The 121896-nt window shown below is 40.2% G+C and overlaps 1 protein-coding gene across 1 annotated transcript; it reads right to left on the bottom strand.

The window, feature by feature from the left end:
* Window positions 1–4018: 4018 nt before the first annotated feature.
* On the bottom strand, window positions 4019–100427 carry cwc22 (CWC22 spliceosome associated protein homolog). The gene is made up of 21 exons (XM_073047093.1): window positions 100238–100427; window positions 71338–73784; window positions 65670–65860; window positions 60758–60825; window positions 55989–56102; window positions 45245–45481; window positions 43093–43221; window positions 40254–40422; window positions 39999–40052; window positions 31275–31410; window positions 30980–31186; window positions 29847–29909; window positions 28640–28741; window positions 24542–24626; window positions 21341–21401; window positions 15653–15730; window positions 15288–15440; window positions 12226–12353; window positions 9657–9758; window positions 9349–9572; window positions 4019–4985 (listed from the first exon to the last, which is right to left on the bottom strand). The coding sequence occupies exons 1-21, from the start codon at window positions 100246–100248 to the stop codon at window positions 4396–4398; spliced, it is 5349 nt and encodes a 1782-aa protein (XP_072903194.1). The 5' UTR covers window positions 100249–100427; the 3' UTR covers window positions 4019–4395.
* Between the last annotated feature and the right edge of the window lie 21469 nt (window positions 100428–121896).

Here is a 121896-nt window from a genome sequence, read left to right as displayed (position 1 = left end):
GCTATGTAAAACTTATATTTTACTTGGACAAAAATTCCAGCATACTAACAAACTCATACAAGTTTACAAGGTCATGCAAATTAACTTGTTCAAAAATTATGCTGCCCTAATTTTTCAACATTTAAAAATAGTAAAATATTCAGTTTTTGGTATTAGTTTGAAACTGAAGCTGTAAAAAATAAAGCAAATGCTCTTCAAAATACACACTAATGCAAATTTAGATACCAATTAATTTATACTTTAAACATTTTTAATTTCAAGACAATTTAGCAGCCTATGAAACTTAAATGGTGGGACTGATCAGACATCCTGTCGTTTGGCAATTGCCACATTTCACACAGAAAAATTGAAAATTGTGGCACATTATCTCTCAATTGCTGAGGTAACATTAATCCTCAAGCTCTCCAGTCTGCAAGCTAGAGTAATCCCAATCTGTAAAGGGTTGCATACATGTTTCAAGATCCTTCTATAAAACCTGAAAACCTCAAGCTCCAGCACGTTTTTAGATATACCAATGATGAACTAGTTGAAGAACTACTTCTGTTTAGCACTTCCATGTATCATTTTATTGCTGCTCCTCTCAAAAATGCTCCCATTCCTTTTCGTTTCTGCCGCTCCATGTTCGCCATAGAATGTTGGACCACGTATCCAAGGTATCCCAATCCCTTTTGATCACCAACACAATTTCAGTTCTGTATCTGAGTTACAAATTTCCTGACCCTCATTTATGGTTTCTCTGTTACTAGTTTATTGCCAGTGTACAATCTAAACTCTTTACACCAGATCCCCTTTCTCCTCAACCTTTGCCATGATCCATTTCTGGCCCACTCTATCTTACTCATTCTCAGTCTTCCATTTGCCCATCCCCGGGTTTTTATCTCACGTACTTAATTTTTTTGATAATTCTTTTCCAGTTGAGCCCAATTCAGCCCTGGAATTTGCTCCACCTCCATTTTAGCTGAACTGCAATCAGCTAACAAGCAAAATTGTTTTGCAAGCCTTGTTGCAAAACTTAAAAGGCTTTTGTCTCATGGAACTTTCAAAGCAGTACTCAAGTTTGGGAAATCCAAATATCATGTACACTGTGAGTTAATCTTTGGTGTTGCGTCCACTTGATAACCCTAGTTCACCATGCAGTTTAACTTGGTCAACGTTCTTTGAAACCTTGCATGTAATGAGAGAAATCTTACAATGTGACAATATGACATGCTGTTTTAAAGGGAAGAAAAATTGAGCACAGTGCGTCATCTGTTCAGAAACACCTTACTAATTGTATAGTTTTCTGCAAGCCAGTGACAATTTAGGTACATCAACAAACAAATACTGGTCCAAGTGCTTTGAATGGCGATAACTGTGAACATGACAAAAACTGTGATGCACTCAATTTACCAGTGCCCAGTGCTTTCACAAGCACTTGATACATTCGACATGCAGAAGTTGTTGGCTCCTTCAGAGACTAGTGCTGCTTCATTGACATTCAAGACTCCTTTAGAACATTAGAACTACTTTAGGTTAAGAAAGAACTGTAACCTTTAAGACTTTATCAACATCAGCAATATTAGTAGGGGGAATGATTACCACACAGTCCACATGAACACAAAATTGTTTCACTTTGAAGATTGCATCATACAAGGTTAGAAAAGTTAAGCCAATGAGGTGAAGTGATATGCATCACTCAAGGGGAAAAAAAACAAATAGCAGTAACACTACATATACTGTAACACTGCCGTAGAGCAATAGATATTCCAGACTGATTTTAGTTCAATGAAGTGAGCATGAAGATGAACATGTCATCAACAATACCTAAAGATAACTCAGTAACTGATGAATTTATGGACTAACAGCTGCAAGTTCCATAAGCACTGAAGTGGTAGGCTACCAGAGACATAAATGAACTAAATCAGAGATCTACAACACTGTCAAATTTAGTTTGTGAAAAACAGGAGTGCTAATAATTGCTGAACCTACTCCACCTCCTTTTCAAAATACAGCCATTACAGTCCATGCCTTTTCTAGAAAAGCTATCACAGTGACATGTTTACCAAACTTAAAAACTCTTCATGTATTTCCCCCCCCACCACATCTAGCACCTCCAAAAGCAGAATGCCTGGATGATAAACCAATGGCTAATTATAAGTTTGCACCAATCATCACTAACGGAAGGAACCATTAACTGCCCCCCAGGGGATACTTACTTAACAATTCTAAGTTGTATATTATCAGCAACATTCAAATTACAGACTTCATTACAGCCATATTCCAACTGTGAGAATGAAAGCTGATTAGGAGAGAGAGAAAAAAAATCAAAGGGCACTAAGTCAAAATAGATATGATTACATTTTAACTCTGAATTCTGTTACAATCCAGGTTAACTGAAGCGCCGGGTGAAAGGGATGCAGGAAAATGTCTTGCCTGGAGGCTATTATCACAGCTTAACTTCTGAAGGTTCCCTGAAGGGTTCCTTTGACCTCGGTAGTTCCATCACTGGTCTGACATAAAGCTGAATGGACATTAGCTAATGGTTCTGAGCTCTTCTAACAAGGTCAAAGGGCTTAATAATTTACTGCACAACTAAACCAATATCTATACCTGGGCTGATGACGAGGAATTCCAACTAAGGACCAAATGAGACTACACCAAAGTGCAGAACAATAATGATTGAACAAAAGGAGGCCTACTCCTGACCAAAATAAAGTTTTTATACTTCAGCAGATTACTTCTTGAACCTACTATCAGCAAGGGTCATTAAGCTTATGACAGTTTATCTGTCATTCACCTGGAGGGGTGCAGCTGCAGCATCATTTAAGAACTTCAACCTCATTCTTGATCAAGAGGCAACCTATCTGCGAAATTCAGTCTTCTTTTGCTACAAGATATAATGCAGAGATGCCCTGCAAATGAGACTCACTTCAAAACACTGCAAATGTCCTGATTTTGAAAACTGGTAGGAACCTTAATAAGTTATGCAAATATTATTACCTTCTACTTCTCCTTGTCCTACTCTGAATTGGATGTGCACTGACATCCTTTCTTTAATGCTCAATCAATATTCAGGAATTCCCCATCTAAAACAATCAAGAGAGCTGAATCAATAGAAATTCTACCATAATTCAAATATTCGCATCACCATCACCTCAGGAAGTAGTGAATGAGGTCTTAGCAGTATCACCCAAATCTAGAGGGCATACTCTTAAATTTATTAAGTAAGTCAGTTTTGTAATAGCTACAAGTAGATTATATTTTGGTAATTTTAAACATGTATAACTATTGTGAAAGGGTCACTTTCTCATAAACCTGATGAATACTACCAAAACAAATAGATCTTATGAAACCTTTTTGAAAGGTCAAGCTACCTCCAATAAATGCTTCAATAGTGAGCTGAACTCAATAACGAAACTTTCTTTTTGCCTATTACAAAGCAACATTATGTGTTTTGGCTTCCATCATGCAAGATAACAAAATTAAAAGGATTTGATTTTAGTATCTGGTTAACAAAAAATACAAAGTACAACAAAAACCAACATTTTTCTTTCCATTGAGTAGTTTTGAATAAGCTAGATTTTAAATTTTCAAAAGCAAAACTAGGCTTCAAACTATCTAGGTAAATAGTAAAACGAAACAGTCACATTTCACAGTGGCAGCACTGAAATATTGTTAACATCTCAAGATTAAAGTAGTAGTGCAATGTTTTCCAGGACAATTTGCCTATATTGTACATCAATTAATGTTAATTATCCAAGCTTCAAAAAAGGCACTTTAAAATATTAATTTGAATATCTACTATACATATACACTAGGTAAACATAAATGTAGACAAATTTTCATGGCATACATGTCAAATTTATATAATACATATGTCCTAACATTTAAAAATACTATGGCACATTTTCAAGAAACAAACTATATCTACGTATTTCCAAGTCAAAGGTATATTGGTGACTATTTTAACCCGTTTTAAATGCTAATGTAATATAGATCGTAGAAAAACAAAAAAAAAGTTGATTAAAAACCTCCAAAATGGTGACATATCTGCACGATTTTTATTTGAGTTGACAAACAAAACATTTACATGAAATAAGAGAATGTCAAATCCTCTATAAATGCATTATCAAATGTATCACTGTCCACAAAATAAATCTGCACACCTTCCAGGTTTGTCCAAAAAGAAGAATTGGTTGAATGTATTTACTCATTCTTTTTAAATGCAGATTTCACTAATTACAAAAGATGACAACTGGAAATAGCAGTTTGTGAGATTCCAGTGGAAACTACGTACAGATCGGCAGTTCTATTCAAGACCTGGTTCCTTTTTCTTTAGTTATTGGATTTCTGCGGCCTTCATCAGAGCTTTGGCAATGCAGTTTTTTTTTTGCTTAGTAGCAGCATTGTAAATACTCAGTGTCTTCTTGGAGAACTTTCCCTGTACCTGCCGTCATCTTTTCTGTAGTCCTTAGAACGTTCTGAGTATCTACTCTCATGACGATCATGCTTTCCAGATCGCTTATCTACACCATTTTTTGGGCGGTCTTCTTCACTATTTCTCGAGGTTTGGATTTCTTCACGACACTTCTCTCTAGATTTTGACAATTCCCTGCCATGACTGTATTGATCATTGCTATCCTTGTTCCTGGAGCTGTTCCTATCATTTTCAGAACGAGAATGGTTCCTTGCATCTTCTTTTCTGTACTCAGTATGTTTATCTGTAAAGTCACGGTTTCGATCATGTTCTTTATACCTATCACTGCGTTTGCGATCTCTTTCATTCCTGTCCTCCCTATCATGTCTGTCTGAGTCATCTCTTCTCTCTCTAGGCTTCCTATGTGTTCTGACACTACTTCTTTCCTGTTCCTCACTTCCACCTCGATATCCACGTTCTTGGTCTTTTCTAGATCCTTCTCTCTCACGTGGCCTTTTTCTATTGTCTATTTTTTCTTCACCTCGTTCATTTTTATTCTGTATTTTCTTGTTCTTTGAATTTAAATCATCTGGAAAAGAAGGATTTACTCAGTCACTATAAATGTGCAGACTATAAATATTTCCTTTTTCAGCAAGCAATAGAATTAATATTGAAATATAATTCTAGATCACTGGTTTTCCTGAAAGCGTAGCTGAGAGTTGCACAATCATTATAAGTTCCATGACATTAATTGTACAATCATTATGTGTGAGAAGCTGACATTTATATCAAACAGTTTGTCAATATATTCCATCCAACTGCTGGTGGGAATTACAATTTCAGTTAAAACAAATACCACAAAAGCAACACACAGTAAAGCTTTAAACAAAAAAAAATGAACCTGCACTAGAATTGCAATAGCCCAATGAAATATTAAATATGGATTTTTACACAACTAGCCTTGGCACGACTAAAGAAATGAGGATCTTAAGAATGTAACTAAAAGCAGAACAGAATAACATTTTTATGCTTAGTTACTATTGATATTTACAGATGAAAGATGCACTTGGCCACCTGTTGGGTTTGGCTAGGCTCAGTAAATATTAAGCTGCAAATGCTGAACCCTAAAACTAAATAAGAAAATGCTGTAAATACTCAGCAGGTGCTTCTGACCTACACCATTAACTTTGTTATATTCTCCACAGATGCAGATGCTGAGTATTTCCAATTGCTCCTGTTAGGTCAGGGTGCAATTCTGGCAAGGAAGTGGAGGGTGAATGTTGCTAAGGCTTGGGACACATTTCTTGAATGTCAGTTTCAAGTTTAAATTTAGTGCCAACATCAGGTGGTGACAGGAATCTATTTGAGTAGGGGAACTGTAAAGGAGTTGCCCCAGCCTACACCAGGACTGCCTTTTCCTTTCACGGATGTCTAGTATGACTCAGTGTCAGTGTGGGCGTGATATGCTGTAAAAGACTCCGATTTGGGTTGTGTATGAAAAACAAATGCAAAAGCAAGACTCGACACGTTGATGAAATGCTTGTGGGAAAGCTAGAGAAGTGAAAAAAAATCTTTTACAGAAGGATATTTTGTGACTGGCTCAGTTTTAGTCAAACTATGAATATGAACAGTAGTTTTGACAGATTGCCTGCAGCTATTCTGAATTATTGGACAATCTGTCTGTGTGCATACACATTTAATATTGTGTCCTTCAAATCCTTGGTGCAAAATTAATCCCTGAACATATCACTACTAAATGAATTTCCAATCTGTTTTCTTCAATTTCAATCACATTAAAGTAGATCTGTTGAGAATGATGGCACAACATAATTATTACACTTCATCATCTTTCTGTTAAATTTTTACCATTATTCAAACTAAATACTGAAAGTAAAAATCAGGCATACCTCTGAAAAAAAAAGTTGCCATCTTTATAGTAAATTAAAATTGCCCTTAACTATTCAGGCAATTCAATAAAAGCTGGGAAGTAACATCGTTCCTATGATTTGGCATTTTAAAAATACAAATAATATGAAAAGCTAAGCTCAGCTTCACAGAAGAATAAATCAGTGGAGATACATGGCACCTCATTTTCAAGTTACACCAAATAGTTCTACAGATCCACAGCTGTCCATACGACAACCAAATGACCCGCAGTGGGTGATTCAATTGCAGTTTTTCCGATTTTGTTCTTGGTAGGTTTTAATAGACCATTTTTTCAAAATTGTTCTTAGGAGTTTGAGGTTACTGGCAAAACCCGTCTTAATTATCCTGGGAAGGTGATGATGTGCTTGCTTCCCTGAACTACAGGTGATGGTACTCCAACGGTGCTGTTGGACAGGGATTTTCACAACTTAAGACCAGTAACAAAACAATGGTGAATTTTTCAAATCAACAGTAAGATGATATTTCCATGTGCTCCTGTCCTTATACTTGGTGGTTGGGAATGCTGTGGAGGAGTTACCCTTCGTAAGCAAATTTGGTGGATGGTACATACTGCAGCCATGGCCCAATTAGTGGTAAGAAGTATGAATTTCATGAATATCAATTTCATTGAAACATTCAAGATGCAGAGTACGCGATCCCTGGCTTTTCGTGGGGTGGGGAGGGGTGGGGTGGGAGTGGGACAGATTTGATCAAAGAGAAAGAATACACACTTGGGATTGAGAATCAGACATGATCATACTAAATTGCAGAGTGGGCTCAAAGGGCTGTTTCTATTTTTTAGTTAACATGATAATGGGATACTGTGCCCTGGATATTATCAAGCTTACTGAGCTGCTCTCATTCAGGCAAGTTGTATGTGCTCCATCATGCTCCAAATTTATGCACAGAACATGACGCAAGATCTTTCTGACATTTGCTACAGAATACCAAGTCTTTTCCCCCTTTTAAAGTTTTTGGTATGTTAAGCTAAAGATCTTTGTCAATCAAAACAGTACAAACAGAAGCACTTCACCTCAAATGACACTCACTCCTTATATTTAGATCACAAATGCAAATCACATTTATGCAGGGTTAGAAAAAATGGGGAATTGTTTTTTTCCTAATGCCTTTTAAGTTTTTGACTTAATTGTGCATTATAAATACAGGACCATGAGATAGAGGAGAAGAATTAGGCTATTTGGTCCATCAAGTCTATTCTGCCATTTCATCATGGCTGATCCATCTTTCTTCTCAACCTCAGTCTCCTGCCTCCCCCCTCCAAGAATATAAAATATAAGATGGAAAACTACATTTTATATGCATTAACAACTTACCAAAAGCTTATGAAAAGTAGTTATTTACTCAAGTTGTTGATGATTCTTGTTGACTAAGGTAAAATTAAAATCATTTAATGCAATTTCAGTTTTTTAGGTTAATAAATGGTTTAAATGGTGGGTATACTCAAATGACTTCACTTCTCTAGATAAAAGCAATCAGAATGGATGATAAAACATTGGGCTTGCCAGTGATCCCCTAATCCACAGATTAAACAAGTTTAACATCACCAGTCAAGCTTTCTTTCCCTATCAACTGCTGACACTGATTCCAGACATTCTAAGCAATTGTGTCCATTTGAGCAATACATCAGAACTCAATTGGTAAACATGGAAGCCTACCTCATCAGACATTATTGAGGGCAAAAGGCCTTCTGAAAATCTTGTTCCCAGAAAAATCATGTTCATGGAACAATTGTCAAATAATTTCTGATCAGTTTAAAGTATTCTAAATATGTGTTTACAAAATACTTCATTTGATATTCTGACTTCACAATTTAGGCTTACACATTCACAACTTTTTCTACAAAATATATATAACCACAATTTAAGAGTAAATTGAAAACTCTTCGACACAGTAGGGACCAAATTATCTCATTTATATTGTTGCTTTTGAATCACAACCCCAGTATTTAATTATGACCAAATAGAAGAAATGAAATTTTCCCTTTGTAAAATATCAGTGTCATGACCTCAGCCCCCTCCTTTGTGAGAATCGCAAGAGAGAGAGAGAGAGAGAGAGAGAGAGCCTTACGGTTTGGAATGTGGGCTGGTCGCTCAGCAAGATAAAAGCCTTGGACATAGCCATTGTCTTGGGAGACACCTTTGTGGAATAAGGAACTGGCCTACTTGCAAACCCTCAGGGCAATGTGAGATGGGTGATGGGGGAAAGATTGCCTTGCCCCCACCCTGATTGACATCTACAACCCTGCCAGTCCAGATAAAAGGTGGGCTGCCGAGGCGGGGCCTCAGACGCACCAAGGAGACACACAAAGAAGACATGATAGTGCTTCCTGTCGAAGCGGGAAGTCATTCTGAAGGAAGCCACGTGCGTTAGATTCCGGATCGGGAGTCTGTGGCTGGAACCAAAGGACAAACCGTTTTTACTAACAACAGGGATTTGCTTCGCAAAGACGACGGGCAAGTGTTCCTTCTCTCTCTATCCAACACGTGAAATGCCAGCGGTTCCCGAAACTGGGAAGCCTGCAGACTTTGAGTGACTCTTATATTTCATTGGACTCAGTATCCCCTAGACAACGATAGAGCTCATTTTTGATTGATTATTACTACACCTGTGCTTTAGATTGAGTTTTGACGATGTATATGATCTGAATGTTTTGTATTAACCATATGTTTGTGCCCCTTTATAAATAAAACGTTTGAAAATAGTAGCACCAGGCTTCAGCGGACCTCTCTATCTTTGCTGGTAAGTCACCCGGTTACTGGGGAACGTAACATCAGTCTTTATTCATAGCTGCATTTTACAACGAGAGGAAGAAATGAAAAACACTATTATAGAAGCCATAAATGAGGAACTTCACAAGATTTTTGTCATAGATTGAAGAAATAAATTCTGCAACAAAAGTAACAGGTGAGAGAATAATGTGCAAAAGGATTTGTCTTATTTCTCCCTTTTATGTAAATATTCTTCAGTATGGAGCAAGGCTCAAAAGCCAACCATGAAGAACATACCTGAATCACTGCTACTGCTGGAAGATGAACTACTGCTAGATGATCCTGAACTGCTATCGCTATCACTGCTACTTCCACTACTTCCTGATTCTGAATCAGAGGATGAATCTGAATCGGAGTCCGAGGAGGAAGAGGACGAGGAAGAAGAATCTGATGATTCAACATCTTGCTGCTGTGTCATTATGATTTTTGGAGCATTTTTTAAATGTTCTCTTAACTCATCTCTGTATTGGAAAGAAGAAACTAATATTATTAGAAGCAGAAGACAATACAAATCTTGTGAAGGAACCAAAAAAACCTATACATACGTTAGCCCTCCAAGACCAATAGAGGTAAAGAAATTGATAGCAAATCGAGTATTGCGTGGATTATCCCTGGGAAAGAGACCTTCAAAGAAAGGCTGTAGAGTTCTGTAATAAAAACAATAAGAAAAACTACTTTAAAAAATATCATATTTTAAAGCAATAGAAACTTTAATACAAGGTCAAATGATCTCGGTTAGATATATTATACAGTGCCTTGGAAAAAGTACTCAGCCTCACAACTATTTTCACATTTTACTAACTCATATTCTAAAGTTAAAAATATTGAACTAGTAATTTGAGCATAACTACAAAATACTGTGCATGTCAAATCAAAAGAAAAATTACAAAATCTGTCAACAATTTACTAAAAATTAAAAACAAAATTGTGAATCTCATTCTTTTATGTGCTCATCCTAATTACTATGCTAACTTTCCACAGGTGTAACAATGTATATTACTCACCCAATTTGTTAATGTAGAAAATTAGAGAATCATCTGAATAATACCCCCTCCACTCTAAGTTCCAACAGTATGGTAGATTTTTAACAGACCAAACCAAAATACAGACAAAACAGTATTCAAGATAAGTCAGGGAAGTGCTATTAATAGAAGCACTGGGGAATTAATAGAAATCTGGGGAATGATCCAAGACCATTTCAAAGGTAGTGAACATACTTTGGAGCTCATTGCTCAGTCCATCATGAAAAAGTGGGAAAAATATAAAACCACAACCACACTACCTAGGTCAGGACACCCCTCTAAACTTGTCAGAGAAGAATGGCACTTGCAAGAGAGGCTATTGAGATGCCAACAGTTACTCTGAGTGAGCTGCAAAAGTCAATGGCAGCAAATGGAGATGAAATTCATGGCTCCACACTCGAAGGCCTTGAACAAAAGGAGCATTTATGGAAGAGTAGCAAAGAAGCAGCTCTGGCTTAAAGAAAAGCACTTGCTTGCCTATAAAGACTTTGAAAAGTGTCACTTACAAGATACTGTAGATATGTACATGAAGGTCATGCGGCAGATGAGAGTAAAGTGGAATTTATTAAGTGGCAAGTGTGGCGTAAATCTAATACTGAACATCAGCTAGGTAACACCATCCCTACTGTAAAACATGGTCAAGGAAGCATTATGCTATGGGAATGCTTTTCAACTGCAGGGACTGGAAATCTGGTCAGGATTGATAAGGAAGATGAATACTGCTAAATACAGAGAGATCCTGGATAAAAACCTGCTAGCCTCTGCCAGAAAGCTTAAACTGGGGAGGAAGTATGTCTTTCAATGGGACAATGACCCAAAGCATACTGTCAGAGCAACCATGGAGTGGCTTCAAATGAAGAAAAGTGATATCAAACAAGAGAAAATCTGCAGATGCTGGAAATCCAAGCAACACACACACACAGACACAAAATATTGGAGGAACTGAGCAGTCGAAGGGAAGATTTAAACTTCCGGGCGAAGGGTCTCAGCCCAAAACATCGACTGCACTTTTTTCCATAGATGCTGCCTGGCCTGCTGAGTTCCTCCAGCATTTTGTGTGTATTGAAACTGATGTCCTTGATTGGTCCAGTCAGAATTCTGACCTTAATCCGACTGAACATCTCTAGCAAGACCTCAAGATTGCTGTCCACTGCCTTCCCCAACACAGCTTGAGCAATTTTGCAATGAGGAATGGGCAAATCCTGTTCCATCACATTGTGCAAAGCTAAGAGACTTAACTGTATCCAAAAAGACTACTGGCTGTAATAGCAGCAAGAGTTGGTTCTATTACATACTGAACAAAGGGGAATGAATGCTTTTGAACTACTGACAATTAAGTTTTTGAATTTTTAGTTTTTCACGCTTTACACAGGTTTTTTCCCCAAAAAACCTGGAAAATTGTAAAGGAGCATGTGATTCACAAATAAAAATTCTCAGTTAAGTTGATCCCTAATTGTAATCCTCATTTATGTGAACAAAGGGTTGGGGGGGGGCTGAAAATATTTTTACAATGCACTGTACAAATACCATTACCCCACCTTTACTCGAGACTTTGCTCATTTTCCAGTATTGGAAATAAAATGCTCATGCAAGTCCATGTATTTTTATTTGCCATCAATGTTATGCAAATTCAATCCAGGCTAATTCAACTTATATCTTGGTAGCAAGCATATGAGTAAGCACACCTTTGACTGAATACTTAACGGAAACGACTCCAATAAAAATATTTTTTTAAATCGACACTACGATCAAAGTATGTTACTATCCCTAAATACTTTCAGACCAAATTTAAAAATGAACTATCATACATTCTTTTAGTCATCATCACATGCAGCAATTAAGTACATGCAAATATTTCATTTGAATAAAAAACAACACTAAGTCATTGAGATATATTTCAAGAGTATAAAAAAATCTAAATCACTGGTTCTCTTAGATCCTGTTTTTGACATCAAATCAGCAGTATAAAAACATGAATGAACATATAATAACTGAAAAGAAATGCACTTTGGAACATTCAGCCTATTTGGAAATCTTAATTCAGGATAGAACTCAAACAAAATACACTGTTGTGGAGCACAGTTATACATACATGTCCTGTAGTCTTTGATTTAGTTTGGGGAGTCCCATATATTCACAAAGCTCTTGAAAAAGGATCTTTACAAAGATTCTGCTGGAAGATGTTGTTGTTTCTTCACTTAAATGAACACATTCGAGAACCTACAAGTATGCAGGGAAACTGAAATGAAGTTTGCTATTTAATTAGTTACTTTTAAAACATTATTTCATTCTTCAGAAGTATTTTAAGCAATTCAAAGACAATAAATACAATGACATTTATATAACTCAACCATTTACCATAAGGCATAGGAGCAGAACTAGGTCATCCAGCCCATGAAGAGTGCTTGACTTATTTTTCCATCTCTACATCATACTCTTCTGCTCCCAGTAACCTTTGACATGTTTACTAACAGAAAGCCATCAATCTCTGCTTTATTATACTCAAATGATTTGACCTGCACAGCTGTCTGGGCATTGAATTCCACAGATACACCACCTTCTGGCTGAAGAATTTCTTCATCTGTCTTATGGTATGCCCTTTTATTCTGCAGCCATGCCCTCTGGTCCCAGACTTTCCCACTACTGGAAACATCCAATCCACGTCCACTTTATTCAGGCCTTTCAATATTCGCTAGGTTTCAATAAGAATCCTCCTCCCCATCCTTCTAAATTCCAATAAATTTTAAGGTCCTGAGCCAAACACACTTCATACAGTAACCCTTTCATTCCCAGGACCATTCTTGTCAACCTTCTCTGGGCCATCTCCTAAGCCAGCACATCTTAGATAAGCGACCTAAAACTGCTCACAATACCCTTAAAAATAAGGTCTGACCAAAATCACATAAAGCCTCAGCATTATATCTTTGCTTTTTATACACCAGTCCTCTCAAAATGAATGCTAACATTGCACTTACCTTCTTTACTACCAACTCAACCTTGAAGTTAACCTTCAGGGAAATCTGTATAAAGACTCAAGTTCCTCTGCACCTCCAATTTCTCAATGCTCTCCCCATTTAAAGGATAATGTATACCTTTATTCCTTCTATAAAAGTAGACAACATCCACTTCACTACACTGCATGCCAGCTGGCACTTCTTAACCCATTTTCTCTACCTAAGTCCTTCTGCAGACTCCCTGCTTCCTCAACACAATCTGCTGCTCCACCTATCTGCATCATTCACAAACGTGGGTCCAAAGCCATCAATTCCATCATCTGGATCATTAATATATAACATGAAAAGAAGGGGTCCCAACACCAAACCCTGTGGAACACCACGAGTCACTGGCAGCCAACCAGAGATGGCCCCCTTTATTCTCACTGTTTGCTTTCTGCTAATTAGCCAATCCTCTATTCATGTGAGTACCTTTACTGTAATACCACGGGCTCCTATCTTGTTTAGCAGCTTCATGTGCAGCATCATATCAAAGAACTTCTGAAAAAGCAAGTAAACAACACAACCACTGACTCTCCTTTGTCTATCTTGTTTGTAATTTCCTTCTCCCCTTCAGGAAATCATGCTGTCCTCTGTCCATTTCAGTATGTGCTTGCAAGTACTCCAAACCTTCATTCCTCATTATGGACCTTAAATCTTACCAACTACTAAACCTCAATTAGCCTGGTCAGGGTAATTGAGCGGTAATTTCCTGTCTTTTCCCCTCCTCCCTTCTCAAAGAGTGAAGTCATCTGGAACCATTCCTTTCTTTAGTGATCCTTGAAAAATCACTATTACCTCCGTGATGTCTTCAGCTATCTTTTTCAGAACCCTGAGGTGTAGTCCATCTATCCAAGTGATGCATCATTCTACAGACTTTTCAGCTTCCCAAGCACCACCTCCTGACTAATAGTGATGACTCACTTGCACCTGACTTTAGAATTGCTGACGTTGCTGGCTTCTTCCACTAGATACATATTCAGCTCATCTGCCATTTCATTTTTTTCCCCACATTACTATTCCTCCAGCATCATTTTCCAACGGTCCAATGTCCACTTTTGCTTCTCTTTTACTCTTTATAGATCTGAAAAACTATTAGTATTCTCTTTGATAATAATAATTATCTCTCTTTAATAATATTAACTAGCTTACCTTCATATTTCATTATTCTCTCATTGTTGCTTTTTTGGTTGTCTTCTGTTGGGTTTTAAAAAGATTCTCAATCCTGACTTCCAGCTAATTTTTTGTAACATTGCATGTTCTCTCTTGTTTTTACACTGTCTTTGATGTCCCTTTCAGCCACAGGTGCCTCATCTTCCTTTTAAAATGCTGCTTCTTCCTTGGGATAAAATGATCCTGCATCTTCTGAAGTACTCCCAGAAACTCCTGCCAATTATCTTCTCCCTTCATCTTGCTAGAATCCCTTTCACCTTGGCCAGCTCATCTCTCAGGCGTCTGCAGTCAGCTTCACTCAAATGCAGTACTAAAACATCTGATTTCACCCTGCCCCCTCACAAACCAAAGGGTGAATTCTATCATTTAATCACTGCCTTCTCAAGTTCCTTTAATTTAGGCTCCCAAATCAAATCTGGTTCATTGCACACCAATTCCAGAATTGCCTTTACCCATAATTGCGTGACCACAAGCTGCTCTAAATAGCCACCATCTAGGCATTCTACAAATTTCTTCTCTTGGAATCCAGTGCTAATCAGATTTTCCCAATCTGCCTGTATATTGGAAGTCCTCATGATACTACCTTTGCTTTTCTTACAAGCATTTTCTTTCTCCTTTTATAATTTGAATGTCTGTTGCTGGCAATAGAAAGATAACAAGAAACTGCTTAGAAAATTCCATTTTGGAATTAGTAAGCTAAGATGATGGCAATGCTTTGGTGTTTAGCATACAGTGTGATAAAAAGGAAAATGGGTAGGGAAATAATAACATATTATTAGTAAGTAAAAACTAAACTGACTGGCTCATTACAGAGCAAACCTTTTATTCATTTATTATTCTGTTCAAAGAATACATTTCTGATATAAAAGATATTTATTTTAACCTTAATCAACCTGAAACATTCATTGGGCCTCAAGAAGTACATCAGAGAGAAAAAAATCCTCAAAGAAAACAAATAAATGGAGTACTGCCGCTGGCCATGACTTACACTCCAAGGAATTGAATCTGTGTACAGGAGGTGTGCAAACATCTTGGCCACATTGCGCAGTTTGTTGGTTTCTAACCGATGTATAGTTTCATACTGTTCTTTGTAGATTCCTTCAAAAGCTTCCATATAGTCCTTTTTTAACATGCAAAAGCGCTGAAATGATATTGGAATAGAGCGTGAAGCATGTAATTTCTCAATTTACCAGAATAAATGCTTGACAAATTATGTTCAGACAGAAATAGGTAAAACATTTAAAATTTATGGACTGAGGGATACCACAATACAAAGCAATTTTAACAACAGTTTTTACATGATCAGTTCTTAACCACTGACAAAATGCATACAGTAATATTTACGATACTCACTCCAGCCAAAAGACCAAAAAATTTTTCATATGTTCTTTGTTGTGCACAGCAATCTAAAATCATGTTGCATAGTTCTTTCTGTGAATAGAAAGATAGGTTCAAAACTTTTTTTAAAAAAAAGAGAAACACAAACAAAATTAAGGTGGCCATGAAAACAATCAGGAGAGCAAGACTAACAAACATTGCAGAAGAAAGTCTCTACGGGGAAAAATATCAAAGAAAAGCTTGATTTTATTATTACAGAGTTTAGACATTTTTACAGAAGTATAATCCTACTATTATACATTAATATGATTATTCCATTTGTCATGTGAATTGTAATGACAATTAAAACAAACATTTTAATTTGTGAAAATAGGGTATGTATTTTAAATATGTAAATTTATAATGCCTCCATTTTACTCATCGTTATTTATTTGACCAAATTGAAATCTTACTGTGTTATAACCACTCTATGATTGTTTGAAATGATTTCATTTTAAAAGCAGCACTCAGTGGCATTTTATTAAGTACCTTCTTACCCAATAAAGTGGCCACTGACTGTATGTTCATGGTCTCCTGCGGATGTTGCCCATTCACTTCAAGGTTTGACGTGTTGTGCATTTAGAGATACTCTTCGGCACACTATTGTTGTAGCCTACAGTTATTTGAGTTAATGTCACCTTCCTGTCAAATAAAACCAGTCTGGCCATTCTCCTCTGACCTCTCTCATTAACAAGGCATGTTTGTCCACAGAACTGGATGTTTTTTTTAAGGTTTTTTTTAACCATTCTATTAAATTCCAGACTGTTGTGCATGAAAATCCAAGAGTTTCCAACCCTTCCCAATTTAAATTGTTAGCATAAGCTACAGTAAAATTTCAATAATCAATTGATTGGTATCTGGTTCAATGGGACCTGTTCCTACATTATGATCAAACACACCAGGGCCCCATTCCTCACTGGGATCCCATTCCTGCACTCCCTTTAAACTCATTTTATTCACTTTAAAATACACCACTGTACAACATCTCAAAAAGGTCGATAAAAGTACATTGGTATATCAGAAAGAGTAACAGTGGAAAGTCTGGAAAAACTGACAGTGCAGCACCAGAGTCCCCAGGATACGATATACCACGTATGGAGGCTAATGCCCTCTGCACCCTCTCTAGAGCATCTACATTCTTCCTGTAATGAGGCAGCCAGAACTGAAGACAATACGCCAAAGAGTGGTCTAATCTGCATTTTATAGAGCTGCAACATTACCTCGTGGCTCTTGAATTTAATCCCACAACTAGTAAAGGCCAACACACCACACAATCAACAAAGAAAATGTTAAGTCCGAATCCCAAAATGACATAAAAACAGTTGGAATGCAAGGAAAGGAGATAAATAAAAGTAATGAAAACAAAATTTCATCTACAGCAAACAATATCAAAGAAAGATTTATACGAATGGGATCAATTAACATTTGCAAGGAGCTACAGGAAGTTCAACATTTGAAGTGAAGTCATTTCCAAAAATCATAGAATGATTATAGCACAATTAAGATGCCCTTCGGCATATTGAGTCTGTGCCAGCTCCTGAGTGAGACAGCTCATCTAATTCATCCCCGCAACACCTTCAAATTTTTACTCCCTCATGTTAGGTAAAGAATTGCCTATCTTGAAAAACTCCCCTAGCAAGCGCCTTCAAACTCTAAAGCAAATTGTGGGACATTAGAAACTGATTGTTAAATTCAGTTACTGAATGTTAAACAGAAGGCTCTGTAGCACCACTTAGTGGTTACTACACTTAATTGTTGGCAATTCTGTGATCAGAATTTCCACTGGAATATTTAACATTAAGCTGCTCACCCTTGAAAGAATTGCTCTTGGGTGCATTAGTTCTTAAATCCACAATACATGTTTGACAGTTTGGCCTCATCTGGTTTCTAATTCACCAGAATTACACATATTATAATTTCAAATTAGTTTCATTCCACTGTGAAAAAAATCTCAGTTCATTTTGAATGTTATTTCTATTCATGTATTTTAACAATTTGATATTGGGTTTTGCAGAAGTAGTTTTAACTTTATTTTATGAACAACCTGGAATGTCTTGCCTGTTGTGTACTTCATAGGTATTTCCATTCACTGTTAAGTTAGAAACGAAGTAAATGTTTATATTCTGCAAAATAATCTGTACAATATTTGTATGTTTCAATATTGCATTCCTTAAGATTTTGCCCATATGCCATATTCACCAAATAATAAGATCATGATTGTTGTGTAATATCCAACCAAACTCTGGGAAACTCATGAGTGACCTTGGATTTGCTATCATTTCAAGTTTCAAAGGGTGTGATTGGAGAGGTATCTTCTGTAACTCTCAGTTCGGCTAGCGACTTAATCTAGGGGAAGACAACCCTCGGCCTGGCCAAACTTAAGAAATCTTGTTTGGGTGGATGCTGCGTGACGTGTCCCCATTACGAAATTACAAACAGTACACAATATGCAATTAAATGATTGAGCTTTATAACTCTTCATTTGAATATATGGTTAGTAAAGAAACCAAAAAAAAGGAAAGGGTTCATTCTCATGAAACAGTCTAAATTTTTGAAAAAAGTTTGAGTAAATGGATAATTTCAAAACTATAACTGAAAACTATTCAATCAAGAAGCAAAATTGCAATTCCATTTTATTTCCTGCAAAACCTGCAATTGATTTACTTCTGTCAACAATAGATTTTCAATAAAACTAGTGGGGTTTTTTTGTTTATGAACTAGTGACATTAAGTAACAGCACAATTTACTGTGTCTGGCTAATAGAGCAAAGTGACCTAAATATGTTTCCACTAAAACTATTTTTTTTAATAACTATCTACACCTTATAAAATAGGTTTTCCTTGTACTGAGTGATGACACCATTTTCATGCTTTTATTCCTTTTTCCCTGCTCCTTCCTATAATGCACACAAATTGTCCAACAAAGGAATAACAGGTCAATATCTAAGTCAGTGAGTCTGTCTGAAATTTTCAAAGGCAGCCTTGTATCATTGCTGTTCATCATGAGTTGGAAAACAATAGAAAACACATTCCAAATGTTGCAGCCCTAGATGAAATAAAGACTGTACAGGGCCCTCCAGAAAAGCAAAATAAAGCACAGGTCAGTATCAAAACCATAGATGATGAATGGCAAAGAGATTTTTCAAGAATGTACTTGTCAATAAATAATATTCCCCTACATAAAAGTTTGAAGTTTTAACCCATGTATTTATTAAACTGTAGAGTGAAGCAGCTTAATGCATTTCAACATTTTGTTTCACAGTTACCTATATGTGTGCTAGTAACAAGAATTGTATTCTCTCCAGTGCTGTTTTCAGATAAATATACAAAAATAACAGTTCTTCAGAGCAACAACTTGCAATTACAAAAGTTAGCAAAACAGAAGGAATGTGCATTTTGGATAACTAGGTATCCACCTTGGTACATAGAATGGAAGCAGCATATTCCTTAAATGGAGACATAAGAACATGATTTAATGAAGAGAAAAGTAACATTACATCAGTACACAGGCACAAGAAGTAATTAGGAAAACAAAACTGAAGTGGTTTTTTTTTTACAAAGGGCATGGAGCAAAATGATCAAATTTCTACTTCATTTGAATGAATTGAGCTTAGAACATACCCGGAGTGCTGCAAACAACTTTGGTCAGATTTGATCGATGACAGCTCTGCATTCAATAACATCATCCTCCCAGTACTAAGTCAATGCAAACTGGTAAATATCTCCTTGCTGACAATCAACACAAACACACCTCAAACTTTTTTGTTCTTTAGTCCACTGCTCTACTCTCTGCACTTAGGACTGTATGGCTTGGCACAGCTCAACCACCAACTATAAATTTGTTGATTATACCTCTGTTGTAGAATGTCAAATGGCCACAGAGGTATAGAGGAGTGAGGCAGACAGGCTGGTTGAGTGGTTCAACAACAACAACCTTGCACTCAATGTCACCAAGTCCAAAGAACTGATTGTGGACTTCCAGAAAGGGAAGTCAGGAGAACACACAATAGTCCTCATTGAGGGATCAGTGGCGGGACAAGCAAGCAGCTTCAATTTCCCAGATGTCAACATCTGAGAAGATCTGCTCTGGGCCCGATACATTAACACAGTCATGAAGACAGCATGCCAGCAGCTCTATTCCATTATGAATACTCTTGCAAATTTCTATAGATGTATAGTGAAGCTCATTCTGACTGGTTGCATCACAGCCTGGTATGCAAGTTCCAATGCCATGCTCTCTTCACATTACTACCATCAGGGAGTAAGTACAGGAGCCTGAAGATGCACACTCAACATTTGAAGTATGTTGAGCATTATTTAGTTTTTGTAACTTGATAATTTTTTTTTTTACTCCTTGTAATGTACCGTAGATTCCGGATTTTAAGCTGCTACTTTTTTCCCACATTTTGAACAGCTTTGAACTCTGCGGCCTTTAATACGGAGCGGCTAATACATGATTTTTTTCATGCCGCCAAAAACATTTTGCCTCGTAACAGTAGACCAATAAAATTGATGAGTAGTTCACAGAGGTCCAATGAAATTGTACGATAAATCAAGCGCACTTTCACAATTAAATTATTGTAAATCAGTCATTTGTACTCACCCTCATCAACATGGAAAACACTCGAAGAAAAGCACTGTGCTGCCTTTATGGCAGTTATTTAGTTTATAATATTTTCGCTTAGTAATTCATTTTCTAGTTAAAGTTAGAAGAGTTTTAACTATATTTGTTTTCTGTACTACATCGTGGGATGCTATGACGTCACACCCGGTTTCGCCGCGTCTTGTGGGAAAAATGCCATTTGCGATAAACGGGACGGCGGGGGGGAGCGGCGGAGCCAAAACGCTGCTTTTAAGTTAAAGGCGATCAATAACTTTTCCTGGTTGGCTGCAGTATATATATTTTTTACCAGTCGTTAGGAGATATTGGAATGTTGTTCAGTAAAAAAGTATACGCAACGTATATTTAAAAGTAGCCGCGTTACAGGCACGGTTCGAAAAAAAGCATTTGCAATATGTATTTGTTTATGTTACCATATGGATTTAATTAAAAGTTAAAAAATCCTCACGTGTAATATCTTTCTGTGTAAATATCTCATATTACAACGTGGGACACCTGCGGCCGAAAATCCGGTGCGGCCTGTACAAGTAAAAAATTGATTTTCTTTCTAAAATTAGAGCCAGCGGCTTTTAATCAGGTGCGCTCTGTAGTCCGGAATCTACGGTACTACTGTCACAAAACAATAAATTCCACAACATATGTCAATGATAATAAACCTGATGGTGAATCTATAGCAGCCTGTAAAATCAAAAACTCCACCCACCCTGGATACTCTCTCTTCTGCCCCCTTCCATCAGGCAGAAGATACAAAAGCATGAAAGCACATACCACCAGGCTTAAGGACAGCTTCCACTCTACTGTAATGTGAATATTAAATAGTTCCATTGCATAAGTTGTACACCTGAACTCGATCTACCTTGTTATGATCTTGCACCTTATTTTTATCTGTACTGCACTTCTTGCTACACTTTTATTCTTCATTGTTATTGTTTTACCTTCTTCTAACTCAATGCCCATGTGAAATGATCTGATCAATAGGTACCAACACAGATAGTGCCCTCCCACATCAACAGAGAAACTTAACGCATGCAAATTAATACTCACAGTTTGACTTTCAGGAAATTCCATCTTCAATAATTTATGAGCACATTCTTCGAAATCCAAACTACAGAAATACAATAATGTTCTTTTACAACAAAGTCCCAAAGTATGACCTGACCAAATTTTAATTCAATTTTCAATATGCAGAGATAAATTAACCAATGAGAGGTAAAATGCAGAACATGAATACTCAATTTTATGAACTAATCAGTTGTTCAACATTACACAAATCTTAAAAAGCACCAAAATGTCAAAATTCTTGAAGATCATAGCACACACACTATTCGAAACATTATTGTCTTATGCTTCAGAGTCCATTTCCATTTGTGACCCAAGGTAGCTTTGTATATTCCACTGACCCAAACTCAATTCTCTATCCTGACCCAAGATGATATTTTTTTCAATTTACAGTTCAGATTGTTAAGCCTTTCTACTGTCATCTTAAAGTGATGCCCCAACAAAAGGCAATTGATTGAAAACCTTACTAACTTCAGAGTAATTGAACCAAACTGCACGTTATGATAAGTAGATTAATGCTAATTTGCTATTTCCTTCTTATGTACTTTGAAATGGTTCTTATGTATGTAGACTGCACCCTAATTTAAATCTTCTACAATTTCACATCCATAACTTTCAATATATTAGAAATTCCATTACATTTGTTATATTAAATCCTATGCCACCTTCAATGATCTATATAGCTACAAATCAAGATCCCTTCGGCCCATATACATCAAATAGAACTGCAGTCTCTCTAACTTGTATTTTCATAAATATTGTTTGATTTTTTTTAACAGTGAACTGAGTCAATAATAAAGATAATTCTTCAACTGTATGTGGACAAAGTGACCTTTTGTATTTCGGTAATCACAAAGGAATAAATTTGATAACATTAGGAGAGAAAGCAGGAAGAATGGACAGCAGAAGGAAAAAACCAACACTGAGGTATTCAAAATCATGTGATTTGTTACTTGTTTCATTATATGCAGTCACCATTCAATCAGCTTGGCACTGTCCAGAGAGGAGACAAGTTCTTTAGGTTAGATAATACTTCACTTAGGAAGACTAATTTTACATTGTGCACTTCACCTTAATGCCACAAATGTCACATCAGGATACAGGGAAAAAAATGTCAAGTTTCAGATTATACATTATGATAATGTATTGATACGTAATACAGTAATTCAACACTATTTACATTCTTGGTGATACACGATATCAGTATTGCATCTGAAACACAACTCAAATTGTTATAGCTATTGAACATGTATCCAGTGACCAAGCAGCACCAGTAAATATAGTTGCAGCATAACTCCCTATTCTTACAATCTAAGCCTTGGCTAATGAAGGAAATATCTTCAAAGGAGCTCATTTCAGGAGCAAGTCACAATATGAATCAGAATAAAAACCAAAAGATCAGTCCTGGTTTAATGAGCAGTGGAAAAAAAGGTCTGCTGGAAGCACTAGATACTAACTTAGGGAAGTTGTAGAAAAGGAAAACGTGGATGGTGAAGAGCAAAACAACAACAACAAAATATCTAAGCAAATGTACTGGCAACACATTAGTTAAATGTTCTGCACTCCTGCTACATGGCTTCATCTTGAGATTTCCAGCAAAGAAGCCAGGCTTGAGTCAATTCAATCCACTTCAAAGCACATCAGGAAGTGACTGGGAGCATTGGAATATAGCCAAGAGCATGGGATCCGATAATATATATGTTCAAACATGGAAATCTTGCTCTCCATAACTAATTGGTACATGAGCCTTAGGACTCATAGCACCAGGTTCAGGAACAAGAATCTAATCATCTAACATTAATTGCCCTACTATCACCAAGTTACCATGTTATAAACATCTTGGGGAATCACCCAACGCAATCCGACTAGTCAAATACTTGGCTTGCTTCGTGTGACTTCTGTGCCCAGTAACTCACCTCCCGATACCAAAGACTTGACAGCAAAAATGAACAGGTTTAGATTATGATAACATAGTTTCTGCTTGCCTGGGTGAGTCTTGCTTTGACAACAAAGAGGTCTAACACCATCCAAGACAAAGCAATTGGCATCCTATCAACCATTTCAAATAATCACTTCTGCCATCACCAGCACACAGTAGCTGCATTATGTGCCATCTATAAAAAGCAGGACATTTACTCAATCAGGTTGCTATGATAGCACCTCCCAAACGAAAAATCATTACCACCAAGAACTAGGACAACAGACTCTGAGGTTAGCTATCTCCAATCTTCATTTCAAATCGCACAATATCATTCCTTGAAACATATTGCTGTTCATTCTGGAAGTACATTCCCCTGGAGTACTGCAGCAGTTAAAGATTGCAGCTCACCACCATCATTTCTTTAAAGGCAATAATTGCAGGTCTTGCCAGTAATGCTCAGATTCTGATAAATGCATAAATTTGTAATAAAAGAAATCACTGCTTAAAGCAAAGAAGGATTTAAACTTATCCTACAATACTGGCAACAATTTAAGCAATACTGCAGCTGGGAATAACTGAAAATGGACCAGATTTTACTCGAGACAAAATTCACATGCATAACAAATTTGTTACCTGAAACAATATTCTTCCTAAATTTCCTCAGACATGTAATAATAGGATCAATTTTAAATTAATGTTTAATCCCTCTCCCTCTTTTGCAATATCTTGCAACACAAAAGAAAAATATCCTTACTTCTACTGCAAATACACTTTATTTTGTCATTTTTACTCACCTCCCAAAATTTCTTAAACATTCACCTGCTCTCCAATTAGATAATTTCAAGAATGTATTTTCCAGAAACAGACTGGCAGTAGAAAATTGAATGCATAATTTGGACTCTGTTTTTACACTGTTACATATAGATTCTCTTTTGCCAGTACAGTTTTGGATTTTTAAGAAGTCTTTAATAATTGTACCAGCTTAGCTGGGGCAACAGCAATAAATTTGTGGGAAAAGATTTGTTGCTGCATTCAGTGTCAAGTTGGTAACCAATTCAGCAGAAAAGACACTAAATTCAGTTTTATGATTATTAAAGGCTTTGTCTTCTTATTAAAGACAAAGTCGACACAAAATCAGTTCAAAATAACCATATTCTTTAATTATTGCTATTTGGAATCATAAATATTTTTAAAAAACTTTTACAAAACAATGAGTTCTGATAAAAAGTGAAAATATTCAAGTGACATTGAAGACATTTACTTACCTGGACTGGATAGCAAGATAAATGGTACGACGAAATGAAACAAGGTTTACTTCAGTCTTGTCATGTATGGTTATTTTCTTTACACCTGTAAGTAAAGTAAGTTTCAGCTTTTTGTAAAACTTAAAATGATTTGCGGTGAAAATCTGCCATGTTCATTGCTCTATTCGTCCTTTTCTGTAAGTTCTACATGGATCTCTAACAGAACACAGCACAGGAACAGGCTATTCGGGCCACAGTGCTGTGCAGAACCATCATAAAAGCAAATCAAAAACACCCAAACACTAATCCCTCCTACCTATACTGTGTCCATATCCCTCCATCTTCCTTACATCCATGTGCCGATCAAAATGTCTCTTAAAAGCCTCTTCCGCCATACCAGGCAGCGCATTCCAAGCATCCAGGACTTGCTGCGTAAAAAAAACTTACCCCTCACATCCTCCTTGAATCTATCTGCTCTCACCTTCAATGCATACCCTTTGATATTAAGACATTTCCATCCCAAGAAACATACTCTCTGTCCACTCTATGTTTCTCATAATCTTGTAAACCTCTATCAGATCTCCCCACAGCCTCCACCACACCAGAGAAAACAACCCAAGTTTATCCAGCCTCCCGTGATTGCATATTGCCCTCTAAACCAGCCAACATCTTGGTAAACCTCTTCTGCACCCTTTCCAAAGCCTCAACATCCTTCCTATAGTTGGATGACCAGAACTGTATACTATACTCACATATATCCATGTTAAACTCCATCTACCATTTCTCTGCCCATATCTGCAACTGATCTATATCATACTGTACTCTTTGCCAGTCTGCTACACAATCCACAACTCCACCAATCGTGGTATCATCCCCAAATACAAAAATAAAAAAATACAAAATTATAACTTGCTTAAATACAGACAAAGCACACTAATACAAGACCAGTATAGCTACGACCCAAAGAACACTGACAGATAAATCACAAAGTAAACTGAAAAAAGGCTTCAGTGAAATAGATGCCATTGGTATGTTTCAGAAGCAACTCCATTCATTCAGCCTCTGTCACCAAGAAAAAATGCAGCAACAGCAACAACATCAAGTGACATACTGCCTGAAACATACATTACAATAATAACTACATTTCAGAAGTACTGAAATACTTCTGTGGTTCCTGGTTCTCTACCCACCATTAGCCCTGTGGTCAAACTAACCACTTATTGTTCACAATTAAAAACATTCAAAATGTATTCTAAAATAACTATAAATATACTTGAAACAGTAATTACAGCAATTATGAAAAATATATCCTGAGAGAATAAAAAAAGTTAAAATTACCATTTCAATGAAAGTTAACTGGCATAATGCTATGGCAAAAAATGCGAAGTTCATCCATCACTTCAGCTCAATAAGATATAAAACTCAATAGGAGAAGAGCACACTGAGAGTTATATATATCCACATCTCTGACCTCAAACACATTTTATACTTGGTGTTCATGCATGGAAATCTCAATTTCCAACGAGCTGTCTGTACAAACTGACCTATTTTTAAAGTTCCCAAAGTGTTCAGGAGACAAATGAACATAAAAGGCCAATATCAATTGACCAAAACAGTTAGAAATGGATGATAAATTTAATCAACCCTACTAACAATCTAAGATCTCCCTTTTTTCGTTTATTTCGGGGTACTAGACAAGGCTGTCCTCTTAGTCCATTATTATTTGATGTTGCTTTAGAACCCTTGGCAATTGCTATCAGAGAATCACAGAAAATTTTTGGCATTAATCGTGGGACAGATATACATAAGTTTATCATTATATGCAGATGATTTATTATTATTTATTTCTGATCCTGAGAAATCCATTCCTACAGTTTTATCATTGTTGGTTCAATTTAGTGATTTTTCCGGGTATAAATTAAATCTTAATAAGAGTGAATTGTTTCCTTTAAATAGACAGGTTCCAATTTATGGAAATTTACCTTTTAAATTAGTTAATGACTCTTTTATGTACTTAGGGATTAAAATCACAAAAAACTATAAAGACTTATTTAAGGTTAATTTTTTACCCTTAATTGATCAAATTAAATGTTTGTTTACTAAATGGTCACCACTATCTTTATCTCTGATAGGTCGGATTACTGCTATTAAGATGGTTATTTTACCCAAGTTTTTATATATATTTCAAGCGGTACCAATTTTTATTCCGAAATCTTTTTTTGCTAATGTTGATTCAAAAATTTCCTCATATATATGGCAGAATAAAAATCCTAGGTTAGGTAAAATATATTTACAGAAGGCAAAGAAGGAAGGTGGATTGGCATTGCCTAATTTTAGATTTTATTATTGGGCAGTTAATATCTGATATTTGATATGTTGGTTAAAGGATTGGGATATATCTTTTAGCCCTCATTGGGTGAACTTGGAAATTAAATCTGTACAAGGATTTGCATTGGGTTCTATTTTAGGGACTTCTCTTCCCTTTGCTCTTTCTAAATTGCCGAAACGAATTGACAACCCGATAGTTAAACATACTTTACATATATGGTTTCAATTTCGGAAATTTTTTGGGTTGACTCAGTTTGTTTTAAATATTCCTATTGTATCCAATTGCTTTTTTTATCCTTCTATTATCGACCAAGCTTATTCAGCTTGGAAGACTAAAGGATTATTACGATTTTCCGATTTATTTTTGGATAATTGTTTTATGTCTTTTGAGCAATTATCTAATAAATATAATTTGCCTAGATTTCATTTTTTTAGATATTTACAGATTAGGAATTTCTTAAATACTGTACTTCCTACTTTTCCAAAGTAGGAATGTCTTCAGGTATTTTGGAGAATTTGTTTGAACTAAATCCTTTTCAGAAAGGGCTAATATCAAAACTTTACAATATAATTATGAAGATACATTCAGAGCCCTTTCGTAAGATTAAAAATGATTGGGAAAGAGAACTTAACCTTATTATCCCTATTGAGAATTGGGATAAAATTCTTCAATTAGTTAATACATCATCTATATGTGTTAAACATTTATTAATACAGTTTAAAGTTGTGCACAGGGCTCATACGTCCAAGAATAAATTGGCTCGTTTTTATTCCTATATAAATCTTATTTGTGACAGATGTCATTCTGAAATAGCGTCTTTAACTCATATGTTTTGGTCGTGTCCGCTTTTGAAAAAATATTGGAAAGATATTTTTGATATTATTTCTGCGGTATTGAACATTGATTTACAACCTCATCCTATTACTGCAATTTTTGGTTTACCAATGATGGACTCACTCCATTTACCCTCTTCCACTTGTCGAATGATTGCATTTCTTACATTAATGGCTAGAAGATCTATTTTGTTGAATTGGAAAGAAATTAATCCTCCTACCGTATTTCATTGGTTTTCTCAAACTATGTTATGTTTAAATTTAGAAAAAATTAGAAGTGTTGTATTTGATACTTCTATTAAATTTGAAAAGATATGGAGACCATTTATTCAATATTTTCATATGATGTAATATGACCCTGTTCCAAGCCTATTCGTTTTTCCAGTTTTGATTGTATATATGTTGAGAGGATCGGAATTGACGACACTGATGATTTTCTGTTGTTGCGAGGTATTATAAACAGCCTTTTTTCTATTTTTTTCATTTTTCTTTTTTTGTTTTTTTTTCTCTATTAGTTATTAGATTATTAGATTAGTTTTTCTTTTGCATAATTTTTTTTTCTTTCTTTAAAAAAAATATATATTATGATATACCTAGGTTTGACTTGTTTATTTGTATATTGGATCGTTCATGATTTGGGAATACTCATTTATACTGTAATCATTGCTTATGTATTCTCTCATGTTTAGTTGGAAAGTGTATGTTTGTAATTCCATTATCTATGTATCATTTTATTTTGTTGATATTAATAATAATAAAAAGATTGAAAAAGGAAAAAAATATAAAAATTCAATCAACCCACTGAGAACAAACTAAGTATCAAAATCATCTTTTGTAAATGAAGGCAGCATTTTTAAAAAATTGAATTTGAATAACTTGAATAAAAATCTGACAGAATCAATAGTAAGCACACACATGAATAAACATTGTAGAACTAAGCAATAAATATTTGCATACCTTCCTCAGTCTCAGCTTCATCTTCATCATCATCACTTTCTGTATCATCATCACCCTCTTCACCACCAGAAGCAGAATCACTACTACCTTCATCAAGAATTTCTGTGGGTAATACATTCATAAATTACAATCAGCAATATGAAACTTGTTTACTTCCCAACACATTTGAATCTTTTATTGCAGCAGTGCTGCTTCACAATCTTTATTTATACAGATTTAAAAGGAGAACAGATGAGGAATATGAAAGGAATAAATGAATGACAAGCAGAAAATCAAAGAGCAAATTTATTCTTATCAAAATTTCACTGAAATCCAGCAAGTGTTCAAGAAATATCTGTTTTGCATGCAGTAGGATATTTGACCGGCAGCACAGATATAAAAAGGATAACTGTGGGTGCAGCAAGCAATTAACAAGGGAAGATATGTTGCATTTTAAAAAAACACAGAAAACATTGGAAATCTGAGTTGGTCATCTGTGGAGAGTTAACATTTCAAGTTGTTTATAGAATATTAGCTCAGAACTAATAGCTGCTCAAGCTTCTGAGTATCTTAAACAAATTCAGGTTTTATTTCATATTTTCATGTAGCCTTTTTATTAGTTAATATCAAATGTTGGCCCCGATCAAGTGTGTCGGAGCACAAGTGTCTCAGGCCGTTGAAAATTTACAAGGTTGAATGTTGAAATGAGGGGTTACCTAAATGGACAATTGACCAAGCTTAGTTAAAAACTCACTGAAGTTCACAAAAAAGTGTTTGATTGAATCGAAACGTACAAGTTTCAGAGAGGGATGAACAAAGGAAATGCTGAAAAATGGTTTCTTTTCAATAGAATTTCAAAATGTATAATAGAGTTTCAAGATAACAGATCAGCCACTTAAAGAATAAGATGCAGAGAAATTACCTTTCCTTCAAGGTTTGTAGGTATTTGTAAATCTCTACATTGGTGAAATGCAAATATTGAGATGTTGAGCAAATATTCTTACTAAATGATAAGTGTAATCAAAAGACAATATGACCAACTCCCACTTCCATGTAAAATGTATTGCTATTTATACTTTTGCATCTACAAAATAAAGTTACGTGCAGGTCATTTAAAGATCATTAGCCCAAAATATTAGCTACTGCCCAAGTTTCCTTATTTGAAACAAATGAAGTTTTTCTCCCCCTCAGACTCGCCTGTGTACTTAAATGGAGTTAGAGATCTCACCTCGTTTTAGATCTTTGTACTTCTGTTCATTATCAAGGAACTCTGAATCCATCCTGAAGACATCTGTATTTGAAAGAATATTTAAAAGGTTAAGCATTTCAACCATCCAACATAAGTTTGTCATGCTTAAAACATAAATATAAATAACCAAAGACCAACCTAAATTAGAAGATAAACTTAGAAAAAAAAACTGCAGTGATGTTGCAGACAAAACAGACCAAATTGCCAAAAAGTCATTTTTATCATAATTGCAGAAATATGCAGAGGTCAGTTCATATATTTTGGAGAGCTGATTGTGAAAGCTAACATTCATGTGAAAAGAATTCAAATTGCACTATAAATCACATTGAAATTTAATCTAAGCAACTACCTTTCTTTACCCTCTAAGTACACATATATTAGTGAATTGTACTGGTGTAAACTGGTTTACTTTGTAGGATTTGCTACATAAAGAAGAGACTCTCTGGAAGTTTTTATAACTTATTCATAGATATAGACATGGCCAACATCTATCAGCCATCCCCAAATGCCCTGTGAAATAAACAGTTAACTTTGACGACAATGGTGGGCCTCCGGTTTCATATAGACTAGCTTGATTATGAAGAGGTTTTCCCTCCCTGAAGGATATGTTGTCAACCAAGTAGATTAATGGTTATTGTTACTGGGTGAAGTTTCATTTTTTTAAATTTAACTGTTTTCTTTGAATTAAATTTTCTAGTTGCAATAATAAGATTCAAAATCACATCTCTGGATCAATAGTTGAGCTAGTTACACCCTATACTCCTGAGTGCACTAAGTCAAGGGGAAGGTGGAAGAGCTAAGATGGTGGATAGTCCGGCCCATTTCCCAATTGGTGTGATTTTGCAATATCCATAGCATCACAATTGAAGCTGGCCATTCTGCACAACCAAACTGATGACTTTGTTAAATAATGTCCACTGAATAACTTTGATTTAATTCTGTGACAGTAGTTTCCTTTATATTCTAATGTACTACCACATTCTTTCAAAAGGTAAATATTTCAAAAATCCCTTTAAATTTTAACTGTAGCAAGCAGAACTGGAAAAAAAATGAAGTGTCACAGTTCATGAAAAATTTTAATAAATTTAACACTGGCAAGCTTGAACACATACTTAACGCATCTTCAGGATTATAATCATCCTCCAAGGGAAGCATATGAGTAAACTGATCATCTTCCTCAACCAGATCGAGACCTTCGGGTATGATGGGGTGATCCTTAAATCCATCCTTACGAATTGCAAACATAACCTCTATCATGTATTGGACTCGCTTGTCAATTTGAGATTCATGAAGGATATTCCGAAGACGTTCAAATATTGCTGAAATAGGAACCAAATAACTTCAGCAAGCAGCAAAAATAAGAATTAATGAGTTCTGCTATATTACACAGGTTCAAGTCACAATTACCATTAATGCCTCTGGGAGAAACCTCTGTCAGCTTCATTCCACACTCTTTCAGAAAAGCAATTGCCACTTCAACACTGTCATCCGTAGGCCGTTCAAGCAATAATGTGAGCATTTCCAAAGATAAGACTTCATGGGCCTAATGTGAAAGAAATAAAAGTTTTTTTTTTATGAGCTGTTCCCTTTAAATCTCATGCCTTCATTTTAAGTGACATTTCTTTTCTCCCACTGATACAAGCAAAGGCATCCAACTTTACTTCGCTTCAAATACTTTTAGCTTTCCCGTTTCAATTTCCAACCTTTAACGTTGCATCATTATTTAGTACAGTCACAATACATTTTCTTTTCAGTGACTGACAAATGATGGATTAGTTTCTATTTGAAAATAACACAAACTTAAGCTTCTCTTGACAGTGGGTAATGTCATGAGTCAGAAGGTAATGTCTAGAAATCATACCAATACTTTAATGCAACAGTGAAATTCCATATACTGAACTTTAAGTAAAATATTTAAAGAAATTTAAATGAACAAATCAAGCAGGTATTCAAAGAAATGTGCCAAGTTTCCTCAGTGACTTTATCAACAACGTCAACTTAATGAATTTTGCTAAAAATTGGTAAACTAAGCTCAGTTTACCAAAATTCCGCCGCTTATCTGAAACTTAAAACCACAATTACATCAAGATAAAATTCATAGGTAAGTTGTTAATGATTAAACATCTCAGTGCAATGAATAAAACTGGCAGACATTATTTGATCAGATTTTAATAAATTGAACCCATCATCAACACCAGTTAAATGCAGCCTACATATTCAAATTATTTTGATTTCACCATAACTGTTCATGCTGCTGAAAACGAACTCTTTTAGAAAGTTACCTCAATTTAATGCTAATTTTCAAATGGTTTTGGCAAAGTTCTCCTCAATAAAAAGTTTTAGTGGAAAGAAATGTAATCCAACTTCTCAAGGACCTTTGCCAACAGTGATCACTGTATTCCAATGCAAATTTGATTAACTGACATTTTTAATATAAAGAACATTCCTTGCATTATTGATATTTGCACAAAAAGATCCCCAAAAAGTTAATGACATCTTCAAGGAGCGGTGCCTCAAAAAGGCAGCGTCCATTATTAAGGAACTCCAGCACCCAGGGCATGCCTTTTTCTCACTGTTACCATCAGGTAGGAGGTACACTCTCAGCGATTCAGGAACAGCTTCTTCCCCCCACCATCCAATTCCTAAATGAACATTGAACCCTTAAACACTACCTCACTTCTTTATTATATATTATCTCCATTTTTTGCACAATTTTTAATCTATTCAATATACGTATACTGTAATTAATTTACTTATTTATTATTTTTTTCCTTCTATATCATGTATTGCATTGCTGCTGCTAAGTTAACAAATTTCACAACACATGCTGGTGATAATAACCTGATTCTGATTATAGCATTTTTAACAGAAACATCCAAGATGCGCCATTAAAGGGAAAACAAACATAAAAGACAGCTGGGAAACAGCTAATAGCAGGCTGGAAAGTTCTCAGAAATGTGCAATAATACATGGTGAACTGATTTGATGCTGGCTAAACAATGATGGAATTATCAGTCAAAAAGTATTGAAGGCATGAGCTAATCTTTGGAAAGACAAGGGCAGAGATGATGCCCAATAAGCTCATGGGCAGTGTGAAAGTTAAAGTGCCAAGAATCCAATGAAAATCAGGAGAGAAATTGAAATCTGAACAAAGCTATACTTGTCTACTCATGAAAACAGAATCTCATTAGAAATGCCAATATTTATTTTCCAACCTCAGCTACAGTTGATATGGTGATAAACCACCCTTATAAATCATTGGATATCCAAGTCACTCCCAGTGCTGTTAGGTGGGCATTTCCAAGATTTTAAAGCAGCTTTGATCAATGAATTGCAATTTATAAAAAGGGAATCTTATATAGTCAGAATCACAGAGTATCACAGCATGGAAACAGGCCTCTCAGCCGAACAAGTCCATGCTGACCATGGTGCCCACCTAGCTAGTCAAAATTTCCTGCACTTAACCCATATTATTCTAAGTTCCAGCCCTCAAACTACCTACCCAAGTGCTTTTTTTTTAAAAAAAAGGGCACTATTCAACCTACCTCAACGACTTCTGCAGCAGCTAATTCCATATACTCACCACCCTCTCCGTGAAAGCATTTTCCCTCAGGTCCATTTTAAATCTTTCCCGCCTCACCCTAAATTTATGCCCCCTTTGGTCTTCTCTATTCTGAGGAACAGACTGTTACCACCCTCCATACCTATGCCTTTGCAAAGGGTAAGGATTTCAGATTGTATACTCTATCCATTCTCTGACATTAAATTGAACCAGTGAACCTCTCATAATGATGAACTTCTTCAAGACCACTCCTCATTCTGTTACACATTCAAGGAAAAGAGATCTAACCCGGCCAACTTCTCTCATCACTTAGGCCTTCTAGTCTTGGTAGCATCCCTGTAAATCTTCTTGGCACTTTTTCAAGTTTAACCACATCCTTTGTATTATATGACGACCAAAACTGCTCACAGTACTTCAAGTGCAGTCTCATCTAAGACTCAGATCACTGCAACGTAATGTGCAACTCCTATACTTGATGCCCTGATTGATGAAAGTCAGTGTGCTAAGTACCTTTTACACCACCCTGTCAAACTTCAACACCACTTTCAGTGAACTGTGTACTTGTATTCATAAGTCTATATGTTTCTTTACACTCCCCAATACTTATCCTTACCCTGCCCCTACATAGTACTCAGTTGTTTTGACTTTCCAAATTGCATCACTTCACACTTACCTGTATTAAAATCTATTTGCTATCCTTCAGTCTATCTCTCAAATTTAACCAGGACAGCTTGAAATATGCCTGACTAACTATCACCAACATATCACCTACAGAACCAGAAGAGCCAACACACTACCACTGTTACACCACCATCACAGACACTTGCTTGGCCATCCCACGCCAACACCTTAGAAAGTTTGATCACCTGGCTGTACTTCTACTCCTGACATGCAAGCCAACAAGAAGGTATGGCCAAAGGAGGCACAGGAGCACCTATTGGACTGCTTTGAGTCTGTGGACTGGACAACATTCAGGATTAATCTCGAATCAGAATGAACATGCCACAATAATCACCCACCTCATCAAGACCTGTGTGGATGAGTGTGTGCCTGAGAACATATGCAAACCAAAATGTAATGTAATTTGCCATGACTTTCAGTAACAATTGATCTCACAACATCAGCCTGTGATGAACTTCATTCTGATCAAGATCTCCTTGTAATCGATGATAGCCTTCTTGATGATCAACACTTCCCAATTTTATGTTTTTCCACAAACCTACTGATCAAAACTTGAGCAATTGCATCAAAATCGTTTATATGTAACAAATAACAAAGGTTCCAGCCCCACCTAGTCACTGGCCTCCATTCTGAGAAATAGCCTTCAAACACCACTCTACCTCCAGGCCAATTTTGAAACCCTCAATTGAGCTCTCCATGGACTACATAGCACTTAATCTTCCACACCATGAGGGAACTCGTTGAAAGCCTTGCTAAAATACAAATAGACAACATCCATCAGCCAACTCTCATCTACCCTTTCTGTTACCTCTTCAAAGAACTCTAAAAGATTAGTCAAACATGTCTTCTCATGCAAAAAGCCATGCTAACTCTTCCTTATCAGACCTCGTCTATCCAAATCCTGTCCCTCAGAATTCCCACTAGTAACTTTCCCATTACAGTGGGACCTTTCTCACCACATGCCTGTTGTTCCCTGGCTTGTCTGTGCTTCACTTCTCAAACAACGGAACGTTAGCCACCTTCCAGTCTTCTGGATCATCAATTGTCAGGCCCTGGGGATTTATCCACTTTAATGCCCTGTCTGTAAATACACCTTCCCTGTTAATATGAATGTTCTCAAAACATCTCCATTTGTTTCCCATATCCTCTGACCAACTATGATTTTCTCCTGAGTAAATACCAAGGCAAAATATCCTATTAAATATCCCACCCATCTCCCGAGGCACAAGACATAGAGGGCCCTACAGATCTATAAGGGGATCTAGATTCTCCCTAGTCATCCTTTTACTCTCATAATGTAGCTTTCAAAACTTTTAGGCTTTTCCTTTACCTTGCCTGCCAAATTCATCTCATGACCTTGCCTTGCCCTCCTAATTTCCCTCTCTAAGAGTATTCCTAATCTAATTATAGTCATCAAGGAATAAGCTGGATCGCAACCTCCTAAACCTCATGTATGCTTTTGTCTTTTTCTTGACAAGAGCATCTCTATCTCTTATCAGCCAAGGTTCCCTCAACTTGCCAGGTTTACCTTTCAACCCTAAAAGGAAAATGTTGCTCCTAGGCTCTTGCTATCACTCTTAAAAGTCTCCAACTTACCATTTGACTTCATTAAGATCTGCGTGGATGAGTGTCTTCAAGAACATACTTACTATACACAAAACAGAAGCCCTGGATGAAGCAGGCTGCTGCGAGCTAGATCAATAGCGTTCAAGACACTGGACTACAGCCCAACAAGAAGTCAATGTATGACTCATGAAAGGCCATTGTGAAAGCAAAACTGCAGCTCTCTGTGAAGTTGAATACATAATCAGATGTGTGACAGCTCTGGTAGGGTTTGCAGGCCATTATTTCCTACAAGGTGAAAAGCTAACAGCATAAATGGCTATACTGCTTCACGCCCTGATGAGCTCAATGCTTTTTATGCATGCTTTGAAAGGGGGAATAAAATTACACCTGTACGAATCCCCACAGCATTTGGTGATCTCATTGGCCAACATTCTAACATCATTCAAGAAGGTGAACCCTCAGAAGACATCAAGCCCCGACAGTATACATGACAGGGTACTGAAAACTTGTGCTGATCTACGAGCTGGAGCATTGAGAACATCTTCAACTGCTTACTGATGCTGTTAACGGCTCCTATCTGTTTCAAAAGGTCATCAATCATATCAGTACCCAGTAAGACCAGGATGGCAGCATCCATCATCAAGGACCCTCAAAATAAAGAATATGGCCTCGTCTCGTTACTACCATCAGGAGGTGGAACCTGAAGACTCACAATCAACATCTTAAGAAAAGCCTTTTTTTTCCCCCCCTTCTGCCATCAGATTTCTGAATGGTCCATGAACACTACACTGGTATTCTTCTTTTTCATAACTCATTTATTGTAAAATACAGTATTATTTAAATGTACTGTACTGCTGCCATAAAATAACAAATTTCATGAGATATGGCAGTAATAACAACTCCAATTCTGATTCCCTTCAAAGAGGCTCACCCAATCAACCTCTACTAAATCCTGTCTAATTCCTCCAAAGTTTGCTCTACTCCAGTTTACGACCCTAGCTTGTGGACCTATTTTATACTTTCTCATCATCAAAGTACATCCTAACTTCCACATCATTTATTTTCATTGCTTCATTTAAGAGGACCAGAATTGCATCTTTGAATCACGGCCCGTTCTATATACATATATTGGCTCAGGAAACATTTTGGAACATATCAGAATCAGAATCAGACTTTAATCGCCAAGTACCTATGCACATACAAGGAATTTACTTCCGGCAGATGTTGTCTCTCTGCTCATAACAATAATAATGATAAATATAAATGAAAATATAGATTATACATACAGGTAGTGCAATCCAAATAATAGTTAACCGGCAGTTAACTGTTCAGCAAAGTGACCGCAGTAGGGAAAAAACTTCTCCAGTGCCTATTAGTCTTAGTCTGGAGGGATCTGAAGCGCCTACCAGACGGAAGCAGATCAAACAGACCGTGCGCAGGATGGGAGGAGTCCTTTATGATGTTCCCCGCCCTCTTCTTCAACCTGGAAGAGTACAGGTCCACAATAGAGGGCAGGGAGGCTCCACAAATTTCACAAATTCCATCCCATTTAGGCCCTTAACACTCTCACTAATACAACTCTATTATCCTTACAACTATGAGCAATTCCTCAACACAAACACACCTGCTCCTCAAGTTGCCACTGACTATTGGGGGGGGGGGGGGGGGGGAGGAGTCTATAATATATCCCCTCCTCACTTACTTTTACCTCTTCCATACTAGTAGCATCTGTGTTATGAAACAACAAGCTGCAGTCGCACTCTTCTCTCAGCCATGGCTATAACATTCCAATTGTCAGGGCCAATTCATGTTCTGAGTTCATCTGCCTTACCTATTAAATTTCCCATTTCAAAATAAACTCAGTTTTGTAACTGAGTATTCCTTTCCCTGCCTTTACTAAGTCTCTGGATTACTAGAATTGCTTTTGCTGACTTCTGCTTTATTCCACGACTTGCTCCTGTTCAGAATTCTACCCTCTGCCAATTTAATTCAAATCCTCCTGTGCAGCACAAACAAATTTCCCTTCAAGGATATTGGTAGCTCTTGTTGCAAACCATTGCTCTTGTACAGATCAACTGCATGAGGAAGCCTTACAGTTAATTTTTACAGGTTATTGTTTGAAAGGTGTTGTCAAAGCAGCTTTGGCAAGAACTACAGCTCATTTTACAGAAGGTTCATAGTGAAGCCATGGTGTTCTTGCTTTGAAGGAATGAAGTTTAAAGGTGTGGATACAACTGCCTAAGGCAAATGGAGAACATTCCTTCATGTTCCTGACTTATGCCTTGCAGGCTTTGGGGCAAATTTTACGCAGCCTGTCCTTTGGGTCACAACCTGGTTGCGTCACTTGCATTTCTAGTCAATGGTGATCCCTGGAATGATGGTGGGAGAATTCAATGGTGATGTCAGCAGATGTCATGGATAGTTAGATTTTCTTGTATTGGAGATGACAATCTACTGACATACACCTGGCACGAATACAAGTTTATCTGTCAGCCCAAGTCAGGATCTTGCTGCCTGTAAACACACATGCACTTTTTGCTAAGGAACGGTCAAGTACCAAAGAACTAACAGAGTTGAAGTTGAACCAAGATGGAAACTGCAAGATCTGCAAGGTAAATGTTATTAATGAAATATATGCCTATAGAGGAGAGACATTACAAATCAAAATGATAAAATCACTCAAATATATACACCACTAATGGTTAAAAGGATTCAGTAATCTGATGTCCAAAAACCAAACTCAAAATGCACTAAAATGACTTTGTATTTCACTGTTATTGTCAGAATTGCCAACTGTATTTACATCTTCGAGATCTCAGCTTACATTTAAACTAGAGTATCTAATTCTGAATTAGATGCTTTTCCCCTCGTAACACAAATTCAAAAACTTAATCTACAGTAGTTTGAGCTCAAACTCATTTTGATGATAATGATCAGAGATTAAGGGAGCTAGGGCTTTACTCTTTGGAGAGAAGGAGGATGAGAGGAGACATGATAGAGGTGTACAAGATATTAAGAGGAATAGACAGAGCGGACAGCCAGCGCCTCTTCCCCAGGGCACCACTGCTCAGTACAAGAGGACATGGCTTTAAGTTAAGGGGAGGGAAGTTCAAGGGGGATATTAGAGGAAGGTTTTTCACTCAGAGAGTGGTTGGTGCGTGGAATGCACTGCCTGAGTCAGTGGTGGAGTCAGTGGTGGAGACAGACACACTAGTGAAGTTTAAGAGACTACTAGACAAGTATATGGAGGAATTTAAGGTGGGGGGTTATATGGGAGGCAGGGTTTGAGGGTCGGCACAACATTGTGGGCCGAAGGGCCTGTAACGTGCTGTACTATTCTATGTTCTATGTTCATTTTGGTAATCTGAAACCAAATGGAAACTTAAATGGCCTACATTTTCACTGTACATAGTCCCACCCCTGTGGGTTTCAAAAGGTGACCAATTTCTGAGAATCTCCTAAAGTTTCATCTAAGTGAACAACACATCCAATCAAAAAAAAATTAGTAAGGCCCGTGTGTTTCATTCTTGCTGATAACAGAGCCCAAAAGTTCAAATTGTTTTGTTCTTTTGTAAGGATCTGGGTTATATTTGCAAGGCCAGCACTTTATTCACACACTGAATTGAACTGAGGCGTTTGCCAGGCCATTTCAGGGGAGTAATCACAATGGTGCATTTTGAGTCATGTAAACGTTAAGAGTAAGATTTTCTCACTTTCAGGAAACTATGGAACAAAAATGATTCTAATTTTCTAATGACTCAGTCTGTTAAAATTCCATCTTGGGGGATATGAAAACCTGAATTTAAATTCCACAGTGGCCAAGGTGGTATTGGAACGTCTACCTTTGGATTTTCCCTACTAGTCACTGATTTTCTAGCTCAGTAATTCAAAAACCACGCCACTCCCACACAGAGTAAAATCTCATTGATCTATGGACTAAAATTAAAAAAGAATGTTACAGAGCTTGATATGATGGGTACAGGGAAGATGCTTCCCCCGATAGGCATCCAGAATCCAGCCTAGGCAGATGATTTTGATGAACAGCAAACTAGCTCAAGGGTAAGATGGCTTACTAGTCATGCTCACATATAAAAGCTAAACATCCCTGGCTCCAATAATAGGAACTCACCATCATACCAAAAATATCAGAATTATAGTACCTTGGAATTTGTAGAAGAAATTAAAATGTTCAGCTAATTCCCAAAATGTTCAATAACTCCAGCTAACAGCAAATGCAAATCAAGTCCCATTCTACAAGTAAAACTGAACAATTATCCTTACACTGACACTCGCAGGAACAGAAATTTTGAAGCTATACTTACAACGTTCTGATTAACAAGATGACCTACAAACTTGCAGGCTGAAAGGCACAGTTGCTGGAAAGAAAAAAAAGTGTTACATTTTTAGTCAGCAAATGGAAAAAGGTTTGTGGATACTAAAAACCTTTTCTTAAATTTTTCGATATTTTCGGCACAGACTAGAAGGGCCGAGATGGCCTGTTTACGTGCTGTAATTGTTATACATTATATTTTATATATGATATTCAACTGGTACCTCTAACAAAAATACCTGCTCACCTTATCATTTCTGCGATAACCTTTGCGAAAGTTCAAAATCAATCTTTTGAGAATCAGCTCCCCAATTTGAGGAAACTTAGAATTTATGATTGCCACAACAGCAGCATAAACATGTGTAAATATAGGAGAGGCCGTCTGTGCCTGTATAATATATCTTGAAATCAATCCCCTGTATGAAAAGAACACAGAGATGAGTACTGGAAAGCAATATATATTATAAAAGGTTTATTTTTTTTAACACATTTTCAAATATTTAGAAAACAGAACCTCAGTACCTTTAAAGTGTTGAGATTTAAACTTAATTTGAAATATTACTGAATTTAAGAATTTCCCTCTCATTTCCTGTTATCCATACTAATACTCCAACTGAGCAAACCAGTTTGGTAACAATCACAATAAATCTAAATACACAACATGTATAAATCTTACATATGCTTATTTATAAACAATAAAGCATTGGTTTTTATTTAAGAATGTGAAAGTAGTGGTTACATTTTTAAGCTTGGGATATATTTTCTACAAATGCCAAATAAAGGTCCAGGGTTTTCTTATAAGTGCTAGCGCTTCAACATGGAATTGTTAACATTTTCTCACCCTCACTCTTCCTTAGCATTGTGCCAGTAAGGGAATCTCAAGTGCAATAATGAAAATTCTAAATGTGCTTGTGATTTGATGACTGTTCACACATGGAGTTAAGAGGCAGCGTGCTAACTGTAACATAGCTTATCATGTCAGACCTGATGCAGGTTCAATAACTCCACTCACTTTCATGGAGAGGAAATGCTGCAAGGTAGAGCAGTAACAAATTTCCTTTTAAAACTGCAAAGAGGAGAAAATCTGCAGACACTGGAAATTCAAGCAACACACACAAAATGCCAGGCAGCATCTATGGAAAAGAATATAGTTGAATTTTGGGCCGAAAATCTTCATCAGGACTGGAGAAAAAAGATATGAGAAGTCTGTGTAAGATGGGGAGGGGAAGCAGAGTGGAAGAAATAGAAGGTAGTAGGTGATAGGTGAAACGGGAGGGGGGAGGGGTGAAATAGAGCTGAAAAGTCGATTGCTGAAAGAGATAAAGGTTGGGGGCGGAATCTGACAGGAGTGAACAGAAGACCAGGGGAAAAAGGGAAGGAGGAGCACCACAGGGAGATGATGAGTAGGTAAGGAGGTAAGATGAGGAAGGGAAATGAGAATGGTTAATGGTTTGGGAGGGAGGGAGGGGATATTACCAGAAGTTCAAGAAATTGATTTCATGTCATCAGGTTGGAGACTACCCAGACGGAATAGCAGGTGTTGCTCCTCCAACCTGACTGAGGCCTCATCATGGCAGCAGAGGCAGCCATGGACTGACATCTTGGAATGGGAGGTAGAACTAAAATTGGTGGCAACTGGGAGATCCTGTTTTTTCTGGTGGAGAGAGCATAGGTGCTTATCAAAGTGGTGTCCCAATCTACCTTGGGTCTCACCGATATACAGGAGACCACACCGAGAACACCAGACACAGTATATGACCCCAACAGACAAGTGTTACCTCACCTGGAAGGACTGTTTGGGGCCCTGAATGGCAGTGATGGAGGTGGTATAGGGGCATTGTAGTACTTGTTCTGGTTGAAAGGATAAGTGCCAGGAGGGAGATTAGTGGAGGGGGACAAATGGATAAGGGAGTCGCGTTGGGAGTGATTCCAGTGGAAAGCAAAAAGTGTGGGGGGGGGGGAGAGAAGAGATTTGCTTGGTGGTGGGATCCTGTTGGAGATGGCAGAAACTACAGAGAATTATGTGCTGGATGGGGGGTGGTAGGTGAGGACAATAGAAATCCTATCCTTGGTGGGGTAGTGGGAGGATGGTGTGAGGGCAGGTGTGTAAAATGGAAGAGATGCGAGTGACTGCAGTGTTAATGGTGAGAAAGGGAAGCCCCTTTCTTTGAAGGAGGACATACCCCTAGTTTTGGAATAAAAACCTTCATCTTGAGAGCTGATGCAACAAAGACAGAGGAATTGAGAGAAGAGGATGGCTTTTTTTTTAACAAATAACAGGTTGGGAAGAGGTATAGTCCAGGTAGCTGTGAGAATCAGTGGGTTTATAAAAGATATCAGTAGATAAGCTGTCTCCAGAGATAAAGACAGAGAGATTGAGAAAGGGGAGGGAAGTGTCAGAAATGGATCAGGCAAATTTGAGGGTAGGGTGCAAGTTGCATGTAAAGTTGATAGATAGATAGATAGATACTTTATTCATCCCCATGGGGAAATTCAACTTTTTTTCCAATGTCCCATACACTTGTTGTAGCAAAACTAATTACATACAATACTTAACTCAGTAAAAAAATATGATATGCATCTAAATCACCGTCTCAAAAAGCATTAATAATAGCTTTTAAAAAGTTCTTAAGTCCTGGCGGTAGAATTGTAAAGCCTAGGAAACTGAGTCAACAATGGATTTTATTAATCCTGCAGTTTGATTTTTCCAAAGGATAGTCTTCGCCCAAATAATAGCTGTGAATGCCATTGTTACTGTCATAATGGGGAATGGCTTAACCCACTGCCAAAGCATTACAGCATTCCCATATGATGTTGTTTAGATGATACAACAGCCATGCACCACACTGGGTCTCACTTAAACCAGTGTGGTGGATAAAGTAGTATTCAGGCCATACCCTTCAATTAAGAGGAGACTGAGAAGAGGGGAATCATTGAATACAGGTGGTAAGTATTTTTCTGGAACTGCAGGCAAATGTTTGCAGTTATGTAAAACAATAACGACACTAAATCTATGAGCTACAAACACTTAACAAAGCACAAAAAATTGCTCAGGATGCAGACATATGAAGTGCACACATACATACCTTCCCCGAACAATATTTTCTTGAAGAAGTTCATGAATAATATTAGCTATGTTTGAGACATTCACTTTGTTGATGAGACCATTAATTGACTTCTTTAAAGCTTCCCAACTCATTCGCTGATAGGCCAAACTACAGCAAAAAGACAAAAGTTCTATCAGCACAGAAACAGACCTCAGTGCATTAAAAGGAAAAGAAAAATAACAGGCATTGAAAAAGGGAAACAAAAGCAACTTCTAAATTATTTGAACTTAGAAAAACAAAAGTTCCACAAAGTTAGTAGCTTTGGAGGTGGGAGTGGTGAGAGAAGAGAAAACCAGAGGTTAAAGGACATTACAAAGGGAACCAAAAACTTTTACTTTTAATAAATTTAAACTGGATAACCTAACATCAAACAGACAGCTATGAAATGGAACCAGTGATATGGATGAATTAGTAAATCTGGCACTTACTGTTAGCACATGGATTGTGAATGTCTGATTTTCAAATGATTTCACAATAAAGAAAATCTGAAGGTGTTGATCACTAGGTCAGGAAATAGTTAGGTTTTAAAAGGAAACAGAAAATATGTAGACAATACAAGTCAAGGACAATTGATCAAAAAGATCCTTTCTGGTGGTCCAATCAATGTATTTTCCACATGCAAATAAGCAATAAATTTGCTTATTTTGATGGTTTTCTGCTCATCTTTCCCTTTTTTTGCCTCATCTCACCCTCCAAAATTCAAGACTTGGTATTTCCACCCTTTCTCTTTGTAGCAACATGTTTACCCTGAACTCGCCGAATTTCCTCCTTAAATGCCTCCGGTTGTTTTGAGAGAGATTGATCTTCTAACCTATTCTTGTTCAATCATTTCACAGTTCAGTACCACTAGTTTTCTTCCAGTTTGATTCATAGCAAAGCTAAATTTTCTATTATGATCATTACCTTAAAACTGCCCTCCAATTAATATTCTTTCTATCTTCTAGGTGCCAAGCCAAACTCAGAATTACCCACTATCTTGTTCAGTTCGCTAAATATTGGTAATGAAAGTCTCGTGCTTTGTAAATACTTAATGTATCTCATTTAGCATTGGCATAATTCTAATCCGATTACTACTCTGCTGTTTTTGCCATTGACAAAATGCGAAAACTCATTTATGCTTCTGTCTCAAGCAGTATGTTTGGAAGTCTGCGGTGTGCTCCCAATAGTTGTTCCTCACTAATTTATCCTCCTTTCCTGTGACCATGACCATTTTAACTAAAACTACCAATCTACAGACTCCTAGTCATTTTACTTCTATCCACAACCCACCTCAGTAGTACTAGCGCCATATTCTCCAGAAGCAATCCCAAAGACTCAAGTCATCCCAAATGCATCATCTCAGTAGTCATGAATTCAAGTGAACACTCATGAACTTCCTGACATTAAAGTAATCTGGAAATTATTTCCTTTAAAATCAAATTAAAAATCCATGGGTTAAATGAAATCAACAAGGGTTGGAAACCAGCTTCTGGACAAAGAAGAACAAGCTTTTTCAGGCTGAAGGAAAGTGTGCAATGGTAATCACCAAGGATTCATACTAAAACCACAGCTTTTCTTGAAGTCTACTAATGAGATGGATGAATAAGACAGCACTTCACAACCAACTGGTTAGCTGAACCAACTGCTGTAGAAAATGAGGACTTTTGTGGCAAATTTCCCATGTATAGTGAAATGCAATTGTAAGTAGGAGATGAAATTATGCATTTGGAAGGATGAATGTAGGGCGATATACAAACTTAAATCGAAAGGGTATATTGCTAAAGGACATGCAGAAAAAAAAGAGAGCTGAAGATATGCAAACCCAAATTCTAAGGTGTCAAAGCAGGTCAAGAGCATGACTGCAGCACACAGGATCATATGCTCCCTTGGTTGGTGTTATAAGGCAACATAATGGCAGCTCTTAAAGAAGAACTGTTCTTGATAGAAGTGTTGAGAACCAGAAAACAAAGAACAAAATTTTGGGAAAAGAAAGAGCTGGATTGATAAAAAGAAAAAGGTTTCCATATTGACAGAAATCATAAATTAAAATCAGGGTTAAAAAAAAATCAGAGATACACTATTTGGAATACTATATTTACTCACTACTTTAGTTATGCAAATTAGAAACCGATTTTAACAACTTTCATCTTACCTGCTTTTGTCTGCAATTTGTTCTTGCATCATTCTTAGCCTTGCTGGAGGAATGTATGCCCCACCTGTCCGTGTTAGAATAGGATCCAATTCTGCCTTTTTCTTTTTCGATGGGGGCTCATTGGAACTTTGAGTGACATCATCTTCCTGATTCCTTGTTATAGGTGATGGTGATTTTGTCCTCTTCTTGTGATCTGATTCACGATCTACGTTTGTGTGTCTCTCTTTGTCTCTATTTCTAAAATGAAAATATCTATTTTTTTAAGAAGTCCATACAAAATATATGGTAAACAATCTCAAAATTTGGCAGGTCATTTATTACATCCACAAAACGTATATTACTGTCAAATTTGTTATGAAAATTTCAAACATTTTCATTTACAAACACCCAACAACATCACATTTGTAAACTGTCCACGGAAGTATCTTGTTTTAAATGTGAACTGGATTGAGAAAAGGCAATTTTGCCCACTGATCCTACTCTATGAAAACAAATCCAACTTGATCCACCCCTTTGCTCTTTCCCCAAAGCTCTGATGTTGGTTTCCCTTCATGTATTTATCCTATTTCCCTCTGAAAGTCATACAATCTTTCATTTGTCTCAGTGTAACTGAAATCACTTACGTATTTCTCTGAATTATTTCTAGTGACTGTGATAAAATTCTCCTTGTTGTATTCGTGTTTTCATGCAATTTTGCATGTCCCATTTCTTCAAGCATGCACAACTCCAACCACCTGCACATCCTTGACCCACTGCAATTTGCCTACCATCATAACACATCCAAAGTTACCTTTCCCCTGGCCCAACCTTCATCTCAGGAACATATGGATAGTAAAGACAACTACAGTTGACTAGTGTTTATTTACTACAACTCCACATTCCATATTCCAAGCAAACTCATCACAAAACCAAGACCTGGGACTCAATAGCTCCCTTTACAACTAATCAAAAGACTTGATAAAGCATCCAATGTAACGAATGACCCGTTCCATCCTGAATATTCTCCCTCCCCTCCTCCACACTTCAAGCAGAATATACAAAAGCCTGAAAGCAAATACAGATCGACCTTCTATAATCTGGCACCATTGGGACCTGAGGAGTGCCGGATTAGTGAAAATGCCGAACTACAGAAGGATCACATTAAGCAATAGCTAACTGCCTCATCATACCTTTAAAATATCATGTAAATCAGTACAAGTTAGATAATAATGAAACAAATATTAAATGAGTAGCAAGTGAAATTTTAATAAAGTAATATACTGTACAGGCACAGATAAAATAAAGGGTACAGATAAATGTACAGGAATTAACTTATACAGAACAGTTGAGCACTTGGGCTTCTAAAGTGAGACGTTTAATATACCTTCAGGCAAAGTTACATGTCTGCAAGTGTGGGGCTGTCAGGATCATCAACATCTTCATCTTGAAAAATGAGTGAAGCATCAGGAAGTGGTGCTAAAACTGACACAACAGTTTCTTCAAAAACTGTTGATGTTGGTGGCAGCACATCTGGGTGAGCAGAAGCAGAAGCCGGAGAAAGGATGTCTTCTATACGCCACATTTCATGTGACCGCCAGGCAGCCAGGGATTTGGCGCTGCGCTCTTCCCTCTTCATTTGCAGTTACTGAGGGAATCCTCATTAGTTTGTTTTCCTCCGCTTAGTAATATACTTAAATTCAGTGGGTCGCCACGCCTGATCTGAGGTCATAGGCGACGCTGGAGGGCAGTGCGTGACTGCCAGCAGGCGGGCGAGAAGACGGACCGACCCAGCATGCGCCAGCTCCCCTGCCGCTGGTGGGTGAGACAGGCGGGTGTCGGGTGGCCGCGCCTCACGCAAATGATATTGATAAATGCAGGAAAATAAGCAGGAATCACCTGTCTGTGCTTACAAGAGTGCGTCAACACGTGAACAGATCTAGCGCAAACAAAATAATGTGCAGCACATTGGTACGGTGGCCCGGGAAACTTGAAATTACAGTCATGCAGAAAATTTGAAATCAGTACCGGATTATCGAAGGAACCGGATGACAGTTAGTCGGATCAGTGAAGGTCGACTGTACCACTAAGCTCAAGGACGGTTTCTCTCCTGCTTTTATGATGAAAGGCTTCTCTGGAATGATCAGATGAACTCTCGACCTCACAATCTACCTCATTATGGCCTTGTATCTCAATGTCTGCTTGTACTACCCTTCTGTAACTGAATAATTTATTGTTTCTCTTTACTACCTCAATGCATGAACATTGGTGTGATTTGCTCGATTATTGCAACCTGAAAAAGCATATTTGTGTTATTATTAAACTTTGTAATATTACAAAAGAGCATTTGTCAAAATAATATAGAAACATAGAAAATAGGTGCAGGAGTAAGCCATTCGGCCCTTCGAGCCTGCACCGCCATTCACTATGATCATGGCTGATCATCCAACTCAGAACCCTGTACCTGCTTTCTCTCCATACCCCCTGATCCCTTTAGCCACAAGGGCCATATCTAACTTCCTCTTAAATATAGCCAATGAACCGGCCTCAACTGTTTCCTGTGGCAGAGAATTCCACAGATTCACCACTCTCTGTGTAAAGAAGAGTATTATTATTATTGAATATTGAAGTATTTAAATATTGAAGTAGAATGTGGACTGCATGCTATCCTTAAGTGCAACAGACATTTCTGCAAAACCAAATGTTCTCTGTACCTCAGTTCATGTGGCAATAATAAACCAATTCAAGTCACTTTTATTGTCATTTCGACCATAACTGCTGGTACAGTAATAGTAAAAATGAGAATGTTTTTCAGGACCATGGTGTTACATGACACAGTACAAAAACTAGACTGAACTACGTAAAAAAAACAACACAGAGAAAGCTATACTAGACTACAGATCCACACAGACTGCGTAAAGTGCACAAGAACAATGCAGGCATTACAATAAATAATAAACAGGACAATAGGGCAAGGTGTCAGTCCAGGCTCTGGGTACTGAAGAGTCTGATAGCTTGGGGGAAGAAGTCTGGGTCATGAGAGCCCAAATGCTTTGGAGCCTTTTCCCAGATGGCAGGAGGGAGAAGAAATTGTATGAGGGGTGCATGGGGTCCTTCATAATGCTGTTTCCTTTGCAGATACAGCGTGTAGTGTAAATGTCCGTGATGGCGGGAAGAGAGACCCTGATGATCTTCTCAGCTGACCTCACTAACCGCTGCAGGGTCTTGCGATCCGAGATGGTGCAATTTCCAAACCAGGCAGTGATGCAGCTGCTCAGGATGCTCTCAATACAACCCCTGTAGAATGATGATGAGGATGGGGGGTGGAAGATGGACTTTCCTCAGCCTTCACAGAAAGTCGAGACGCTGCTGGGCTTTCTTTGCTATGGAGCTGGTGTTGAGGGACCAGGTGAGATTCTCCGCCAGGTGAGCACCAAGAAATTTGGTGCTCTTTATGATCTCTAACAAGGAGCCGTCGATGTTCAGCGGGGAGTGGTCGCTCCATGCCCTCCTAAAGTCAACAACCTTCTCTTTTGTTCACATTAAGTGACAGGTTGTTGGCTCTGCACCAGTACGTTGGCTGCTGCACCTTCTTACTGTAAGCTGACTCATCATTCTTGCTGATGAGGCCCACCACGGTTGTGTCATCTGCGAACTTGATGATATGGTTCGAGCCGTGTGTTGCAGCACAGTCATGGGTCAGCAGAGTGAACAGCAGTGGACTCAGCACACAGCCCTGAGGGGCCCCCGTGCTTAGTGTGATGGTGTTGGAGATGCTGCTCCCGATCCGGACTGACTGAGGTCTCCCAAATTTGCTAATGTTATTCACATAATATCCTAGCCAAATGGCAAACTTCTACTGCAAATCAAATGGACTGAGAGATTAATACTAACCCATATAACCTATTCATCCATTTGTCCGTGAACAAAATATTCCAAACCAATACACATGAAGATGAACTGCCTTGAGTATCTTGAGACTTGTTATTTCAAAATAATTAAGTCTAAAGTACTTATGAAAAAATGACCTTTAGTACTAAATCAGCTGTGCAAGCTTTTAAATTCCTGACATAAAATTCTGCATAAAGAAAACACGTCTTTCAAAGGTGCAAGGGGGCACATATTAATTGCATGAACATTGAAATGAAATGTTTTGCTTCAGTAATCTGCTAGAAACCTATACAACTTACCAGAAAAGACTCAGCTGAACTTTCCAAGGACCATAAGACATTGGAGCAGAATTATGTCATTCAGCCCATCGAATCTGCTCCACTATTCCATCATGGCCGACCTTTTAAACTGTCTCAACCCCATTCTGTTCCCTTTTCCCCGGAACCTTTGAAGCCCTGACTAAACAAGAATCAATCAAACTCCTTTAAATATTCTCAATGACCTGGCCTTTACAGCCATCCATGACAATGAATTCCACAGATTCACCACCCTCTGGCAGAAGAAATTCCTCATCTCTATTCCAAGGCTGTGTCCTCTGGTCATAGACTCAACCACAGGAAACATCCTCGCCGCATTAACTCTATCTACACCTTTCAATATCTAATAGGTTTCAATGCGATCACTCTCATTCTTCTAAATTCCAGTGAGTACAGGCCCAGAGCAATCAAACTCTCCTCTTAACTCTTTCATTCCTGGAATCATTCTCATGAACCTGCTCTAAAGCCTCTCCAATGTCAACATATCTCTTTGATAAGGAGCCTAAAACTGCTCACAATACTCCAAGTGCAGTCTGACTAATGTCTTATAAAGCCTCAGCTTCACATCCTTGTTCTTATATTCTAGTCCTGTCAAAATGAATGCCAACATTGTATTTATATTCCTTATCACCAACTCAACCTGCAAGTTAACCTTCAGGCAGTCCTGCACAGGAACTTCCAAGTCTCTTTGCACGTCTGCTTTTTGAAACTTCTCATTTGGAAAATATTTACATCTTTATTCTTTCTACCGAAGTGCATGGACATACACTTCACTACTCCATATTACATCTACAATTTCTTTGCCCAATCAGTCTAGTTACTTCTGCAAACTCCTTACTTCCTCAACACTACCTGACACTCCATCTTTGTACTGTCTGCAAACTTGGTCACAACTCAATCAATCTGTCATCCAAATTGCAGACATATAATGTGTAACGAAGCAGTCTTTATACCAACACATGAAGAACACCACTAGCCCTGGAAGCCAACCAGAATAACCCTTTATTCTCACTCTTTGCCTCCTGCCAGTCAGCCAATCTTTTATCCATTCTGTATCTTCCCTGTAATACCATGCAAATATATTATTAAGCAGCCTCATGTGTGGTACCTTGTCAAAGGCCTTCTGAAAATCCAAGCAACAACATCCTCTGACTCTCATCTACCCTGCCTGTTATTTCCTCAAAGAATTCCAACAGATTTGTCAGGCAAGATTTCCCTTTAAGGAAACTGTGCTGACTTTGGCCTACTTTATCATGTGACCCCAAGCACCCCAAAACTTCATCCTTAATAATATACTCTAACATCTTCCCAACCTTTGAAGTCAGGCTAACCTACAATTTCCTTTCTGCTTAAATCTTGCCTCCCTCCCCTCGTATAGAGTGGAATGACATTTACAATTTACAGAATCTACTGATTGTTGAAAGATCATTACTAATGCCTCCACAATCTCTTCACCTACCTCTTTCAGAACCCTCGGGTTTAGTCCATCGGGTCCAGGTGACTTATCACCCATTTGACCTTTCAGCTTCCTAAACATCTTCTCCCCAGTACTATCAACTATATTTCTTCTGCCCTCTGACACTCCTGAGTTTCTGGCATACTGCTAACATTTTCTGCAGTGAAGACTGACTGAAAATACTTAAGTTTGCCTGCGTTTCTTTGTCCCTCATTGCTACCTCTCCAGCATCATTTTACAGTCGTCTGATATCCACTCTATTTTATTTTTTAATATTTCTGAAAAAACCTTCTTATTGGCTAGCTCAGCTTAATATTTCATCTTTTCTCTCCTTAATATATATTTTTAGTTGCCTTCTGTTGGGTATTTTTAAAGCTTCCCAACCCTCTAACTTCCCACTAATTTTTGCTATATTATATGCCCTCTCTTTTTCTTTTATGCTGTTATTAACTTCCCTTGCCTCTTCCTCCCTTGAGAATACTTCTTCATTTTTGGGATGTATCTGTTGTGCGCCTTCCAAATTGACACCAGAATCATCAGCCATTGATGTTCTGTCGTCATCCCTGCAAGTGTCCCCTTCCAATCAACTTTGGTCAGCTCGTCTCTCATGCTCTGTAATTCCATTGTAATGCTGGTACATCTGACTTTAGCTTCTCCCTCTAAAACTACATGCTGAATTCTATATTATGATCACTGAGTCCTAAGGGTTCCTTTACCTTAAGCTCCTTAATCAAATCTGGGTCATCACACAACTCCCAATCCAGAATTTCCTTTCCCTAGTAGGCTTAGCCACAAATGGCTCTCAAAAGCTATCGCATAGGCATTCTACAAAATTCCCCTTTTGGGATCAGTACCAACCAATTTTCCCAACCTACCAGCATGTTGAAACCCCCCATGTCTGTTGTAAAATTCACCATCATATTTGCCTTTTATCTCCTGTTGTAATTTATATCCCATATCCTGGCTCCCGTTCAGAGGTCTGTGTATAACTCACCATTAGGGTCTTTTTACCCTTGCAGTTTCTAACTCTATCTACAAAGATTCTACATCTTCTGATTCTACGTAACCTCTAATGATTTCATTTCATTTTTTACCAACAGAAATAGCCCTCCCTCTCTTGCCTACCTGCCTTTTGATACAATGTGTATCCTTCGGTGTTAAGCTCTCAACTATGATTTTCAGCCACAACTCAGTGATATTCACAATGTCATATCTGCCAATTTCACTACAACACCATCGACCCTATTCTGCATAGTGCATGCATTCAAGTATAACACCTTCAGTCCTGTACTCATCAGCCTTTTCAATTTTGCCCCCATGTTAAACTTCAACTCATCCCACTGATTGCAATTTTGCCCTATCATGTGCATATCCTTTCTTACCGTCTCACTACATTAGTGGTCACCAACCTTTTTAAGCCCAAGATCCCCTACCTCGGTCTTAGTGAAAGGCAAGATCAACCTATTAAATTGATTAGTCACACGCATGCACACCAGGCAGAAAAGACCGGAAGTAGAAAAAAATGTATGTACACCAGGAATCACCAACCTTTTTTGCATTGCAGACCGGTTTAGTATTGACAATATTGTTACGGACCGGCCAACATGGCGGGGGGGGTGTTAAACATGACTGGAATACAGCAATACTCGAAGCAGGTTCCTTATGTCTAGTCTATTCTGCAACTTAGCTTACGTGGCTCTCAGCACTTAGCTTCTGTCCCGCTTGCTTACATTTTATTCTCTAAAAATATTCAGTGGGTTTGTCTTTAAGTGCAGGGTGCTTGGACTCAAGGTATCGAAGCAGTTTTGAGGACTTCATTGCCTCATTAGACAGCTTCCGGGCCTGAACTCCAGCCACCCGCCTGCCCACCGCCTTGGCCAGGTGCGGCTGGTCATGGGTGGGGTGAGAGGACACAGAAAGGGCCAGAGGTCCCCGTGCTGGGGCCGCGGCAGTCGCAGTCCGGAGAGAGCGACCGACCGAGCGAGGAGTGCGACAGGGCACACGCCCACCCCCCTTGTAGGATCTATTGGCCGACAAAAGTTTGGCTCGAAGGATGACTTTCAGATCATCGCAGCGAGGTAGCTGCTCTGCTACTTACGAAACCCTGAGCCCAAATTAGGTTGTCTGCGATTATTTTAGCACCGGTTTCCCCACGAACATTCCATGTGCTGAACAGGTTTAGAGGTGGCTCCCATCTGTCCGCGCTCCAGGCCAGTAGCAACGGCACTTCCTGCCGGCCGTACAAGGCAGCCGTGGTACCCGAGGCCAACTAGTGATCCCTGGCGTGAGGGTATCACTACGTTTAGGTGACTGATGGCCTCGTGTGGGTAATGTCCTCGCATGCGTTCAAGTTCAACAGTGGGTGTGACAGGGAATGAGGAAAGGTGCAGCTGACTCATATTGTTTCAAATCGCTAAATTATATTGTTTCTTTGCGGCCCGGTGATTGGGGACCACTGAAGTACACTGTGTAGTGCGTGGCGGGGGAGCTACACACATGCGCACTGGGCAGAAAGAACGGAACTAAAACCCCCGCGACCCGGAAACAATCTCTCAACAGTATTTGTGTATTTATTTTTCTTTTTTTTCGGGATCTACTGGGAAAGTCTCAAAGATCGACCAGTCGATGACAATCAACAGGTTGGCGACCACTACACTACATAATGCATCTATTTATATTTCTCCACTGCACCATCCTCAGCCCTATCACACTGGTTCCCACCTCCCTGCCAAATTAGTTGGAACCCTCCCCAACAGCTCAAGTGAACCTGCCCACAAGGATATTAGTCTCCATTTAAGCTCAGGTGTAACCCTTCCTTTTTGTACAGGTCATACCTTCCCCCAGAAGAGATCCCAATGATCCAAAAATCTGAAACCCTGCCTTCTGCACCACTCATTCATCTGTACTATCATCCTATTCTTGGATGTCCTATTCTTCAGCCTCTTCCCTAACTCCCAACTCTCTCTGCACAGGACCTCTTCCCTCTTTCTAATCATATCATTGGTGCTAATGCGCACTACAACCTCCAGTTGTTCACCCTCCCTCCTGAGAATCTCCTGCAGCTGTTTTGAGACATCCTCAATCCTAGCAGTTGGGAAGCAACACACCATCCTGGTTTCTCTTTTACAGCCACAGAATCTCACGTCTGTCCTCCTAACAATCGAGTCTCCTATTACTACCGCTCTACCTGACTTTACCCTTCCCTGCTGAGCCTCAGAGCTGGCCACATTGCCACTAGCCTGGCTACTGCTTCTGTCCTTGATAGATCATTCTGCCCCATCAGTATCCAAACAGGGTATACTTGTTGCTGAGCAGAATAGCCACAGAGGAATCCTGCACTGACTGCTCACTCCCCTTATTTCTCCTGGTTATCACCCATCTACTGTCTGAAGTCTGCACTCTAGGTGTGATCACCACAGTAAAAGTCTCATTTATGAGGTTTTCAGCCTCCCTGATAATCCTGAGTACATCCACTCCTGCTCCAGTTCCTTGACCTTGTCAATTAGGATCTGAAGGTGTGTGCACTTCCTGCAGATGTAGTCACCATGAAGACAACATGTAGACATCAGATGGCCAGTCCACTTACAGCTGACTCCTTTTTATTGGCCTCTACTGTGCCTAAGAGATCATTATGATTGCAGCCTGCTGAAAAGATCCAAAAGGCCCCAAGCTCATTTTAAACCTCATGCTGTCTCACCAATGAACGACTTCTTGCAATGATTGCAGCACATCATTAAAAAAAAAGTTGATATACTCTTGATTGAAGGACATTTGATTGTAAATCTATTTTCAGGTATCTTAAAGATTAAATTTGCAGGATGGATTGAAAACTGTATTCACTATTAAAAATCATAGGATAGAATCATATAGAATAAATGGCGATTGGTTTTTTAAAACTCTCTCATGCACTTTGTTTCAGAATATTATGCAATTCACATACAGGTGTCCCCCGCTTTACGGAAGTTCACTTTTATGAAAGACCTACATTAGTACCTGTTTTCGCTAACCGAAAGAAATCCGAAGAGGATTTTCACTTTTACGAGAAAAGGAGCCCATTTTAAACGTGTTTACCCCAAGAAAGACTACTATGATCGTGAAGCCTTGCACGGGCAGGTGTGTGTGCATACATGTACGTGCCAGTCTTTTTCTACAAATTGGTTTTGACTAAATCTTCCCTATTCTAGTAAGTGAAACTACACTGTACATACATTATTTCTACTTTATATAGACTGTGTATCATATAATTCCTGCTTTTACACAGTTGGATGTGGAGCATATACACAATGAGGTAGCACTGTTCTGGAATTAACTAATATTTAAGCAATTGGAGCAGTCACATTGGATATATTACTTTACCTTCTACTGGATATCCTTGAACAAATTTCTCCAATTTTATTAAGACCAAATGCTATCTGAGAGGGAGGATGAAGCAGTGAGGACTTCAAATCTTTAATCCTGAGACATTAAAAACAGACTTGCATGCAAATACAGCTTCAATGAGCAATGCTCAAATTGAACAAGATACAAACACTTAAACTAAAATAAATATTACCCATAAGCAGTAAATGTTTGGGAAGCACAAGAATTATGGGTAGAGGTTAATTGAAACATCTGCAAAATTACAGATAGCTCCAATGCTGTCAAACCAGGATATGGGTAAGAATGTAGAAGGGGAGAGAAGCTAACTATAGTTGAACCACAAACTCCGAACATTCGACAGTTTCATAATTGGAATAGCCAATTGTGACGATATGGCCAAGGGCAAGAGAACTGGTTGATCTGTCAATACAGTACAACTCTGACAAACTACTACCCACTGCTTGGAAATCCTGATCATTCTGTGACACAACAAATACTCCCAAAGATTCAGTTTCCTGAACTCAGCAACCACTGGGAAGCTTATATTACGGCATAACAACTTAAAAGTGAATTCAAAATGTGTTAGGGTTGAAATTGGAAAAAAATATCCAATTGTACAAAAAATATGCTAGTCTAGGACCATCAAAATCTTGAGAGTGCAACATTAATATGATGTTACTGAATGTAAGCTACCAGTGAACTGCAGGAACAAATGTTACAGAATGAAAATTGCAAAAGTAAATACCTAGACTGTAAATTTTTATCATTATATCTGCCATTGCTGGATACTCTTCTGTCACAAGCATTCCTGCCTGTATCTCTAGGGGATCTAGAGCGCGACCTTTCACGACCTTTATGCCTGTAAAAGAAAAACAGATTAAACACATTTTCTGATAGCTATAGAAAAGAGTCCTTGACCTCAACTACTTTCAATTGCCTGGCATACAGGATTTCAGACAAACTTGTCGTTATGACCACATACACTTATCACTGAGTTCACTGCTCCATTTTCATCAAAAGTTTCTAACTTGCAGGAAAATTAAGCCAACAAAGTGAACTGTTCCACTCAGGATGAAAACTTGGATCTCTGGAGCAGTGGCAGCTAGTGTTGTTACTTTGCCAACTCAAGGAAAAACCCTCAACTTCATTTAACCAAATTTACGACCAATACTTACCATATATGTCTCATCTAATGATACTAAGCAATAGAGTTAAAAAAAACTTTAAATATATTTTAATCAGAGAACTTCTTTAACAACAAGAAAAATCAGCAAGCCAAATAAATGTTTTATACAAGAGAAAGCACTTGCACGATTTCTTCAAGGGACAAGAAATCAATTTTTATGGAACCAGAGGAAATAGCGGAGGTACTTAATGAATGCTTTGCTTCAGTTTTCACTACGGAAAAGGATCTTGGCGATTGCAGGGATGACTTGCAGTGGACTGAAAAGCTTGAGAATGTAGATATTAAGAAAGAGGATGTGCTGGAGCTTTTGGAAAGCATCAAGTTGGATCAGTCACAAGCACTGGATGGGATGTACTCCAGGCTACTGTGGGAAGCGAGGGTAGAGATTGCTGAGCCTCTGGCAACGATCTTTGCATCATCAATGAGGACAGGAGAGGATCCAGAGGGTTGCGGATGTTGTCCCCTTATTCAAGAAAGGGAGTAGGGATAGCCCAGGAAATTACAGACCAGTGAGTCTTACTTCAGTGGTTGGTAAGTTGATGGAGTAGATCCTGAGAGGCAGGATTTATGAACATTTGGAGAGGCATAATATGATTAGGAGAAGTCAGCATGGCTTTGTCAAAGGCAGGTCGTGCCTTACAAGCTTGATAGAATTTTTTGAGGATGTGACTAAGCACATTGATGAAGGTAGAGCCACAGATGTAGTGTATATGGATCTTAGCAAGGCATATGACAAGGTACCCCATGCAAGGCTTATTGAGAAAGTACGGAGGCATGGGATCCAAGGGGTATTGCTTTGTGGATCCGGAACTGGCTTGCCCACAGTTGTAGACGGGTCATATTCTGCATGGAGGCCGGTGACCTGGTGCGTCTCAGGAATCTGTTGTGGGACCCCTGCTCTTCATGATTTTTATAAATGACCTGGATGAGGAAGTGGAGGGCTGTCAAAGGTTACAATGGGACACTGACAGGATGCAAAACTGGGCTGAGAAATGGCAGATAGAGTTCAACCCAGATAAGTGTGAGGTGGTTCATTTTGGTAGGTCAAATATGATGGCAGAATATAGTATTAATGGTAAGACTCTTGGCAGTGTGGAGGATCAGAGGGATCTTGGGGTCAGAGTCCATAGGACACTCAAAGCTGCTACGCAGGTTGACTCTGTAGTTAAGAAGGTATATGGTGCACTGGCCTTCATCAATCGTGGAATTGAGTTTCAGAGCCGAGAGGTAAAGTTGCAGCTATACAGGACTCTGGTCAGACCCTACTTGGAGTACTGTGTTCAATTCTGGTCGCCTCACTATAGGAATGACGTGGAAACCATAGAAAGGTGCAGAGGAGATTTACAAGGATGTTGCCTGGATTGGGGAGCATGCCTTATGAGAATAGGTTGAGTGAATTCAGCCTTTTCTCCTTGGAGCAATGGAGGATGATAGAGGTGTACAAGATAATGATAGGCATTGATCGTGTGGATAGTCAGAGGCTTTTCCCCAGGGCAGAAATGGCTAGCACGAGAGAGCATAGTTTTAAGGTGCTTGGAAGTAGGTACAGAGGAGACGTCAGGGGTAAGTTTTATTTTACGCAGAGAGTGGTGAGTGCGTGGAATGGGCTGCCGGCAGCGGTGGTGGAGGCGAAAACAATAGGGTCTTTTAAGAAACTCCTGGATGGCTACATGAAGCTCAGAAAAATAGAGGGCTATGGGTAAAGCCTAGGTAGTTCTAAGGTAGGGACATGTTCGGCACAGCCTTGTGGACCGAAGGGCCTGTATTGTGCTGTATGTTTTCTATGTTTCTATGTTTTTTCGCAGTCATCATACTCAAATTAAATATTCGTTGATTTAAAACCTAAGCTCACAGCAAAGGTAATTTCTGTAAATAAAAATGAACACTTGAAAAATTGTTTTGGCCAAATTCAATAGAATGAAAACATAAGTGATGTTCCATGTTTATTTAATGCAGGTAATCAAACTCTGATTTTCTGAGAACCAATAAGCATTTCAAAGTACCCCTCTCAATTCTTTTTGTCCAGAAAGAAAACCATAAAAATTCTGTAAGTCATAACTCTACGTACAAATAGCAAATGGTCCACAGATCTATCAGTAAAACACTCATCCATCTGACAATACGTTTAGTTTTCTTATTAAATAATTTCAGTTCTTTCACTCGTTCTTTGCTAAAAGTTCAGCATTGAACAAAGCTTGAAGAACTAATTGACATTATTTCTATAATTACCTTAATTTCTGGAATGAATCCCTTTTGTTTAGTCAGTGACTCCTCAGACATGATGCAACAAATTTTTAATTTTATTCAAGGTTAATGAAAATTTCAAAGCAGCTTTGTCACCAGCTTCAAACTTAGCAGTGTCTCCCAATGGTCAGCTACTTTTTCCACATTATCTGTTAGTATCATTAGTTTCATGCTATGTCAATTTGTACTTCTGAGAAAAATAACAAATCTTTGAAATTTTACTTGTTTAAAAGCCTTATAGCTGATCTTAAACTTCCATTATCATATATAGTAAAGCTTTTAATTTCCTTTCCAGCAAATTAATAGTTTGAATATGAAGCTGCAGATTCTTACACATTTGGCTCTATTTGCATCTTCTGGGTTTCAAATCTCTTATGATTTAATGCTATATCAACAAAATATTGACAATCCAACTGACCTAGAAATAAGCGTTAAATCCAGACTTGAACTGTTTTCAAAAAAAAATCCCTTTTATCAACTAAGCAAAACAGAGCAAACTAATCCTTTACTGCAGAACCTTTATGCATGTTTTTGTCACTTGACAAATAAAGTTATTTCACTTTAACTTTCCTTCCATTCTTCAAATTATGCCACATCTAGCAGCGCCTAACTAACCAGCTTCAAAGACTAAACCAGGATACACATCTTCCAAACATATCAAACTGTACATCTCATTGCATTGCTTCACAAGAGTTCTGCAACATCTGACTGCCTAAATTGCCTAAAATGCTGCCATTTGTCTTACAGTTCTTACCTATGCTGGTATATTTCCTGCTGGCTTCACCAGTTCTGCAATCAGCTTCTGATTACTTACCAGCCCCTTTGTCCCCCATTAAAAAGAAACTTGTAATCCTATTTTTAAAATAGGCTTCCAGTTATTCCATCTTAGCTCTTCCTTCAAGAGTCATTGCTGTTAACTTCGTGAGTCAAGCTAAGTTTCTTTCCAGATTGTTTCTGCCCTTTCCAACTGTATCCTGATTTTTTTTTAAACATGTAGATTCTTTCAATTCCTTTCTCACTTTCCTTGAGATTTCTGAAGATATTGCTTCCCTTTCTGCGCATAAACATCAGACTGCTTTGTATCATATGCTATACTTTAATCCAAATGGCAAAAATTGTGCAATGAAAATGCTCTACTTGTGTTGTAAGAACTTCCTGAATATTCTCTTTCGTTCAATTACAGGCCCTTCCTCCCCCCTCAGACTGTACTGCAAAATTAAAACAAAATTATTTATGAAGTGTTGAACATTTTTCTTTGAACCATAAAAACTTCCCTCTATGTGGTTATGACTGTCCATTTCCACTACTGTCTATATTTGCCTACATCAGTTCTGCCTACATACTGAAGTATCAGAAAATGAGAACAGTGCCTCGTGAAAGTGCAAGTTCTAATTCCTGAAAAGGTCAGGTATATGGTTCTTGTAGCTGCTGCAGTTCATACTTTCAACATATTCATAATCAGAGAAAAGGTAACTTTGCACATCAATCAAACACAATAAACAGTGTTGCAATATGAAGCTTACTTGACAAAACTGAAGGAAGAAAAACCCATGGGAACAGAAACATTGAGAGATATCACAGGAATAATTTTCTCTGGTAAATAGTATTTGCATGATGTACCATTACAAAAAATGCATATAATTCTAATCACTAATATATCTATTGACTTCAGACAAGGAGAGGTTACTTGAGAATAAATGATATAAGCTATTGTGAAAAGCCTTACAATAAGACAATTAGTATCCTGCTGCATGACTCCAAGGACCCTAGCATGATCCTGACTTGTGATATACATTTTATATACAGAAGTTAGGGGCATTTCAGGTGTTTCAAAGTTCCAGCAACCTGCCTGTGATGTGCTAAAAGGTTTATGATAAACTACTCACCCGCTTGATACTCAAATTAAAATAATTAGGCTGGCTCAATAGCTTATTTTACTACAGAAATGGAAAGTATAGGCCAGCAGAAATAAACAAACTTTGTTCCCGTTCAAATTATAGGCACGTGAAATCAGAATCAAAATCTTTGTGTTACATTAAGTTTTGTTTAAGCACAAGCCTAAATAACTCAAGGTCCAACTTTACCTGTGTTCAGGAGAAGAACTTCTTCGACGTGGACTGTGGCTGTCTGCCCTCTCCTCGTTTGAGTTAAGCTTGAGAAAATAGAAGTAACATTAAAATCGTACAAGGAATTAAGCAAATAAGCCATTCTTCTCCAGACATGATTTCGGTAGCTTTCAAAGCAGAAGTAGAATTCCCAGTTTCTACCTAAACTGGAGAAGGTAGTTTTAAGTTTGGAGTGGCATGGCACGGGAGGAAAAAAATATATAACCAACGAGTTCTGAAACCAAAAAAATATATAAAATCGGGCTGGTTTTTAGAGTGGGGGATGTGGAAGATCTAAGAGCAAGTCATCAGGAAAGGTAGCTGCTCAAAGAATTGGAGCATGGAGGGAGAAATATTGTACTGAGAATCATCAATTATCATTTGTCAACAGTGTTGAGTGATGATATTAGAAAAAGAGAATAAAAGTTACTGAAGTGGTTTAAACAATTCTGGTCCACAGAAAAAGGATGCTCAACTACTGGTGATGACACTAAATGGAGTGCAAAAGCAAATTGTATAGAGGTGGAGAGTCTGCAGAGGAATATAGATAGGTTAAGTGAGTGGGCCAAGGTCTTGCAGATGGAATACAACATTGGTAAATGCGAGATCATCCACTTTGGAAGGAATACTACAAGAGCAGATTATTATTTAAATGGTGAGAGATTGCAGCATGCTGTTATGTAGAGGGACTTGGAAGTACTTGATCATGAATTGCAACAAGTTGTCTTGCAGGTACAACAGGTTATTAAGAAGGCAAATGGAATGTTGGCCTTCATTGCTAGAGGGATTGAATTCAAGAGCAGGGAGGTCATGCTGCAACTATACAGGGTATTGGTGAGGCTGCACCTGGAGTACTGTGTGTATTGCTGGTCGTCATACTTGAGGAAGGATATACTAGCTTGAGGCAGTACAGAGGAGGTTCACCAGGTTGAATCCAGAGATGAAAAGGTTAACCTATGAGGAGAGATTGAGTCGCCTGGGACTATACTCTCTGGAGTATATTGTGGGGGTGGAACTCGACTCTCTGACGGTGGTGTCTGAAAAGAGGATGCTGTCCAAGTTGCATGCCATCTTGGACAATGTCTCCCATCCACTCCATAATGTACTGGTTAGGCACGGGAGTACATTCAGCCAGAGATTCATTCTACCGAGATGCAACACTGAGTGTTATAGGAAGTCATTCCTGCCTGTGGCCATCAAACTTTACAACTCCTCCCTCGGAGTGTCAGACACCCTGAGCCAATAGGCTGGTCCTGGACTAATTTCCACTTGGCATTACTTACTTATTATTATTTAATTATTTATGGTTTTATATTGCTATATTTCTACACTATTCTTGGTTGGTGCGACTGTAATGAAACCCAATTTCTCTCGGGATCAATAAAGTCTGTCTGTCGGGAGTTCAGAAGAATGAGACGGGATCTTATAGAAACATACAAAATTTTGAAAGGGATAGATAAGATAGAAGCAGGAAAATTGTTTCCATTGGTAGGTGAGACTAGAACTAGGGGACATTGCCTTAACATTCAGGGGAGAAGATTTAGGACAGAGATGAGAAGGAACTGTTTTTCCTAGAGAGTGGTGAATCTGTGGAATTCTCTGCCCAGGGAAGCAGTTGAGGCTTCTTCACTAAATATACTTAAGATACAGTTAGATAGATTTTTACATAGAAGGGGAATTAAGGGTTATCGGGAATAGGCAGGTAGGTGGAGCTGAGTTTACAGACAGATCAGCCATGATCTTATTATCATGAACTGCCTTGAGGGCATAAAATGTTGGATGCCACAAAACTTCCTACAGCTGAATGAAGGCAAGTCTGATGCTGTCCTATTTGGCCCCCCCGACTCTATCAAAGTGATTACCAACAGTCTTGGTAACCTGTCCACACTTGTCAAACCCCATGTCAAAAACCTTGGTGTGATATTTGATTCCACCTTTAAGTTTGACAAGCAAGTTAACGCAGTAGTAAAAGCCAGTTTTTCCAGCTTCATACTATTGCCACAATCAAGGCGCTTCTCTCTTTTAAAGATCTTGAGAAAGTCATCCAAGCACTTATATCCTCCCGCTTGGACTATTCCAACTCCCTGTATACTGGGATTAGTCAGTCGTCCCTGTCCCGCCTGCAACTGGTCCAGAATGTCACAGCCAGGCTCCTGACAGGTGCCCAGAAGAGGGACCATATTACTTCTATTCTGGCCTCTCTCCACTAGCTACCAGTATGGTTTAGAATTGATTTTAAGGCTCTCCTGTTTGCTTATAAGTCCTAAATGGGCTGGCCCCCTCTTATATCGCAGACTTTCTAACCCCTTATTCTACTCCCAAGTCCCTCAGGTCAGTTGACTTGGGGCTCCTGGCTGTCCCGTGATCTAAATTTAAATTCAGGGGCGACTATGCCTTTGCTGTTGCAGTGTGGAACAGCATTCCCCTCCCTAGCAGATCTGCTCCCTCCATTGACTCTTCAGTCCAGGCTCAAAACTTACGTTTATTCACTATTGTTTGAATCTTCCTGATGTGACTGATTTTTGGCTTGTGCCTAGACTCGTGTTTATTTTGTGCCTATAAGCTGACTGCCTTGATGTTTATATCTGTGTTTCTTGTATTTGTGATTTTAGCTACCTGTTCTGGTTTGTACAGCGCTTTGGTCAACATGGGTTGTTTTTAAATGTGCTTTATAAATAAATTTGACTTGACTTATTGAATGGCGGGGCAGGCTCGATGGGCCGGATGGCCTACTCCTGCTCCTATTTCTTATGTTCTTATGGAGAATACCTCAATCAGTTGCAATACATATCTGGATCGTGGGTAGTGCATCTAATGGACTTGTTACTGATGCAATTAGTTCTCCCCCCTTCCCCCACCCCTTCAATGAAGTAAAGATATTAGCACAGCAGGATAATCATGAATTCAAACTTGGCCATTTCACTAATGATCTGCAGTATCAGTGACAATCCAATGCAAAACAGTGGGCATTGCTGCTGTTGCCAGTGCCATTCTTTGCTGGGGTTTCCAAACAAGTTTGAGTTCATATCCCATAAGATCATAACATATAGCAGCAGAATTAGGCCAACTGGCTCATTGAGTATCTTCCCCAATTCTGTCAAGCTGATTTCTTTTTATCCCTCTCAAACCCATTCTTCTGGCTTTTTCCCATAACGTTTGATGCCTTGACTAATCAAGAACCTTACCAACCTCTGCTTTAAATATACCCAATGACTTGGCCGCCACAGCTGTTTGTAGCAATGAACTCAATAGATCTACCATCCTCTGGATTGTGAAATTCCTGCTGATTTCTGTTCTAAAGGGATGTCTCTCTATCCCGAGGCTGTGCCTCTGGTCCTTAACTGCCCCACAAAAGGAAACATCTTCTTCACATCTATTCTAATTAGGCCTTTCAATACTCTGTAACTTTCAATAAGATACACCCAATTCTTCTCAACACCAGCAAGTACAGGCCCAGAACCATCAAACACTCCACGTACATTAAACCTTTCATTCCCAAAATTGTTCTTATGAACATCCTCTGGACCCTCTCTGATACCTTTTTTTTAAGATCGAGGCCCAAAACTGCTCACAATACTCCAAGTGTGGTCTGACCAATGCCTAATAAAGCCTCAGTATTACATCCTTGCTTTTAAATTCAAGTCATCCCGAAATGAATGCCAATATTGCATTTGAACTCAACCTTTAAGTTAGCCTTTAGGGAATGCCACACATTCTCCGAAGTCCCTTTGAACATATGATTTCTGAATTGCCTCCCCATTTGGAAAATAGTCTACGTATTTATTCCTTCTACCAAAGAGCACAATCACACACTCCCATCTGCCTCTTTTTTGCTCATTCACTGAATATGTCCAAGTCCTTCTGCAAAATGGGAATAAAGGCCCCCTTGTTTATCACTTTTTGCCTCATGCAAGTCAGCCATTCTTCTATTCATGCTAGAACCGTTTTTGAAATACCATGAGCTCTTACTTTGTTAAGCAGCCTCACGTGCGGTACTTTGTCAAATGCCTTCTGAAATTCCAAGTAAACAACATCAATTGACTCTCCTTTATCTATCCTGTCTGTAATTTCCTCTCAGAATTCTGACAAATTTGTCAGACAGAATGTCCTTCTTGAAAATCATGCTGACTTTAGCCTATTTTATCATATGCCTCGGAGTACCCCGAAACTTCATCCTTAATAATGGACTTCAACATTTTACCAACTACTTATATCAGGTTAACTGGCCTATAATTTCCTGGCTCTGCCACCCTTCCTTCTTAGAGTGCAGTGCCATTTGCAATTTTTCAGTCTTCCAGAGTCTAATGATTCTTGAAAGATCATTACTAATGCCTCCACAATCTCTTCAGCTACCTCCTTCAGAACCCTGGGGTGTAGTCCATCTGGTTCAGATGACTTATCTACCTGCAGCTTCCTAAATACCTGCTCTATAGTAAAAGCAATGACATTCACTTCTGCCCCCAACACTCTTGAATTTCCACTATACTGCTGATATCTTCCACAATGAAGACTGGCAAAAAATACTCAATTAAGAAAGGATCCAGTGCTCTACTCATTAAGTTAGTCTGCCATTTCTTTCAGAAGAAATAGTCCATTTAGAACAGAGATGAGTAGGAATCTCTGTAGCCAGAGGGTATGAATCTATGGAATTCATTGCCACTAAGTGCTGTTGAGGCCAAGTTATTGAGTATATGTAAAGCAGAGTTGATAGATTCTTGGTTAGTCAGGGCATTAAAGGTTACAAGGAAAAGACAGAGAAATGTGGTTAAGAGGGATAACAGGTCAGCCATGATGGAATGGTGAAGCAGAATTGATAGGCTGAATGGCCTAATTCTGGTCCGATATCTTTTGGGTTTTACGGTCTTACATATTAATTGATGAATAACCTTACCTGTATCTGTACCACGCTGCTTTTCATTTTTTGCACAGCTGTACCACTGCTTGCCGCACTTTCCTCACTGTCTGAGCTACTTGAAATCTCTCCACCTCCAATCCTCACAGGATTCTCCAAATTAGCGGGGGCTTCACTGGCAGAGACAATTTCTCTCTCATTCTGAGGAATGTTTTCAACCATTTGTATGCCTGACAAATTTTAACAGAGTCACAACTATATTTTGGATCATAATTTTAAATGTTTTAAACTAGAATCTCAATCTTCACACACAAGCTACTTAAATAAAAGAGTAAAAATTAGTATATACCTAATTAAACTCTGAAACATACTACAAAATTCAAAGTGCTTATTCTACAATCCCAGCAAAGCATTTCCAATTATGACCAACAAAACTCTGTATAACATTTACCAAAGTATTCTTCAATATTGCGGCTCACTAGAAGGAAAGAGTAGATAACAAAGGTAGTTTTCCTTATTTATATTAATTACATTATATTAACTTTTTTTTAGAAGAGCAGCATCCATAACCAAATTGCAGCTTGGTGCTAATCAACATGCACCTTGCTTTATTGACGCAACAGGCACGTTACAAAAGACAGATACAAAAGATCTTTAGGAAGCGGTGTCTCAGAAAGGCAGCATCCATTATTAAGGACCTCCAGCACCCAGGGCACGCCCAATTCTCACTGTTACCATCAGGTAAGAGATACAGAAGCCTGAAGGCACACACTCAGTGATTCAGGAACAGCTTCTTCCCCTCTGCTATCCGATTCCTAAATGGGCATCAAAGCTTTGGACACTACCTCACTTTTTTAAAAATATACAGTACTTCTGTTTTTGCACACTTTTTAAAATTTTTTCAATATACGCAATTGATTTATTTGTTTATTTATTACGTTTTATTTCTTTTCCTCTCTCTCTACTAGATTATGTATTACATTGAACTGCTGCTGCTAAGTTAACAAATTTCACATCACATGCCGGTGATAATAAACCTGATTCTGCTTCCGATTCTGAGACAGATAGAATTCAAAACATATCGATACGTGAGGGTTCCTTAAGGAATAGTCCGGGGGGGGGGGGGGGGGGAGCGGGGGGGAGGGTGTTGTGTGGATAAGCTCCCACTACCTATCAAATGCTCCCAATGCGTACATCCCAACCAGCCTCTGACAACCAAGTCCTGCTCCTGACCTTCATGTATTTCAGGTGTGGCGTAGATAAAAAGCCCGGCAGAACCATTTCTACTGACAGGAGAAAGGGCGAGAGCAGGTTACTGGCACCTTAAAACCAGTTGCTCAAGGATATGGAGCTCGTCAGCCTCGACTGCTTGTCTAAGAGAAGGAAAACAGTGACCTCAAACCTCAACTGCCTCGTGGGCTATACCCCCTCATGAGTAAGGTTTTAGGAGTAAATCCAGAGGAAAAATCTGGAGCTAGGGTCCTGCAGGCAGTCCTATATTTAAGTTCAATGCAAACTGGCAACTACAATATTGGTGGTGCTAAACTGTATCAGTCTCTGCCATTCCTTTGGATTCATCAGCTGCATGGAGAAGAAAAGCTTGCTGCATGGGCAACAATTTGCTCTCCATATCGCACTGTCCTGGCTTGCACATTGATTATAGAGAGCTAGGAGCTACATCCATGGGAGACTTAGATCCACTCAAATTTGCCTACCACCACAATAAGTCCACATTCACTTAACCCTGAAACATCTGGACAGCAAATATGCATACATCAGGATGCTCTTTATAGGCTACAGCTCAGCAGTCAATACTATCATCCCCTCAAGACTAATCAATAAGCTTTAAGACCTTGGCCTCAATGCATTCTTGTGCAATTGGATCCTCCATTTCCTCACTTGCAGAACCCAGTCAGTTGGAAACAACAACTCCTCTATAATCTCCATCAGTACAGGTGCACCACAAGCCTGTGTGCTTAGCTACACGCTGTACTTGCTTTACACTTACGACTGTATGGCTCCAACGCATGTATGGCACAGCTCCAATGCCACATTCAAGTTTGCTGATAACACCGTCATAGGTCAAATCAAAGGTGGTGAAGAATCAGCAAACTCTCACTCAATGTCAGCAAGACTGAAGAGCTGATTATTGATTTCAGAAGGAGGAAACAAGAGATCCATGAGCCAGTCCTCATTCGAGGATCAGAGGCAGAGATCGTCAGTAGCTTTAAATTCCTCTGAGTCATCATTTTGGAGTACTATTCCTGGGTCCAGCACACAAGTGCAATTACGAAGACAGCAGAGTGCCTCTAGTTCCTTAGAAGTTTGCAAAGGTTTAACATGACATCCAAAATTTTGACAAACTTCTATAGATAAGTAGTGGAGAGTATATTGACCGGCTGCATCACAGCCTGATATGGAAACACCAATGCCTTTCAAGGACACTTCATCTCATGTTCTTGATATTTATTGCTTATAATAGTTATTATTTCTTTTTGTATTTACATAGGTTGCTTTGCACATTGGTTGTCTTGTTGATATGGTCTGTCATTGATTTTATTATGATTACTGGATTGATTGAATATTTTCACAAGAAAATGAATCTCAGGGTTGTCTATGGGGATGTATATATACTTTGATAATAAATTTACTTTGAACTTTGACCACAGCCAACTGATAGGTAAAAGAGAATTAGATAATACATGCTTCATGGAGGTTTGTGTTTCTAGAAAGTGGTTCATGTCCCTATTTTCTGTATTGCAAATCCACTTCATCTGTGCATGGATCAAGAAATGTAAGTTGAAAAAGAAAAAAAAATTATTACTTTTTGTTTATTTCTACTGCCAAATCCCTCCCTACACCACCACACGTGCATACACATTTCTTGAGAGTGAATGTTACTTTGTATCTCAAATTTTTGGGTAGTGACTTGTAAATTTTGCAAGGAATTATTGATCTTTCGAGTTGAAACACTGCTTTAGAGCAGATGCAGAGTTTCAATGTGCAATAGCAGCAACACCTTCCCACAGATACTGCTTGACCCATAGAACCACAGAACATTACAGCACAGAAACAGGCCTTTTAGCCCTTCTGGGCTCTGCTGAACCATTTTTCTGCGTAGTCCCACTGACCTGCACCTGGCCCATATCCCTCCATACATCTCTCATCCATGTACCTGTCCAAGTTTTTCTTAAATGTTAAAAGTAAGCCTGCATTTACAACTTCACCTGGCAGCTCATTCCACACTCCCACCACTCTCTGTGTGAAGAAGCCCCCCCTAATGTTCCCTTTAAACTTTTCCCCCTTCACCCTTAACCCATGTCCTCTGGTTTTTTTCTCCCCTAGCCTCAGTGGAAAAAGCCAGCTTGCATTCACTTTATCTACACCTATCATAATCTTATATACAGGCCAGTCCCCGGGTTACGTACGAGTTCCAATCCTGAGTCCATCTTTAAGTCGGAACAAGTACATCCGGTATTATTTAGCGTCAGTTAGTCAAACATTTGTCTTAGTATATAGAATATATTTTACCTTTCTATGCATATAAAACACTTAAGAAACGTATGTATTCCAGTAATTGAACCACTGCATTGCTTAGTAATAATTGTAGTTTTCATTGGGGCAGGGCTTTCCACATGCTCCATTATTCTCACTTTATTTTTTATCCTTTAAAATTGTTCCGATTGTTGACCGACTGTAGCCTAATGGTTTTCCAATGACCGATGGCGTTTCACCTCTTTCCAAATGCTTTATTATTTCCACTTCATTTTCAATCGCGATCGCTTCCCATCAATGGAACAGAAACACTGTGGGCGGCGGGTCCCCAGCTCCACTGGCTTCCGAGGTCCACTGGGTCCTAAGGACCACTGCACTGAGAAAGGCTAAATGGGACAAGTGGGGGCTGTGCTGGGTTTGGGTATTTCCTCCTCCACAATATTCCATGTTTGAATTTAAACTGGAGGTGGTAGTGTTTTTTTTTAAACGAGGTCGAGTTGCGAGCTCGATATCAACCCGGCACGGGTGGTACGGGAATCACTGGATCGACATCAACCCGGCACAGGAGTGGTCTGTCACCAGATCGAACTCGGGAACCTCCGTTCTCCAGCCCAATGCTGATCTCACTGTGCCACTAGCCGACCGGAACGGGGGGGGGGGGGGTCAGGGTGAATCTTACTAAGAAAAATTTAAGCCAAATACAAAGTCAAACACTCAACACAGTGTCAACGACAACAATTTAAAATGGCGGACGGCATCACGATCCGATTTAAAATGGCGGACGGCATCACGATCCGACTTAAAATGGCGGACGGCATCACGATCCGACTTAAAATGGCAGACGGCATCACGATCCGACTTAAAATGGCGGACGGCGTTCTTCCTCAGTTCATAAGTACGAATTGTCCATAAGTCGGACATTCGTAACTCGGGGACTACCTGCACCTCTATCAAGTCTCCCCTCATTCTTCTATGCTCCAGGGAATAAAGTCCTAACCTATTCAACCTTTCTGGATTACCCACTGAGTTCTTACTGCAAACCAGAGCTCAAGTAAGCAGATATATTCAAGATGAAGAGCCTCAGATACTTCAGCTATAGGTGATATTGCATAAGAATGGTTTCAATGTGCTGACTGACCTACTCCTGTTGCTGGTTCTAACATTAGGAGTCCAAAGGTGCAGCTCAAGGTCAGATGTGAAAGGATCTGATCTCCTGTCCTCCGTGTTACAGACTTCCATTTTGCAATATGCAAGCATGGGTCTTGTCAACGTCCATGCAACACACTGACCTATATAAAACTACTACCTGACAATCCCTGAAGAGGAGTGATGGAGCTGGTGGAGCTGCTGCCTCACTAATCCACTGACCCAGGTTCAGTCCTGACATTCAGAGCTGTCCTAATCAAAGTTTGCACATTCTCCCTGTTGCCATGCAGATTTCCTCCAGCATCTCTAGTTTTCCCCACATCCCAAAAGTGTATTGGTAGGCTCATTGACCTTTGTAAATTGTCCAAAGTGACTGAAAGCATCTGCATTAAGGTGATGGAAATACAGGGGAAATAAGATTGGCATTAATGGTTGCTTGAAGGTCATTGTGGACTCCATGTTTTTGTGTGGCATTATTTTAAGTTTTTGCAACATAAATCCTCTGTACCTAGTTTAGTGTTACCCCACAGAATGTCTAATTTGTTTGAAGCTTAAACAGCAGGTTACAGTTTCAACAAAGCAACTTGTTGAGAGTCGTCTCAGACTTCCGTGGGGTTAAGATTCTTGTTGCAAATGCTTAAAGTCCTACCACACCGAAACACCAAGTCCGCAATCACAAGTACCCATTTACAAAGAGGAATGGGTATGAGAAAGACGTTTTTCCTGTTGGAATAACTCTAAACAATTCTGTATTAATTCCTTAAACAAAAATATAAATACCATGATCATTAAATAAAAATAGCCAAATATTCAAAATGTACTGAAATGCAGTAGTGAAACACTTAAGAGAAAAGGTTCAGTAATTACACTTCTGAAATGACTCCTACGTAAGTTATCATTTGCATTTATGTGGTGCCACAACCAAGTTGTGTAGCTCACTCTGATGCATAGAATTTTATTTATTGTACCAATAAATTTAAAAAATAAGTCTATTTTTAAAGGGGGTAGATTTTCAGTTACAAAAGTAAACTTAATTTATAGAATGACATATCCAAAATCACTATACCTGATTTGTCCCTTGATTTTCTGCTCTCTTCGTCCTGTTCTTTGGGTGAAGATGACCGAGAATGTCCCGATAGCTTCCTCAAACTTGAAACTGGGCTACATGACTTAGATTTCATCTTCCGAGGAGGTGCACCTGGACTCTCAGATCCGGATCTAGATCCAGAACCATCCCTCCTCTCAGAGGAAGATGATCGTTGCCTTTTTTTCTGAGGATACTTTGGTTCCTTTCCATCGATACTTTCTAAAATCGGACTCTGTTGTCTTTGACTGGATACATGTGGACTTTGGATATTTGAATTATCACCTCCCAGATCAGATGACAAAGTACTGTCAGGTTCTTTATTTTCAGGACTTATTTTTTGACTGCTCCTTTCATCTATTTTTTCAGTGTCTGACAGAAACTTTCCACTTTTTTGAGAACTGGGTGTAACCCGAACTGGGGAAGATTCTGATACATCGGAGTCATGTTTTTTTTCACTTGAAGATACTCCATTAGGACTCTGTATTTCCCTTTCAGGTGATTGATTTCCATACATTTGATCACACGAACTTGGGAACTGGGATTGGTCTTGGTCCTGCAGAGGACTATGACTCTGAGAAGGGATTTTTCCAGTACTATCTGCAGGACAAAGCACCCTTTTTTCATCTGATGACTGAAAAGCTTCAAACCTGTCTTTGTTACCATCAGGTCCTGTTCTCCCACTATCATCAAGTACAGATAATGGTGACTTCTCAGAATTAAGACCATGAAGTAATATCCGCTGCTCTAAATCAGAGCCAGGCTTATCTTTGCTCTCTTCTTCACTGGATGTTGAAGACGACGAAGATGATGAGGATGAGGAAGAGGTAGAAGAGGAAGAAGAGGACGACGATGATGAAGACGATGATGAGGAGGAGGTGGAAGATGATGTACTGGACGATCTTCGTCTTGAACTTGCAGAAGAATTTCTACTTCTGTTTTTTTTACTTTTCTTTTTACTTCTTGATTCTTCATTGCTAATGTTTTCAGGCAAATCTTTCTCCAAACTTGTAGGAGAGACAGTAAGAGATCTATTGCTTGTGGAATGTATATTCTCGGACCAATTTTGTGTCCCTTGGTCAGGACTTGGTTCATGGCTACATTCTTCCTGGTTTGCAGGAGTTTTACTTTCTTCCAGACAATCTGGACGTACCATTCTGCTTTTCTGAAAATCAGTAATTTCATCATGTGATGATCTGGGACTTTCTATCTCTGATTTGTGTGTTTCTATTGCACTTGAATGCGGTGAAGCATCAGGTTTTTGTTGCTGTGCTTGAGGAGTACATTCACGATCATCACCTCTACTTCTGGAGGAGACACTTGGAGAATTTTGTTTCGTACTTTCAGGACTGTTATTTCGGGAACATTCTCCAACAGAGCATACTTCAGATTGTTTGGTGCTTGGCTCATTACTATCTGGACTTACAGAAGCATTACCTCTTCCCTGTGTAACAATACATTCTTCTTTCCTTCTCTCTGGTTCAGATTCTACTATTTTGCTATTTTTCTGGGATTTGTTTCTTATATTTGAAGAATGTGAATCAGGACTCTTGGAACTTTTATGGCCTTCTCTGTGAGGACTGTGAGATGAGCTATCTGATCTTCGATGCCTACTCTTCCTGATTTTCTCCTTTGAATCATGACTAGAATGGAACTGCCTTGATCTTGAAGGACTATAGCTTCTTGAACGTGCTCGACGAGTACTTTCTTCTGCCTGTAAACTTCTCCTGCTACTGGATGGACGCATTTCTTTAGATCTTTTGTCCTTACTTTCTGGACTTCTTTTGTGACTGTCAGCCTTCTCTGATCTAATGCTATACTTTGAAGTTGTAGCCTCTTTCCTTGATGACCAGCGAGGACTTCGGGAAGTGGATCTGCATTCCCGCCTTTGGTGTCTGGGGGAAGAGCTATTAGATTTTCTTCTGCGTCTTCTATTCCTATCATCCCCAGTTTTACTCCTTGAATCTGGACTGTACCTTCGCCTAAACTCTTGAGGACTATGACTTCTTGAAGGTTCTTTCCAAGAAGGTTCTGGTGAACGGCGCCTTCTGACACTCTCTGGCCTTCTTTCCTTTGACCAGCTTGATTGTTTGGTATCTGAATGCCTTTCTTCTCTGAAGGTTAGCTTTTCATCTCTTCTGTCTCGATTAGATGCCCTCATCCGGTGGTCCCCATGTGAGGAAGTTCTCTCTCTTCTCTCAGAGTGCTTTTCTTCTTTTCTCCTCCTGGTATTTCTGGGTGATTTTCCCCTTTTCTTCTCGAGACTTGATGAAGAACTCCCACTACTGCTTCCTGTACTACCACTGCTGCTGCTGCTGCTACTGCTGCTGCTACTTCCACTTGAATTGCTTGAACTGCTACTGGAAGAGCTGTTACTACTGCCGCTGCTGCTGCTGGATGAGCTGGAATCACTGTCACTGCTGCTGTCTCTGAAGAGAGAAAAGAGAAATTTGAGAACTCGCTATAACCACTTGAAATTTTCTTGTAATAACTTTTAAAATTTTCTGTTTTTCCTCAACAATTATTCATTTTGGTCACAATGGACTAGCATCACAGTCTGACATACAATAAAATCTAACTGCTCCTAAAATGAGCCTGACTCAAATCCTCACTAACCTAATTGGCAGTACTATTTTCAGCTAATCCATTATATCATTGAATATTTTAGAACATGGCAAAAATGCTATACAAAAACATGACTTCTAGCCCAACTAGCACAAACACTGGGGTTTTATTGGTCATCACAGGTATCAGGGTTGAAATGGAACTGGCACTTCCACAATGTGCCTTTCAGCCATACAAGTTTTGATCTTCAGCAAAGCCTCAACAGTTTTCCCAGTTTTCTGCTGTGTTCGTTCATTCATTTAACACACTGACAATGAGCATCTGCCATCCATCCCAGATCACCAAAGAATGTATTAAGTTAAATATATATCCAACAAACAAGAAAAAATGTCACCCCCTGAAGGATAATAAGGCATTAAGACATAAGAGCAGAATTAGGCCACTCAATGTATCAAGTCTGCTCCACCATTCTATCATGGCTGATTTATTATCCCTCTCAAATCCACTCTCCTGCCTTCTCCCCATAACAGACTAATCAAAAAACAATCAACCTCCACTTTAAACATGCTCAATGACTTGGCCTCCACAACCATCTGTTGCAATGAATTTCTCAGATTCACTACACTCTGACAAAAGAATTTCCTCCTCATCTATTTTAAATGGACACCCCTCTATTCTGAAACTATGCCCTCTTGTCCAAGGCTCACCCACTACAGGAAGAATCCTCTCCACATCCACTTTAACTAGGGCTTTCAATATTCAAAAGGTTTTAATGTAATTCCTACCCCCCCCCCCCCACAAATCTTCCAAACTCCAGCGAATACAGGCCAGAGCCATGAAACACTCCTGGGTTAACCCTTTTATACCCAGAATCATTCTTGTGAACAACCTCTGAGCCCTTTCCTGTACCAGCCTATCTTTTCTTTGACAATGGGCCCAAAATTGTTCACAAAACTCCAAGTGCTGTCTGCCCAATGCCTGAAAAAGCATCACATCCTTCTCTTATATTCTAGTCCTGTCAAAATGAATGGTAACATTGCATTTGCCTTCCTTACTACCAACTCAATCTGCAAGTTAACCTTTAGGGAATCCTGTACAAGGACTCCCAAGTCCCTTCACACCTATGATTTTTGAATTTTCTGCCTGTTCAGAAAATCGTCCACACCTTTATTCTTTCTACCAAAGTGCATGACCATACACTTTCCCTACATTATATTCCATATGCCATTTATTTGCCTCTTCACCCAATCTGTTTAAGTACTTCTGCACACTCGATACGGTCTCAACACTACCTGCCCCACAACCTACCTTTATGTTCTCTGCCAACCTGGCCACAAAGCCATCAATTCCATTATCTAAATCACTGACGTATAACTTGAAAAGAAACGGCCCCAATACCAACCATTGCAAAACACTACTAATCATCCTCAGCCAAACAGAATAGGCCTCTATAATTCCCCTTACTCCACCATAATACTGATACATCAAACTTCAGCTTCTTCTTCTCAACTGCAGAGTGAATTCTCTCATATTATAGAAATATAGCAACACAGAAAACCTACAGCACAATACAAGCCCTTCGGCCCACAAAGTTGTGCGGAACATGTCCCTACTTTAGAAATTACTAGGCTTACCCATAGCCCTCTATTTTTCTAAGCTCCATGTACCTATCCAAAAGTCTCTTAAAAGACCCTATCGTATCCGCCTCCACCACTGTTGCCGGCAGCCCGTTCCACGCACTCACCACTCTCTGAGGAAAAAAACTTACCTCTGACATCTCCTCTGTACCTACTCCCCAGCACCTTAAACCTGTGTCCTCTTGTGGCAACCATTTCAGCCATGGAGAAAAAGCCTCTGACTATCCACAATCAATGCCTCATCATCTTATACACCTCTATCAGGTCACCTCTCATCCTCCATTGCTCCAAGGAGAAATGGCAAAGTTCACTCAAACTATTCTCATAAGTCACCCTTTCTATGGTTTCCACATCCTTCCTGTAACGAGGCAACCAGAACTGAGCACAGTACTCCAAGTGGGGTCTGACCAGGGTCCTATATAGCTGCAACATTAACTCTCAGCTCCTAAATTCAATTCCACGATTGATGAAAGCCAATACACCGCACGCCTTCTTAACCAGAGTCAACCTGCGCAGCTGTTTTGAGCGTCCTATGGACTTGGACCCCAAGATCCCTCTGATCCTCCACAGTGCCAAGAGTCTTACCATTAATACGATATTTTGCCATCATATTTGACCTATCAAAATGAACCACTTCACACTTATCTGGGTTGAACTCCATCTGCCACTTCTCAGCCCAGTTTTGTATCCTATCAATGTCCCGCTGTAACCTCTGACAGCCCTCCCCACTATCCACAACACACCCAACCTTTGTGTCATCAGCAAATTTATTAACCCATTCCTCCAATTCTTCATTCAGGTCATTTATAAAAATCACAAAGAGTAAGGGTCCCACAACAGATCCCTGAGGCACACCACCGGTCACCCACCTCCATGCAGAATATGACCCGTCTACAACCAGTCTTTGCCTTCTGTAGGCAAGCCAGTTCTGGATCCACAAAGCAATGTGAATCCAGATGTCTCCCTGGATCCAATGCTTCCTTACTTTCTCAATAAGCCTTGCATGGGGTACCTTGTCAAATGCCTTGCTGAAATCCATACACACTACATCTACTGCTCTTCCTTCATCAATGTGTTTTGTCACATCCTCAAAAAATTTGATTAGGCTCGTAAGGCACGACCTGCCCTTGGCAAAGCCATGCTGACTATCCCTAATCATATTATACCTCTCCAAATGTTCATAATTCCTGACTCTCAGGATCTTCTCCATGAACTTACCAACCACTGAAGTAAGACTCACTGGTCTATAATCTCCTGTGCTATCTCTACTCCCTTTCAAGTCAAATCAAGTACAGGCTCTCCTCTTGTAGGCCTATTTACATATTGTGTCAAGAAACCTTCCTGAAGACACCTAACAAACTCCACCCCATCTAAACCCCTCACTCTCGGGAGATGCCAATCGATACTTGGGAAATTAAAATCTCCTATCACAACAACTCTGTTATTATTATACCTTTCCAGGATCTGTTTTTCCATCTGCTCCTCAACATCCCTGTTACTATTGGGCAGCCTATAAAAAACACCCAGTAAAGTTACTGACCCATTCCTGTTCCTAACCTCCACCCACAGAGACTCCAAAGACAATCCCTCCATGACGTCCACCTTTTCTGCAGCCATGACACTATCTCTACGATCACTTTCTCCTTAGGGTTGCTTTACTTTAAGCTCCTAAGTCAAATCTCATTCATGTAATTAAAATAATGGTGAAACAAAGTAGCTTCAATGACATTACAGAGGTTTTGAGAAATCCATTCCTGATACCAAATTTCCTTCAATGGATCTACTTACACAAGAGTTTAAAATCTAAGCTGCAGTGGTGGGATTGTAACTTAAATATTTCTCATTCCATTTTTTGGCCACTGAAGCATTCAATTCATTATAATCGATTCTTCAAGATATTTTTCTCCAGCTTTTCTCTCACACATGCTCCATTACCAAACCTCTACTGTTTTTACATTTTGGTCTAATTTACTTTCATAATATATCTTCACTTTTTTTTTTATTGCTTGTTAGTAGTTCTTTATTGCTTTTTAAGGTTTTCCCAATCTTCCAGTGTCCTACTACTATTAGTATGAGCATGCATGAGCTTTCTGTTTGATGTATTCTTTTATTTCAGGGCTTACTCTCCCCACCCTTACTGTCCTTAATATTTAATTGGAATACACTTTTTTAAAGAACCATAAAAATCTCTTTAAAAGTCTTCCACTGTTCCTCAACTGTTCCACCATACAGCCCGTGATCCCAGTCTACTGTGGAGAGTTCCTCCCTCATCCCATTGTATCTCCCTTATTTAGGCATAACACTAGTTTTAGATCATTTTATTACATCCTCCATTTCTATGAGAAATTCAATCATACTATGATCACTCTTTACAACTGGATCCCCAATTACAAGATCATTAATTTTTATCTGTCTCATTGTACAGGACCAGACTTAAGAAAGCATTTTCCCATTAGTTCAATGACATTCTGTTCAAAAAATTCACCACTGGATGCATTCCATCAAGCTCCCCATACATGCACGAGAAATTTCTTGGTATATTTCCCATGCTGCAGCAAGCAGGCCTCTGGCACTGTCTGGTTCTGTGGCTCAGAAGAGGAGTGCTCTCGTAATTACTTGCACTGACAACACGTTCCACACTCTCACCACCATGAGTAAAGAAGCTTCCCACATGTTTTCCTTAACCAATGACTTCTAGTTGTCTTACACAACCTCATTGGAAAAAACCTGCTTGCACTTACTTGATCTTTCCCCCTCAAAATTTTGTACACCTTAATCAAATCTCTCCTCAATCTTCTACGTCTTGGGAATAAAAGTCTATAACCTATCCAATCGGTTCTTGTAACTCATCCTTCAATACAGGCAACATCCTTGCAAATTTTCCCTGAACTCTTTCAATCTTATTTACATCTTTCCTGTAGGTACATGACCAAAATTATACACAACACTACAAATGAGATCTCACCAATGTCATACAACACTTCAACATAACCTCCCAACTCCTGTAACAATGGACAACAAAAATTTTGATACCTGAATACTTTTGAATGTATTTTATGGATTTTGGGCTGCTGATCATGAAAATCACCATTAAATTTTCCTATCACACACCGTTTTTTGTAAGCGCTTTTATTTGTTGTTTTTTTTAATTCAAAGTTCAAGTCAATTAAAATGTTGCCCACAATGTAAGCTGGAAAGTTTTCTATCTTGTCCAGGCATGCCAAGGCATGTTTAGACAGGGGGGATGCTGCATGGCAGGACAGTTTGTACAAAGTCTATAAAAGCATCACACACAGACCGTTCTAAGTATTGTGTTTACATGCATCTCGTTCTGTGATCACGTTGATGTGCATACTCTATGTGCATTGCATATTGTGTGTACTCATTATAATAAACTGATTGTATTTTTGTTAAGTATTTCTGATAGCAAAATGTCTCACCAATGTTGCAAAAGCCGTGATGCTTTATGTTATATTTGTGGCAAGTAGATGCTTAAATTTCAAAGACAGATCATGAGTCCTCCTATTAAGAAAGCCTATGTGCTCTACTTTGGGTATAACATTAGTGACCAAGACAAAGCCTGGGCTCCTCACATTTGTTGCATTTCCATTTAGACTTCTTTCCTGTAAATCTCGGTGCTGTCCATTTCACCAGGCCATTGCGGTCATGGAGAACTGGAATCCATTAATGCTGGCTAATTATTGTTGGATACTTAAGTGAGAAGCCTCAGACACTAAGTACAAATGAAAATTATCAAAACATTTTTGGCTTGGTTGAACTATTTCTAAGCATCAGCACTGTTAGTCAAGTAAACACATTATGGTCAATAGAAGTTAATTTCTTGTTTTTCCAAATTCCTACGTGACACAAGTAGTATGAAATTATATTTGTGTTTGGATCAAAGCAATCTATCATGACAAGTTTCTGAGGAAGCCACAATTTCAAACAAATTTATTGTTCAGTGTAATCAATACTTTGATATATGAAGGCCAATATATTTCTATCTACCTGTGACACCACTTTCAATGAATTATGTATATACAAAGAGAAAACCTACAGCACAATACAGGCCCTATGGCCCACAAAGCTGTGCCAAATATGTCCTTACCTTAGAACTACCTAGGCTTACCCATAGCCCTCTATTTTTCTAAGCTCCATGTAGCCATCCAGGAGTCTCTTAAAAGACCCTATTGTTTCCGCCTCCACCGCCGCCGCCTGCCCATTCAATGCACGCACCACTCTCTGCATAAAAAACTTACCCCTGACATCTCCTCTGTACCTACTTCCAAGCACCTTAAAATTGTGCCCTCTCATGCTAGCCAATAATGTACCTTTATTCCCAGATCCCTTTGTTCTACCATACTCCTCAGTGCCCTACTGCTCACTGTCTAAGAACTATTGTGGCTAGTTCCCCAAAGTGCAACTCCTTATACTTATCTGCATTACATTCCATCTGCCATTTTTCAGCCCACTTTTCCAGCTGGTCCAGATCCCACTGCAGGGTTTGATCGTCTTCTTCCCTGTCCACTATACCAATCTTGGTGTCACCTGCAAATTTGCTAATCCAGTTGACCACATTATCATCCAGACTGTTGATATAGATGTATAACAACAGACCCAGTATCAATTCCTGCGGCACTCCACTAGTCATAAGCAACTATCTACTCCCCACTCTCTGACTTCTCCTGCAAAGCCAATGTCTTATCCAGTTTACAACCTCATCTTGAATGCCAAGCTACTGAACCTTCTTGACCAATCTCCTACACGGGATCTTGTCAAATGCCTTGCTGAAGTCCATGTAGACAACATTCAGTCTCTTGGCTTCATCAACTTTCCTGGTAACTTTCTCGAAAAACTCTAAGATCAGTTAGACATGATCTACCACATACAAAGCTGTGCTATCCTAAATCAGTCCCTGTCGATCCAAATACTCATATATCCGATCTCTTGGAAAATTTTCCAATAACTTTCCCACCACAGATGTTAGGCCCATTGGCCTATAATTTCCTGATTTATTCTTAGAGCCTTGCTTAAACAGTGGAACACCATTAGCTCTCCTCCAATTCTCGACTTGTCACCAAGAATGATTTCAAGATGGCGGCGGCGGAGGTGGGAGAAACACAGCATGAGAACAGACTCTTCCAAAGCAGGTTGAACAAGATCTCAAGGATGAAAGTGTGTTTCCTGTTTATTTTTCCCGAGAGCCCGCCTTCGCCTGCGACGTCTGCTCACAGCCCTTCACCACCGCACCCAGGCTCAGCAGCCACCACTGCTGCCACTTCGAGCCCAGGCCCAGGCCCTGCTGCTCCATCCCTGGTGACCCCACCACAACATCCAGCCTGGAGCACGGCACAGTAAAACACCCCAGGTCCAGCTGACCCGGCTGGTAGCACCTGGTAAGGGTCCCTTGTTCAGGGTTATGAGCGATGACCAACGGCGGACCCAGCAGGAGACTGGTGGGGAAGGCGGAAGAGCTACAACCTTGGACAACAAAGGTTGCTTTGCAAGCAGATGATCTACCAAGAAGAGAGGTGGTGATCTCTTTAAACTCACCCGGCAGAAGGCAAAGGCAAACCACTGCTGTAACCTGCCAAGTACATGATTTCCCAATATGTCAGTCTCAATAAAAGATCAAAACAACGACGTTAACGACAAGTGTTGGGACAGAGCAGCGTGGAGGGAAATCGTCCACCAACTGGAAATTCCAGAGACGATGGAGTCCTGCAATTTCTACACTTGCCTCCCACAGAATCTGAGGGAGCATCTTGTCAGGCCCTGGAGATTTGCCCACCCTGATTTACCTCAAGATAGCAAACACATCTTCCTCTGTAATCCATATAAGGTCCACGATCTCACAGCTAATTTGCTTTACTTCTATAGACAGCGTCTTTAAGTAGTAAAGTAGTAATCTCCATTCTGATCTTCCAAAGGACCAATTTTGTCCCTTGCAATCCTTTTGCTTTTAACTTAACTGTAGATGCCTTTAGGATTCTTTTTCAATTTATCTACCAGAGCAACCTCCTGCCTTCTTTTAGATGTCTAGATTTCTTTCTAAGTGTTCTCTTGCATTTCTTGTTCTCCATAAGCACCTCATTTGTTCCTACCTGCCTACTAAGCAACTTTCTTTCTTAACCAGGACCTCACAATCTCTCAAAAAACCAAGGTTCTCTAAATCTATCATTCTTGCCTTTTATTCTGACAGGTAAATACAAGCTTTGTACTCTCAATTTTTCTCTTTTGAAGGTCTCTCACTTACCAAGTACACATTTGCCAGATAACAGCCAGATCCTTTCTGATACCATCAAAATTGGCCTTTCTCCAATTTAGAATCTCAACCAGAGGACCAGAGCTATCCTCTTCCTTAATCACCTTGAAACTAATGGCAATATGATCACTAAATGCAAAGTGTTCCCTGACAAAATCTTCGGTCATTTGCCCTGCTTGGTTCCCTAACAGCAGATCAAGTATTGTACATGCTCTCAGTAGGACTTTAAGGAAACTTTCCTGAACATATTTGACAAACTCTGTCTCATCTAGTTCTTCTACAGTGCGGAAGTCCTAGTCCATATGTGGAAAGTTAAAATGACCTACTATAAAGATGGCACCAGCAGGCGACTTCTCCCAGCTCATCAGCAAAATAGTCAAATTCTTCCTGTTGCAATGTCTCTATTTTCCTTTTCATGGTGGCTGGGATCCTATCGAGATCTTTGATATACAGTGACACTCAAAACAACTGCAGTCCTGCACGACGGCCTGTTCCCGCTCTTGGAGCTCAATCAGCCGTTTATCGATATGTCCAGGTGTGGCCTGAAGTCGGGTGTGTTCGAAGCCTGCGCGGCCTTGTGGACATCAAAGATAGCTAAAATGGCTGTCGGAGGGCTCTGCACTTGGAAATCAATTTGTCAATTCTCGAGTCAAGGAATTTCAAATAAAAAGCAATGTTTCAGACTGACTGTAACATCAAAATAATGACTGTTGTCTCCCCGTCACTGTAGAAGGAGCTATATTTGTCTCTCTCTTGTTAGTGAGAGAGCCTGTGGGATGTCAAAAATGTTGGAATGAACAGTTAGTTTTTGATGTACTGTAGACCATGGTCTCCCTTCGGGAGCTTTGCTGTTGCTTGCATGGTGGTTAGAGGGAGTACTGATCCCTTATGCTAGAATAAGTGGGGGAGGGGGAGCATTGATGTCGCTTGCTGCTGCCTGTGTATGGCGGGGCAGGGGCTTTGGAGTTCTTACTTTTTTTTGGGGGGGTCCCCTTTGGTTGTCTATGAAGAGTAAGAAGTTGTATACTGAACATACAGTTGAAGTCAGAAGTTTACACACACTGAGGTTGAAGTCATTAAAACTCATTGTTTAACCACTGCACAGATTTCGTATTAGCAAACTATAGTTTTGGCAAGACATTGAGGATATCTACTTTGTACATGACACGTGTAATTTTTCCAACATTTGTTTACAGACAGATTATTTCACTTTTAATTGATTGTAGCACAATTCCAGTGGGTCAGAAGTTTACAAACAAAATCAAAAGAAATCAGCCAAGACCTCAGAAAAAAAAATTGAGGACCTCTACATGTCTGGTTCATCTTTGGGAGCAATTTCCAAACATCTGAAGGTATCACATTCATCTGTACAAACAATATCACACAAATATAAAAACAATGGGACCATGCAGCCGTCATACTGCTCAGGAAGGAAATGCATTCTGTCTCCTAGAGATGAACATACTTAAAAGTGCAAATCAATCCCAGAACAGCAGCAAAGGACCTCGTGAAGATGCTGGAGGAAACAGGTAGGCAAGTATCTGTATCCATAGTAAAACGAGTCCTACATCAACATAACCTGAAAGGCTGCTCATCAAGGAAGAAGCCACTGCTCCAAAACCGCCATAAAAAAGCCAGACTACAGTTTGCAAGTGCACATGGGGACAAAGATCTTACTTTTTGGAGAAATGTCCTCTGGTCTGATGACACAAAAATTGAACTGCTTGGCCAAAATGACCATCGTTATGTTTCGAGGAAAAAGGGTGAGGCTTGCAAGCCGAAGAAAACCATCCCAGCCACGAAGCATGGGGGTGGCAGCATCATGTTGTGGGGATGTTTTGCTGCAAGAGGGACTGGTGCACTTCACAAAATAGATGGCATCATGAGGAAGGAAAATTATGTGGATATACCGAAGCAACATCTCAGGACATCAGCCAGGAAGTTAAAGCTCGGTCGCAAATGGGTCTTCCAAATGGACAATGACCCCACGCATACCTCCAAAGTTGTGGCAAAATTGCTTAAGGACAACAAAGTCAAGGTATTGGAGTGGCCATCAAAAAGCCCGGACCTAAATCCGATAGAAAATTTGTGGGCAGAACTGAAAAAGCGTGTGCAAGCAAGGAGGCCAACAAACTTGACTCAGTTACAGCAGGTCTGTCTGAAGGAATGGAACAAAATTCCAGCAATTTTTTGTGAGAAGCGTGTGGAAGGCTACCCAAAATGTTTGGCCCAAGTTAAACAATTTAAAGGCAATGCTACCAAATACTAACAAAGTGTATGTAAACTTCTAACCCACTGGGAAAGTGATGAAAGAAATAAAAGCTGAAATAAATCATTCTCTTTACTATTATTCTGACATTTCACATTCTTAAAATAAAGTTGTGATCCTAACTGACCTAAGACAGGGAATGTTTTCTGGATTAAATGTCAGGAATCGTGAAAAACTGAGTTTAAATGTATTTGGCTAAGGTGTATGTAAACTTCTGACTTCAACTGTATTCTCTGATATTAAATGGAACTATTGAACTATAACAGCCTTGTTTCTCGCAACAGTCTGTGTTATCGCTACAAATTTGATCCTCTAAATCCCATAGACTGTTGGGTGATCTATAATATAGCCCTATTAAAGTGATCATACCTTTCCTATTTCTCAGTTCCATCCATAAAGCCTCACTAGACCAGTTCTCCAATCAGTTCTGACTGAGCACTGCCGTGACATTTTCCCTGACCAGTACAGCACCCTGTCCACTTTAATCCTTCCTGCTCTATCACATCTAAAACAAGGGAACCTGGAATACTGAACTGCCAGTCCTGCCCCTCCTGCAACCAAGTCTCACTAATAGCTGCAATATCATAATTTCATGTGTTGATCCACGTCCTGAGCTCATATGCCTTTCCTATAATTCTTCTTGCATTGCTCAAAACATTAGTCCCACAATACACAACCTTTTGATTCCTGACTTTGCCTGAAGTCTTAACATACATCTCCATAACCATTCCACTAACTGTTCTGGCTTTCTGGTTCCCATCCCCCGCAAAGAAATCCGGGCAGAATTTTGCCTCGCAGGTGCCAGGATCTGGGATGTCTCAGATTCGGTCCATAGCGTGATGGAAGGGGGGGGAAGGGAGAACAGCCAGAAGTACATATTTGTACTCACGACCTTAATAGGAAATGAGAGGAGGTCTCTCTCAGAAGAAGTAGGAAGCTGAAAAAGCAAGACTTCCAGGGTAGTAAGCTCTGGGTTGCTACTCATGCCACACACCAGTGAGGTTAAGAATAGGACGATTTGGGAGATGAATGCACGGCAAGGAATTGGTGCGATGCGTCAGATTTCCGGATCATTTGGATCTCTTCGGGGAAAGGTATAATCTGTACAAAAAAGACAGGTTACACCTGAACCCAGGGAGGGAGTCCAACATCCTTGTGGGCAGATTTGCTAGAACTATTGGGGAGGGATTAAACTAATTTGACAGGGGGATGGGAACCAAAATGAGTGAGAGGCAGTTGGTATACAAGTAGATGCAGTGTGTGGTGAGACTGTGAGCTGCCAGATGATAGGGCAAAATTGTAGTCCGTGGGATGATGTGAAGTGGAATATGGAGGCAAAATCGAAAAGGGTGATGAATACTGGACTGAAAGTATTATATTTGAATGCACACAACATACAGAATGAAGTAGATGATGTTGTAGTGCAATTAGAGATTGGCAAGGTAGGACATTGTGGGCATCAGTGAGTCATGGCTGAAAGAAGATCATAGTTGGGAGCTTAACATCCAAGGATATACGCTGTATTGAAAGGACAGGCAGGTAGGCAAAGGGGCTAGGGTGGCTCCATTAGTAAAAAATGAAATCAAACCCCTAGAAAGAGGTGATGTAGAATCTTTGTGGGTAGAGTTAAGAAATTGCAACGGTAAAAAGACCTTGATGGGAGTTATATACAGGCCTCCAAGCCAAGACGTGGGATACAAATTACTGCAGGAGATAGAAAATGCATGTCAAAAGGACAGTATTATGATAGTAATGGGGGATTTCAAAATGTAGGTAGATTGGGAAAATCATGCTGCTGCTGCATCCCAAGAGGGGGAATTTGTAGAGTGCCTAGGAGATGGTTCTTTCAAGCAGTCTGTGAGCCAACTCGGGGAAATGCAATTCTGGATTGGGTTTTATGTAATGAATCAAATTTGATTAGGGAGTTTAAGATAAAGGAACCCTACAGAAGTAGTGATCATAATATGACAGAATTCGCCCTGCGGTTGGAGAGGAAGAACATAAAGTCAGATGATTCACTATTACAGTGGAGGAAAGGGAATTACAGATCATGAGAGATGAGCTGGCCAAAGTTAACTGGAAGGGGACACCAGCAGAATATCAATGGCTACAACTTCTGAGGTTAATTTGGAAAGCTCAGGATAGATACATCCCAAAGTTAAAGAAGTATTCTAAAGCGAGGATGAGGCAACTGTGGCTGACAAGGGAAGTCAAAGACAGCAAAAGAGAGGGCATACAATATAGCCAAAATCAGTGGAAAGTTAGAGGTTGGGAAGCTTTTAAAAACAAACAGATGGCAACTAAGAAAACAATAGGAGAGGAAGAAGTGAAATATGAAGATAAGCCAGCCAGTAATATGAAAGACACCAGGAGTTTTTCAGATGTATAAAGAGTAAAAGAGACGTGAGAATGGATACCAGATTGCAAGAAAAATGCTAAGAGATAGAAATGGGAGACAAAAGAAATGGCTGATAAAATTAAGTATTTTGCATCAGTAGTTGGGAAGTTGTGGAGTCCTTTATTAAGGATGAAGTTATAGAGTACTGGGACACACATAATAAAAATCTGTGGATCCAAGTCAGCATGGTTTTCTGATAGAGAAATCTTTTGCAATTCTTTGAGGAAATAACAGGCAGGATAGAGAAGGGAGAGTCAGTGAATGTTATTTACTTGGATTTCCAGAAGGCCTTTGACACAGTGCCGCACATGAGATTACTTTATGAGATAAGAGCCCATGGTATTACATGAAAGATACTTGCATAGATAGAAGACTGGCTGACTTGCAGGAGGCAAAGGGTGGGGATTAAGTGGGCCTTTTCTGGTAGGCTGGCAGAGGTTGGTGTTGGGACCACTTCCTTTCACATTACATGTGAATGATTTGGATTATGGAATTGAGGACTTTTTGGCCAAATTTGTTAACAATTCAAGGATGGATGGAGTGGCAAGTTGTGTTAAGGAAACAAGGAGCATAGAGAAAGACTTGGACAGATTAGGAGCATGGACAAAGAAATGGCAGATGTAATATAGTGTCGAGAAATGTATAGAGTTTGTTAGGAGCTGCAGCTGGTCACAATTTCGACACTCGCAGTCATCAGGAACCCTGGCGGCCTCCGTGTTCCCACACTGACATGGGGAGCATGACATGGGGCTGAGCTCACCAGCCACAGCAAAAGCTCTTTTCAATCCTCCTGCTCTCGCTTCAAGTCCAAATTCCTTTGTCTCCATCTCTTCTTGCTGAATCCTCGAGCCAAAGCCTCAGTTCTCTATTCCCACAATGGCTTAAACCTAACCTATTTTTTCTTTCAACAGCAACAGAACTACTCAGTTCATCATTCATGCCATTATTATTTGTGAGAATTCACAATAAACAAATTAGTTGCTACATTTGAGAATGAAACCAGTAACATTTTTCAAAGATTACTCATAGGTTGGAAGACATTTCTGTTCACACAGGGGTTAGAAGCAGCAGCCTTCACTTCCAATTTTGGTCACTTCTTCAATGTGTTTTTTTTAAGTCAGTGCAAGCTTTCATTAAGATGTAGGAGATTCATACAAGTTGAGACATTACTCCTATGCTTGTTGTTATAATTGATAACATAGTTGTTTCACTCAAACTTCAAGACCACACAAGAAAGAATAATCTGATAATATTCTCCTTGAAGAAAGATTAAAATTACTGTCCACACCAGTTGTGATAATTAAAATCAAACAAAATACAAGAGTTTTACTCGTTTATATATTCACCACTGAGAGACACTAGCTAATTAAACTAACTGGTACAACTGGCTACTGTACTGATAACAAATGTTGTATGTTAGGGATAATAAACTGGATTCTGATTCTAAAATAATTTAGCTGCTACCTGTATTTACCAAAGTAATCAATTTCACTGTGAACTCATTATTTAATTTTGTATTTGTACTAAATAATGGGATTTTCTGGAACAAAATCCAGAGTTTGGCAATGAAAATACAGTTTATATCCATCCAAAGTAGTAAAACAGCTCCACTGACAGGCTTCAAGAGGTAGAGAAATAGTAGATGACAATTGTAATTTTTCACTTTCAGAAATGGTATGAGAGAAGCATCTGGATAAGAACTAAAAGAAAGCCATGACCAATTGATGTAATAATTTTCTCAGACTGAAGTTATTAATAGTTTTCAAACTGCATCCAGGAGGCTGAACCAGAACTTATACCAAATAAAAGGTCACCTGCAAGTCAAAAATTTTCTTTAACCATTTACATATTATTCTCACCAAACTACTAGAAGCAATCAGGGAAAATCCCTAATTGTGCTATTTATGTAATTAATGTAAAACCCTGCCAAACTTGCAAGATTTTTAAATTTTTGAATCTTAAAGCTAATTTTCTATAGATGAATGCATGTGTCAAAAAATGAAATTCACTCATATCAAAGAAAGGCAAGCAAAGGATCAACAAGAATAATGGTTCCAGTTTTTAAACCTGTCCAGCATTTCTTTTATAATTCGTGTTTTTTTTCTTAAATTTACAACACTCGGGGTTTTTATTGGTGTGGAAAAACAGAAACAATCCAAAACTTAATGAGTATTTCCAGTCCAATGTCTTTATTAAACAACCAAGCAAACAAGAATTGATAATATAACAAGGAATTTCAACAGCACCGTAAATGTGTCAAGGTGTCTAAGCAATCAAAGCTTTTGAATTATTGTTAATGCTACAGTTATGCAATGTAAGAATGAGGGAACAAAAACTAAATTAGTAGTTCATACAAAATGCTGGAGGAACACAGCAGGCCAGGCAGCAACTATGGAAAAAAGTACAGTCAACATTTTGGGCCAAGACACTGAGTCTTGTCCCGAAACATCGACTGCACTTTTTTCCATAGATGCTACTTGGACTGCTGAGCTCATCCAGCATTTTGTGTATGTTGTTTGGATTTCCAGCATCTGCAGATTCTCTCGTTTCTAAACTAGTAGTAAGTCATTTTGCTGCACTGCTTGAAGAATAAATAATAGCAAAATTTTAAGGAAATTCCCCAATTGTACCATTTATATGGTTTGCACACAAGCCCAGACCACATGTATAAATCTCAGGTGAGTTTTTTTTTTAAAAAATGGTAAGTAAAAGGATCAATAATCCGCTGAGATATAACAAGTAATAATCATTTCTGAAAAATCCGTATAAATACCATCTTTCACGATGATAAACAAAAGGGCCAAAAAGTTTTTAGATTGATCCCAAACAATTTCATTAGTATTTCTATGGTTGCTTAAGTTCTGGAAAAGGAGTAAAGAACATTTTGCAGGCCAACTACAGCTGTTGTAAGAATAACAAAAGCATGCTGGTGCCATTTACAAACTTAATTCAAGTGCAGTAATGCCAAGGTGTAGGTGTTTTGTTCGAGATGTATACTTCAACATTACTTGCAATATGCAAGTACTATTTAGAGATAGAAAATGTTCTTCTTCCACTGAATTACCAGTCATCAGCATTTCTAACATAAATCAATCCCATTTTGTCATCACAAACTTCCATCCTGAAACCCATTCACATTTAATTAGTCCAAATAATTTATCTGAATTTTTCAATTCGCTTGTTGTTCCAAAGAAAAAACAATCCCCCAGTGAGAGAAAAAGAAAAAAATATTAATTCTTTGTTCGAAGGTATACACAATTGGAAACCTTCACTGATCAAACCCATCATCTCAAAACACAACACTACAATGTAATTTTCATTAATCTCACTTTTAAATCATGTATCAGGATAAAGTCAAATACAATCCAAAAACCTAATTAGGCTGAACAACATGTAGTATTTAACATCCTCACGCTCATTAGACAGATATCAAAATACAGAATCCAAATAATTTTCTATTTCTCTAAGCACATCAGAAAAATTTACAGTACTCCCAAAAAAACAAATGGAGGCAAATATTTAATATATTTATTCACCAGGATCAATAAGCCCTTTTTAATAGCAATAGATATTCTGCTAAATTTCCATGATTCCGCTTTAAAATATAAAGTTTATTTAGCTGCAATTCTATTTAGATTACTACCTTTACATTTCAACATGATCACCAAGTTAGGTTTCAGAGAACAAGACCTGATAGTGCAGTATTTAGTTCAATCAAGTATGACAGTGAATGGTTAATCCCACTACTTGTTCTATTTATTCATTACTGCATGTAACAGCTGTAGAATTTTTTTTTAAATCAGGTTTATTACAGGGTTAGCACTGAGCATGAAAGAATTGCCCTTTTGATTCCAAAACCAACCAATGTAAAAATTAAAACAATATTTTCAACGCATTTTGTGAAAACATAGTGGACATTTACATGAAAATCAATCGTGGTAGAATATCGCAAAAAAGTCCCACAAAATTAATTGGCAAAATATTAATTTGTTCCAACATTACTGGTGATATAAAATATCTAAAATGTGGTTCATACAAATGTCATTTACATGCTTAGAGATTATAAACACAAATCCAATTCCTAGCTTCACACAACAGACATGTACACATCCATTACTGCATTTGCTGCAATTTTATGCCTTTAAAACATATCAAAAATAAGAAATCTGGTTGTCAGAGGTGTCATAATTTTGAAATTGAGTTAAGAGCTGCAGGGAGAGTAGCGTCTTAGAGAAAGAAGATTTCTTCCATCTATATCTATAAAATGAAATAGGTTCAACCCAACAATGGCACCTTCAGAGCCAAATTCATCACAAAATCCTCCACAAATGACACTTCCACATACATCACAGATAAATACAAATTACTCCAAACAGCCTATCAGCCTCTGGAAGATTCAGATCGCTATGCTTCCATGAAGCCCACACAATTAATCACCCATGTTCACTACAGAACAAGTGTAACATTTTTAAGTGAACTCTAAAAGAAAAATTAAAGTGAAAAGTAATAGGGAGCTTGCATAAAACATTCTCTTCATCCAAATATTTTGTTAATTCAGTAGTATCAGAGAAAAGGATGTTTAATAGTCAATCTTTTCTATTTTGAGAGCTACTAACCTCATTGTACCAATTAACATAAAACACTCGCATTTGGAAACTGCATACTTAACCCATCTTCGAATTTATAACTTGACAATCCCACACAACGTTAAAACCTAGAAGAAAATTCCCATGCAAGAAAAGTTTCTTGAATTTTGGTGTAGATCCAGGATAACATGCAGATCAAAGCTGCAAAGCCAAAACCACTGTTTGGTTTGAGTTCAAAATTGGAGTGCCGACTCAAGGTTTGGAATTTTGTGCTAGATATCATGGCCATTATTGTTCCTGCTGATGCTTTGGATCCTCAAAAAAAAGCATTCCATCTGCACATGCCAATAAAACATAACAGGGCATCAAGTTTCAAAACCCATCCTTCCAGATTGAAGATTGTGACAAAGGCCATAAGTTGAAACCTCATTCTGAAGATCTGCGAAATCAAGGACAACCATTAACAGACACTAACAAAAAAAACAACAAAAATTCTCCATCGTTATTTTCTTGAAGGATTTAATTCACTCAATTATTCTCAAACTAAAACGCTTTTATGATGCTGTTCAATGATACTTCAATTACTAACCTAACTGACGCAATGGGCATTTGAGAATGTCAAAATAATTTAACTGCAAGACAAAATATTTTAAAATTGTAAAAGAGCAGACAGTTAATTTTTGAGAAAGGCAGTTCTGTGAGAATTGCTGCGGCATCTGGCAACAGTGCAATATCCGTCTCGGAGGCCGATGTCAAAACATTTTTCAAGAGGATGAACCCTCACAAGGTGTCAGGTCTAGATGATTTACTTGGCAGCGCACTGAGCTGCCTTAACAACTATCTCCTGGTAGCACATATATCTACTGTGATGATGTGCCTTGAAAGGTTGGTCATGTCTAGAATTAACTCCTGCCTGAGCAAAGACTAGCACCCACTGCAATCTGCTACCATCATGGTAGGTCTGCAAAGAATGCAAACTCACTGGCTCTCTACACTGCATTGAATACCTATGTCAGGCTGCAGTTCTTTGCTTGCAACTGAGTGTTCAACATGTACCCTCAGTACAAATCAACAAGCTTCAAAACCTATGCTCTGTAGCCTCCTCTGCAACTAGATCCTTGACTTCTTCATTTGGAGACCACAGTCCATACAGATCAAAAACAACATCTCCTCAGAGACAACCAAAATAGGTACACTTCGAGGATGCCTGCTTGGTCCACTGCTCTGCTCTCTCTACATTCATGACTATGACTGGCCACAGCTCAAAAGCCATCTATATATCTCAAATGGTGAAATGGTGGCATACAGGAATGTGAAATATCAGCTGGTTGAATGGTGTCACAACCACAATCTTGCACTTGAAGTCAGTATGACCAAGGAACTAATTGTGGAGTTCAGGAAGGGGAACACACACCAGTCCTCATTGAGAAGTCAGCAGAGAAAATGTGAGCAGATTCAGGTTTCTGGGCATCAACATCTCATGGGATTAATCCCAGGCCCAACATGATGATACAATTACAAAGAAGGCACATCAGCGGCTATATTTCATAAAAAGTTTGAGGAGATTCTGAATGTTATCAAAGACTGTTGCAAATTTCTGCAGATGTACCATGGAGAGCATTCTAACTGGCGCATCACTGTCTGGTCTGGAGAGGCCACTGCACAAGATAAGAAAAAGCTGCAGAAATTTGCAAACCCAGCCAGCTCCAACATAGGCACTAGACTCCGCACAATGGAGGATATCTTCAAAAGGTATTGCTCGAGAAGACAGTATCCATCATTAAGGACCCTCATCATCCATGACATGCCCTCTTCTCATCACGACCATCAGGAAGGAGGTACAAGAGCCTAAAGACACACTCAATGTTTTAGGAGCAGCTTCTAACTCTCTTCCATCAGATTTCTGGGAAGTCTACATACGTTATTTAATTTGCTCTCTGTTTGCAGAATTTTGTTTTGTTTCTTATTGAAACTGAAAATAATTTTCTATGTATTGCATTTCACTGCTGCAAAACAATTTCCCAACATACAGAGGTGATAATAAACCTGATCCTGATAATGCTCAGTGTTTAGAAGATAGAACTCATTCCAGATTTTAGTAGATGCATTTAAAGAGAATCCAGATGAATTCACGAATGAGAATGCAACACAGAGCTAACAAATGGAGTTAAATTAAGTAGCTTAAAGGAGCACCATCAGTATAAACCTGCTAGAATGAAAGGCTTGTTTGTACTTGGAACACTAATACAAATGCCAAGAACACTTGTTTATAAACATTAATTTCAAGTACTGTCAAGGAACTCCCAAAATTTATATACCTTGAAGGTTTTATTCACTAACAATGCCATTAAAAGCTCTAACACATTGCATAATTTCAGCACATATGCTTGACACAATACAACAGTGATAATTTGTAGTCACTAAAACCTTAACAAAGCAGAATACCCCAAGTGCTTTAAAATTTCTCTAACAAAATTTGATAATAGTCACCTAAAAGAAAAACTAGTTTTTGAATATGGATATTACATTATTTATATATATCCTTTCACGTCCCAATCAAGACTTCAAAATACTCCACTGATAGTGAAATACAGAGTCAACTACTCTAAGCTCAGGGTAAAGTGGCAGTTAATTTACACACAGCAACCTAAAAAAAATAAGCAACCTAATATTGACCAGATAATCTATTTTACTGATGAAAATTGAGGGAGAAATTTGCCCAGGACTCTACGGATAATTGTCCTGCTCTTCATTGAAATGCTGTAATGGTATCTTGTGCACTTATCTAAGAGGGCAGCCAGAGTCCCAGTTTAACAACTCAACCTAACCCAGGGTCTTCTAAAAGAGATAAACCTTAGGTCAATAGTAATCTCATATCTCAAGGAAAGACAAAAACTGAGAGGATGAGCAAAAGAGCCTTGGTTGGTAAAGATAAAGTGGGCAGTGCAGGAGCAATTAAAAGATAATGATTTTATTTATGCCCCTAATTATGTGATGGGCCAAATGGCCCAATTCTGCTCCTATATCTTATGATAAACTGAATAAAGGTTTTCAGGTTCAGTCTCTGAAGAGATTTGCGTAATAGTACCATTCCCTTCAGCTTTGTCATGTATGAATTAGGAGTAATAGGCCACTTGGTTCCTCAAACCTGCTCTGCAATTTAATAAGACCACAGCTCATCTCATTTTGAGCATAATTCTGCATTCCCAGCTACCCATGGTAACCACTCACTACCTATGCTCACCTCAGCATTGAAAATATTCAAAGGTTCTATTTCCACTATCCATTTTTTTAATATAAAAAGCTGGGTTTTCAGAGAGTAAAAATACCTGTCTTAAAATGGTTGACGCCCACATTTTTAATCGGTAACCCCTAGTTCTGAAGCTGTAAAAAAAAAAGCCTCTCTAAATCCAGTGCCTTCGCTATCTCCAACCTCAATCAAAATTCCAAGTGTTTAATCCAAACAGATGAAGCCTACCTAAATAACCTTCTGCCTGATTCCAGGTCAAATGAAAAAAAAATACCCTAGATCAGTCTGGAATGCAATTTGATGGATTTTGGTCATGTTAGAATTTTTATAAGGGTTTTATTTTTAAGGGTTTTTCCAACACTGCACTGCGAGCAACTTCAACAAGATATCCACATCATCTTGCTATTTCAATATGATGCTGTAAGCACCCTTAATGTGCTCAATAGTTATCACAGCTCAGAGTTGAGTACATAACCTAAAGAATTCTTAGTGTGGAAAGTTTGGTTCCGCAAATCCTTCTGGACACCCCTCCCCAAAATGAGATAACTAATTAAATCAGAACACCCACCACCCCCCTCAGCCCAACACACTATCTGCATTGACCTCACTAGGTCCCTCACCAATACTCCAACACTCAACATATCTCAGTGCTTTCAAGTCCCAATTCCCTGATGCTTGTTTTCCCATCTGGATAATCTTCACCACAACATAGCCCTATTATTTTCTCTAACCACATCTTTTACTGCATCATTATATCCATATAAAACATTAATTCTAATAGCTGAAAGAGATGGGTGAGATCGTAAATGGATTTTTTGCATCTGCATTTGCTCAGGAGATGTACACAGTCTACAGGACTGAGGCAAAACAACAGTGAAGTAATTGACCATATCCAGATTACAGAAAGGGAGGTGCCTGCTGCCTTGAGGCAAAATTAGGGTGGATGAATCTCCAGTGTGAGACAAGTTGTCTCCTCAGACCTTATGGGAGGCTAGTGCAGAAATGGCAGGGTCCTGGCCGAGATATTTAAAATGTCCTTTACCACAAGTGAGGTGCCATAGCTCTTGTTGTTCCATTGTACAAGAAAGGCTCTAAGAATAAGCCCTGAGCCTAACATCAGTAGTGGAAGGTATTCTGAGACGGGATTTAAAAGCATTTGGACATACAGGGCCTGATTAGAAATAGACAACACGGCTTTGTACATGGCAGGTTGTGTTTTATCAATCTCATACAGTTTTAAGAAATTACCATGAAAGCTGAAGGAGGATAGGAAGTGGACTTTGTACATACAGACTTTAGTGAGGCCTTTGACAAAGACCCATGTGGGAGGATGGTCAAGAAGATTCATTCAGGATGTAGTAGTAAATTGGATTCAACATTGGCTCAGCAAAAGCAGCCAGGTTGGTAGGAGATGACTGTCTCTCTGACTGGAGATCTGTGAATAATGGCGTGCAGCAAGGATTGGTGCTCAGTCCGTTGTTTGTCATCGATATTAACAATACACCCATAAGATCTTAACACAGAGGAGTAGCATTAGGCCATTTAGCCTATTGTGTCTGTTCCGCCGTTCCATCATGGCTGATTTATTATCCCCCTTAACCCCATTCTCCTGCCTTCTCCCCCAAATCTCATCAAGAACCTATCAACCTCTGCTTTAAATATACCCAATGACTTGGCCGTCTGTGGTAATAAATTCCAAAGATTTGCCACTCTGGCAAAATAAATTTCTTGTCATCTCTGTTCTAAAGAGACGTCCTTGTACTCTGATGCTGTGCGCTCTGGTTCTAGACTTCCCCACAGTAGGGAACAATATCTCTACATCCACTCTATCTAGGCCTTTTAATGTTCAGAAGACTTCAATGCGATCCCTCATTCTTCTAAATCCCAGTGAGTACAGGCCCAGAGCAATCAAACGCTCCTCACACAAGCTCAATTGTCATTCAATCATACATGAATACAGCCAAACAAAACAGCGTTGCTCCAAGGCCAAGTGCAAACCAACAGCACATATAACTACAATAGCAGAAAAACATACACACACAAAAAATGGCCTGTAGTGGCACGGGCAGTAGATAGATGGTGCATGGGGTTTTGTTCTGGTCCAGCTTGTCTTCCAGTGACGGAATACTGGAGGGCAGAACCCCCAACCCAGTAAATTCCGGTGCACCCACAGAGGACTGCTCTCTCTCATTCTGCCTGTGTCCTCTCTCCTGGGTGGCTGCACATGTGACATTGTGACATTAAGTCCAAGTCTGTGGAACAACCAAGGCAACATGGCTGCCCAGTGAACCGGACTTGCTGTATTCTACATTACCAATGTCCAACAGGGTCTTGCAATTACAACAAAAATGTCCAAGACAATCACTTACACTGTTTGTAGAACCATGCACTGTCTCCACCCAACAACAGTATGCGACAAGTCCAGTTAACAATATGGTATGCAGTTTCAAGTTCTTAAAATGCAGCAGTGTCTTGCAATAATAAAATAGACATAAACAACAAACAATTCTACCTTTGGTTGGACCCAGAGAGGCTGCTGGGACTGTACATGCTGCCATCTTACCAGAATCTATTGAAGGGTTAACTATATTAACCCTTTCATTCTCATGATAATTCTTGTGAACCTCCTCTGGACTCTCTCCAATGTCAACACATCTTTTTTTTAGATAAAAAGCATAAAACTGCTCACAATACTCCAAATGAGGTCTGACCATTGCTTTATGAAGTATCAGCATTATATGCTTGCTTTTATATTCTAGCCCTCTTGAAATCAAAGTTAACATTGCTTTGCCTTCCTTACCAATGTCTCAACCTGCAAGTTAACTTTAGGGAATCCTGCACGAGGACTATCAAGTCCCTTTGCACCTCTAATTTCTGAATTTTCTCCGTTTAAAAAATGGTACATGCCTTTATTCCTTCTATCAAACCTCACCACACTATAATTATCTGCCACTTCTTCACCCATTCTTCTAATCTATGTCCTCCTGCAGACTCACTACTTCCTCAACACTACCTGCCTCCCACCTACTTATCCACAAACTTTACCACAAAGCCATCAATTCCATCATCCAAATATCATTGATATAAAACATGAAAAGTGTTCCCAATACTGACCGCTGTGGAACACCACGAGCCAACCATAAAAGGATCCCTTTATTCCTGTTCTGTCTCCTGACAGTAAACCAATCTATCGATGCTAGTATCTTATCTTGTCACGCAGCCTCGTGTGGCACCTTCTCAAAATCACACTCACTTAGGCTTTTTTTATCATGTGCCTCAAAATCTACCTAAACCTCATCCTTAATAGTGGACTCCAACATCTTACCAACCACTGAAGTCAAACTAACTGCCCTCTCATGTCCATTCTTTTGCCTCCTTTCCTTCTCAAAGTGTGGAGTAAGATTTGTGATTTTCCTCTGGAACCATTCCTGACTCTGGTACATTTTCCACAGATCTATAGTTCCTTAAAAGTGTTACAAGTAGATAGGGTTGTGAAGAAAGCTCTTGGCACATTGGGCTTCATAAATCAAGAACTGAGTACAGAAGTTGGGGTGTTATGTTGAAGTTGTATAAAATGTTGCTGATGGCGAATATGGAGTACTATATGCAATTCAAACAGGAAAGGTGTTGAAAAGCTTGAAAGAGCGCAGAAGAAACTTACAAGGATGTTGCTGGGACTTGAGAACCTGAGTTATATGGAACGGTCAAATTGGTTTTACTTTATTCACTAGAATGCAGAATGAGGTGCTATCTTATAAAGAAAAAATTATGAGGGGTAAACTATCATGAGATAATAAATCAGTTTATTATCCTCCATCCTTTATCCATGGAATTTATTGCGTCTTGAATGATACTGGATTCCACTCTAATTTAAGCTTAAATCATTTTACACAAGTATTTATAATTTTAATTGAAGAGACGGAAAAGTTGAAATTAAGTTAAAGAGGTTTGACATTTTCAGTTTAAAGTTAAGATGCTTAGAACAAAATGAGAACACTCAAATGTGAGTGGCTTGGATTTCATCTGAAACTGGAAAACCCCATGAGGTAATTGCAAAAACAATTTTTATATTATCATGTTCTAATATTCTTTATCGCCAGAAAATGAAAATGACGTTTGCAGAAAATTGTCTCTGGACAATTTGAACACAGGAAGTTCCTACAACTAAGAAGGCTTTCATCCAGAATAAATACTGAGCAAGAAAATGGGTGAATTCTCATGACCTTGCGATAACACTCTAGAGGGGGAACATCAGTCCAATGCAATACAAAAAGTGATACTCCTCAGAACATTTGTATGCCCAGCACAGTGCATGGAAAAAAATTGGATGGAACCATGATCTACAGAGGACAAGAATAATACCATTACAATGGCATTTAAGCATGAACAACATTTTGCATTAAAAAAACAAATCTGGTCATTTCCTAGTTGCAAAACAAAATGGTTGTAGATATGACGACAGAAGAAATTATATGCTGATTGTTAAAGTTTTGCGACATTCCAAGCACTGATACATAATAGGGGACCTGCATTTTCAAAAAAATTGGATCTGAATTACATTTGCTGACTTTAAGCTTTTTTGATAAGCTCTACTTCCAATAATAAATTTCTCCCATTGTATAGATAGACAGCAATAACATATTTGGTGCCTTCAATAGAAAACAACATCCCTGTAACCTTACTGAATTGCTGCTACTACTCTACTCCTGTTCCTGTCCTTCATGTAACACACACAAAATGCTGGAGAAACTCAGCAGGCCAGGCAGCATCTATAGGAAAAAAAAAGTACAGTCGACATTTCAGGCCCAGACACCTCTCTCACCCTATTCTGCATGTTCTTATTTTGTCAGGTGCTTTCAAACAAACTGACCAAGCCACAAAGAGAGAGTCAAATATAGTCCAAAAGTGACTATGTAACTGCATTAATGTGTTCTTTTTAATTCATCAAATGTTTGTGATGGTTCCCACTTACCAAGTGCTAACTGCTGAAACAAAATGACTTTACTTATTTTCCAAATGAGATCAAATAATTCAGAAACAAGTCTGGAGCCCTGTCCAAATGGCTTGGTTGTTCATTGGCCATATCTGCCAATCTAGATGATATAGCCTATTTTGTTCATAAATGCATATGAATAATTTTAAATAAGTATACTGAAGTAAATGTATGTCTGTCAGCACCTTGTATCGTCATATTTAACTTATGATATTAGTTTACCAATAAAATAACTTGCATTTCAAAGGTCACCAAATTCATATTTGCTACAAACTACTTAAAGGACTCAATTTTGACAGTTTGAGGCCAAATACAAATTATTTTACCAAATTCAGGACTAAATATACAACATAATTTTGCTTTACCAAAAGTTGACCTGATCGCATTCATAGCATTTCACATTGTACAATAAAATGTTTACATTTTAAAATTTATATTTAAAATTAAGTACAATACAGCACAAAACAAGTAATAACCAGTAAATAGTTCGCAGAAGAAATTGACAAAAAAAGCTGTTTTCCACCAAGTGAAGAGCAATTTGGCACAGAGTTTTAAACTGGAGTTGGAAACCCAGTTCCAAGTTTGAAATTAGCAGTTATGTCAGGACACAAGCTCCTATCTTAAGGGTGTAGTGAAGGACCCACTCGCCGCCACCATCACACTGCCAGCAATCCTGCTTTCTCCCAACCTTACTCCAACTCCTGAACGACGGCAACTTAACACGATCGAGCCCAAGTCAGTCCGACCCGGCTCGGCCGACCGCACAAATACGCAACACTTGGGCCCCAACCTCAGCCTGCCGCGCCTCCGCGTCCGCTGCCGAGCCCTGGCACTCCCTGGCCGGCTTCTTAGTCACCGACAGCTCCAGGCATCGCGGCCTGCGCTCGCCCGAAAGCAGGCGGAAGAGAAGACAACTCACCGCCTGGCCATTTCTGGGAGCAAGGCGGCGGCCCCCGCTTCGTGCACCGCACGCTGCTGCGCTTCCGAACAACGAAACTTTACCACCTTAGAGCCGTAACTTTCACTTCGCCATATGGTGGGGTCCCAGTGCAGCGAGACACAGGGAGGATGCGCCGCGCACGCCGGTGCAGCTCGACCCAGCCGGAGCGCGCACCCCCCTCAGGCGGGAGGAGTGAAGCGCAGCGCCCCGGCTCCCGCCTTCAGACCCGGCACGAGGGAGCAAGCGCCGTCATTCGGCAACGCCACCTCACGTTCCGCGCCTGGCAACTTCCGCGTTCACGCCAAGCCGCCAATGGCATCGAAGTGCAGATTCCCCGCTTTCACATCAGCTTCCCTCTAATTGCAAGTGGCTTCAACAGAGTTTTCCCCGTCCAAAACCACTTCCGAGGGCCATTCAAGAGATGGAAACATTTCCCCCGTCCTATTTTCTTTAAGGCTACCTTTGGCTTTCTGAGAGTCACCTCCCACTCTCTAAAGTCAGTCAGCTGTACGCGTTTTCTACGGCTTGCCCTTAATAATCATTACTTCACAGACCCCTTTCACAAACAAGAATAAAATCTGGAAGGAAGGCCGTGGTAGGTGAGGAACTTGAAATTGTAAGTAGTGCCATGTAGAAGCCTGTGCAGTACAATTACAGGGTGATAGATCTGTAATCTTGTAGAGTTACATGGTCACAGATTTGTGCCTAGTACCATAGTATCTTACGAATCTTGCACAGTAACAAAGCTGAGACACCAGTGCAGTACCCCAACTACACCCTGAGAGACCTTAACCCACTGGTACAGGACACCTGCATCTTGAGCTGGATATTGACCTAAATCTTACTGGACCGAGGAGTTGCCTTGTATCTAACCTGGTTCCTGGGTTAGGGATGCTAACATAAAGCTAACGGTTAGGGACCGTTTCGCTTGTCCCCAAGCACAAGAGAACCAAGGAAATAGCAGTAAGTGGGAAGGGAAAAGACTCACGGCTTATCTTTGGTCAAGGTCACATACAATGCAGGGATAGCAAGTATTGATGATCTATATGGACAACACACACAAAATGCTGATGGAACACAGAAGGCCAGGCAGCATCTATAAGGAGAAGCACTGTCGACGTTTCGGGCCGAGACCCTTTGTCAGGATTAACCGAAAGGAAAGATAGTAAGAGATTTGAAAGTAGGAGGGGGAGGGGAAAATGTGAAATGATAGAAGACCGGAGGGGGTGGGATGAAGCTAAGAGCTGGAAAGGTGATTGGCGAAAGTGATACCGAACTGGAGAAGGGAAAGGATCATGGGACGGGAGGCCTCGGGAGAAAGAAAGGGGGAGGGGAGCACCAGAGGGAGATGGAGAACAGGCAGAGTGATGGGCAGAGAGAGAGAGAAAAAAACAAACAATTAAATATGTCAGGGATGGGGTAGAAAGGGGAGGAGGGGCATTAACGGAAGTTAGAGAAGTCAATGTTCATGCCATCAGGTTGGAGGTTACCCAGCCGGTAAATAAGCTGTTGTTCCTCCAACCTGAGTTTGGATTCATTTTGACAGTAGAGGAGGCCATGGATAGACATATCAGAATGGGAATGGGACGTGGAATTAAAATGTGTGACCATTGGGAGATCCTGCTTTCTCTGGCGGACCGAGCATAGGCGTTCAGCGAAACGGTCTCCCAGTCTGCGTCGGGTCTCACCAATATATAAAAGGCCACACCAGGAGCACCGGACGCAGTATACCACACCAGCCGACTCACAGGTGAAGTGTCGCCTCACCTGGAAGGACTGTCTGGGGGCCTGAATGGTGGTGAGGGAGGAAGTGTAAGGGCACCAGAACTGTACACAATACTCCAAATTCGGCCTTACCAATGCCTTGTACAATTTTACATACAATTTTAACATTACATCCCAACTCCTATACTCAATGTTCTGATTTATAAAGGCCAGCATACCAAAGGCTACACCTGCCCTTACACTTCCTCCCTCACCACCATTCAGGCCCCCAGACAGTCCTTCCAGGTGAGGCGACACTTCACCTGTGAGTCGGCTGGTGTGGTATACTGCGTCCGGTGCTCCTGGTGTGGCCTTTTATATATTGGTGAGACCCGACGCAGACTGGGAGACCGTTTCGCTGAACGCCTATGCTCGGTCCGCCAGAGAAAGCAGGATCTCCCAATGGCCACACATTTTAATTCCACGTCCCATTCCCATTCTGATATGTCTATCCATGGCCTCCTCTACTGTCAAAATGAATCCAAACTCAGGTTGGAGGAACAACACCTTATTTACCGGCTGGGTAACCTCCAACCTGATGGCATGAACATTGACTTCTCTAACTTCCGTTAATGCCCCTCCTCCCCTTCCTACCCCATCCCTGACATATTTAATTGTTTGTTTTTTTCTCTCTCTCTCTGCCCATCACTCTGCCTGTTCTCCATCTCCCTCTGGTGCTCCCCTCCCCCTTTCTTTCTCCCGAGGCCTCCCGTCCCATGATCCTTTCCCTTCTCCAGTTCGGTATCACTTTCGCCAATCACCTTTCCAGCTCTTAGCTTCATCCCACCCCCTCCGGTCTTCTCCTATCATTTCGCATTTCCCCCTCCCCCTCCTACTTTCAAATCTCTTACTATCTTTCCTTTCAGTTAGTCCTGACAAAGGGTCTCGGCCCGAAATGTCAACAGCGCTTCTCCTTATAGATGCTGCCTGGCCTGCTGTGTTCCACCAGCATTTTGTGTGTGTTGTTTGAATTTCCAGCATCTGCAGATTTCCTCCTGTATTTCTCCCTGGATCTATTTTATGTGTGGACCTGCCCTCTGGGCTCTATGTGCTTCAATCATAAAGGAGCATGTCTGAAGTTCTCAGATATTTTTTATGACCCATATTTTAGGAGCTGCAACAGGTGGAGCTGACAGACATTGGAAATAAAACAGTGGTAGTTGTGATTCCTTCTAAAGAAAATAGAGCCATAGATACGGCTTGGAAACAGGACCTTTGGCACACCGAGCCCATGTTGACATGAGCCTCCCATTTACACAAATTCTACATTTATCCCATTTTAATGCTTTATTCTCCCTACACTTCCATCACCTTCCCACTCCCCCCCCCCCAAATTCAACCACTCACCAACACACCAGGAGCAATTTACAGAGACAATCTAACCTACAAGCCCACACATGGGAGAAAACTGGAACAAAGAAGAGGAATGATGGAGAACATACAAAATCCACATAGGCAGTGCTGAAGGTCAGGTTTGGATCTGTATCTCTGCTCTGTGAGACAATAATTCTACTTACTAGTTGTGCTACTGTGTCACAACAACTAGAGCCAAGAGATGATAGGGAAAGAATTCATCAGCTATTTATTGCACAATCTATTGCATAGTTGGCTCCAGAAGAAAGAACAAAAGAAAAAAAAGAATTGTGTTTATAAACCACCTTCAAGTCGTTTTGAGAATGTCTAACATCCTGCTAATTCAGTACTTTCAATGCAGTCCCAGTTGGTCCCATCTAGACCTGATAACAAATTCCCCAACTTCTTGTAACTTGCTTTCTCTCTTTGTACCAAGGGTGGTTGTTACTGCTCTAGGTCATTATCTCTCAAATCAACACAATTTATTTTCTGCATTAGTAGAGCCTGGCCTGTTGGGCATGTCTCAAAACACTGTTATAACCAGATAACAATTACAGCACGTAAGCAGGCCATCTCGGCCCTTCTAGCCCGTGCCAAACGCTTACTCTCACCTAGTCCCACTGGCCCGCACTCAGCCCATAACCCTCCATTCCTTTCCTGTCCATATACCTATCCAATTTTACTTTAAATGACAATAACGAACCTGCCTCTAGCACTTCTACTGGAAGCCCATTCCACACAGCTGCCACTCTCTGAGTAAAGAAATTCCCCCTTGTGTTACCCTTAAACTTTTTCCACCTAACTCTCAACTCATGTCCTCTTGTTTGAATCTCCCCTACTCTCAATGGAAAAAGCCTATCCACGTCAACTCTATCTATCCCCCTCATTATTTTAAATACCTCTATAAAGTCCCCTCTCAACCTTCTACACGCCAAAGAATAAAGACCTAACCTGTTCAACCTTTCCCTGTAACCCTGTGCTGAAACCCAGGTAACATTCTAGTAAACCTTCTCTGTACTCTCTCTATTTTGTTGATATCTTTCCTATAATTCAGTGACCAGAACTGTACACAATACTCCGAATTCGGCCTTACCAATGCCTTGTACAATTTTAACATTACATCCCAACTCCTATACTCAATGCTCTGATTTATAAAGGCCAGCATACCAAAAGCTTTCTTCATCACCCTATCCACATGAGGTTCCACCTTCAGGGAATTATGCACCATTATTCCTAGATCACTCTGTTCTACTGCATTCTTCAATGCCCTACCAATACCATACCATGTATGTCCTATTTGGATTATTCCTACCAAAATGTAGCACCTCACACTTATCAGCATTAAACTCCATCTGCCATCGTTCAGCCCACTCTTCTAACTGGCCTAAATCTCTCTGCAAGCTTTGAAAACCTACTTCATTATCCACAACACCACCTACCTTAGTATCATCTACTTAGTATTACTTAGTATACCTACCTTAGTATTATGTGCAACAATTCTGCTTCTTTGTTCATATTATCATTTTATAGCCTCCCCACTAATCAATTTGACTGAAAGATCACTAATTTTTCCTCATGGCAACCATGATTATGGAGTCATACAGCACAGAAAAGGTATTTCAGTTCATCAGTGCCAGAACAGAATAAAAGTGCACACAGGACTCCATCTGTATTCAATCAATGTTACATAAAGTTGTATAAATCCTCCCTGCTCTGATATTCTATACCCCATTTTATCTACTTCTGATGCCACCTTATGGATCCTAGGACTTGCAGTTTCTCAATATGCTTGAAGGCTCTACCATTCATTAACATAGTCTCACCCATTCAAAGTTATGCCCTTTGTCCAATCCATCCTTCTCTCCACCTTCTTTGTAACTGTAACAGATTTCTCCCTATGTTCCAGTTCTGGCAATAATCTTTGATCTGAAACTTTGGTTTACTTCCACAGACACAGCCAGACATACTGAGTGCTTCCAGAATTTTTTGTTTTTATACGGCACAAATAGCAGTAGAGTAAAATAAAAGTGAAAAATCTGTTTTACATATTACAACTGAGGGATATATATTGGTCAAGATATATGGGAAAACTTGTTCTTTGAAAAATTGCTATTGGCTAAGAGTCATAGAAAACTACAGCCAGAAAGAGGCCCATCTAGTCCGTGCTGAACCATTTAAACTGCCTTGTCATATTGACCTGCAGCCACACCATAGCCCTCTGTACCCCTCCCATCCAAATGCCTATCCAAACTTCTCTTAAACGTTGAAATCAAAACTGCATCCACCACTTGTACTAGCAGCTCATTCCACACTCTTCACCACCCTATGAGTGAAGAGATTCCCGTTTACAATCTACTTAAATATTTCACCTCACCTTTCACCCTTAACCCATGTCCTCTAGTTACAGTCTCTCCCAAAGCCAGTGGAAAAAGCTTACTTGCGGTTATACCCCTATAATTTTGTATCCCTCTTATCAAATCTTCCCTCAATCTAAGGAATAAAGTTCTAACCTATTTAATCTTTCCTTATAACTCAGGGCCTCCAGTCCCAGGAATATCCCTGTAAATTTTCTCTGCTCTCTTTCAATCTTATTTACATCGTTCCTGAAGGCACATGACCAAAACTGCACACAATTCTTCAAGGCAACACACACAAAATGCTGGAGAAACTCAGCAGGCCAGGCATCATTAATGGAAAAGAGTAAACAGTCAATGTTTCAGGCTGAGACCCTTCATCAGGAGTGGAAAAAAGAAGAATAAGAAGATGGGGGGAGAGGGGGAAGAAGTACAAGGTGATAGTTGAAACTGGGAGAGGGTGAGGGAGTGAAGTAAAGAGCTGGGAAGTTAATTGGTGAAAGAGATAAAGGGAGCAGGAATCGGATAGGAGAGGCTAGAAGACCTTGGAAGAAAAGGAAGGAGGAGGAGCACCAGAGGGAGGTGATGGACAAGTAAGGAGATAAGATGACAGAAGGAAACAGGAATGGGGATTGGTGAACGGGGGGGGGGGGCAATTATTGAAAGTTCGACAAATCAATGTTCATGCTATTCATGTCAGACGGAATATAAGGTGTTGCTCCTCCAACATGAGTGTGGCCTCATCACAATATTAGAGGAGGCCCATGAACTGACATGTTAGAATAGGCCCTGAATTGTAGTGAGGGAGGAGGTGTAGGGGCAGGTGTGGCACTGTTCCGCTTGCAAGGATAAGCACCAGGAGGGAGATAAGTCGGAAGGGACGAATGGACAAAGGAATCACGTAGGGAATGAATCCTGCAGAAACGAAAAGTTGTGGGGGTAGGAAGATGGGCTTGGTGGTGGAGATGGAGGAAGTTATGGAGAATTACGTGCTGACTTCAGATGCTAGTGAAGTGGTTGGTGAGAAGAGCAACCGTATCCCTGGAGTGACAGCGGGAGGATGGGATGGGATGAGGGCAGACGTGTGTGGAATGGAAGAGATGCGGGTAAGGGCAGTATTGATGGTAGAGGAAAAAAGCTCCTTTCTTTGAAGGAGACATCTCATTAGTTCTGGAATAAAAAGCCTCATCCTGAGAACAGATGTAGCAGAGATGGAGGAACGAAAAGAAGGGGGTGGCATTTTTACGTGTGACAGGGTGGGAAGAGGTGTAGTCCAGGTAGCTGTGAGAATTAGTGGGGTTAGAAAAGATATCAGGTGATAGACAGTCTCCAGAGATAGAGACAGAGAGATCGAGAAAGGGAAGGGAAGTGTCAAAAATGGAAGAAGTAGTAAAGTTGAGGGCAGGGTGGAAGTTGGAGGCAAAGTTGATGAAGTCAATGAGCTCAGCATGGGCACATGAAGCAGTACCAATACAATTGTTAACTTAGTCCAGAATACTCCAAATTCGGCCTCACCGACATTTTATACGTCGTCATATTATCCCATCTCCTGCACTTAGTACCTACTTGCATCTATTAAGGCAATGTACCAAAAGCTATTTTTATGACCCTATCTAGCTGTGAAGTCACTTTCAATAAATTATGGACCTGTATTCCCAGATCCCTTTGCTCTACCACACTCCTCAGTGCCCAACCACTCACTGTGTAAGAACTATCGAGGTTGGTCCTCCCAAAGTGCAACTCCTCACATTTGTCTGCATTAAATTCCATCTGCCATTTTTCAGCCCATTTTTTTCAGCTGGTCCAGATCCCATTGCAAGTTTTGATAGTCTTCCTTGCAGTCCACTACACCCTAATCTTGTTGTCATCCACAAATTTGCTGATCCAGCTAGCTACATTATCATCCAGATTATTGGTATTGATGAGACACAACAACAGACCGAACACCGATACCTGCGGCACTCCACTAGTCACAGGTCTCCAGTCAGAGAGGGAATCATCTATGACCACCCTCTGGCTTCTCCTGCAAAGCCAATGTCTAATCCAATTTATCTTGAATGCCAAGTGACTGAACCTTCTTGACCAACCTCCCATGTGGGACCTTGCCAAATGCCTTGCTGAAGTCCATATAGACAACATCCACTGCCATGTCTTCATGAACTTTCCAGGTAACATCCTCAAAAAACTCTATAAGCTTGGTTAGACATGACCTACCGTGCACAAGGCCATGTTGACTATCCCTAATCAATCCATGTCTATCCAAATACTCATTTATACGGTCTCTCAGAAAACTTTCCAATAATTATTCCACGATTGATGTCAGGCTCACCGGCCTATAATTTCCTGGTTTATTCTTAGAGCTCTTCTTAAACAGTGGATTAGCTATCCTCCAATCCCAGGTACTTCATTTGTCATTAAGGATGATCTAAATATCTTTGCTAGGGCCTCTACAATTTCTGCACTTACCACAAGACCCGAGGGAACTCCTTGTCAATCTGTGGGATTTGTCCACCCTACTTTGCCTCAGGACAGCAAATACTTTCTGTTATGTAATCTGTATAGGATCCATGACCTCTCGGCTGCTTTGCTTCACTGTTTTAGACTCTATGTCCACCTCCTGAGTAAATACAGATGCAAACAATCCATTAATATCTCCCCCATTTCTTCTGGCTCATACATAGATTACCATTCTGATCTTCCAGAAGACCAATTTTGTCCCTTACAATCCCTTTGCTCCTCATATATCTGTAGAACCACTTAGGACTCTACTTCATCTTGTCTGCTAGGGCAACCTCCTGGTTTCTTTCATAAATGTTCTCTTACATTTCTTATACTTTAGTACCTCATTTGTTCCTACCTACCTATACTTGAAATGTTGTTATTTCCCTTCTTCTTTGCATTTGCTTAAGAGAGCAGATAATTCAATATCTTTTTGAAAACCAGTACCTTTTATATTATGGAACGCTGTCAATTAAATTTGCATGCTCAAGTCCTTGGAATGAGAAACCACAACCACAAACCAGACACAAGAATATCAGCAGCATGGTTCATACAAACAATTATAATTGTATTTGAAACATCGCTGAGATTTAGATGGAAAAATTCAAGGAAAATATTTAAACACAGCATCTTTCACAAATGACAAGTTTTTAAGATCCTCCTCTCTGTTTTCCAAATGTCTTATTACATCATAGGCATTATATAAAAGCTTGCTTTTGGTTAATTAAGACATTCAATGAACGCTCTCATGCAACACCAGCAACCAGAAGATCAGGGTTCAATTCCTGCGGATGTCTGTAAAGAGTTTGTACGTTCTTCCTGTGACTGCATGGGTTTCCACCAGGTGCTCCAGTTTCCTCTCAAGATGCACATGTTAGGGTTAGTGAGTTGTGGCTACAGTATTTTGACTCCGGAAGCATGGTGATACTTGCAAGCTGTTCCCAGCACATCCTCAGACTATGTTGGTTATTGATGCAAATGGTAGATTTCACTCTATGTTTCAGTCTAATCTAATCCAGAGTAAATGGAAACTGGTATCAACTGAGAGAAGGTTAAGAAGTTTGATTCAATGAAACTATAATTGCTACATCAGATGTCCCATTTATAGCAGAACCTTTTCAATGCTTAAATTATTTTATATCTTCATGTCTAGAAGGCTACCTATTGCTGTTGACTACATCTCAGTCATCAAATTCAGCAAATCACCAGTTGTCACAAAAATCATCCAGCCTGTCTCAATGAATGGTGAATCACCCGTGCCTATCACTCACTGACTAACTCACAATGGCCTGGAGCTAGCTACTGATCAGCAAGGCCCAGCACAGCACAGCACAGAGCTCTCTAAGTATGATCGGGAAGTCCCCTCCTAATACAGTAATGCTTTTAAACCATGCCCTCAGGTTTAGCAGCTGTCATGGCTATCAGAGAACTGGAATATGCCTAGCATTCACAATTAATGAAAGCATTTTCAAAAGATTACAAACATTAATCATGCTATTACAGAGTTAAATATTAAAAAATTAAAAGACTAGATAGCTATTAAGTATGTTTAAAGTTAAATTTGTGCCAGTAACTAATTTTAAAAATACACAAATTAATTGAAACCTACCACTCTCTTTCACAAGGCTGCTCTTTGTCAATGAAGCCTCTAATCCTGCCTAGTGCAAATTCAAAACTCAGGTTTTGCATGACAATTGCTGGTCAACCAGAGGCTGCTGGCAACCTGCTGCGGATTCCATGAGCAGTGTAATTTTGATGCACACTCAGAATGACAATAGCATGGACCATTTGCTGGTTAGATTCCTGCTGTTCGCTGACTCTTTGACCATGCGCTCACCCTGATTTTGCATAAGGAATCATTCCTGTGAACTGCTGAAAGTGGAGGATAGGGGAAGATGTGTCTGCTGGTGGAAGCTCTTTGAAGATGATAGAAATTACAGAGAATGATCTGCGAATGTGAAGGCAATAGGGTGGAAATGGGGCGGGAAAGATGGGATAAAAGAGAGGCGTGGGAAACAGTTAAGATGTGGTGAAGTCCATTGTTCACAGTAGCAGAGGGAAAGCAATGGTTCAGGAAGGAAAACAGCCATCCAAAATGACTGGATTACCTTCTCTGAGGTCCAGGAAACAGACTTGATCTAAATTAATTTGTGTATTCCATCAGAACCTGGTTGGGGAGAAACTGTAATCAACTACGAGATTTTCAGAGTGAGGTTTTCAAGGGTAATGACAAATGCAAGGAGGAAGACAGAGGAGGGGCAAGATGATTGCAAGGATTCTTCAAGGTCTTCTTGTAGCAGTGTGATTAGAGAATTTACTAATGCATGGGTAGATCTTTATGCTGATCAGCAACTAATCTAACTCCTCTTTGTAGCAATTATAATGTGATATAAATTGCTTCTTCATGAGTGCCTCAACAAGGAACCCTGCTGCAAGGTAAGGGGTTCATAACACAGTCAAGGTGATTGTAAAGAACCTCAGCAAAGGAAAACCTATAAAGCATAATTTCTTCTTTAGGAAGTCCCTAATGGAATGCCATATGATTGACAAGGACATCCACTGTCTCCAAGACTCCACGGGTAATATACGTTTCAAAGTTGCCTTCAAGTACACTGCAGGATGACAGAAGCTGCTGTACAATTTCCAGGACAGGGGAAGTGAAGCACCACTCCAAACAATAAAAGGTAAGCAAATAACATCAGAACTCTCTTTTCTCTTTAATCCTTTTTGCTCCTTGTGGAGCATAGGGCCTCAACAAAAGTCCTCCACTTCCTGCGATCTCTAGCAGATGTTTTTGCAGTCTCCCAAGTTTGGCCGGCGGCTTTCAGTTCATCCAAAAGCCTACGCCTCCAGGTTTGCTTTGGGCGACCTCTTCTTCTCTTCCCTTGTGGATTCCATTCGAGTGATTGTCGAGTGACATTCGACTGGCTCTTCCTCAAGGTGTGGCCGACCCATTTCCACTTCCTCCTCCTTATCTGGAATACAACGGGCTCTTGGTTCGCTCTCTTCCATAGGTCTAGGTTTGACACTCTGTCGTACCACTTGAGGCGGAGGATCTGCCGGAGGCATTTGTTGAGAAAGGTCTGGATCTTGTTGCAGCTGGTGTTAGTGATTCTCCATGTTTCGGTTCCATATAGCAAACTCCACAATATGTGTGTTTTATTGATTTTGAGAAGACATTTGACAGCCTGGACAGAAAGTCAATGTGAAGCATCTTATGACACTATGGTGTACCGGAAGAGATGGTGAATATCATCAAGCAACTTTATGATGGCTTCTCATGCAGGGTCATCCACGATGGGAGACTGTCCAAAGAGTTCCTGGTCACTACTGGAGTCAGACAGAGATGCCTGCTGTCGCCTCTACTTTTTCTTGTGGTACTCGACTGGGCTACAAGAACAGCCTATGCTGGCTCAGAGAGAGTCATCCAGTGGACGTTTACAGGGAAATTGGAAGACCTGGCATTTGCAGATGATCTCGCTCTTTTCTCACACCAGCTTCAAGCTATGTAGAAGAAAGTAGATTCCTTGGGAAAGACCTCACAGCGAGTAGGCCTTAAGATCAGTCAGGAGAAGACCAAAGTTCTACGCATTAATAACAAACAAGAGGAGCCATTATGGATTGAAGGACAAATAGTTGAAGATGTAGACAAATTCACCTACCTTGGAAGCAAAATCAGTAAATCAGGAGGTACAGATGAGGACATCAGAGCAAGGATCAGAAAAGCCCAACATGCCTTCACAACCCTGCGACCTGTTTGGAGATCTACGGCCATCTCTGTCAACATCAGAACTGAAGTACATGAAAGTAAGTCCACAGCCATGAAGCTAGTTCATCACTGCAGCTGGTCCAGGAGCCCAAGCAACACACACAAAAGTGAGAGGAACTCAGCAGGCCAAGCAGCATTTATGGAAAAGAGTACAGTCAACATTTCAAGCTGAGCCCCTTCAGCAGGACTGGAGAAAAAAAAGATGATGAGTAGAGTTAAAAGGTGGGGGGAGGGGAGGTTGAAACACAAGGTGATAGGTGAAATTGGGAGGGGGAGGTGTCCAGTAGCTAGTTAGTTGCAGGTCACAGCCTCAGTTCAGCGTACAGATAAGTAAACCTCGTGCGCAGTGTGGTGAACTAAATATACCTGTCTGGACACGCCCCCCCTGCTGACTGCTCCTGTAGCTCCTCCCACTGACCGTGGTTCCTCCCACAGACCCCGGTATAAAGGCGATTGAGGCCTGAGCCCTGCCCTCAGTCTCCAGGATGTAGTATGGTGGTCAATTACTGCTTGTTCTTTCTTCCAGTCAATAAAAGCCAATATCTCGCCTCACGTCTCGGAGAGTTATTGATGGTGCATCAATTTTATTGACTGGAAGTTTAAAACATGGACAGCATTTTACATCCAGAATAATTAGACCTTGATCCTCAAGACTCCAAAGCAGCTCTTGCCTTTGAACTCTGGCTTGCATGCTTCCAATCATACTTGGAACAGATTCCAGTGACTGAGCCTGCCACGAAGTACAAAATATTACTATCTAGAGTAAGTCCGAAAGTATTCTCCCTTATCAGGGACCTACCGACCTACCAAGGGGCACTGGACACCCTTAAAAAACAGTACCTGCGGCCGGTGAACACCGTCTACGCAAGACATCGCTTAGCGACGCGGTGACAGCGGACCGATGAGTCGAGCGCCGTGTTTCTCCGAGCCCTACAGACACTCGTGTGAACTTGCGACTGCAAATCTCTGACGGTGGAACAACATTCGGAGCTGCTAGTATGAGACGCCTTTGTTACGGGGATCAGGTCAGTGTACGTGCGCCAGCGGCTGCTGGAAAATGCCGATCTTACCTTACGCTCGGCGATCGAGACGGCCGACATGCTGGAGGCTGCTCTGCACAACGCTGACGCTGTCCAGCCGCGCGATCCCCCGCCGATTCCGTGGACACCTCAGACCCCGCCGCTGCCGGTTCCCGTGAGCGAATTCACCACTGCCACTGCCAGTCACGATTCCACGAACTCCCCGAACCCAACCACAGCTGCTGCCAGTCGCAAGTCCACGCAGTGTTACTTCTGCGGACACGAAAAGCACCCCCAAAAACGCTGCCCGGCTCGAGAAGCGACCTACTCCAGCTGCGGGAAGAAGGGCCATTTTGCCAAGGTCTGTAAGTCTAAACCACGAGCGGGGTCGGCAGCGCTGCGTGCGAGGCATGGGGGCTGCCATCTTGCCTGCCCGCCTCATGCGAGACATGGGGGCAGCCATCTTTGTCGGCGCCACATCGCCCTGCCCCCGACCCACTGGTGCTTACCGGGCACCAAGAGGGCAGTTCAACTCTGGCCTCTGTAACCCTCGACCAAAGCTCCCCACACCAGCTTGCAAGGTCAATGATGGACATCCTGGTGGAGGGGCACAGGACTAGCTGCCTGTTTGACACGGGCAGCACTGAGAGTTTTATTGACCCGGACACAGTGCAATGCTGCGGACTTGTGACAAGGCCGGTAAGCCAGAGGGTCACCATGGCTTCTGGGTCATATTCCACAGACATCCGGGTGGGTTGTGTAGCGACAGTGGTGGTGCAGGGCACAGACTATCGGAACGTTGCGCTACTGGTTATGCCTCAACTGTGCGCACCTGTGCTATTGGGGCTGGACTTCCAGAGCCACCTCGAAAGTGTGACTATGGCATATGACAGGCCCCTCCCACCACTCACTATCAGGAATCCTCAGTTTTGTGGGACTTTGTCATATACCCCGCTACTGACCACACACACACACACACCGACCCACACATCCCACCCAGCACCATGCCGACAGCTGCGCTACTGACACCACTTGCAGCCTCTCCACCCTCAAGATCCCTCCCCCACCGCTGTTCGCCAACCTGACCCCCGACTGTAAACCTGTGGCAACTAAAAGCAGGAGGTACAGCGTGGGGGACAGGGCCTTCATTCAGTCAGAGGTGCAGCGGCTGCTCAAGGAGGGGATCATTGAGCCAAGCACAAGTCCTTGGAGGGCCCAGGTGGTTGTTGTTCGGACGGGGCAGAAAAATAGGATAGTCGTGGACTATAGCCAGACCATCAATAGGTTCACGCAGCTTGACGCATACCCCCTACCCCGCATCGCGGATATGGTCAACCAGATAGCTCAGTACAAGGTGTACTCGACAATAGATCTGAAATCCGCTTATCACCAGCTCCCCGTCCGCCCAGAGGACCGCCCCTACACCACCTTCATGGCGGGCGGCAGGCTCTATCACTTCCTGTGCATCCCCTTCAGTGTCACGAATGGTGCCTCTGTCTTCCAGAGGAAAATGGACCGGATGGTAGACCAGTACCAACTGAAGGCCACATTTCCCTATCTGGATAATATCACCATCTGTGGTCACGACTGGTCGGATCACAACGCCAACCTCCAACGATTTTTCCAAGTGGCCAAAGCCCTGAACCTTACTTATAACAGGGACAAGTGTGTGTTCGGAACCACCCGACTCGCTATCCTTGGGTATGTCGTGGAGAACGGGGTCATTGGCCCTGATCCCGACCATATGCGCCCCCTGTTAGAACTCCCTCTTCCCACCACCCTCAAATCCCTCAGACGGTGCCTAGGCTTCTTTTCCTATTACACCCAATGGGTCCCCCATTACGCAGACAAGGCCCGCCCCCTGGTCAAGTCTACCACATTTCCCCTCTCTGCCGAGGCCCGTGCGGCCTTCAGCTGCATTAAAGTGGACATTGCCAAAGCAACGATGCATGCGGTGGACGAGACCATTCCCTTCCAAGTAGAGAGTGACGCCTCTGACTTCACACTGGCTGCTACCCTCAATCAGGCAGGCAGGCCAGTAGCATTCTTTTCTCGTACCCTTCAAGGCCCTGAAATTCAGCACTCTGTGGTGGAGAAAGAAGCCCAGGCCATAGTGGAAGCTATTAGGCACTGGAGGCATTATCTCGCCGGCAAAAGGTTCACCTTGCTGACCGACCAGCACTCAGTTGCGTTCATGTTCAGCAACCAACAGCGGGGCAAAATCAAAAATGACAAAATTTTGCGGTGGAGAATACAACTCTCCACCTACAACTATGATATCCTGTACCGGCCTGGAAGGCTCAATGAGCCCCCTGATGCCCTATCCCAGGGAGCGTGTGCCAGCACACAGCTCGACCAGCTATACGCCCTCCATGCAGATCTTTGCCACCCGGGGGTCACCCAACTTTACCATTTCGTGAAAGCCCAGAACCTGCTGTACTCCCTTGAGGACATCAGGACGATGACCAGGGACTGCCAAGTCTGCGCTGAGTGCAAACCGCATTTCTACCGTCCTGAAAAGGCGCAACTTATCAAGGCAACCCGCCCCTTTGAGCGACTGAGTGTTGACTTTAAGGGCCCCCTTCCCTCCACCGACCGCAATGTCTACTTTCTCAACATTATCGACGAGTACTCGCGATTCCCCTTTGCCATCCCCTGCCCCGACACTACTGCCACGTCTGTCATAAAAGCCCTGCACCAGCTCTTCACTCTGTTCGGATATCCCTGCTATATCCACAGTGATAGAGGGTCCTCCTTTATGAGTGACAAGCTGCGCCAGTACCTGCTGGCTAGGGGCATTGCTACTAGTAGGACCATGAGCTATAATCCCTGGGGAAATGGACAGGTGGAGAGGGAGAATGCCACAGTGTGGAAGGCCACACTTTTAGCCCTTAAGTCAAAAGGTTTGCCGGTCTCTCGATGGCAGGAGATCCTCCCCGAGACACTCCACTCTATCCGCTCCCTGTTATGCACGTCCACCAATGCCACCCCTCATGAGCGCCTATTCTCTTTTCCCAGGAAGTCTGCCATTGGGACCACCCTACCAGCTTGGCTGACATCCCCAGGGCCAGTGCTGCTCCGGAAACATGTGAGGAGCAATAAATACTCCCCGCTGGTCGAGAGGGTTCACCTACTACATGTGAACCCCCAGTATGCCTACGTGGTCTTACCTGATGGGCGGGAGGACACGGTCTCCGTCCGCGACCTGGCGCCCGCAGGAGCAGCAGACCACTACCCCGAACACTCCACGGTAACTATGAACCCTGTACCCGAGGTGACACCGTGCACACCGAGCCCTACACAGACTCCTCACGACACTCCTATACCGGGCGTCTCGCACACGCATATACCAGGCGCCTCGCACACGCATGAGGGATCACTGGCGCCTAGTGGGCTGACACCTCCAGTTAGGCCGGAACCAGCACAACCACCGTCTCCGGTGTAATCACCACCGGCACCTGTGCAATCACAGCCGGTGCTACGTAGATCGCAGCGACAGATTCGACCACCTGATAGACTTAACCTGTAAATATACTTGTAAGAAACTTCGCCCCATGGGGACTCTCTTTTAAAACAAAGGGGGGTGGTGAATGTGGTGAACTACATATACCTGTCTGGACACGCCCCCCCTGCTGACTGCTCCTGTGGCTCCTCCCACTGACCGTGGCTCCTCCCACAGACCCCAGTATAAAGGCGATTGAGGCCTGAGCCCTGCCCTCAGTCTCCAGGATGTACTATGGTGGTCAATTACTGCTTGTTCTTTCTTCCAGTCAATAAAAGCCAATATCTCGCCTCACGTCTCGGAGAGTTATTGATGGTGCATCATGCAGGGAGCTGACCTCCAACTCGTCCTTGCCTCTGGCCCTGACACCCTGATCTTTTCAATCTGGTCTGTTGCTTAAGTCGGCCAGACAGCGGGTTATTCCTCACTTTCAGACCTGAACTCTGCTGCTTCCATACACTTTTGGGCCCAAGCTCTGCCACCTCGATTCGACCTTTTATACATGTGTACAATGATCATACGTTCTCACCAAGGGGAGAACAGGTGGGGTGATCAGTGCTAGTATCTTTGTGGGAAAACAGTGCAACAATTTACAAAAGCCAAGGACATTGATCGACCATTGTCCAGTGAACTTTAAAAACCACAAAGTTTTGGTGTGAAAATTGCAGCTATCAAAGTGCATAGTGTGAAAACAACTGCATATTGTGTTGCAGCCTTGGCAAGGTGATGGCTTAACATTTTCTGTAAAAGTGTGAATACTGCATATTCACAACATTCAAATACTATTGTGACTGTGGTCTCATAGGTTGTCAGTATGGTCAAGGGTCACTGCAATTGCCAGGCTCCTAGCTTGAGTATCCTGCTGTGGGGAAGCAACTTTACAATCACCAGAGCCAATGACGTGGCAGATGTAATGTTGAGAAATACTCTGCTCCAGTGGATCAACATGTATACCATTCCCCTGCCTATTAAGAAGCTGGCTCCTCCCAGTGTTGCCATCAACATCGTCTATGCAACTGGATGATGTGGCGTGCTAACAGTGGACTGGATATCATGTCCAGGCTCCAGATGGAAACACTAAAAGATGCTGAGCAGTACAATCCGCAGCTGGAGCTCAGCAGCAGCTCACCAAGTTGAGACCAGATGGTTCAGTTCCGGTCCTGACAGGGTCTGCTTCATGTTTAACTCATTGTGGCGTGCAGATGTGGCAGTTCAACCTCAATCCTGCTCATCCGACCTGGAACATTTAGTGGTCAAGTGCCATCCATTTTATCTGCTGAGGGAGCTTTCCTGCCTTTATCCCGCTAGTGGTGTACATTCCCTCCTTGGCCGACATCAGGCAAACACTGGAGGAGCTGAGCACTGCGATCAGCAGTCACGAAACAACGCACACAGATGCCTTCCTGATCATCGTACGCTATTTCATCGGTCCTGACTGAGTGGAAAGCATCATGTGTGGTATCAGTTCCCAAGAAGGGCCAACCAAAAGTCTTGAATGAGTCCAGTGGCTCTGACCTCACACATCATGAAGATCCTAGAGAGGCTGGTCCTGGCTCTGGTCAGATCAGCCCTCAATTCCCTGCAGTTTGCCTACCAGGGGCACACTGGAGTTGACGATGCTGTCATATAGCTGCTGAACAGAGCCTACTCCCATTTGGATAAGCAGGGCAGCTCTGTGAGGATCATGTTTTTTGATTTCTCAGGTGCCTTCAATATCATACAGCCCTCAATGCTGGGAGCAAAGCTCCATTCAATGCAGGTTGGCACTTCCATTGTATCCTGGATAATGGACTACCTGGCTGGCAGACCACAGTTTTTGCAGCTTCAGAGCTGCGTGTCAGACATGGCTATAAGCAGTACTGGGGCCCTGCAGGGCACTGTATTAGCTCCCTTCCTGTTTATCCTGTATACCTCAGACTTTAGATACAACACGGAGTCAAGTCATCTGCAGAAATTTTCTGATGACTCCACAATAGTTGGGTGTATAAAGGGAGGAAGGGAGGATAAATATGGGGCCCCGGTGGAGGACTTTGTCAAATGCTGCAAGCTGAATCATCTGCAGCTCAACATCAGTCAGACAAAGGAGATGGTGATGGACTTTTGGGAAGACTAAGCCTGCACTGCTCCATTACTATTGATGGTGTACACATGGATGAGCTGAGGACCTACAAGTACCTGGGAGTGCACCTGGGTGATGGACCTGAGTGGAGTACCAACACAGAGGCTGTGTATAAGAGGGGCCAGAGTCTTCTCTACTTATTGAGGAGAATGAAGTCCTTTGGAGTATGCAGTCCTCTCTTTCATATGTTCTACCAGTCTGTTATTGCTAATACAGTCTTCTATGCAGTGGTGTGCTGGGGCAATGGCATCAATACGAGTGATGCCATGAGGCTCAATAAACTGATTAGAAAGACTGGCTCTGTTATAGGAGTCAAACTGGACACACTGGAGGCTGTGGTAGAACAAAGGACCCTACGCAAAATCCTGGCAATTCTGGACAATGTTTCTCACCCTCTGCATGCCGCCTTGGCTGAACAGGGGAGCACTTTTAGTAACAGACAAAAACAACTGCATTGCTCTAAACAGCGCTATATGAAGTCATTCTTATCCTTGGCCATTAGGCTCTATAATGAGTAAACCTATAGCTGGGGAAGTGATGACCCCCTCCAGTTAGACTGTTTGCGGAAACTTATTTTTTATTCTTTCTTACTTCTCTTCCAATCTGTGTATTTTTGTACATCTGTGCACTTATAATGTTACTGTGACACTAATTTCCTTTGGGATCAATAAAGTATCTATCGATCTATCTATTTGTTTGGTCTATGTACTTTTTTTAACTCTAACATCTCGATGTGCTTCAATGGGTAGATAGTTGTCCTGGGTTCTTTTTCAAAATACCCCTAAAACCTTGTAACAGACAGACAGATAGACATACTTTATTAATCCCGAGGGAAATTGGGTTTTGTTACAGTTGCACCAACCAAGAATAGAGTAGAAATATATAAAAATAAAAAATAAAAACAGAAATAATTAAATGATAATAAGTAAATTATGCCAAGCGGAAATAAGTCCAGGACCAGCCTATTGGCACAGAGTGTCTGACACTCCGAGGGAGGAGTTGTAAAGTTTGATGGCCACAGGCAGGAATACTCTAAAACATTAAACTAATTTAAAGGAAAGCAAGAGAGCTGAGAGATGTGAGTCTTAGTTCGTGTTTACTTCAAGCAAAGCACGCATATATCACGTGGTGGCCTCATCGCATATGCAGTTCACTTACTTTTACATATAACCTGTAATCATTTTAAAAAAATAAACAAGAATGTTTAATCAAACGATATATTTACAATATTTCTCAAATACAACTAAAATATTAAATACACAACAGGGGTGAGTGCTGAGGTATTTACTATCCACTGCGTGTTGCGGATAGCAGTGTCAGGTAAAGGCAGAGGCACTTGCTTCATGATTAACTCATTGTGGTGAACAGTTGGGGCAGTTCTTTCTCAATCCTATTCCCCTAATCTGAAACACCGAGCTGCCAATTGTTGTCCATTCTAGTAAACACAAAGTACACTGCAGATGTTGTGGTCAAATCAAGACGTACAAAAAAGCTGGATGAACTCAGCAGGTCGGGCAGCATCCGTTGAACGAAGCAGTCCGCGCTTCTTTTTGCAGGGATCGTTCCCTCCACGACTGCCTGGTCCACACGTCCCTCCCCACAGATCTCCCACCTGGCACTTATCCCTGCAAGCGTAAGTGCTACACCTGTCCCTAAACCTCATCTCTTACCACCATTCAGGGCCCCAGACAGTCCTTCCAGGTGAGGCAACACTTCACTTGTGAGTCTGTTGGGGTAATCTATTACATCCGGTGCTCCCGGTGTGGCCTCTACATCGGCGAGACCCGACGCAGATTGGGGGACCGCTTCATCGAGCACCTCCGCTCCGTCCGCCACAACAGACAGGATCTCCCGGTTGCCACTCACTTCAACTCTCCTTCACATTCCCATTCGGATATGTCCATACATGGCCTCCTCTACTGCCATGATGAGGCCAAACCGGTTGGAGGAACAACATGTCATATACCGTCTGGGTAGTCTCCAGCCCCTTGGTATGAACATCGAATTCTCCAACTTACGGTAATTCCCTCCCTCTCCCTTCCCGCATCCCACCTTCACTCTGTCTCCTCTTCTAGCTGTCTATCACCTCTCATGACTCTGCCTTCTTCTACTACCCATAGTGCTTTCCCCTTAGATTCCTTCTTCACCTCTCCTGCCTATCCCCTCCCTGCTTCCCCTCTCCACCCCTTGATCTTTCCTCTGATTGGTTTTCCACCCTCCCCCCCACCTTCTTTATAGGGCCCCTGCCCCCTCCTTCTTTAGTCCTGACGAAGGGTCTCGACCCGAAACGTTAACTGCTTCTTTCAACGGGTGCTGCCCGACCTGCTGAGTTCACCTAGCTTTTTTGTACATCTTGTGTTGTCCATTCTATCTCTCAAGAAAGTTTTCTGTTGTAATCCTAGTAACTACACTAGCAAATCATTAAGTGGACTCTGGGGGAGCTGAGCACTGCGATCAAAAGTCATGAGATAATGTATCCTCAAAGTTCAAAGTAAATGTATTATCAAAGCGCATACATATACGTCACCATATACAATCTTGAGCTTCATTTTCTTGCAGGTATATTCAATAAATCCATAATATAATAACACCCATGACAGAATCAATGAAAGACTGCAGCACCTTGGGTTTCAACCAATGTGCAAAAGACAACAAACAATATAAATACAAAAAGAAAGAAATAATAAATCAATAAGAAATAAATATCGAGAACATGAGATGAAGAGTCCTTGAAAGTGAGTCCATAGATTGTGGGAACGTTTCAATGATGGGGCAAGTGAAGTTGAGTAAAGTTATCCCCACTGGTTCAATGCTTGATGGTTGAGGGGTAATAACTGTTCCTGAACCTGGTGGTGTGTGTCCTGAGGTTACTGTACCTTCTTCCTGATGGAAGCAGCGAGAAGAGAGCTTGTCCTGGGTGATGGGGATCCCTGATGATGGATGTTGTTTTCCTGCGACAACACTTCATGTAGGTGTGCTCAATGGTGGGAGGGCTTTATCATGATGGACTGAGCCATGTCCACTACTTTTTTTAGGATTTTCCATCCAAGGGCATTGGTGTTTCCATGCCAGGCTATGATATAGCCAGTGAATATACTTTCTACTACATATCTTTGGAAGCTTGTGAAAGTTTTAGTTGTTATGGTAAATCTACAGTACGCAAACTTTTAAGGGAGGAGAAGGCACTGCCGCGTTTTCTTCATAATTGCACTTACCTGCCAGGCCCATGAGAAGTTCTCTGAAATAATAACAACAAGAA

Source organism: Hemitrygon akajei, chromosome 5 (assembly GCF_048418815.1).
Source record: "Hemitrygon akajei chromosome 5, sHemAka1.3, whole genome shotgun sequence".
NCBI lineage: Eukaryota > Metazoa > Chordata > Chondrichthyes > Myliobatiformes > Dasyatidae > Hemitrygon > Hemitrygon akajei.
This window is presented reverse-complemented; position numbering and strand designations above follow the sequence as displayed.

Excerpts from the sequence above, each read along its gene's own strand:
- cwc22 (XM_073047093.1), bottom strand. Across the intron at positions 45,482-55,988 it reads GATAAAAATTTACAGTCTAG|AAATAGAGACAAAGAGAGAC; the intron begins GTATTTACTTTT and ends TTTTCATTTTAG. Across the intron at positions 31,411-39,998 it reads ATCTTGTTAATCAGAACGTT|GCCCATGAAGTCTTATCTTT; the intron begins GTAAGTATAGCT and ends CTTTCACATTAG.